General features: G+C 33.6%; 2 pseudogenes; one reads left to right on the top strand and one right to left on the bottom strand.

Moving 5' to 3' along the window:
- The first annotated feature begins 71808 nt into the window (after window positions 1–71808).
- Window positions 71809–72331, top strand: LOC118642599 (annotated as a pseudogene).
- A 2797-nt stretch (window positions 72332–75128) lies between these two features.
- LOC118642021 lies at window positions 75129–135848 on the bottom strand (annotated as a pseudogene).
- Window positions 135849–144179: the final 8331 nt, after the last annotated feature.

Genomic DNA, 144179 nt, shown 5'->3' with positions numbered 1-144179 from the left:
ATAAGCAACATATAACCAACAAAGGATTAATGATGGATAAGTTGATAAATTGAGAGTAAACACATAGATGACCCAAATTTTGATGAGAAAAAAGTTGGATAAATTTAAAACTGGGCAAAAAACTTATACCAGCCTCTTAAAAGAGGAAATCTATTATGATCAATGATAAATAATTTCTCATTACTGGAAGTCCCTTTTCTTCATTTTTGAACATTAATGTGTATTTGTCTGACACCAGTGTGCTGCCTCCTTTCATTCTCTATGATTTCCAAATGGTCCATACACCTAGGAAAAGGGACTTAACATTATCAGATATCGAGGAAATGCAAAATAAAAACCAAAGTAAGTTACAAGTATGTATCCACCAGAATTGCAAAACTTTCAAAATTTGAAAACACCAAATGCTGTCAAGGATATAAACAAAACAAGACAAAGAAACACTTTATAAAATTATGTTGGGAGTAAAATATAATATTTTAAAAACAGCTTGGTATTATTCAGAAAAGGTGAAAACTTTGATTATATGTGGTCTAAAGTAATAGTTGCACATTTATACTTAAGGACAGTTACAACATGTTTATAAGAATATTGCTTTAAAAAATCAGAAACTTTGCAAAAGTCTTTTATACATCCTAACCCTACCAAACACATTAATAAACTTTTAACAGCCCTCCATCCTTATCAATATAAATTTGGCTGGCACAATACTAAAGGGAAAAAGAAAAATTGAGAGTTAACAAAATTAAATTTCTATATGATTTGAAATCATAAAAACATTAAGAAGAAAAGAGAAATATAAAGTACCATTTAAATATAAAATTTATTACATAGCATAATCTTGATTACTACATACCTACCATAGAAAGACCTAATAGATTAGGTGGACTACTAGAGTAATATAAACCAAACAGGTACTATGATGTCAAATAAGATACAACTAATAAAATTTCAGATTATTAATACAGCAAAAGTTCTGTGATCAGGTAAGATAACAGTCTCATTTTTGTCTGTACTGGTTACTCAACATTTGGAAAATGGCTTTAGTTAAAAGATATTTTACTGTTGCATTGACCTAGAGGTCAAGGACCCTTGGAATGACAGCAAGCAAGATATGTCTGAAGCAATTTAAGCTGAGGTTAGACACTCAAATGTATAACCTTAGCTAAGGTCAGAGGCTATTAAATAAATCTGCTTTCTTGAGATAGACCAGAGAAGAAGAATAAACATGTGGAATAATTAAATTTAAAACTTACATCATGCTCTATCTCAAGGAAGAAGGGCTTTTTAATTAATTAATTAATTAATTTTTTTGCGTGTGTGTTTTTGGTCAATACAAGAGATTGAACAATTAGAATATGGTGCCAAAAACAAACAAAAATCAAAGTTTCATTTTCACCACTAGAAATATTCAAATGAGGACGTGGTGATCCGTTCTTAGGTTTCAGCACTGGAGGAATGACTTGATTACATTTGTATAAATTATCTTTGCCTTATAAAATTCTGTCATTTGATTTTCTAAGAAACAACGTTTTATAAAACTCTTCCTTTTTAGGTATAATAAAAGTTTTTTAAAAATTATATGATTCTAATTGTGTTAAAAAGGAATGGTATTATTGAAAAAAGAACATAATTTTATCTGCCAGGAATGATCTGCATTATAGTTTCCATATTAGAGAGATAAAAATGGATGTTGTCAAGACCTTAAATTGTTTGCAATTTCAGACAGTATCTCCACACATATGTCTATTCATTTCCTTTCTACATTTTTGATTATAGGAATATAATTTATTCTGCCTGTGTTTAAGTGGGAAATACAAAACTCATCTAAATGTTGACTTTTAAATCTCAGTTGCTATTTTGCCTGTGGTTAAAGCAATTGCTACGGCTTTATCCCAAGTGATTTAAATTGTATGCTAGTGATAACAGTGCCAAAGAGCTCTTAATTTGATTTAAGTAGAATCTTTAGATATTTTTCTTCTAAATCAAATATAGTTGTGATTTAACATTATGGAATCAAAATTTAAGATCAGTTTATCTCTACATTTTGAAGTACGTATTTTAATTTATGTGTAAGCGTTGCGTTCTGAATGGGATGTAGATTTTGTCATTTGTAAACATAAACAATTGAATGAGAGAGAAATAGCTGAGTATATAATCAAACAATTTTTCAACCCTCAACTGTTGTTTCCTATATATTATTAGAATTTATAATAATTTTTAATATAAGATAATTCACTGAACATTTACTAATTGTCAGGCATGCATTTAAGGTGCTTACATGTATCACTTCAATTAAACCTTCAGATAAATCACGAAAAAATATTTTGTTCAATATTAGAACTTTTTAATCACCAAACTTTGCTTCTGATACCTTAGTTGTAGATCCAGGTTTATTACAATGTTATGATACCATAAAAGCTTTTCAATTTATGGCCCACGAAGAGGTAGATGCACAAGGGTAGAAGGAGTACATTTACCATTGTCAAAGTATTCCTGCTTGCCTGATTCATACTGGGTGGCTGCAGTCCCTTGGAGGGCCGCCTGAGCAAGGAAGAAACATTCTGACACATTGCAGCTTTCCTATAAAACAGGTTAGTCTCATAGTACTACTGCAATGACTTGGATATTCTAGACACACGTATGTAAACATGCTCTAAACAAATGGCCCTTTATTATAAGAAAGTTTATGTCCTAAAAAGAAGGTGAATATGTTTAGGACTGCAGAGGTTAGTAGAAGGTAGAAAAGCATGAAGATGTAGAGATTTAAGGACCTAACTAATGCCCAAGAAAAACTGCAATAAACAAATAAATAATAATAATGTACATACTTGTCAAAATAAAAGTGAAAGGTCAGCTTACAATCCCAATTTTTCTGTACAATAAAAAGTTGGGTGAAGTCTAGGAAAACATTCTCATTTAGGACAGTCTTCTCGGGGTCATTTTTCGTGAATCCTGCCGCCTATTAAGCAGAGATTTACAGGTGATCTGTGAAGAGGAATTTGTACTGCCACACATTAACAAAAGTTGGAGAGTAAAACATAGTCAAAGTCTTAACTTCTTGCCCTTATGGTACTGAAACTCTTTTAATGGCATTTTAAATTTGCTTTGTTTAATCCCTCTGTTAATTTAAAAGGACATAAAACCCAATAGTTTTATTGTCGTACTTTATTTTGCCCTCTGTGGACCCCTATTTTAGTTCATTTCATGGTAGTTTTAGGCAGGCAGAATAGGCTCATCACACTGCACCTCAATGATCCTACCAATCATCTTGTCACCAGCTAAATTAGAGATACATTATCTTTCCTTATTTTACTTCTGCTCTCTCTTCTTTAAATGCTAAATGAATACAGAACACCATAAAGTTCGTTCCAGGCAAGTATGGCATGACATTTGTTGGTATTCTTTCATTTATTGACATATTGTGAATGATCTTTGCCTAGTGCCTACTGGTAAGGGGTTGAATTTTGGGAGGGGTGTGGTAGAGGAAGGAGCAAGACGTATGGTCCTTAATTGCTTCTTTCTGTTCCAAATGAGATAGCAGCTCTATGTGATTTACAGTTACTTTTCAAGGAGACTTCCCTTGCTGATAAACAAGTGGCGTCTGTGGAATTCTGGCCATTTGTAAGCAGTATCCTGAGTGCTTTTAGTCATCATCTGAGGGAATAAAACTCTCTGGGCCTAATTCCTTATTGTAGGATCCTGATTGCTGCAGGGTCACATGCACATGAGAATAAACCCAATATAATTGGTTATTTCCTTTTCCACTGATGTCCCTAAAAAGGTATGTTGCAAAAGTGGCCACACTTCTTTTCAATTTAGGAGATATCTAGTCCAACAATAAACAATATGTATCTATTAGAATTATAATGATATTCATAATTCTTACAGATTGTGTACTGGGACAAATTTAAGAAATTTACATGCATTGTCTTATTGATCCCTAACATTAAAGGTGTTGTTTTTCCATTTCACAGAATAGGAAAATAGCAGGCAGAATTTTTGGTTCTCATAGATTTTGTTATGTAGCCGTTAGACGATAGGCAATCTATCCTAATAATAAACTCATGACTATCCTATTATCTGCTTCATCAATGATCTTACAAGGGGAGGCTACTCCTGAGTTAAACAGGAATGTAGCTAGCTACCTTATTCCTCATAGTATGTGATCTTCTGGAATTTTGTCTGAAATACTTTACACAGATAGCATTAAGTCTGATGATAAAATATAATGAACTTATTTGATATATGTGACAGATAAAGCCCCTTAATATACTGAGTCATTCCTGAACTTGGACCATCCCTGCAATTTACACATAGATAAATGAATTCATCTGTAGGAGTAATCTGGTCATAAACTTATTTAAGGAAAAGCATAGTTATTTCTTATTGAATAACAATTGACATCTGGTAACCCTGCATATTTTCTCTTACATTGTTTGTCTTTTGAAAAAATTTTAAACATTTTACCCTTGCTAGTATATTTTAAATTGTTCACTTCTTAGGTAAAATGCTATAGGTTTTTTTATTTTTGTTTTTTTTTTTTTTTTTTTTTTATGTGCTTCTAGAAATGTAAAGTGAAGGTGTAGATTCAACTTTTACAATATAAGCAGTACTGAAAATAAATCTGTGATACAGCTAAATGTGGGCAATAAAATACTAAGTGAAAAAATCAAAAAGATTGCATGCAATATGATATACATTTTATAAAATTAAAAGAATAAATTTAATACATATAGTATTTAGGAGATTAATGTATATAAAGAGGGGAGAGACAGATGAGGGTACAAGATGGGAACAAATTCCATAGAGAGATTTTTATGGCCTTAGATTCTGTTTTTGTTGGTGAGTTCCTGTGTTCTTACTGTATTGTAATACATACAAACTGGATTATATATAAATTTATATAAAATAGATAAAAAGAAAGCTCTATATGGAATAATTAATGATCAGAATATTTCCTGAGGCAACAGTTATGGTTAACTTAATCATTTGTACCTGACATTTAAAATATATGTGCATATAAATATACAAATGTATATGTGAGATACAATTCTAGCTCAGCCATTTGCTATTTGGCTTTTCTTGCGCAGGTTACTTAATACTTCTGACCATAATTTACTTCATCCATACATATTTGTGCTAAGAAATATTACTTATGCCTCTAGGTGAGGATTAAATGATGCAGTTATACTACTTCCTTATTAGAGTGACATATTATTTTTAAAAATAATTTAATTTACTCAACTTTGAACTAAAATTCCTTAACAGATATAAATAACTAAAACTTAAAGTGTTAAAAATTCTTCCATAGTTTTATCTACTATATTTCTATTAATTGCTTTTATTGTGGGTTCTCTGCATAAATATAAGGGAGAATATAAAAAATATATCACAAAAATAGAAGAAAAATAATAATTTGATATATCTGACACAATGTGTTAAGAAGTTAAAAGAGATCACTTGACATCCTTTGTTTGATGAAACTCAGTCCTTATTTTTATGCTACCCCCATGAATAATTAGCTCACATATATTGATAACCAAATATGCTACTTTTCCTGGGAAGATTTTTGTGTTCTTGAAATGTCTTTTTGTTTAAATATTTATTGTAGGTTTTGAAGAGGAATCCATTGGCCTTTTACTTCAGTCTGCTTTTAACAAAGATTTAACATAGTCCTTGACTTCTAGGGTTTACTATAGATTTGTAGAGGAAACTCTATGTCAAATACATGAAATCTAGAATTTAATTGCCCACCTGATTCAATTTTTTTCCTGAGTGTTTTACAGAGAGTAATGTTTTAAAAGCCTATGAGTAGTTACTATTATTTTCATTCACATTTTATAGATGATTAATTAAAGCACATTTGATCAAGGTTACACAGTTTGGCAGCAACTAGGGTTTTTACTCAGCTGCTAACTCCAATCTCTTGATCTTCGCCTCTATTCTACCTAATTCTGCTTCTCCAATGCAACACAATATAACGGGGTACTTGAAAAATGATAAATGAGTACTTCTGACATAAATACTTCTAAAGTTCCATTGGATAGAGATGACACCCTATTGGCTAATTAAGATATGGCTATAGTGAGAAGGTTTCATTTGAAATAGAATTAACATATAGGTGAGTTGCTTGAACAGTAAAAATGCTATGAAATTACTTACAAGAGAGTAGTGCTAAGTGTTCAGCTACTATTCATTTCATTTATTCATCACAGTATTAGTGAACATTTGCCATGTGCAAAGTAATATAAAACTAGAGATACAAAAATTAATGTAAGAATAATAGTTCAATTAAGTTATTATATAGAAGACAAAAAAGCAGTATGAGGCATAAAGTACACAAATTATACACCTAACAAGTGGCAGCAGCTATCCAAGCTCAGATGAACACTACAGCTTATAAAAGTTGAATGATGAGGAAAATATTAATGTAAGACATTCTGAGCATTCAGCCATCACCTATTTATCTCCTCTTTTGCGGGTACAGGAATGACAGTCTTTCAGTACCCTTCTAGTTGGGGGGGGTTAATTAACTCTCCGTATTGGACTATAATCTGAAGTGATACGTATAACATGTGCACCAAACAATAGATGGATAGTGTGAACTCTGTGTTCTTTTTCACCTGGCCATGGTGACAAAGACTCAGGTTGAGATGGCAGAGCATATAAGGCTAAAGGAGGCTTGAGAACATTTGGAAGATAATCACCCAGGAGAACAATTTAAATATATCATGAACATTGCATAAAATTAAATTATATTAAATCACTGAGATCTGAGGTCGTCTTTCTCTACAGTAAAGCATAGTTTAGCCAAACTAAACTAATGCAAATAGTTACTGTTGTCTTTTGGAAAAGTATGCCTGAGTATAAGAAAACTGTTGTAGCAAAGACTGTAGTACTGAGCATAAGGAACTAAAGATCCTAGCCTTCATTTTATAATAATGATTTACATGTCTCTGGATAAAACATTTTGGTTCATGTGGTTATCTCTAAAATTAGAAAAAAATTAATATAGATAAGGACTTTCAGCTCTAGTAGTTCATGACTATATAAAATATAATCTTTGAAAATTTTATAGTGGCAGGTGTATGAAAAATGTTTTTGAGAATGGACATGACCTTTTCTCTCCAAGGTAGTGAAGGACATAAAATAGAATGGTCTGGTTTTGATAGCTATGTGCTTCGACAAAAGGAGGTAGATTAAATGGCTTCTTAAGTTTTTTTTTTTTTTTTCCTTTATTGATTTTACAGAGTGAGGAAATGAGAGGGAGAGAGAGATAGAAATATCGATGAGACAGAATGCCCCCCCACACACTGAGGATCAGGCCCATAACCTGGGCATGTGTCCTCACTGGGAATCAAACTAGTGACCTCTTTGTGTATGGGTCGACCCTCAACTACTGAGCCACACCAGCCCATCTTAAAAGACTTCTTTTTTTTTTTTAGGTTTTTTTTTATTATTATTTTTTTAATAAATTTTTTATTTATTTTTTTCTTACAGATATTTTACCCTTTTTACCCCATTGGCACCCCCCTCCCCACCCCACCCCTACCCCGTCCCCGGCTTAATTGTCCATGTCCATTGGTCATGCAAACATGCATATAAGTTCTGTGGTTTATCTCTTCCCACCCCCCCACCCCCTCTTCTGAGGGATATCAGTCTGTGCCCTACTTCCATGTTTCTGGGTCTACTGTATTCCTCAGACTGTTATGTTCATTGTATTCCATATATAAGTGAGATCATGTGGTATTTGTCTTTTTCTGCTTGGCTTCTTTCACTTAGGATGATACTTTCCAGGTCCCTCCATGTCATCTCAAAGGATAAGAGAGCTTTCTTTCTTACTGCTGCATAGTACTCCATTGTGTATATGTACCACCGCTTTTTTATCCATTCGTCTACTGATGGACACTTGGGCTGTTTCCGGATCTTAGCTATTATAAATAGTGCTGCTATGAACATGGGGGTACATATATTCTTCTTGATTGGTGTTTCAGGCTTCTTAGGGTATATTCCAAGAAGTGGGATCACTGGGTCAAATGGAAGTTCAATTTTTAGTTTTTTGAGGTAGCACCATATTGTTTTCCATAGTGGCTGCACCAGTCTGCATTCCCACCAGCAGTGTACTAGAGTCCCCTTTTCTCCACACCCTTGCCAACACTTGTTGTTCGATGATTTGTTGATGGTGGCCATTCTGACAAGGCTTCTTGTACGTCCTGTGTCCATATGCCTTGTTTCAAATGCAACATCAATATTTGGTTTGTAATATAAATACATTTTCTTTAAGCTCTGGATATTTCTTTTCCCCTTAAGATAGATCAAGTATACTAAATTACTTGCTATTCAAGGTATTTGCTAATAGCTTACATTCACTTATTAAACATATGCGTAATAGCTTATCATGGTCTTTAGTCAAGCCTTCTTACAAAATATTTTATAATTTACTTTGTAATTTATTAAGATGAATAGCTACATACATTAAATTTTATTACATCACCAAATTTTATAGATAATACATGAGTCACCAAAATAATTTACATACTTTAATTTAACAACTTTTTTTTTCAATAACAAACCATTATCTATTTCGTGAGTATAATGAATACAGTAAATGTCAAGTAATATATTTTTCTCGTAAACAAATTAGCCAAGCTCTCTTCCCTTCCTGGGAAAAGAAAAGACTCCCATTTTTCTACTTAGAGGAGGAGACTCATTATTTTGTTTTCCTTTTTCTCTACTTCAAAAAGATGTGAATGTAATGGCTTAGAGGCGCAGAATTGCGGGGTGACAGGGCTTGGCCCAAGAAAATTGACCCCGAGAAAGAAAAATGCCTGGGAATGTGATCTCTTCCCTGCTGCTGGCACCAACCACCACAAAGCCCCCATCTCCCTTTACTCTTTTTTCTGCATAAAATATCTTCAGAGAACATCTATAAAGAAATCAGTGCAATGCATTTATTAGGTTTCATGATTGTAACATGTAATGGCAAGTGTTGCTGGGCATTTCCATATGTAGCCTTGAAGCAATTTAGCTCCTTTTCAAAGACACCAAGGTTAGTGAGAAATTTCTCTGTCAAGTCTATAAATAAGTCTGTGCTGTTTGTCATATTTTTCCCTCAAAGGCTTAAAATAGGAAAGGAAATATTTTATTCATTACTTAGAGATGTTAGTAAATATTATTTCCATGTCATTTTTTATTTTACATTTTTATCATAAATGACAAATGGTAAGAACTGCATTGCTTTGTTCTCACTATAAAACTACACTATGAAGTTAATATTTAAAGATTTCTCTGTGGCCCAGCCAGTGTGGCTCAGTGATTGAGTGTTGACCCATGCACCAAGAGGTCGCAGGTTCGATTCCCAGTCAGGACACATGCCCAGGGTGTGAGCCTGTGTCCCAGTGGGGGGTATGCATGAAGTGACCAGTTGATGTTCTCTCTCATTGATGTTTCTATCTCTCTCACCCTCTCCCTTCCTCTCTCTCTAAAAGCAACAAAGAAAAAAAAAATGTTTTCTAAAAATTTTCCCTGTGGTTCTTCAAGATGAAACAGTGCTGCAAATAATTAGAAATTCTCCATTGGTGTCTCTTCTGAAGTTGAACCATTGCACATAGTGATGGTGGTGGTGGCGATGTGGTGTGTGTATGTGTGTGTTATGGGTATGTGTTAGGGGGTGGGGCTGCATGAATGCAGCTAAATCACTTTTCTGTGTTAACTTTCTGAAAGATTGACAAAGAAAATACCTGATACGTCATCCAGTTTATATTCCCAAATAGAATTGTAAGTCCTGGAGAAGACAGCAACCATAACATCGGTCACTTCACTCATTCTCACATAGCTAAGTGACAAGCCTTTCATAAATCTAGCTTATTAACATGTCATACCAGTCTAGCCAATAAATACTGTTTAGGTCACAAACTACTTTAAGCCTCAAAGTGTCTCTTCTCTTTTGATTTAGAAAGTTTACTTATGAGAAGCCCTGATAAGTAGAATTTGAATAACTTAATGCTGTTGCCCTAAATTATATGAATTTGTCAGTATAATAATTTGAAGCACACACCTAAAGCAATGCATTATTTAAGTAAATAAAGGCCTGAAGTAAAAGCCAAAGTTTAAACTTGTGTTCAGCAAGTTTAAAAATTATTGTTAAGCATCTACAGTACATGGTTAGCTTATTTTTAGGCTTTATAATAGCTCCTAGGGAAGTTGTAGGGAAAGATAATGAAGTCATGTGTGAGGATTGATGCTTTAATGAGACATTAGCTATTTTATCTCATTAGCAGTCCCTAGTAGTATTTAGGTTCAGTTTCTGTATTTGAGGAATATAAAAATGATTAAAAATGTTTTGTCATCATGATGGATTTCAAAATGTTAACATATTATTTTGTTATCCCAACATATTAAAATTTAACATGGATTTATAAAATCTAAACAACAAAATTGTTAATACTTTTTTAAAATATATTTTTTTTTCCCCACCAAGTTGGCAACATTTTCAGTATAACCAAATTTTGTGTTTTGAATTGCTATAAACCTTCATGGAAATGAGCAGAAATGCTGACTCCTAAATATTATGTCAGTTGATTTATTCATATTCTAATTCCCTTATCTGTGAATTGGTGGGCACATATCTATCTGATTGAGATAAACATCCATGGCAAGCAGAGGATTAATGAGGGTTGGGGAAAAGAAATGTGAAGTATAAGTTGACTCAATATGTTGGCACCCTGTATAAATCCTAAGTAGAATAACACACTGTGCTATATGTTTGGAATAGAGGCAGGTCAAAGACTTCAGGCCAAGTAAGTTAAAATATTTTTTTTCCAGTTAAAAAAAAAAAGCATAGTTTTAAAGACAGCTAACATGTGGTTTTATTTGCCAAATGGAGTTATCACGTAGACCTCTTGATTTGTCCCCACAATTTGGTAGTAAGAATGATGAATTTGGCCCCTCTAGCCAGAAGAGCACCTGAGTTCTGCCTGACACTGAAGGAAATGAAGAGAGGGCTCCTGGTGTTACAGGCTAGAAGAGGGGCTTGTCTGACTTAGTTGCTAGTGTGAGTGGGGTTCTTGGGGTACCGCTGAAATAGGAATTTCCAGAGGCCCCTATGGGAGGGTGAGATAGGGTAGAAAGCTTTAGTTTTGTGGAATTATAGCCATGGATTTCCAAAGTCCCATTTCCCTTTGCTTAGTCACAGAAGAAATGTAGTAGAACTAAAATTACAGCCAATGTCCAGAGTTTCCTTTCCATGTTGGAGCTGGGTCCAGCCCAGCAACAGGCGAGGTTACTTTGTGTTTCCCCGCTGTAGTCCATAGTCCATTGTGTGTGGACTCTGCATGGCTGTGGGCAAAAGAGCCCCACAAGCTCAGAGTGAAGTGCAACAAGAAATCAACAAGAGAATTTCTTTGTTTAGGGGATTATATACCCCCAAATTTTCATGCACTTGCAGTGGCCATATCTATTCTGACCAACCATCTCTGTCTCCAGGTTTGACTGACAGGCACCTTCTTTAGACACTGAAATTTTAGGGCATGCCTGTCTTCTCTTTGTTGGATTCCTTCCCCCAGTTGCAGAGAATAGGCCTGTATTCCCTGGGAGTATGAAATTGCAGCTTCCTGGTGAAGCTGCCCAAATGACATGCCTATAATGTTTGGCTTCCACCCTTTGCTCCTTTCCTGTTATTAATAACTAGCTAATTACAACAGTATCACCAGGGCTGGAGAGGGAGATAGATGCACAAAATGCCTTACTGTTCAGAGAAGATTGCCAGAAGGTAGTAAAAGGTAGAAAAGTAGGGGATTTAAAAAATTCTGTTTGAAAGTATTTAGCTTTGTAAAGTAGAAACTTTTGTCTTCCAATCATTTTCTTTCTTTAACACTTAGAACAATACAGACCCAAGAACAAGAGAACATTATTTGACAACTCACGGTTTATAATTTCAAATAGCTATTTGACCCTTTCAGATTTAAAGAAAGAAAATAGGTAATACATATGTTCAGAATACTATTACATAAGTTAACTTTGAACATCCTCATTTTCAGAAATACCATATTTTGAGGAAAGAAATTTACACATATTATGGATTTGTTCCCCCGCTTTAAGCAAATGCTATGCTCTTACTTTATCAGGAGTGAAACATGCTTCTCAGTTCTGGGAATAATGTATGTGGTGATGGCTAAGAGCTTCCCAGGTGATGTAAAGAACCCTCATAAAAAATATCAATCACTTTTAATCCAAATTGTGGGTATATTTTTTCTTCATTGATTCAGGTTAAGTATTTTTACTTAATACCCTGGTTTCCCTCTTAACATTCATAACTGAGTACAATTGCAAATGATAGTTAAATGTTGTAGTGGCCCAAAGGGAATTTTTGATTTACTTCACTGATGTGCAGAGAGTCAGTTTAAGAAGCACATATTTAATATACTCTCTTGTGTAAATAAATAAAAAAAAGACATAAAAATTAATGTAACCTCTTTATGGAGCTTGCTAATTCAATGGAAATATAATTTTATGTTAATATACACATATACTTTAAGATTTCTATTTTTTTAAATATCAAAATTATTTTAAGATTATTTTTAAGAAAGTATGAAATTACTTTATTTAGTAAGTTACATACGATTCCAATTAAATTATTTTAGTGCTTTATTACCTTTTTTCTTGGCCCAAGGCCTTTGAGAAATAGTATAACTTCTCCTCAGCTATAAAGATTGCTAAAAAAAAGTGTGGTTTTCAGAGCTGAAGAGCACATGGGAATGGGAGATATGTAATGTAAAAAATAAAATAAAATAAAAATAATAAAAAAGACAAGACCATCTTGAGTCTTGCCAATAAAGTTAAACTTCATTAAAAGTATTTAAATTTTCTATGATGATTTAAATAAAGACAATAGAGTAATGCATGCTTTTGAAGTAAACAAAAGAAGAAATATAAGATTATTTGCAAAAGAAGACTCCAGAAAATGTTTTCTAAAATTTACAGTATTCGATAATTTAAGTTTTATTATAGTAAGTACGCTGGGCACATTATTATCTAGAATGTTATTTTATTGGTTTAGATCTAGTTGCCTAAAATATTATTATTAATTTCTTTGCCGTCTAACAAATCACCCCAGCTGAAAGCTTTGGCAGCTTAAAACAACAAATTTATTGTCTTAAGCTTTCTGTGGGTCAGGAATGTGGGTACAGGTAAGCTGGGTCTTTGGCTTTGGGTCTTACTAGACTGATAGAGATGTTTGTAGGTAGGCTGAGAAACACATCTGTCACTCAGCATCCTCTCTGAAGAGTACTGGTTGTTTGCAGAATGTATCTTCTTTCCCAGTCTTTGAGGTAAAGCTTTGCTCTTCTCTGATGATCAAGCCTCACCTTATTCAACAATGAAAATCAGTGGATCTAGCTTCCTTTATTCTATATCCTTTAAGTAGAACATATGCTCTAATATTTCTATGAGTTAGTTATTTAATGTCCTTCCTCAAATTTTTTTTTTTTTTCTTATCTCCTCACTTACCCAGAAGGTGTGAAAAGGATTACAAAAATGTCTAGGTCTTTATTTTCTTAATTCTTTCTTCTAAATTTTACTTTCCTTGATTCATCTCACCATTCCATAGCCTCTTTGACTTTTTTTCTCCTTTTCAACTTTTTTTTTCTATTTTTTTTGTTTCAAGTTGTCTGCATATCAGAAAGGGTGTTATTTGCCATTACTAACCTCCAAAGAAATAATAGCTTAAAAAAGATTGAAGTATTTTTTTTTCCCCCACTAAAAACAAGTCTAGTGATTGCTTATTCACCACTAGATTGTGGATCTCCACACCTTAGGGACCCAGACTTCTTTTGCCATTCTTATTTGTTATTCCTAGGTCTGGCCTTTTTATATTTGAGTCATGGGTATAAACACAGATTCCAAAGGAGTCCTAGCACAACTGCATAGCAAATCTTCAACAACTCTGTTGTTGAATGAACAGAATGATCCAAAAAACTGATAGTTTTCTTGATGTGTTCAACCAGATATTAGCTTTAGGTAGGTTTCGGCAGTAGTAGGTATCTGATTTAAAGAGGAAAAACTAGCTTTAATATATTAACAAACATATTCAAAGTTTAAAACTCTCATGTTTTGAAGACTAGAAAGAATATATCGGTCTGTTTTGTTCAATCTGTAGTTATTTTTTCAAGGTGATTATTAATTGAATTTGCATTTTCATTTGAGGTTCTGATGAATATATCAGTACCAGACAAAGGTATGCTTATTGAAAGTACATGAGCCAATATAAATTATGCATGGCTTACTGTTAGCTTTTTTTCCCCTAGTCTTGTTTTATGCTTACTACCGTTATTCATGATACTAATGACATAATATAAGTAAAAAAGTCATTAGCTAATAAACTTTGATTTTTAAAGTATTTTTTTAAATCTTTTTAGTTTGAATTTTATATTAGCACCTAACATTCTCACATTCTCTAAACCAAAGAGGAATAATTTTAATTGCTGAAAGTTTTATAGGTTAGTATAATCAATTTTAGGAAATTAAGGGGAAAAAAACATACCTTCTATCAGATCTCTTTTGTTTCAAATGTATGCATAGTTGTACAATACATAGTGACCTTTTCAGTTTGTTAAATAATGTGTTAAAGCCCCTACTATTTCATTTCTAATTGCATAAAATTAACAAAAAGAAAAAAAAAATCAGGCCTAAATATTTTGTATTTCAAACTATAATACCATTTAGAACATATTTGTGGTAAAGTTTTTAAAAATCCTACATGTTCTGTAGAATTTATATATATGCTCTAGGTTACCAATAACACGACAGTGAGATTTGTTTTGTTACTGCAGGTATTTTAAGCAGCTCGCTTTTCATTTTGCTGCCCTGTGGGCAACTTGAGAATTTGTGCTTGATATGCCCATGTTTGAGTTTTATCATTTCCTTTCTAGTCTGAGAATCAGAAAAAGTAATCAGGAGCACACAAAGAAAATTTGAAAAAAAAAGACAGTAAAAGACATACTCTTTGACAAAATAATTCCTTTTTCTATGAGAAATGAAGGTGCTTATTTTCTATAACCCTTATATCAAAACTTTCTTAGCTTTGTAAATAGTTTGCATGATTTTAAATATTTTTTATTCCAATAGTAGAACTCAGTTCATTAAAAATGAGACATCCCTTTACTAATAATTACATTTTCTTTTATTGCTATCTTCTCATACACCTAAGGTACACAAAAACATAGCAATTACAAGTGTAATGCATGACTAACTATCGGTGTAGAGTTAGAGATAAATTGTTGACATTTGTTGGGAAAATCTTGTTGTTATTACAAAATCAAAGTGTACATATATGTTAAACAATTTTTTTTATTGACTTTTGAGACAGAGGAAAGGAGAGGGACAGAGAGATAGAAGCATCAGTGAGAGAGAACATCGAGTGGCTGTCTTCTGCATGCCCCCCACTGAGGATTAGGTCCACAATATGGGCATGTGTCCTGACTGGAAATTGAACCGGTGACCTCTTGGTCCATGGGTCGATGCTCAACCACTGAGCCACACCTGCCAGGCTATGTTAAACACATTTTTAAAAATGATTTTCAATTTTTAAAATTATATAATACACACTAAAAGATAGAAATACTATTTCTTTTACCACACTTTTAGGCATATTCCATAAAAGAAAGCACTGTCTCAAGTTTATAGAAAGTGAGTATAGAATATTACAAATTAAGTCTTAAGAAAATACCAGTTTTTAAATAGAAAGTTCTTAGAAAAAGGCATGCACTTCAGAGTGCTCTAAAGTTTCAGAAATTGCCATAGCTACATAGTAATAATGACATAAGAAACTTCAGATTATGTCAAATAAAGCCCTTATGGGGCTTATTTTATGTAATCTGCCTTGTATTCTCTAGCTGCCCAAATTATATCTCATCAGCCATTTGGTTCTAATTGAGAGAAATCCTAGCTTTCCACTGTAGCCTGTGAGTTTAGTTTGTTTTAAATCTGTACAGAGCTGTCCTATTCATAACCCTATATATTCAGAACGTTGATTTGTGATTTGACATAGAATCTGAAATGGGAAAGGCTTCCACACATATTCAGTGCCCGAGTGATGTAGGAACAGCTCAGTCAAGCACTAGAACTTGCACTTTCAAAATAGTCATCAAAATGCCAATCATTTGATCCAATAAACAATAAGCAGACGTGTGAAAATTATTCATGTGAGAAGCAACTTTGTTGAAAGTTTTCTTACAGAATAGAACAATAAAAAATCTGCAATAGGCCTTTATATAAAATCCTCAGTAAATTAATATAGTCTGTAGTTCATACAAATATAAAATTTTCAACATATAAAAATCACTTTGACAACAAATCTTGTCAAGCCTTTTGAATGTTTTTATTCTCTTCTTTGGTTCTAAGATGCTTCTTCATCCACTCAGTGATTTTTATTTTTCATAACATTCTCCTTTATATGATTACCTTTCTAAATGTCTTCTAGAATACTCACTTTCTCATTTATTCTGCCATCTTTTGACAACTCATTAACCACGTTTCTGCATTCCATTCTTCATTTAATTGCTTACATGTACAATTGTACACAGCACAAAGCATGCGGAAGTGGGTTAATAAATACTTCTAAAGAAATAAATGTCCTTTTAACACTATAAAATTTTGGTCATAAGCCATTTTTTTTTGGAAGACATCCCTCATTTCTTCAATTCTTAATTATTAAACACTTCAGATTGTTTTAATTCTTATTTTTCAATAACCATTTCATTTTTTTAAATCCTCACCTGACAACATGCTTGAGAGGAAGAGAAAAACAGAGAAACATCCATGTGAGAGTGAAACATCAATCAGTTGCTTCCCACTTGCACCCCAACTGGAGATCAAACCCACAACCTAGTATGTGTCTGACCCGGAATCAAACCCACAGCCTTTCAGTGAAGAGTGATGCTCCAACCAACTGAGCCACACTGGCCAGGGCTCAGGTTGTTTTTGGCAATAAAAACAAGTTTTGTAGTTCCACTCCCCACCAGAAAATCTGTGGAAACTCGCCTGTCTTTGAAGCTCTGCTCTTTCTCCTCTCCCAGTACTTCAGGGCTTTACTAGGATCTGTCTAATTGATACTTGTTCAATTGTTACAAGTTCTTTTAACTGCTGTTGACTTTTGGCAATTTCTGTTCTGCTGTTGCTGTGGGTGTTCTGGTACTTTCCGTGCTGTCAAAACAGGGCACCATCAAAGCCACCAGCGTAGCCTCAGTCATTGGTGTCAATTCATGCTAGATTCACTAAAACCAATTAGAGCAAAAGGAACTCACAGAAATTGCCACTGCTGTTCTGCTATTATACTAGTGAAACTGCGAGCATTGCTGTGCCAGTTTCTCACAGATTGTCGCCACTACTTCTAGAACCAGTGTGGGCATTAACACCAGTCACTCCTGTCTCTAGCTTTTATTGATTCAGAGTGAATTGTAGCGTGCCAATACAAGGCAACACTTAATTCTGTCAGATAAAGAAAGAACAATCCTTACATTTCATCTTTGTTTTAAGTCTTGTAACAATTAGGATTTATATTTGAAGACTGGGTAAATAAGCAGGGGAAAAAAAGAGAAACCTTAAAAAGATATGGGTCAGTTTACAGGTTTTGTAAGAATAAGGCTCAAGGCTACATGTAAAAAAAAAAAAAAATCTAGCCTGGTCAGTGTGGCTCAGTGGTTGATCATCGATCCATGCTGATTGCTGGTTCAATTCCCAGTCAGGGCACTTGCCCAGGTTGTGGGCCAAATCCCCAGTGGGGGTGGGGGGGCATGCAGGAAGTGGCCAATCAATGTTCTCTCTCATGGATGTATCTCTCTCTCTCCCTCTCCCTTCCTTTCTCTCTAAAACCAATAAAGGAAAAAAAAAATTGAAAGCAACACTAAAAAATCATCTTGAAGAAAAATATTGATCCTGCTGCTGAGTAGACCTTGATGTTAGAGGTTTCCATAGCTTCCGTTTAAGCAAAAACAACAAAGCTTTGTAGCCACTGGGGAGGGAGAGAGAACTGCGTTTCTTGTCCATGTCAGCATGTTAGTCTAATGTATGTTTCTGATTAATTTATAGAGCTTAGGTCATGTGCCTATGCCTTAGGAGCAGTGGAAGGTGAGCTGAGAAAGTGAGTTCAGAGCATTGTTTTTTTTAACTTCTAGAGATGGAAGTGTGTATTGTTCCTTCCCCAAGACTCATCAACTTGGACTTGAACAACCATAAAACAACATTCAAAGGTGGTATGGCCAAAAGAAATAAAAAAAACAAAAAAACAAATACAAATATACATGAAACATTTTTTCTATGGGTCTTCCTCTGTTTTAGTGCTTCACAGAGATACTAGGTGAACACATATATTTCCACCTAAACTTGAGCAAAATGTCCTGTTCAGTTGTGGAGAGGATAATCTCTTTATAGGCTCAATATTTTGCTCAAAATGACTCATTCCCTATTATGGTTGATCATTGTTTCTAAACCCAGTCAGGTGCCCATACTCTCCTTACTACACTGAATTCTTTCTCCATAGACTCCAGGGTTTTTTTTTGTTGTTGTTGTTTTGTTTGTTTTTTATCCAAATAGTCTTCTGATATATTCCTCACTCAGTAGTGCGGTATATACTATACCTGAGTAAGAGAATAAGTTCACTTAAGTTTGCATGCCTTGTTGTAGATTATATCATGGTTCAATAATTTTTTAGGTATTTTCCATGATTAAAATATGCACTACATTGGTGGCAGGGTAATTTATTGGCATATAGTTTGTGTAATTTATTCATTAATATTATTACGCTTTCCAGTGATGCAATGTAGAAGAAACAGTGTGTGTGTGTGTGTGTGTAACAACTTTAAGAAGTTGTTAGAGGCAACTTAAATATTAGTTTATTTTAAGCAGCTATTGAGATGCAAGCAGTTTCAATTGTTTCCATTCTTCAATCCTCTATCAGAGGTGTTTTTAGTAAATTTAGATACTAAGAACAAGTAAAGGAAGAGAAATAGGGGGAAAATACTTTATTAACAACCAGCTCAACTTATCAGTTATATTCAATCAAAGTTAAGAGTTACTATGGTAAAACAATTTGACATTTCAAAGTGCTTATATGTATATTGAAAATGAGAAAGCATATGTCCTGACAGGTTTAGCTCAGTTGGTGGGGTGTGATTCCATGCATCAAAAAGTTTCTGGTTTGATTCCTGGTCAAGGCACATGCCCAGGTTGCAGGCTAGAATCTGGTCGTTGTGCATGCAAGAGGCAAGCTGATCCATGTTAGGCTCTCACATCAAAGTTTCTCTCTCTCTCGGTCCCCCTGTCCCTTCTTTCTCTAAAAATCAATAAACTAAAATTATTTTTTTTAATGAAAAAGCATAAGGTAAGAATGTGCAATTTAGGATAAGAAATAGAGCATAACCATTACATTTCATCTTTCCTGAGGACCTTTGTCCCAGCCAGTCTAGTCAGTTAACAGGGATTGTTATTTAGCTCACTTGGTTGTAAATAGTACTTGTCTATCTTAGTCGTATGCTTTAAGGAACAGCAATTTTTAGCACAGTGCTAGAATTAAGAGTTTTGTAGTATCATTTTCCTCTTTCAAAAATTTTAGTATATCTTAAATTTTAATCTTAGTTGGTTGTTTTCTCAAAATGAAACCTATATTAAACCACTGTTTGTTAAGATTTTTCTCATAATCTCAGGTTAAGAGTAGAAGTAGCACAGTCAGTTGTACCACAAGACTAAAAATAGTTGGACGATTTACATCGAACATTGTCTCTTCTACATAAGCGAGGATGCTGACTGAATAAGAAAGTAGAATCCCAAAGTAGTAGTATAAAAAACACAGGCACTAGAGCAACTGTTCAGACAACATCACTCAAAGGGCAGGTTACCAGGAAGTTCTGTACATTCTTCCAAGAGAATTAGCAGCTTACCACTCCTGTCGAGTGCATGTATATTTATCTACCCATCCTTTAGGAAACCAGTGCAACATGAGGTGTGTCCTATGAGAGTTATTAGCCTGAAGATTCTAGCCTCTTTACATCTTCTGCAAGGAGCATCTAAATGAGACATGGAATTTTTTATGCAGATGCCTAGATTTTCTGGGAAACCTGCATGTTTGAATTTCATGATGGTCTTTAACATTTGCAGTGCCTAAAGCAGGACTATAAATGTAAGTCTTTAAATCATAAGTCTAAGTATTTAAAAGCCATATGTCAATTTAATAAAATGGTAATAAACTACTTTGAAAAAATATATAATTTCAAAAAGATCTAAAAATTCAAATTCTAACTGGAAAGTCGTGGACTACTGGAGTTCTACAACAGACAATGGAAACTGACACTACCCCTTCTCTTCTTCCTTCTGACTCTTTCCTGTTCCTTCTAAAGGCATGCCCGTCCACCCAGGAAAATCCCCATTCTAGCAGGGAATGCTGGGTTCCTGGGTGTCTGGAACATGGTGTATAGGATGAATACTGCAGGTCTGTCATTAATTGTGCAGAAACATGTTTGATGGAAAGCCAAAGTGGGGACATCCAAAGTGTGGGGCCCCTCTTCTCAGGTATAAGGACAGCATTACTGAATATGAAATGACTTACTACTTGATGATGAAAGTGTGACTTAACAGAAGGAAGATCACTATCTGCTTTATGCTCTAAAAAAATCATGAGAACAGATTATCTGTGAAGACCGAACAAATAGGAAAGGAGTTAAAGTGAAATTACAATATATCATATGAAAATGAGGCACCTAACTGCTAAATTAAAGGTTGTAATGAAAACATTGAATAGCATGTTGATACTGAAGAAAATATTATTAGTTCAGTAGAGACCATGATAGATTATCTCAGAATTTTGAACAAACATTAAAAAAAGTTGAGTGAAAATATGAGAGACATGGGGAACCAAGATGGTTGAGCATATTAAATACATACAAATAGGAAGAGATATGCAGAGCTATTCAAATAAATAGCATTCTACCTACTGCAGAATGTTGGGCATGTAAAAATAATAATCATTTCAATATATTTATATCTACTTCAGAAATCCTTAGTCATGATGTTACCCATTATGTTAGAGAAGTACAGGGACAGTGCATAATTTTTTTTTTTTTTTGATTTTAGAGAGAGAGATAAGAACATTGATGAGAGAGAACATTGATTGGCCACCTCCCGCGTGCCGCTCACTGGGGATTTGGCCCACAACCTGGGCATGTGTCCTGACCAGAATCAAACTGGTGACCTATTGATAAATGGGTCAATGCTCAACCACTGAGCAACCCTGGCTGGGCAGATAGTGCATAATTAAAAAAACATGTCAAGATGGGGCTTTGAGCAATATTTTTACAGTATATAGAGGATATTGCAGGACATTTTTTTTTTTTAATCCTCACTCGAGGACATTTTCACATTTATCTTCAGATAGAGAGAAAATGAGAGAGGGAGGAAGAGAGAGAAACATCAATGCGAGAGAGACACATCGAGTGGTTGCCACCCACAGGACCCCAACTGGGGCCGGGGACAAACTGCAACTGAGATAGTTGCCTTTAGTGGGAACTGAACCTGGTCCGTGGGCTCTCTGGTCCGTGGGCCAACCCTCTAACAACTGAGCCCAACTGGCCAGGGCTACAGGACATTTTCATCATCTTCTTGAGACAACCTGTATATTGAACTTAGATTTTTAAAAAATGCTTAACAATTGTCTAAGAATAAGAGAAATTTATCCAGCATATAAAATCAACATTTTGGAAATAATTCACTTTTCCTTAGAATAATATTTTTTAACTTTTTTATTGTGCATCACTACCCATGGACATCTTAATATGTGCTCAGGGAATAAAAATATTTCAACATTTGCTAAACCAAATATAGTTAAGTTGGTAAATTTATAGCTGAAATTTGTTTTCTCAAAACCACCATTTATTTTTGGATTTTTCTATGCTGTTTGTATTCTTTATAACATTGTTATTACTTCACAAGCACTTTTTTTTTTTTGAGAATTAATAGTTTTGTAGCATATCAACAAACAAACAAAATTTTCCAGATGAGATGCACCAAACAGATAGTTGTTTGTGGTTATTGTGAACAAAAAAAATAGCCCCAAGAGAGAATAATTAATGTCCAAAGGCAGAAACACTGGGGTTTATTTTGAGAAACTGACTGTAAGATAATATAAATCAAAAAATTAAGTACATAGCTGGGTGTAAATATAATAAAGATATAGATTACATATATTAACGGATAAGCAATTCTAGGTGAACTCAATAATTCAGATGATAAAGTACAATTTTATTTTAATGTAAAATAAACATTAAAGCATTTATATTTTCAACACTACTTTCTTTGAATCTAAATATTTTGAATCTAGGTGTCCTTATAGTCACTTAGTTTATTATGTCTTTCTAGCATATTAGAAAAGCAAGTATTCCTATGACTACTCTCTTGATCTGTAGTGTTGTTTCCACAATTTCAAAATAGAATTTTCAACAAGACAAAAACAATTTTATGTTTAAAAAATTTAAAATTGTTTTATCTTACAGACAAGTGAATATGTAATGTTGAAAGAATGAATCTTCTTTTTCTGGAAAGAAACCAAGTATAGTCCCAATGATGTCCTACTGGTGTGTGTGTGTGTGTGTGTGTGTGTGCGTGTGTGTGTGTGACATTCTTAGACAAGAGAACTCTTCATGATAAACAACAAATAAAAAAATCAAGCATTAATTTATTTTAAAAATAGAAGTTATGTAAATATAATTCTCTTATCTGCTGGTAAATTTTTTTCTTGTTTTGGCAGATCATAAAACTTGGCTTTCTAAATATTAAATTCTTTCCTTTTCTAATTCTACATGCATTGTACTATTACTTTATAATAATTTTCCCTTTACAAGGTACCAGTTTGTTTAACATTACTCTGCCTGCCAGTTACAAATTTTAGAAACTTCAGAGAACTATTAGAAGAAATCCAAGGTTTCCTGAGTGATATATTTAACGTAAGTGAATCTAAAAGTATATAATCTATATGATAGTTGGAAAATATGAACTAAAGCTGTCTAATGTTGATTTACACGAACCAGTTCTCAACACATTTTTTGGGGGGAGGGTCACCATTTTTCAGTATGTTTAAAGAACATAACAGTATATCTTTATTAAAATTTGCATATAATTATATACACATATATTAAATTTGACAAAGAATCAAGCAACATGGCAAAGAGAAGTATAAATTTCATTTAACAAATTTTAGAATCTTTAATAATTTGAGCCTGGCCAGTGTGCCTCAGTGGTTGAGTGTCGACCCATGCACCAAGAGGTCATTGGTTTGATTAATGTTCAGGGCACATGCCTAGGCTGTAGACCTGATCTCCAGTTGGGAGTATGCAGGAGGCAGCCAGTCAGTGTTCTCTCTCATCAATGTTTCTATCTCTTTCTGTCTTTCTTTTTTTTTTTTTTATCCTCACTCGAGGACATTTTTCCATTTTTTGTTCAGATAGAGTGGGAGGGAGAGAGAGGAAGAGAGAGAGAGAGAAACATTGATGTGAAGGGACACATCAAGTGGCTGCCACCCGCACGACCAACCAGGGCCGGGGATAAACTGCAACCGAGGTACATGCCCTTAGCGGGAACCGAACCCGGGTCTCTCTGTACCACAGGCCGACGCTCCAACCGCTGAACCAAACCGGCCAGGGCTCTATCTCTTTCTTCTTCTCCCTTCCTTTCTCTCTAAAATCAAGAAAGGTGCAGCCACTGTGGAAAACAATATGGTGTTTCTTCAAAAAATTAAAAATGGAACTGCCATTTGACTCAGTGATCCACTTCTTGGAATATATCCTAAGAAACCTGAAACACCAATCAGAAAGAATATCTGCACCACTGTGTTCATAGCAGTGCTGTTTATAATAGCTAAGATCTGGAAACAGCGCAAGTGCACACCTGTATATGAGTGGATAAAAAGTCTGTGGTACATTTATGCAATGGAACACTATTCAGCTATAAGAAAGAAAGATCTCTTACCCTTTGAGACAACATGGAGGGACATGGAGAGTATTACGCTGAGTGAAATAAGCTAGTCAGAGAAAGACATGTACCATATGATACTTATTTATGGAACATCATGTACAAAACAAGTTGTTGGCCAAAATAGATTCAGAGTCATGGAAGTAGGGAACAGACTAACAGACCTCAGAGGGGTGGGGGGTGGGAGGGGTAGGAAGAGATAACCAAAGAACTTATATGCATATATGCACAGCCAATAGACACAGACATTAGGTTGTGGAAAGCAGGAGATGGGTGGGAGCGGGGAGGAGGGGGTTAATGGGAAAAAAAGGGAGACATCTGTAATACTTTTAACAATTTAAAAAAAAAAAAAACAGTAACTGTACATAATCTCTTCCAGAAAATTGAGGAGGAGAAATAATTTCCCAACACATTGTATGAGCCTGCATTACCCTAATACTAAAACAAGATGATATTACAAGAAAAGAACAGAGCAATCTCTAATGTCCCTCATGAACAAAGATGCAAATATTTTTAACAAAATTCTAGAAAATTTAATCCAGTGGTATATAAACACAAAAGCATCCAACCAAATGGAGTATATCCCAGGAAAACATGGCTCATTCAACACTCAATAATCAGTGTCATTCATCATTATTTAGAGACTTGACAGGAAAAGAAAAAAAAAAAAAATCATAAAAGATGCAGAAAAATACTTGACAGAATTCTAAACTATTCATGATAAAAGCTTTTATTTTGTTATAAAATGGATTTTCTTAATATGTAAGTGTATCTACAGAAAACATACATCTAATAACACAGTGAATGAAGAAAGACTGAAGGAAGTTTTCCTAAGATGAGGAGCAAGGGAAAGATGTCTTCATACAACTATGTAACAAGCAAGTACATTAAGGCAAGAATAGGACGTAAAATGCATACAGATCAGTAAAGAGCTAAGTTGATCTCTTCATAATGCATTATTTTATATTTAATGTATCCCAAAGAATTCACAAAGAAATATCTCTAAATTAATAAGTTACCTGAGTAAATCTACTGTAAATATAGTAAAATCACTTGTATTTCTCTGTACTTGTAATGAACAAGTAGAATTAATGATAAAAACAAAAACATAATGACACCCAACATTTTTAAAATATTTAGATAAAAATCTAACAAAATATGTGCAGAATATATATTCAAAACTATAAAATATGTGCAGGGGCAGTATATTGGAAACTATAAATGACTGAAATAGTATTTTAAAAATTGGAGATATACCATGTTCATGTACTAAAAGCAATAGAAAGAGCAAATTACTGATTCATGCAACAATATGCATGAAACTTAAATGAATTTTTTAAAGTTAAAGTAGCCCAACACAAAAGGCTAAATATTGTATGATTCCGTTTGTATGACATACTGGAAACTGGTAAAACTATGGCAGATGGTTCTTAGGAGGAGTGCTAGATTAGGGAAACTTTTGGTGGAAATTATTCTTTATGGAACTGTATAATTTCATCCTAATAAATGTAAAAATCTTATATAGGAAAATTCTACAAAATGACTTTCTAGTGCTCTTCTGAAGTATCAATGTAATGAAAGACAAGAAATGGCTGAGGAACTAAAACATTTCCTGACAAGTAAATGCAATGTGGTTGATATATCCTGAAAGTATTCCCACGAGTAACTCAAAATTTAGGGAGTCAAGGCATTAGGGATATTCTTTTTTATTTTGTTCTAGGGGAGCCAAATGGATCTGAGGAAAAATATGTGAAACAGAAATAGAAGACTAATAATGATAACAAAGAAAGGCTACAATGCTGCACTTGGAATCAGGGAATGAGCTGCATCCAAAGTGAATCACCCGATGTGATGCAACCTCCAACCCAAAGATCAAACATTCAGTAAATCTTCATAAAAGAAGCAAAATTAAATTTTTAACAAAGATGGTTTTAGACCAGCTATACCCTCTTATGTATGTTAAAGAAAAAGGCTAAATACTACCTTCCTTCAAATTAGAGCTTAGACGTCGGCCTGCGGTCCGGAGACCCGGGTTCGGTTCCCGCTGGGGGCACGTACTTCGGTTGCAGTTTGTGCCCGGCCCTGGTTGGTCGTGCGGGTGGCAGCCACTCGATGTGTCCCTTTCACATCGATGTTTCTCTCTCTCTCTCTCTCTCTCTCTCTCTCTCTCTCTCTCTCTCTTCCTTTTTCTCCCTCCTGCTCTATCTGAACAAAAAATGGAAGAATGTCTTTGGGTGAAGATTAAAAAAAAAGAAAGCCAAGCATCATATAATAGCAGATGGTTTGCATTGCACTGTCCACATTAAGCATGAGTAAAAGGAAAAGAAAACATTGTTTTACAAATGTATTATTACCAAAAAGAAAGAAAAGAGGGGAGAAAAGACCCTATGGAGCCAATCTGAAAGGATACACATGATCAAATAAATTGATAGCTGTTAAAAAATAAACACAATTGGCCCTGGCCAGTTTGGTTCAGCGGTTAGAGCGTCGGCCTGCGGTCCTGAGAGACCCGGGTTTGGTTCCCGCTAAGGGCATGTACCTCGGTTACAGTTTGTCCCCGGCCCTGGTCGGTTGTGCGGGTGGCAGCCACTCGATGTGTTCCTTTCACATCGATGTTTCGCTCTCTCTCTCTGTTCCTCTCTCTCCCTCCCACTCTACCTGAACAAAAAATGGAACAATGTCCTTGGGTGAGGATAAAAATAAATAAATAAATAAATAAATAAATAAATAAATAAAACAAAAAAAAACAGAAACAAACAAAAAAAAACCACACACAATTGGAGTCATCTCAGTTAGCTGATTGCAGTCCAAAAAAAAATGGAACATATTAATCCCATGCTCTGTAACTCCAAGTTTTCTATATAGTAAGATGTGTCCTCAGAGAGAATTCAAAACATATTTTAGATTCCTGTTTCTAATGTTTTAAAATTAAATTGTATTAACATGCAGTCATAGTTGATTTAGCTTAGTATAATAAATAATAATGTTGTGCCTGTATAAGTCAGTGCAATAACAGGAAGAGCAGTTATTTTATGCTGTTTGAATTACAAGTATTCAATACATCTTCAAGGCAAATAGCTATACTTTTAATTTGGTAATTTTTTTGATTAATGATTATCTCTGAGATAATCATAATAGTTTATAATAGTGAGACAGTCATTATATCAATTTGTTTTACAAATGAAGTCAGGTGATAGAATTATTCTAGCAAAAGGAAAAATAAATGTTCCAATCTTTGTTTCCAAATTCAGCATTGACAACAATATGCTGATATTGGACATTATTTGTTGAAAAATTGCACTTAGAAAAGACAGTGCTTATATTTTATACAACATATTTTTCTATAATAATTAGTATGTGTTTGGAATGATTTGATGAAATAACCATTATTAAACTAATAAATGATTAAATTTCTGTCCTCATTAATTCTGTCAATAGATGGCTTTATGGGTCTATGTAATGTGAAGCATGCCCAAATGTGAATAGATTTCTCTGAAATTGAAGAATTCTAAAAGTGCTTTTAATTGAAAGGATAAGTCTGTGCTCTATTGTCTTGATGGAAATTGTCAGTGGCATTCATCTGGCTGAGTCATCAGTAGAAAAATGTATATGTTATAAAGTGTATAAAACCATATATAAACTAGTGAATATTCCCTAAAATAAGGCCATCAACTTTGTATTATACATTAAGCACTTTAAAATAACCCACACACCAATGAGAATTTTAACATTTGACAGATATAATATTATATATTTTAATTAAATTATAAATCAATGGAATTCAATAAATTTTTTACTAGTAATCTTTAAGTAATTTGACAAATTCTTAGACTAGTTTTGAATATAAGTACATGAATTGGTAATGAAATTTGTAAAACCACAGCAGAGACTGTGCTTGATAGAAAGACTCAACAAATATTTAGGCATAGTTCAAAATCATGGAAATGAAAAAGTTTGGACATTAACTAAAGTTTTATATAGAAATATGATGAAAGATAAATATGTCACCACATAATATGATTATTTAATAGTAATGGTAAAACAGACTTAGTATATAGATAAAATTATACTTGGGTACCTATTTATACGGTATACATGGGTAACGTCCATGTAGTTAAATATCTAAAGGCTATAATAATAGTGCTAAAATTGATAGAACAAAAAATAGAAGAATATTTTTAGGCCATACTTAAGAAGGAATTTCAGCTAAAATCTTAAGAGCACTAAAAAATAAAACAAAAATGATAGATTTTTCTTCATTAACATTAAGGATTTTTGTTCAATATAAGGATTTTCTATACACAAAACCACAAAGAAATTGTTATCTAGAATATAACTAGAATTAGACAAACCAAAATAACAAGAGAACAAAAATCTTAATAGAAAAATAGGCACCTCGAATGAATACAAGTATAAGAAGGTATAATCGATTATCTAGAATTAAAAAGATGTTAATTTAAATTAAAAAAACCTTGAAATACCATTTTATATTTCTCATATTTGCAAAAATTTACATTTCTGCTATAGGATAACAATTTTTCCTGTGACAATGAGAATGTTTCTGGTTTACTAGTAAAACGATCACTTCCTAGCAAGTGTAGAGAAAGAAAGTGTACAAATAAGCTCTTCCATGTACTAGCACATACCATGTATGTGAAAATATTTCATTCTTCCCTCACATTTGACTATGGATAGAGGATTCTAAATACAATTTTTTTTTTTTCATAATTTGAAGCCATTGCTCCTTTGTCTTTATGATCAGTGTTCTGATTAGTGCATTGCTAACCTAATACTAATTTCTTTGCTGACAAACTTTTTGTTCTAGTCTTTGAAAATTTTTTGAATTTCTGTATTTTATTCTCGGTACTTTAAAATTTCACAAAAATGTATTGAATGCCATATATTTTTTTTCTTCTATAGGGACTAGGTAGGCTCTACCAAACTCTGATGATTTTTCTTCTTTAAGTCTGTGAATTTATAATATTATTATTTTTAATAATTACTCTCTTCTGTTGTATCTGCGTTCACATAATGCAACAGTTATGTTACCAGATGTAAGTCCACGATTGATATAGTATGTCTCATATTTTCTTCATATTTACTGCTATTATACTGGATATTTAGGAAGATATTCTTCACTTTATTATTTGTATTTTGTTTCTCATTTTGGCAGTAATACCTTAAATATCCAGGTTTTAAAACTTTTTATTTGTATGTGCATTCCAATAATTAAAATAATTTGAAAAACAACAACCAAAAATGACACTCTGATTAAACTGCATTTCACAGCCGGCAGGATACCTTGGACTGGCCTGCTTGTCACAGATTTCACTGTCATCTCATCCCACTTCCTCCTTCACCAAACAGCGAGTCCTTTCTCCTTCCCTGCCAGATAGACAGGCAGATGAGAAGCAGCTGTGACCTTCTTTATCAGTAGTTCTGAGGTGAAAAGGGGCAGCACAGTCATTTAAAGTGATCCAACCTCTTCGCATCTCACAAAGTTAAACAGTTAAAAGAAGTAAAATAAGGCAGTGCTTGTGGAATGTACAGTACAAGCCTCATTAGGATTCACCTACTTGCTTCTCCTGTTCAATCATTTCTTATGAAGGCAGTGGATTTTTCTCTTGCATTTCTGTCTTCAATTTCAACTAATTTAGTTTCCCTATTTCAGCCGTACTTCTTTATTGTAATGTTCTATTGTTGTTAATAGACAGACTTTACATTGATGTAGTAGGCTCCCCCCCAATGCCAACGTGAGAGAAGCATGTTTAAACATTACTAGTAGAAATTCTCACCTGCAGTTTGTTCAACGTTTTTAAGGGACGTGATATGGTTTTAAAGCGATCCCACTTCATGGGGTATATGCCAGGTTGTCAGCTACTCTGCTGTAGGGAGTGAAGAAGGAAAGTATGGAGAAGGACACCCTTCAATTAACTTCCATTTTAAGTGTTTCAGTTCCTATTGCTACATTTGTACTTGCCAGTTTTGATTCTAGAACATGTCTAGGTTTCCACTTGGAAAGCCAACTTGCAATGGAATAGCAGATCCCTCTTACAGATACTCTGGCCTACAGTTTCTTCTGTTTTTTGTTTGTTTGTTTTTTTTGTTTTTTTTTTGTTTTTTTTTACCATCTGATAATATCTTACCAATGCAGGAAATGGTAGACCATACTTTTATGTATTGGTTAGTGTTATCATACTCTAAAACTTTACTCTTACCATTTAGATATATAAGTGTATGCACAGAAACTTACTCTAAATTCTGGTATTTAAAACTTAATAATTTAGCGATCTCACTATTGCTCTGCAGATAATACCTAACTTTTCTTTTCTTTCTTTTTTTTTTTTTTGAAACAAGCAAATCTCTAAGATTTAACAATGAAATTTTTATCTTTAAATACAGTTTTCTGACATGGTGCCAATGTGGTATTAGAACAGTCACCCCAAGATCACTTTATTGTGTGATAAAGAAAAAAAATAGCAAAACATTGATTGTAAGACTTGGGAGAAGATTCGTCAAATAGAGAGAAGAATGGGTCTATATATTGCAACTATTTTAGTTCTAAGCTATTTAAAAGATAACCATGAAAAAGAATAGAGTTCGGCTGGTGTGACTCAATGGATTGAATATTGTCTCATGGACTGAGAGGTCCCAATTCGATTCTTGGTCAGGGAACATGCCTGGGTTGCAGGCTTGATCCCTGGTAGGGAACGTGCAGAAGGAAACAGATGTTTCTATCTCTCTCTCCCTTCTTGTCTCTAAAAAGAAAGAAAGAGAGAGAGAGAGAGAGAGAGAGAGAGAGAGAGAGAGAGAGAGAGAGAAAGAAAGAGAGAAAGATAAAGAGAAAGAAAGAGAATATAAGTGAAAAGTTTGTGAGATTAATGTTTTCTCCTTGCGTGTTTATCTGGCAGGAACAGATAGTCAATTTCTGTCCGTGTAAGGCCATTGCTGCCAAATTCTGGTCTAATTTGTTTAATACCAGGTGTTATCAAGTTATTTCTAAAGCATTCTGGAATGATTTATTTCTCTGTAATGTAAAATTCTAATGAGGGGAATTTATGTAAACAGTCCAAACAAATTGACTAAAAAGAGACATAAAATTGGGCCTGGCCGGTGTGGCTCAGTGGTTGAGTGTTGACCCATGTACCAAGAGGTTGCCGGTTCAGTTCCCGTTCAGGGCATATGCCCAGGTTGTGGGTCCGATCTCCAGTGGGGGGCATGCAGGGGGTGGCCAATTGATGTCCTCTATCATTAATATTTCTATCTCTCTTTCCTTCTCCCTTCTCTCTCTAATCAATAAAGGAAAAAAAAATTTTAAGTACATAAAATTGGACTAAAGATGGTTAAATAGGAAAATTTAATTTTGGGGAAATAGAATCCCTGGTTAATATTTGTTGTTGATGTGAGATATATATTTCAATCATAATTACCAACTTAAAATTAGTTTATTTCTTGGGAACACTGAGTATAATTAAAATCATAAGATGAGTAACAAAAGTATACATTGAATACAATGCTGACATGTTATAGCAAACCAGCAATCAGAGTTTGTTTTTGTTTTCTTTTACAACTATATTTAATTACATATTCTTTTAAAGTTTAGTTTTACATATCCTTTTAAAAATTAGTATTCTGGCAACAGAAACATTCTGAAAAAGTAAGATGACTTAAAATGCATGATGACACCTATAGTATTTCTTATACTTTCTTTAGTAAAGACTATACAATAATGACAGTTAAAACCAATGATACACCAAATAAAAAGTTTAAAAGTATTTTAAAAATGATGAAGGGTGCTTGAAACTGATGTTTTCTTTGCATCTATTCAGGTACATAAATACAGATACTTTAACAGTTTTCATAGATTGTTACAACTGTCAAAGCTGAATATCTTTCTTTTTTCTCAATTTTGAAAATAACTGAATTATTCAGAAAAAAAAAAAATGTGGCTTTGATAATATGTCTACTGAAGTGTCAAATGATTGTCTTTGACTCTTTTTTCCCCTACAACTATACTTCTCCTTGTCCTTGTACAACCACATCTGGTTAGTGTCTGATATACTCCTAGTAGAGATAACGTATTGTACTGTTTTGACCTTTTCAGTATTCTACACTTTAATTGGCTGTCCACTCTATATCTTCCCTACAGATTAGTGGAACAGCAAACAAGGGAAAAATGCTATGAGTAGCCAACCAAACCATAGAACACTGAAAAGGTCAAAGCTGTATAGTAGAATCCTGTAATTGACAGAATGTGTGAGGCATTAAAATTCTACCACATCCTTCTTATGATAAAGACTGTGATGAAACAGAAAATGGCACTATATAAATCTATTCATATGACAATCATTGTTCTGAAAATTGAGAACACAATTTAACATTCCAATTATGTTTTTTTAAATTGTATTATTTTGGTACCACAGACTTTTTAGTATAGTTAAATTACACATAGGCAGCAGGACTTTTTGTCCAAGAATGACATTCAATCTTATATTTAAGTAGGTCTACATTTATAAAAATTCAGAGACTGTTAGAATAAAGAATACTTTTCTGTTATACAGAATTCACTAAACTTACTTGAAGAACTTAGAGAATCTTTTTTTAAGGGAGACACAAAACTAATATAGAGTGTGTTCCCCATTTTCATAGAAGCTAACTTCATTGATAGTAAATACAAGACACAGAATCCCCTAGAATGAAGCTATAAAGCCTGAAACTAGACATATATTCTGTATCTGGTTCTTAGATTATAATCAAGGACGACAGTTTTAGTCAGAGCACTGGCATAGAAGCCACACTGTAAAGTGTCTCTTTTTAGAATTCTTACTCCCTTGACCACATGTATGTAGAGGAGATCAACTGGAAAAGAGAGACAGAGAGAAAACAACTTTCCAGCATTTCAACAAATGACACTGTAATGAATGTTGATACAGTTCAGAAGAAGTAGATCTAATGCCTACAATTAATTGTTATGGAATATGAGATTTAACAATCATCTTCACAGTCACATTTTTGAGAATGGTCATGCTTATTTTAATAATAGCTAATATATACATGCATATAGAAAGAGGGTAGTATGTTTATAATTTATTCTCGGCTGCTGTTTTATATATCTGTTAGGTTGATTAGAAGAGAGTTTAGCAAAAAATGGAAAAATACCTAGAGATATTTACATTTCTGAGAATGCCTTTTTATTTAAACCTAATAGACTTATGAAGAAGTCCAGAAATAGTCTCCTTTTATCTGGAAAATAGTATAGTTGCTTCCAAGCTTTCAGTACATCTAGTGGAATAATATCATATATTTGGTTTATTTATATTAAACCATTTTTCTCTTCTGTGGAAAAATGTATATATGAGTTTTAAAAAGCTTAGGTACCAACATCTTTCTCTATGGGCAAACAGATATGATTTAACATTAGTTTACCCAGACATTAAATATTCTTAATTTTTAACATATTAAATTATACTTTATTACTAATAATATTAATCATATGTTATTAAGTTTTATTCTGGCAATCACAAAGTAGGGTCTGCCATGAGATAACTCATTTAATTTTCCCATAATTAGAATTCACTTAGTTTTTGAGATAATGTTTCCACTGATTTGGGAGTTCTGGGAAACCCAGTGAACTTCTATTTATTATAAGACTGCTAATCACTGTTTCAGAATTGTATCTGTTTCCCATTACATTCACTTACTTCGAAGTACCAGTATAGCAGTGTAACATTTTGTCTTGACTTTGGGAAGTAGCATCTTATCCAAATATCATCCCCTTTCTTCCAAAGGACCCCTGCTGCTCACCATTTTGGAATACTATTTTGAATTGAGTTTATCAGCTTTTGAGACAGATATTAGTATATATATGCCATGTCCCCCTCTTCATAAAGTCTAAATACATATTAAAACTTGATAATTTGAGACTGTAATAGAAAGAGTAAACTTTGGGAAAAAATTAAAATAATAAAATGGATGCTTCCCACTCCACTCTGTATTGTCTGTGAGTTAAAACCATATATAGGAAAAAAAATATCTCTTGTAGAAATGTAGATAACCTTTGTGATGTCTGTTTAAATATCAAAGAAGGTATTTTGGTTTTGGACAAATAAGTTTTAGAGATCTTATTTACCATATTGTGCCTATAGTAAACAATACTGTATAGTACACTCAAACATTTAAGAGGGTATATCTCATTTTAAGTGCTCTTATCAAATTTTTTTAGAGAATAAAGGAAAGGGGAGAGAGAGAACATTGATGTGAGAGACAAACATCAATTGATTTACTGGAGCTCAAACCTGCAACCCTGGTATGTGCCTCAACCGGGAATTGAACTTGTGACCTTTCAGTATATGGACGATGCTCCAACCAACTGAGCCACACCAGCCAGGACTTAGCATAGTTTTTTAAAAAAGGATATCTTGGTATGAAACAAATTATTTTGAGGTATAAAAACAATTTGGGTTGGGATAGTGTTGTGTGGAATGACTGATGAAGGAGTATCAATCATATTCATTAATAACATTAGATTCCTAGCTAGAAAATGGTGTTATATTTGCAAGGATTACAATAAAATTTATTTCAGGTAGTTGTTAGCTAAGTAGTTTGGAACCACTTCCTCATGAGTATAAGAAGATTATGCAGTATTTTTAAAACATTTACTTGACGGTATTAGAAAGTTAACAAGATTGAAATGTGTAGCTAATCTTTAGGAGAAGAGGAAAATTCAGAAAAATTAGCTTAATATTTAGGGCTGTTTTTCCCTAGGGGTATCTGGTCCAAGTAAAAACTTAGATATTCAGATTACATAAAAATTAATTCTTTATTAAGTCTCTTCTTATAAATTTATTCCCTTGATCAGACATATCTAGAGAAAAAAAAAACAACTTTCCACATATTATCCAGATTTTCAGAATAAACCCTATTTAGATAGTTTGCAACTGAAAGGAAAAGGAAAAATTATGACATAATCATAAAAAGAAGCTATAATGTTATCAGACAAAATAATATTATAAGTAAGGGAACTTTGTTAGAAATAAAGAGGGGCATTTCATGATGATAAAGGGGTCATGCCATCAGAAATATGTCCTATTTATGTACATACCCAATAACACCTTCAATGTAGAGAAAGCACAAATTCAAAAACAGCAAAGTAGAAATTGATAAATCATGAAGATAATGGATTTCTCTTTTAAGTTGCTAGGGAAACAGACAAATAGGAAGGGTGTTGAAGATAAGGACAAATATGAATAATGAGCATGAATAGAATATTACACCTCAATTTGGGAGAATTCACATTTTTCCAAGTATATGTAGAACATTTTTTAAAATATTAAAAAATAAACCATATACTGGGCAATAGATAAAGCCTCAAAAGTCCTTACATGTTTGAAATAGCTCAGTATATATTCTTTGAGTACAGTATAATTCAGCTAGAAATCAATGAGAAAAATAACTAAAAAACCCCAATAAATGCAATGATATAATACTAATAATCATCAACATGAAATGTAAAGATACTATGTGTTTAATAATAAAGTTAAGGAATAAAATGTACAGGACTAAATCAATGTTTACAGTACTATGTAAGTCTTAAAACACATCTATTAGAAAAAGTAGAAAGGCTCAAAATCAGTCAGTTAAATTTCCACTTCAGGAATCTATTAAAATAACAGCAAGTTAACTTGAATGAAAGTAGAATCAAATAATATATAGCCAGAAAAAAAATCATAAAAGAGGAAACAAAAATTCGTTCTTTGAAGTGACTAATAAAACTAAAATCTTAGTAAGAATAATCATGAACAAAATAAAAATAAAAATTCACCACTATCAAAAATGAAAAAAAGAGCTATTACTACACTTTCATCAAAATAAAAAAATGGAAAAGGATAAGAGTTGATGCATAAATATTATAGTGAATGATATATATAATATATAATAATATAATGTATTAAATAAACTTCATTTTAAAAAATCTGCAGAAACAGACAAATATAAAACCTACAAATTGAATCTTTCATTTAAAAATCTTTCCACAAGGAAAATCCCAGCTCATATAGCTTTACTGGTGAATTTTTCCACATGTTTAAGAAAACACAAAAAACAAAACAATATTTTATGGATAGTTCCAGGAAATAAAAGAGAGAGAATACATTCTATGTCTTTTCATAAATCCAGCATAACCTCCTTTTTAATATCCAGGAAGCAAGGTCCAAGAATGGAAAATTACAGAGCAATCTCCGTAAACACTATTAAGGTAGATGCCGTCTGTTACATTGATGACCTCTAATGAACCTAATCTTTGTTTTGATGTTCTTGTGGGGTTTCTTAACCTATGAAATGATTTTGCCAATAAAATATTGTAAATGTGATTCAGTGCTAGTCCTGTACCTATTAAAAAGGTCTAGCAACTCCTACATTTTACATCATTGAGAACTTTGAGCAATATGTAAGAAATTCATTTATACTCTTGAGGGACCACATGAAATGGCTACATGGTACAAGAAATGCTATAACTATATGAAGATATAAGCATGCCATCTCATTATTCCAGCTACCCTAACTCCTACCAACCCATTAGATGCAGCTACATAAGTAATTGGCATAAGCAGAAAAACTGCCCGGATTTCAGAATTGTGAGCAAATAAAATGTTTTTTGTTTGTTTAATACTCTCAAGCTTTGCAGTGGATGCATTTGTCATACAATAGGGAATAAGTAAAGCAATAGGGTATATTGTATCTGAATAGTTTTATTCTTAGAAGTACAACAAAAATAGATCTATGGATCCTCAAAATACACATGCCAGAATATTTCTAGCATCATTATTTATATTAGACAAATCTAGAAAACACCCACATAACCATCAGCAGTAGGGTGGACAATACATTTTGGTATATTTGGAACACTATACTGTAATGCACACAAACAGCTACTTCCAACTATTGGAATGAATTTTAAAAATGTCATGCTTTGCTATAGAAGCCAGACACAAAAGGGCTTCTATACAATCTGAATGATTGTATTTACATAAAGGGGAAATATAGACATGTCTAAATTATACTGTTAGATATCAGCGTAATGGTTATTCTGGGCAAGAAGATAATGAATGGACAGGAGCCAAGCAAACAGTTCTGAGGTGTTGGGATTATTTCTGTTCTTCTTCTTCTTCTGGATGTTGATAAGAGGTATGTGTTTCATTTGAGAAAATTTATTGAGTTGTATACTCATATGCATTTTACTTCAGTAAAAAGTTGAGATACTGATAAGATGCAAAGTGACAAGAATAACAGACATTCTTGAAAGTGGAAATACTGACTCTCAAATATGAAGAATTATTCCAGAGCCCTAGTAATTAAGAAAGTGTGATATTAGTGAAACAATAGACAGATAAACAGGGAAACAGAATAGGCTCAATAGAACCACATTTACATGAACAACAAAATCATCTTATATTACAGTGGAACAAAGCATGGTCATCTCAATAAATGATAGTGTTTCAATTGGCTTTGTATGGAAAAAATCACAGCCTGATTTCTTTCTTATATTTTACATTAAGTCATTCTAAATTGATTATAAATCAAAGTGTGCAAGTCAAGATAAAATATGTGAAAGAGAACATCTTTTTAATCTTGGTATAAAACCAGGACATGAAATCAAAGAAACAAAAAAATAAATTGAACTGAATTTAAATTAAGGATATTTGTTTATCAAAAGAGACCATTAAAAGAAGGAAAAGAAAAGCCACAAAATGGAAGAAGATATTTGCAGTATATGTAATTGACAATTGGCTTATATCTAAGATAGTATAAAGACAAATTTCTATGAATCAGCCAAAAAAATAAAGAAATCCAAATATAATGTGGAGGTAAGATGGTTTTCAAGTGTAACAGTGGTATATAAAAGGGTGTCAATGGGGTAAAAAAGGAGAAACATCTGTAACAAAAATAAAATTAAAAAATTAAAAATAAAATTAAAATAAGAAAAAAATAAATAAATAAGTGATAAATAAATATAAGAGTGCTCTATCTCATCAGTCACAGGGAATGTAAGTTAAATTAACTGAATAGATACTGCTGTGTACCTGCTAGAATGACTAAAATTAAAGAGACTGACAAGACGAAAAATTAGACAAAAGAACAGCAAGCAATGAAAACGCTCAGATTATGCTATTACCAGTAAATGGATATAACCACTTTGCAAAATAGTTTGGTAACAGCTACTGAACTTAAACATATATACCTTAAGACTCAGCTATTCCATATTCAGAAATGCATCTGAATCATATGTGCACTGAAGGACTTTTAGAAGAATGTTCATAAGAATAAATCACCTCAAAATGGAAGCAACTCAAATGTCCAACATCAAAGTAGACCAAGAAATTTATTTTATTTATTCTATTTATATTAAGATATATATATATATGCATATAATAATATACCACAATATAAATGAACAACTATAACTATAAGATATAACATGAATGAGTATGTAAAAATAATATTTAAAAAGAAGATACAGAAAATTCAAAATACATATAATAAAGGAATCAATATATTTAAAATTCAAAAACAGGCATGACCCACGTACAGTGTTAGAAGTCAAAGCATTGGTTTTCCTCTGAAGAGACACATCTAGAGAATTTTGAATATTCATAAGATTGATGTTTGCTTTGTGCTAATACACTAAACTACATTTATACTTAATGTCTATCTATCTATCTATCTATCTATCAATCATCTGTCTGTCTATCTTAGTTATGATCCATATATTTATATATCTATGTGTGTGTTTCTTAACTCAGAAAGAAAGAAAAATCTGGATTATAATTAAGGTTATAAATTCTGCTACACTTTTGTCAGGATGTGATTTTATAAGATGATGTGTAGCAAGGATGCCCTCTAGATACAACTAAAATAGCCTCTATTCAAATAACAAAAAGAGAAACTTAACTGATACCCATGTTAAGCAAATATAATTTTAAAAGGAATTACCTTTATTTAAACAAGTGAGCTGGTATAAGATCAGAAAAAATAAGACATGTAATATTTAATGCTATATAATACTACTTACATTGCCATTTTACACATTGTTGTTGTTTTTTTCTTGAAATATAACTTCATATGAAAAATTTAATTACTATGTCAGTTACACATTATAGATCCCAGGCATAAAAATAACCATTTTCTTTCTCTTTAAAGGCTCTGCATTAGATATTCTAAGATCATTGTCTTTTCTTTCTTATAACTTATTGGTTGTATTTAGCACAAATAGGTCCATGATGCTTTGGGATAAATAAAACTGCAATAGCTTACACATTAGAGAATTAAGGTTTTAAAACTATTAAAAGGAAAATAAACATGAACCACATCTGAATAAAAGGTCTATAGAGACTTCCACTGCAAGTCAATATTGGCATTGGCATATAAAATTTTTAATAGAATCTACCATGTATAAACCTTGTTCTGATCATCAGGGCATTTTTTAAAGCAATGTTAACTAGATTTTCCAAGAAACAAAACAGAACACCAATCCTTTTATATGGAATCTTGATTGGGTGCTTTAGTGATTGTGAAGGTTTTAGTTGAGATAAGAGAAATGGGGAAAAAGAGAATAGAATTGGAAATTGAGCAAAAAATCTGAAAGAACAAAGGTAATTTTTATGGTACTTGCTCACCAAATCTGCTGATTTTTCTTACATTTCTTTAATCTTCTAAAATCAATCTTTCTTCCTCATTGGTATATTTAAGTCTCCAGTATGTACAGTGAACGCATCACGTTACAGTGAAGTACTATGCTACTGAAAAATGTTTCCAGTGATAGAGATAGAATGCACAAAGTGAGTGAACGGCTGGCATTGATCCTTCTCCTGTTTGAGCTACAGCACCACACACTGATGAATAATCACAGGAAAGACTTCCTATCGACTCTTACTTTCCACTATTGTACAAATGAAGGCAAGAAAATGAGTAAGGTTCAAAATACCAAAATTCAGCTCTGTGTCTTTATATGTTCTCCCTCCTCCCAACTTTCTCTCTCTCATTTTTGAGTTTTTAATAATATACCTTTTGATTTTAGTTTTATACCTTTACAAAAATATGTATTAAACACACGCATGCATGTGTACACTCACACAGCTGTGGCTTAAATAAACCTGCTTATGGTTTTCTTTTATATATTATTAAAATTTTCCTGGAGAAATATTTATATGTGAAAAAAAAAAAAAAATATATATATATATATATATATATATATATATAAATGAAATAAAGCTCATGTGAATTGGAGTGGAAAATTAATTTAAAAAATAAGCTACAAGTAATGTGTCATTTAGAAAGCTCTTTATTTTTTTTTAATGAAGAAAAAAGGAAGTGCATGTTTTGATTAGATTAGAAAAGAAAAAAAAATTAAGAAGTCTGTTTATTCACGTTTTAAGGATCTTGGGATCATCTGTTAATGAATTATAGAGGCCTCATTCATTTTACAGTCAGCCAGAAAGACATCTAGTTTTATGGTTTTCTCCCTCAACATTCTAAAACTTGCAAGACACCTTATAGTTGAATTATGTTATAAGTACCCCTAAAAATTTTAATTACATAAGACAGATGAGTTTAATTCTTGAATTTCTATGAGATATACTTGAATAAACATGCATTTAAGTCTTGAGTCCTACTGTGGCTTTGAACAAAAGAAAATATTTAAATGATACTGCCTTATTTATTTAAGAAAATAAATCATTTTATTCTTTTTACTTCAAGTTTTCTAGGGAGCATCCTCTCAGCTGACCCCATTAAAGTTTTGGGGCAATCCTGTCAGACGCAGTGTCATCTAAAATATGCTAAGAAAGAAGAGAGACTGGGAAGTCCTCAGGAAGTTTCTCATTGCTTCCCTAAGTTTCCTTCCTCATTCCTTCCTAAACCACGACTATCCCACTGACTGTATCTGCAAAATCCAAGAAAGTGATTAGTGAAATAAACAGGTAACAGACAGTCTGATGTCATTAAGAGAACTGTGTTCCAATTTTTCAGTTCTCATTTATATAAACAATTGAATGTTTTATTTAATTTCTATTCTAGATGAAATAGTAAAGGTTATTTCAATAACTTCTAGATATATGCTTGATATCTTTAGGGTTTGGCCAAATAGTTTCTTATAACAGAGAATATCTACTTTATGAAATATTTATAAACAATTGATAATTTAATACTTTTACATGTGAAGTAACACATCTCTTTTTCTTCAAACACAGACATTTGCAGTACTGTGTCAAGGATATTTTAGGAATATTGTAAATTAGTTCTTGTTTGCCTACATTAATTGATTTAGGCATTTAGTACATACAGTTTAGTTATGGAGAAGGATAAATAATACTAAATGTAATAATAATTTGTATTAACATTTATTGAGTAATTTCTGTTTATTTCACATGCTATCTTCCTTCATCTTGAATACTGCCCTGTGAGATGGAGCTATTTTTTTTCCTTTTCTAGTTCCAGAAGCTAATACAAAGACTAAGCAATCTGTCCAGTATCACATCATTATTAAAACATGTAGTTGACTTTTGAACCTTGGCAGTCTGCTCCCAGATTCTGCGCTCTTTTTCTATTATGCAATAGAATGAGTAATAGAGAGATGAGCAAGACAGGCTTCCCTTTCTGGGTTTAGGGTTTAGTGAGAAAGCCATGCCTCCAAACAGATATGAGAAAACAAGTGGATGGCAGTGAAACTGAAATGAGAAACAAAGAAGTGAACATACATGGACTAGTGAGAAGTTTAATGTTGGATAAAGAATGGATAGAGCTCCAGACAAAAGTTAGCATGAAAATATAATTAACAATTTCACAGGATATAGGTTAAAATCAAGGTAATCAAGTAAAGCAAGAAGATAATGTGAACCAGAATAAATCCTAGTTAGTGTCAGCAATTAACCTGTGATATTAAGGAGTAGAGGACATTCTTTTTGCTACTGTTCTCAGTGAACAGAAATTAATCAATCCACTTATACCCCTCATTTTATAATATGACTAAATTATATGGGGAACAATATGAATAATAAAATACATTTTAAACAGTTTTATAATGGATCTTGCATGCACTTTTATTTAATTCAATTCATTTTGACAAATGTAACTTGTAAAAGAAAGGAGTAGAATTTCTTATCAATGTAAGACTGTTTATAGTTGATCCTTTCTGTTAAGAATCAGATCAGGTGCAATGAACCTGTCATCTCTGAGAGGCCTGGGTGTAACTGCCAGAATGAAGAGAATTGTATTATCTGGGCTCAAAATGGTAATACACTTTCAGTATAAAATATTTTTATTGAAGTGTAAAGTACTTTAGAGAGCATTATTAATGAAAGTCACATTTTGCCCTAAGAGGCAATACACGTTGAATTTTTTGTAACATTTTCTATTAACTTTATAAAAATAAAATTTTAAACATTAGCAAGCATTTGAAACTACAAATATGTTTTAAAAGTTAATCTTGTTATAATTTAAGCTTCCAATTAAGCTTTTCCTCTACGTTAATCATAATTCCATCTTCAAACTGGCATTTGTACATTTGAGTGTGCTAGTGTGGGGGGTGGAGGGATGTTTATGTGAAACACAAATCTGATGTAGCAATTTTCTGACTGCATAGCCTGCTAGCTCTAGCCATCAATACAGTTTTATTTTATGTCTTTGAGTAAGTGACCTTTCCATTTCCAAAATATAATATTTCCTATTCAGTTCCAATGCTTCAGACACTTTTTCTCTGGGATGTATACTTTCTACACTGAAAACTGCTAGTGTGTACATTTATTGAAAGCTGTGTCTATTATTAATGGGCGAACCACCACTTCCACTGCCTTCCTTTTTCATTGTTTCAGGAATAACTTTACCCTCATCACATACTAATTTAGCTTATTTTTCATTATTGCATGCTAAATGGCCCTGGTTTTCGTGGGTATTGTTTTGTATCCAATATTTATAGAGTTACACTCAATTGTTAAATTTTTAAAAAGCATTCCAGTCTTTCTTTTTCCTGTATTGCTGATTCTAAATATCTAGTTTGCATTATCACCATCTTGTTACTCATTGTGTTACTACCTGCAGTGTCTATTTATAGAATACTGTGCTTTATTCAGATGTGAACTTTTTTCAGCATGGCCAAGTAAAAATCAATGCAAGTGAAATTTATTAAATAGTAATGATGGTGAGAAAAGTAATGTCCCAAAGCATGATTGTATTAACAGTAGTAGTTCTTTGGACAGCTATGTAAACAGATAAGTGTGGGAGGTATGGATGTAAACTCAGGTTATGGGTAAGGGTGTGGTATTCTTTAAGGTAGTATGGAGACAGCTGTGAGCTGATGTGAACTGGAACAAAAAGAGAGAGAGAACTTAATGGGAATAGAAAAGAGAAAACTACCATATCAACACAGCATTAATCTATTTTATCATTTCTGCTACTATAGTGAAAATTAGTATTTAGAAAACAAAACAAAAAGCAGATAGCAACAAAAGTAATTATCACTAAGAGGTATTTTTGTTCAATGAAGAGATCTTAAATATCACTTCCAGAGTGGCAAAAATAAAAATAAGTCTATTTCCATAAAAATAGATTAGTAGAAAATATATGTGCTTTGTGATTACTAAACTGCTAAAATATATAAATAATCTGTTTCACAGTAAGTTAGGCTTTGGCAGGTATATGAATTCTTTTAGTTTGTAGGAAACCAGAGACAAAATAATGATATGATTGCTATGAAAAACTGTTCTCTTTTAGAATCAGATAATCTGCTAGGGAGATGGCAAATTATCTTGTTCAACTATGTAATTGTGTAAGTGAAAAAACTGAGACCTGGAGAGATAAATGAATAGATCAGAGCTACATGACAATAGCAGGTTTCATATCTCCTAATCAGAGAAGGTTTTAGTGTGCCATGCTATTGTTTGTCTGTTTTTTCTGGAGTCCCGGGCTTATGTAGCACAACAATTTTTTTTAACTTATCTTTATTGTTGAATGTATTACAGACATTCTGCATTTTTCCTCCATTGACCCCTTCCTCCCCACTCTGCCCCCCTCCTGCCTTTCCCCACACTGTTGTCTGTGTCCATTGGTTATGCATATATGCATATAAGTTCTTTCGTTTATTTCTTCCCACCCCCTCAACTCCCCTTCGCTTTGAGGTTTGTCAGTCTAACAACCAATTTGTACTTCTTAATCCCTTCATCTTTTTCACCCATTCTCCCAACCCCCCTCCCATCTGGCAACCAACAAAATGTTCTCTGTATCTATGAGAATGTTTCTGTTCTGCTTATTCATTTTGTTTGTAGATTCAATTGTCGATAGATATGTATTCATTGCAATTTTGTTAGTTCATATTTTTTATCTTTTTCTTCAAGAAGTCCCTTCAACATTTCATATAATAATGGTTTGGTGGTGATGGACTCCTTTAGCTTTTTCTTCTCTGGGAAACTCTTTGTCTATCGATTCTAAATGACAGCTTTGCAGGATACAGTAATCTTGGTTGTAGGTTCTTGCTTTTCATCACTCTGAATATTTCTTGCCACTTCCTTCTGGCCTGAAAAGTTTCTTTTGAGAAATCAGCTGACAGTCTTATGGGAACTCCTTTGTAGGTAACTAACTGCTTTTCTCTTGCTGCTTTTAAGATTCTCTCTTTGGCCCTGGCCAGTTTGGCTCAGCGGTTAGAGCGTCGGCCTGCGATCCGGAGAGACCTGGGTTCGGTTCCCGCTAAGGGCACGTACTTCGGTTGCAGTTTGTCCCCGGCCCTGGTTGGTCATGTGGGTGGCAGCCACTCGATGTGTCCCTTCACGTCGATGTTTCTCTCTCTCTCTCCCTTCCTCTCTCTCCCTCCCACTCTAGCTGTACAAAAAATGGAAAAATACCCTCAAGTGAGGATAAAAAAAAAAAAAAAGATTCTCTCTTTGTCTTGAACCTTTTGCATTTTCATGTTGATGTGTCTTAATGTGGGCCTCTTGGGGTTCATCTTGTTTAGGACTCCCTGTGCTTTCTGGATTTGTATGTCTGTTTCCTTCACAAGTTAGGGAAGTTTTCTTCCATTATTGTTTAAAATAAGTTTTCAGTTTCTTGTTCTCTCTCCTCTCCTTCTGGCACCCGCAAGATGTGAATGTTGGCATGCTTGAAGTTTTCCCAGAGGCTCCTTACACTATCCTCATTCTTATGGATTCTTTTTTTTCTTTTAGCTGTTCTGATTGGGTGTTTTTTGCTTCCTTATATTCCAAATCCATGGTTTGCTTCTTGGCTTTACCTACTCTATTGTATCTGTGTAAATTATTCTTTATTTCAGTTAGTGCATCCTTCATTTCTGACTGTGCATCCTTCATTTCTGACTGCTTCTTTCTTATGCTCTTGAGGCCCTCACTAAGTTCACTGAGGTTCTCACTAAGTTCACTGAGCATCCTTATAAGCAGTGTTTCGAACTCTGCATCTATTAAGTTTCTGATCTCCATTTTGCTTAATTCTTTTCCTGGAGTTTTGTTCTGTTCTTTCATTTAGGACCTGTTTCTTTGTCTCCTCATTTTGGCTGCCTCCCTGTATTTGTTTCTATGTATATTTAATGAGAGGTACAGGGCTAGCTGAGACCAGATGCTGCTTGTTTGAAAGAATTTAAGAAAACCTGAAGTGGGATCCAACACAGGCCAATCCTATGGTAAAGCAACTGGTAACAGCTTGGGTGGGCCTGAAAGTTGGGTAGAGCAGGGAATCACCACGGTGAGGCAGTGTAAGCTAAATTGCAGGAGTCCCAGATGTGGCGACTGTCTGCTGCCCCAGGGAAGGGCTCACCAAAGGAACAAAGGCTTCTGACAGCAGGTCTGTCCAGGAAAAAGCTGCCTCTCCAGCCGTGGCTCCAATGCCAAACAACTCAGTTCTTCACCTGTATGTCTCTGGTGTCTTTCAAGCTTCCTCTCCCATGCTGGAGCCTGGAGGGTGGGAGTCCAAGTAAGTCCGCACATGTACCCTTCAACAGGAGAGGTCTGGGGCTCCAGCTGCCTCAGGCTCCCTCAGTCTCAGTTCCCGCTGATTTTCCAGCCAGAAGTGATGGGCACTTCTCTTCCTGGCACTGGAACCCTGAGCTGGGTGCCTGGTGTGGGATGGGGACCCCTCAGTCCTCAGGGAGGACATTTCCAGCCGAGGTATCCTCCTGATTTTTATCCACCACACGTGAGTGTGGGACCAGCCTGTTGTGCCTCAACCCTCCTACTAGTCTTGAAGTGGCTGCTTCTTTAATGTTGTAGTTGTAGGACTTGCATTCAGATTGATTTCAGGCCAACAATTTGTTTTGAAAACGGTTAAAGCAAAGAGTGGATTTGACTGGTTTGCAGAATTCATCATTTTTGTTAAAGTGATGGAAAAGAAAGAATTCCCTATCCCAGGACATGAGAGAGAGATTTGGGTTAGGGAGGCTGGGGGAGTGGGTACAGAGTGTGTTTTAGCAGCAGACTGGATTCATTCTCTACTGAGGACTTAAAACACACAGGACTTTTTCTGAATTGAATTTAGCACAACATTTGGTCACAGAAGAGCCCTGTCGGACCCCAGTTTTTTCAACCTTTCAGAAATCGGCATGACTTCTGTTTCACAGGATCTGTAGATACCGAGTGGCTTTTCTGAAAGTTTTTTTTTTTTTTTTTTTTTTTTAAATCATGGTGTCAGAAGCCTGTGCAGGACTATATTTCACAAAAGGTGTGTGTGTCTCACTGTGCAAGGAAAGACATCTTACTGTGTGAGCCTCCTTAGAGTAGCATTTCAATTTTAAAGTAGACTGTGTGCTTTGCTATTGTAGGATTTTCTTATTTCTCACAAATTACCTAATTTAAACTAGTCACTGACAGAATAATTTACTTAGCATGTAGGAGTAAAATATAAGTATATATTTTTATGCATGGTTGAAAGTAGTCATGTTTACTTTCAATGAGATTAAAGATATTATCTTATGTGAAAGATTGCTAGAGTCAGAGAGACCTACAGTGATAGACAATTATTTATTTTTGGAACAAAACGCGTCAAGCTTTTACAGTTTTCTATGAACTGAATTAATTTTTCATGCTGTTGTACCATTTTTTGCCAAAGCAATTGCTTGACATTACAAAAGACTTGTTTATTTACAGAAATATTTCTTGCATAAAAAAAGAAGATTATTTATTTTTCGGAGACTATGTGAGTTTTCTGCATTATTTAAACAACATCTGCCACAGTTTGGGAATTTAATATGATTATATTTATAATTCTTTAATAATAACAAAGCTCTTTAGCAATAGAAATAGCCACTTATTTCATTGTGTAAGTATGGAATGAAAATATAATATGTAACTTGGCATTTGAAGGTAAAAGTTATAGTACTTGCTTTGGCACTATTGAATTCTAAAGGAAACTGTGGCCAAATTAACATAGAGAAATTAAATTACATGTAGACCTTGATTAATAACATAAAAATAAAAAAATATATTCTTGTGATTTTTAATAACCAATTAGACTTGAGATAAAACAAATTATATAATTCATCTTCTTTTTATAAAAGTGTGACGGTTATCAGCTATCATTAACTACCATTTTTGTGATATTAGTTAAAATAAATGTTCTGTAATAACATTCAGTATCATGTCAAAATGAAAACTTTGGAATAGAACAAACTGTTTAATAGATTGAAAGTAACATTCAGTGCATTTTAATTTAGACAAACAGACATCAAAATACAAGTTTGGGAGCTAGATTATTAGCTCCTCTTCTTGCATTTCTTCCATTGCTCACACCAAATCTTCACAAAGCAAACAAAATTATTTGAAAAGAGCATTCTATTTTTGTAAAAATCCTCCATACATTCAAAATACTGTACCTTTTTATTTATGAAAGAAAGGGAAGAATGGGATAATTGAGAAAGATTGTACTTTGTAATCATAGATAAAATAATATTAAATAAAATTGATCAATTATCACTAATCCAAAGAATCTCATAAGCTTGTCATAAATTCCTTTAAAAAATAGGTTCTTAGATTTTTACAACATGTAACAAAAATGTTGGTATCATTTTCAAAGTGTCCGTTATATTGTGAAAATCTTTGGAGTTCCCATCATTGGTATTCAACTAAGTTACTTGCTTGATTAACTCCATGCCCATTGATGGCCCCTGAATGGCTGGAAGGATAATCACATTATGTAATGACTGAGTTCTTACTTTATCTAATGTGCTGTATTAGATTCTGCTTGTATAATATGTATTTTGAGTTAAAATAGTTATTCCTATGTACAGACCAATACAACCGCAATACTATAATCATATGTCTATTTCTATATCTCCAAAAGTGACATCCATTGCATCATTGGTTATAATGAATTACCATAACACAAGTTATATTTGATTATTTAATGCATTTTAGGTTTAAATAATTATTTTATTTATGTGATGTAATTTATCTTTTTGAAGGAAATAATATTTTATTTCTTTGAATTCAAACAAGTATTTAATAGTACAACAATAGCATTATTAAAGAGCACATGAAGATAACATTTAAAGGATAAATGTAATTAGCATGTCAATTATATATAAAATGTTTGAAAATATTTGTCATTTTAAATTATTTTATTTATTTTCTAAAATCCTTTATTTGTTTAGTCTCACAGTGATACATGAAAAATCACAAGTGCCAAATTAATATAGTTTTACTCTTCCTCTTGGTCATTTAGATCCAAAGTAGGCACCTCTATAGAAATATGGTTGGTGGAAATTCTAGTTCAAAGTTCCATTGCTGTGTAAATGTGTTGTTTGGAAAATTCAAAGACCATTTCTAGCTCATGTCATTTGCCAAGAGTCTGTTTCTTTTCCAGCTTTTCCCTTAAGATTCTCAGATATATTAATTTTCATCTCTCTGATGATTAGTGACATTGAGCATTTTTTCATGTCTCTTGACCATTTGTATGTCCTATTTGGAGAGGTATCTATTTAGGTTGTCTTCCCATTTTTTAATTGGGTGCTTTGTCTTCCTTTTGTTGAGTTGTATGGGTACTCTATATATTTTGGAAATTAGCTCCTTATCTGATGTATCATTGGCAATTATGCTTTCCCATAGAGTGGTTTCCCTTTCTATTTTGATGGTTGTTTCTTTTTTTATTTTTTATTTTTTCTTTATTGATCTTTAGAGAGAGAGGAAGGGAGAAGGAGAGAGAGATAAAAACATTGATGAGAGAGAACATCGATTGGCCCCCTCCTGTATGCCTCCCACTGGGCATATGCCCTGACAGGGAATCGAACCAGTGACCTCTTGATGCTTGAGTCAGTGCTCAACGACTGAGCCACACAGGTCAGGCTGATGGTTGTTTCTTTTGCTGTGCAGAAGCTTTTTAGTTTGATGTAGTCCCATGTGTTCATTTTTTCCTTTTTTTCTACTGCCTTAAGCATTGTATCACCTCACACCTGCCAGAATGGCTGCCATCAACAAATCATCAAACAAGAAGTGCTGTGAGGATGTGGAGAAAAGGGGACTCTAGTACACTGCTGGTGGGAATGCAGACGTGTACAGCCACTATGGAAAACAATATGATGTTTCCTCAAAAACTTCAAAATAGAAATATAATTTGATCCAGTGATCCTACTTCTAGGAATATACCCTAAGAAGACTGAAACACCAATAAGAAAGAATATATGTGTGCCTATGCTCATAGCACTATTTACAACTGCTAAGATCTGGAAACAACCCAAGTGTCCATCAGTAGATGAGTGGATAACAAAGCAATGGTACATATACACAATGGAATACTGTGCAGCTGTAAGAAAGAAAGATCTCTTTTCCTTTGAGACGACATTGAAGGATCTGGAGAGTATTATCCTAAGTGAAAAAAGCCAATCAAAGAAAGACAAATATCACATGATCTCACTTATTTGTGGAATATAATGAACAAAACCAGCTGAGGAACAAAATAGACCCAGAGATATGAAAGTGGGGTGCAGACCGACAAACCTCAGAAGAGGTATATGTGGGGGGAGGAAAGAGATAAACCACAGAACTTATACTCATGTATGTGTAAATAAGGACATAGACAATAATGCCGGGAGGGTGGCAGGATTGGGAGGAGGGTGTCAATAGGAAAAAAAAGTAGAAACATCTATAACAACAATTTTAAAAAAAAGATATTAAGAGGTACCTGGAGTCTTAAGGGGGAGATAGGTAGAAAACAAATGACCACATGTTCCAGATTTCTTCACTAAACATTTGTCAATGACTATTAAAAGCCTCTCTACAAAGGAGAGGATTCCATATTGTAGACAATGCTTTAAAATCATTCAAATGTGAATTCAACAGCTTAACATCACCTGGGCCTCCTGATTTGGGTGTGGAGAGAATGACCCATACAGTGAGTTTCCACTCAGAGGTACATATGATAACAGTTATCCACAGAACAGTGCTCCCCTTTTGTGGACCTGCATATTGACAGTTTATAGTTTGCCCTGTTGGGAAACAGAAAAATCACATGCCTTGGAGAAGACCAAGTAGTAGGTCTGCAATGGTTCTACAAGTACAACATTCTGACACCCAAGACCGTTTCTGTATATTTAAAAAAAAAAAAAAATTATACAACACTATGGTTATTGCTGGAGGAAGGGGCATAGGTGGAGGTGGAAGAGGGTGGGATAAATAGTGCTGGAAAAAGATAAAATAAAATGAAGAAAACATTTTAAACATAAAAATCAAGCCCAAAAGTGACACAAAAGGTGAACAGTTCCTTGTCCACCATAGAAACAGTTCCACTATGACAACTGTTAAGACCTGAATAAGAATACTTAGGCCATGATAGGTAAAGAACATTGATATTTATGGAAATTAATGTAGGCTAATTAGCAGTGCTCCTACTTTACTAGTTTTTAATAAAAATTTATGTTCTACTTGAATAGGTTCTAATTTCATACAAACTTTATTTGCTTAGTTAATTACTTTTGATTCTGAAATTATTTCTCTAAAGAAATTACTAGCAGTTTGGAAAGCATGCTGTTCAGAACTGTTTTGACATATGTGAGTAGAAAAAATGATGCTGAAAATATCAAACAATGCCTCTGGTTTGGAACATTTATTCTTAAGCATCTGTCAATGCAATTGGTATTGCAAGAGAATGCAAACAAATTCCTCACTTTTGAACCCCACTATTTTTGCAACATAAAAATTTATAACAAGTCAAATGAGCCTTGGTTTTCATTCCTGAGAATACTTTGCTCACTGATAGCCCACTCAGAATAAATAAACCTTACTCTTTAAAATTGTATCCCAGATTTATCATTTCAAAAGCTTGCTGTTTGTCATGCTTTAATTCACTCTTGCTCTCTGCTCACCTCAGAAGACGGCTTTTAAACATCTTAAGTACTGTTATTCTGTACACATTACTAAAAAACCATTATCTCAGTTGAGCTCTTTGGAAAAGAACTACGATATATTTACTGACTTTTAACTCTTATAATTATAAGTTGTGTTTTTGTCCTACTTTAGCTGAAGACTAAATGTTCTCTTTTACTTTTTTTTTTTTTTTTTACTTCTTACCCAGGCTTTTAGAAGAGTCACATTCTTTTTGCTGGGAAAATATACAGGGCAAATTTCGATCGAAGTTCTTTTATCTCCTCTAAAGCTGTAGCAAACCCAGAAGCGTGACCTTTGGATTCCTCCACGACCCCAGCATTCTCAGAAGGTATGTTCGGGGCAGGAGCTGCTGTGCAGCTGGGAGGCAGGACTGGAATGACAACGTCTCCCCAGCTATCCTCACAGGGCAGCTACCAGGAACACACTATGAAGTTTTTTGGGTAGGCCTCTGACAGACCATAGAGTGTTACCACTTAAAGCTTCTCGAAGCACTTCATTGTGATATCATTGTGTTGCCAGAATCAGAAAACCCATGCTATTAGCTAAATAGTAATAAGAGACACCTTCGAGTTTAATTAAAAGACTATCAAGACATGTTAATAGAGCAGTGCACTAGTAAGCATCCTTCTCTGAAATTCTCAAATAATATACATGGCTAGATCATTTAGAGACTGCTTTTCTAGTAATGTCACGAGGGTCATGATAAATAAAATGTTCAATAATATATCACAACATTTGTCATCTTAACCCTTCCACTTTTTCAAATTTTAATTGTGAATTTAAGCAAATATTTAAAAGCAATCAAATAATAAAGTTATTCAAATCATATAAAATTTAATATTATATATCATATTCAATATTAAATTATTTTAATCTCTGAGACATCCTAGATTGTTTTGCTTTTTAGCGTTACGTTATATTACTTTCTGAAAACATTATTTCACAATGACATATGTCTTAACAATTTAGAATACAACTTTAGAATTTGTAACACTATACTTTGCTATCTGATATTTTGTGTTTATATATTTATATGTTTGTCTGCTTTTTGCAAAGTAAAGTCCATGAGAATAGGTATTTACTTATTCATTGTTACATCAGTGTCATCCCCAAACTTGGAAGAGCACTTAGAATAAAGCAAGTGACAAATAAATAGTCAATAAAAATCTTAATATATATATTCATTGCATTGCTATGCCATGAGAAGTTTAGGTGCTTTATGAATAGGAATTTGGTTGTTTCTAAATTATTATTTTTATAAATATTTTTATAGAATATATTGAATAATACAGAGTTAAAATTAATATGCATTTGCCCTGGCCAGCATGGCTCAGTTGGTTGAACATCGTCCCAAAGCTCACCATTTTGATCCCTGGTCAGGACACATGCCCGGGTTCTGGGTTTGATCCATGGTTGGGGTGCATGCTGAGACAACAGGTCTAGTTTTCTCTCTCTGATTGATGTTGATTTCTCTCCTTCTCTCTTTCTAACATCAATGAAAACATATTTCTTTTAAAAATTATTATGCATTTAATGTATTTTCAATTATTGGCATTTTTGTCAGTAAAATAAAACATTTTCATTATAATATCTGTGTTCCTTTATTCCATAAATCTCTAAACTTTAGCTTAACTTCATTGATTTAATTTTTCAGACTTTTACAGTATATTCTTAAATTGCTAAAATTAAGTCTCTCTAAATTTTTTAATACAAATTCATATCTTGTTTTATTTATGTAATTAAAGTATAAAGTATGAATGTTTGTGTATATATGCATATACTTGGACATTTTTTTTCTCATGGTTGACAAAATTATATTAAGTTTGTGCTTTAACCTGTTGTTATACATTTATCATAATCACCATTTCAACATATGATTTTTTTAAATTTACCTAAGAAGTTAGTAGATGTATAATTGTTTCTAAAACATACCCATATGTATGATTTCTTCAAAATAAAGGTGTAATCAGAATAGAAGTATGACTCAATTTTGCCTGCAGAAGCAAATAAACTTGAATTTTAATACTGAGTAATATTATTTATAAATGTGATAATTCCATGTTTAATATTATAGAGTACTTCTTTGAATTCCGTTTCCTAAGACTGAAAGTCCACTCTATTTCTGTCATATATTTAAACATTCACCTCTAACATGGTCACTATGTTGTTTTCTATTTTTTCCAAAAAGCATTAGATTGGAGATATGGTTATTTGTCCAGTAGAAGCATTTGTTCACAAGAACTTATGGCAAGGGTGTGGCTCAGTGGTTGAGCATCAACCTATGCACCAAAAGGTCGCCAGTTCGATTCCTGGTCAGGGCATATGCCCAGGTTGTGGGTCTGATCCCCAGTGGAGGACATGCAGGAGGCAACCAATTGATGTTCTCTCTCATCGATGTTTATCTCTCTCTCTCTCTCTTTCTCACTTCTCTCTCTCAAATCAATAGAGGAAAAAATTTTTTTTTTAATTAAAGAACTTACAGCAAGAGTGGTATGTATAGAAAACACATAGTTTCCTAAAAGTTAATTATGAGCAATTAAAAGTACATTAGGATTTTTATTTTGCTAATTGACTAGGAGTACAAATATTTATAAATTAGTATTTAAATTTGTTTCTCAAAACCATCTCTTTGTTATAGTTTTATGGATAATTATTGAAGTAAAAAATACAATCAAATGAATCTTTTAATGCAAATGAAAAAAAATAACATTTTAAAGAAGAGTAAACATAAAAGTGAGCACATAAATCAATTAGCTGACTTATTCCTGAAGTGTATGTTCCTATTTTAGGTTGCTTGCTGCACACTCATATTTACTCATTCTTTTTCTTTTTTTTAAAATATAATTTCAAGTTTATCTTATTACAAAATTGTAACAGTTTTATTAACTTAAGATCCATTCATTGGCTTGCCTAAATAACAAATCCCAATTTATGCAGTTAAATTCTTATATAATTTCCTAAATTAATAAGATTTTTCAATGTTCACTTATTAAAATCCCCAACACCTGAATATGTTATTTAGAAATATGTTTCTTGCCCCAGAGATGTTACAAATAGGATGCAAATACATTTTTGCCAAATTATTAGTAATCAAAGTCTGTAAATGGTTTTATACATTGAAACATTTGTAGGTTATCCCCAATAAAATCACTAACTCTAACTTACACTTTTTGTCTCCTTGTTCATTTTGGTAGATGAGGAGGTTAACATCAAGCTCATTCATTCATTCAAAAAATGAATAAGTGTGCTCTCTTATATATCGTTGTATGTAAAATAATATTTTAATGCCTTTGATATAAGCAATCATATTTAACCTATCATGTATCATTAAGACACATGATAAAGAATTGTCATAGCATGGCCTGAGGACATTTTATGGATTCAGTCATGTCATCAGTAAACTATTTAATTGTCACTTGTGCATTTGGATTATCAAATGTCTTGTTTTATACAATCCAATCTTAAAGGAATGAATTATAGGCTTGACTTAACTTCTTGTAGCATACAAAATTTTAGGATTTTGGAAGAAATATTTATTTGCTATTTTTTAATATATTTTATGTGTGTAGCACAGTAGAGCTGAAGATTGTAAGTAAAGTGCAGAAGATAAAATTTGTATAGGATTATGTCTGATATACAGAGAAGCAGAAATATATGTTAGTGCATGGGGGTGGGGCATAGTATGCTCATTACATTTAAGCAGGGGCAGTGGTAAGCAAGAATTACAGGAATCTAGAGATGAGGTCACCCAGAGATGAATTTTTCCTTGATAGGGTAGGGAGGGAAACAGAGTGGGAAAAAGAAATAAATGGCATCTTCTTAAATGGATTTTGCCATGATTAGTGAAGCCAGGAAGAATTGTTCTTTCTATGTTTATGAGGAGAAACATCAGCAACACATTTCAGATGGAGAGGAAAAGGTGGGAAACATCTGGTTATTGATGACATACAGATATTGAAATAACTAATGTTGGAAACTCATTACCTCTGAGAATTTATGTGCAATAACAGATTTCCTTCTTGTTTAAACCACTTTTACTTGCATTTTTTTTTACAATGTGCAATTGAAAGATGTTTACCTGATAAATTGTCAAAATTAACTTCTTTCTCAAATGAGTACTATGGTATTATATGGCAATGTATAAAACTATATTTTTAGCCCTGGCCGGTTTGGCTCAGCGGTTAGAGCGTCGGCCTGCGGTCCGGAGAGACCCGGGTTCGGTTCCCGCTAAGGGCATGTACCTCGGTTGCAGTTTGTCCCCGGCTCTGGTCGGTCGTGCGGGTGGCAGCCACTCGATGTGTCCCTTCATGTCGATGTTTCTCTCTCTCTCTGTTCCTCTCTCCCCCTCCTACTCTACCTGAACAAAAAATGGAGAAATGTCCTCGGGTGAGGATAAAAAAATAAAAAAAATAAAAAAATAATAAAAAAAAAACCACTATATTTTTAAGTGTAAAAAAGTTAAAATATTCTGAATAATTAGTAAACCTAAAGATATCTGTGTTATTGTCATTCCATGAATTTTAATTCCTATAGTTGTTAAACCGAAGTAATTTACTTATTTTCAAAGATATCTAGATTCTTTAAAACACTTTAAAATATATTTTTTATTGATTTTAGAGAGAAAGTAAGGGAAAAACAGAAGCATCCATTTGATCCATATACCCCTCACTGTGGAACAAGCCTGCAACCTGGGCATGTGCCCTGAGGACAATGGAGTTGGAGACCATTTTATGCATGAGACAACACGCAACTAGTTAAGCCATACTGACCTTGGCTAAAGCAATTAATTTCAAGTAGTTCAAGTCTTGCCTTTATAGTACAATAATCAGATTAAGAAAGAACACTAGTATGATTAAGTTTCTCAACCATATTTTACTCTTACTTATCCTTTAAAAGAGATAGGAATTTTTACTGAAAAAAAAAAAAAAGTATGAAAAAAAGGATTATTTTGGCATGATATTATATATTTATAGGAAATATAACCTGTACTCAAAAATATAAAACAATGTTGGGCATCAATAAAAAATTACCAAGAATGCAAAAAAGCACTAACTATAACTTATAATAATGAAAAAAATCAACCCATCAAAACTGACCTGAATATATAAGATTATATACTTAGTAAGAATATTAAAAGGTGTATTATAACTGTATCCAATATCCTCAAGAAAATAGAGGAAAGAATGAATATGTAGGGTAGAGATATGAAGATATGAAAAAAGATCCAAACTGAACTTCTAGGGACGGAAACTATATGATTGAAATAAAAAAATACACTCAATGGGATTAACGGCATGTTAGACATTGTAGAAGAAATGGTTAGTGATCTTGAAGACATAGCAAAAGTATTATACAAAATAAAATGGGGGGGGGGGGGGGTGAATGCAGTATTAGTGAGCTGGGAGATAATGTCTAATGCCATGAGAATCCCTGAAGGAGATAAAAAAGATGAAGGTGGTCAGATAAAAATTTGAAGAAATGACAACTAATTATTTTTCAAACTTGATGAAAACTCTAAATGTACCTACCCAAGAAACTAAACAAACCCAAGCACAAGCAACATAAAGAAAACCATGTCAAAGCACATCATAATAAAATTGTTCAAAATGTAAAAATTAGGAAACTGTTGATGTATCCAGAGGAAAAAGACATGCTCTATACAGAGAAATAAGGATATGAATGAGAGCAAATAATTTGTTAGAAATAATACAAACAAAAATACATTAGCAAATATCTCTAAATTAATAAGAGAAAAATAATCTACCTGCCTAGAATTCTTTAAAAAAAAATTTTTTCTTTATTGATTTTAGAGAGGAAGGGAGAGGGAGAGAGAGATAGAAACATTGATGAGAGAGAACATCAATTGGCTGCCTCCTGCATGCCCCCACTGGGGATTTGGCCCACAATGTGGGCATGTGCCCTGAACGGGAATCAACTGGGGACCTCTTGGTGCATGGGTCAACACTCAACCACTGAGCCATACCGGCCAGGCTAGAACTTTTTACCTAAAAATACATATATATTTCAAAAATGAAAGCAAAATAAAGATATTTTAAGACATATGAGAGCTAAAAAATATATTACCTGCAAAACAATAGTATAAAAAATGCAAAAAGAAGTCCAGTCCAATAAGTAGAAGGAATGTGGTACCATGTAGAAATTGGGTTTAAAACAAAGGAATAACATTCACCAGAAAAAGTAACTATATGGATATGTGTAAACATTTTTTTAAAATTATCATTTAAAGCTCTTTAAATTATAATTGACTGTCTAACCCAAAAAAGTGTAACTATTTTGGGGGGTTCTGTGGCAGCAAAATGCGTGCCAGTAATAGCACAAAGGTCAGATAATGGAGGAGTCTATGCATGTGTATATGGGAATTCTCTGTTTGTTGCTCTCAAATATTCTGTGGACCCAAAACTACTCTAAAAATATTTTTTGTTTATTTGTTTTTAAATATGTTTTTATTGCTTTCTTTTAGAGAGAGAGGAAGAGGGAAAGAGAAATATAAACACTGATGAGAAAGAAACATCGATTGTCTGCCTCTTGTACACCCCCTACTGGGGATTAAGTGCACAACCTGGACATGTACCCTGACTGGGAGTCAAACCAGTGACCTCTTGGTGCATGGAATGATGCTGAATCACTGAGCCACACTGGCTGGGCTAAAATATTGTTTTAAAAAAATCTAAATAAAAGCAAGTGAAACTCAAGTAGAAACAATAAACAGAACAGAAATCTGTGAAAGAGAAAATTAGGAAAATTAGTGAACAGAATAATATTCTTGGGGAGATCATTAAAAACATCTAGATATACATATCAGGAATAAGAAAAAGAGAGAACACGAATAACTAATATTAGCAACAGAACAGGTGATACATAATATCAATTTAGAAAAATACATATAGCAAAACCACCATCAAATGAAAAGCAGACATATCCACATAGTTCCAAATTACAGAAATTATTTTTAATAGATAAAATATGTGTACAACGAGTAGCTATATAGAACAAGTAGAACAATCATTAAGGAACTAAATTATTTTAAGGATACTAAAAACAAATGTTGTCATTGATATTTTTAGAATATATTCCCCAAGAACCCCAGAATACATATTCTTTAGAGTAAAAGTGGAATTTTCATCAAAAATGATCGAAAGTTCATAAAATTAGTATCAATAAATTTCAAAAATAATTGCTATATTACAGGGTACATGTTTACCGACCAAAAGAAGATAGTAATGAGTAACAGAAAGTTAGAGAAAATATGTTCAAATATTGAACATTAAACAACACACATATAAATATTCTTTAGATTAAAACAAATATCACAAATGACATTATTTTCAACATAGTGATTATGAAAATGCAATATATTACAATCTGTGGCATGTAGTAAAAACGGTGTTTAAAGGGAGATTTTTTTGGTTACAATGTTTCTATTAGCAAATAAATGTTTAAATAAATTTGCTTAATTTCTTACCCAAAGAGCCAAATAGAATAAAAACATAAGAGCAAGCAGAAAAAAATAAAATTATAAATGAATAAGCACCCCAGGTTTATTTTACTAGCTACAAAGTGGAGGCAACTTACATGTCCAATAAATGAGGGAATGAAAATAAATTTTTCTAAATGTATATGTTGGAATATTACTCAGCAATAAAAAAAATAATACGCAAAAACAATGATGAATCTTAACAACCTTATGATGAATAAGAGAAATCAGATGCAATCGTATGTAATATATTATCTCATTGACGTTAAATTTAAAAGGAAAAAAAAGTGATCTCTGATGATGGAAATCAAAACACCGATTTTATTTAGGGTGATTGAGCATCAAGAGGAGTGAGCATGAAAGAACTCTCTAGAATGATGGAAATATTTTATATCTTAATTAGATTGTTGATTATGTGTGTATGCATTCATAAACTTTATTAAATTGTAGACATAAACTGTCTGTATTTTACTGTTTCAATTTTACCTGTGTAAAAGTATGTAGTTTATTTTAATCAATGAAGTAAAATTAGTGTTATTTTATCCCTATAGAAAGTGATTCCTTTATAGAGTGGTTGGCATAGCAATATAAGTACTTCTGCCACACTTTTCAAAATGTTTTATAATATATGGTGGCAGCAGAAAGGACAGACCCCCTACTCAAGAAGCAGCTGCTTACCTAGCCATATGGAAATTACTTTTGGATTAAATGAGTATCATACACTCTAAGATTACTAGAATACTGTTGTCACTTACTTTAATTTTTGGCCCTAGTCAATTTATTTTTTTTTGTAGAAAGTGAAGAGATCAATAGGTAAACAATGATACAGCACAAAGAGCCCTGAAATTGTTTCGTTACTTGTGGGACCTTAAAAATATGCTCTTCTGCTCATTCATTCATTCACTCACTCATTCATCAAGCATATGATTGACTGTGATGTTCCTGGCCATGTCTAGGCACCACAGATGCATTAATGAGAAAATTAAGAACTATATCGCTATGGCATCAATTATCATTTGGATGAAACAAGATAAACAGAGATTAAATAGCTGGACCTTATATTTTGCTGAAATCTGAGATGACTGAATTATAACAGATCTTTTCTTAATGCATCTGTGAAGAGTAGATGAGAGAATACATATAAAAAGTTTGAAACATGTAAAAAGGAATACGTGAGCAGTTATGTATCATCAAGTAAACTGCATTACTATGTAACAAGCTTACACTGGCATGTAGCAGCTTCAAAACAAGAAAAATTGTAGTTCCAGAAATTTTGGTACTTATTTCTAAGAGGATTCCAAAGTTTATTTGGACGGAGATAATATCACCCTGTATTTTTCTTGAATGAGGTTCTCTCTGAGTGCTGCTATTATTAGTCAATGTTGTGTCCCTTTATCTGCTTGGTCTGAATAATTTCTTTATATGTTCTTAGGTTAGCTGACAACAAGAAGAAACAAAGACACCTGCAGAAGGAAGTCTACCTCTTCTGTAAGTTGTCTATTAAATACGTCTAATATGTTCAAAATTTAGATTCCTATACATAAGGAGTATATAAATACATATTGTATATTTGTGCTATGGTGCTTTTCATACATTTAACATATATATGTACATATATACATATAATATTTATTTCATATGTTTGAACATATATATATATACCTTTAACATATATATTGCATTTATTTCATATGTATCATATATATGAATAATTAGTATAAGTAGCAATAAAAATAATTTCTTAAACAATATATTTAGACCATATCACCTTTTTTGGGGTGGAGAAACATGAAAGAAAGAGGTCTTGTTCTCTCTTTAAATCTTGAGATTTATACAAAAAAATGGAGTTCAGAACTTAATATTAGGAGATCTCAGGCTCCATTAGCAAAGGTGTCGTTTTCTCATTATGAGTCTACTTTATACTGTTGTGATATACAAACCAAATTAAAACATTTTTTGCAAATATAAAAGAAACAATATAAAATAAGTATAGAATGTTTGGAAAAATCACTTAGTAACTCATTCTAAATTTTTCCTAAAGAAGGAAAAATATTTATGACCAGAAATTTTGCATTAGAAGATAAATCATAGGGATAAATCAGGGCCATAGTGCACCACATCAATATTGTCTCAAATTTTTATTAAACTTCATAATGCTGTAGATGGTAACATGGCAAAAATTTAAAATTACTGTTCATGGTTCTATAACTTCCATATAAAAAGGGAAAATAAATTGCTGTGTTTATGCTCTGGATTCATACAGAAATCTTTGTATAAAATATGATATACCAAAATTACATTTTATATTTAAAAGACTATTTTAGTATATAGATCTTACTCTTTTTTTTTTTATCCTCACTGGAGGACATTTTTCCATTCTTTGTTCAGATAGAGCGGGAGGGAAATTGAAGAAGAGAGAGAGAGAGAGACATCGAAGTGAAAGGAACACATCGAGTGGTCGCCACCCACACGACCCAACCAGGGTCGGGGACAAACTGCAACGGAGGTACATGCCCTTAGCAGGAACCGAACCTAGGTCTTTCCGGCCCACAGGCCGACGCTCTAACCCCTGAGCCAAACCGGCCAGGGCAGATCCTATTCTTTTGCCTACATTTACACAAAATAAAGGCAGTATTTGACAATTACTCAGCAGTTTTAATACATTTCTTTTGGAGCAACATTATCCAATTTGATACTCACTGTCTCTTCCGTTCATTCTGTGTTGTGTAAATACAGCTAAAGTATACTCTTAATGCTGACTAGCTATAGTTCACTTGTTATAAGTAATTTAAACATGACTAGTGTGTAGGTTAAAGAATTAAAAATCAGATTCAACAATGTTATCTGCCTAGAAAATATCTTTTATCATCTTTAATTTTTCAGCATCCTGTATTTTTCTGTTTCACATACTGTAATTGTCCCTTAAATATTTTTGGACATTATTTATTTAATGCCTACCCACCTTTTAAAATATTAAACTCCCTAAATATAAGGATTACATGTATCTTGTTACTAGTGTACTTTTAGTGCCTGAGTGAGTGCTTGGCACTGAACAAGCATCAGCAGAGAGGACTGAAGGACGGATTGTTAACTTAACTGATATGAGTTCTGTTTATGGAATCTATTCCATTAGATTGGGAAAGATGGGCCAGGTTGGGTATTTGCTCTTTGCACTGCTGCCATCACAGAAAGAGGGCACAATGACTGGGGAGAACAGGTGTCAATCTTACACACTGGTGTTCAGGCAGCTTTTGAAATGAGGTAACATTCATGCAATGAACTCTGAGGCCACCACTTGATGCACAAAAGGAGTTTGATGCCACCTTTACTGTGTTGTTGAAGCAGACCATTTTATAAATGTTCATTTAAGAAGATTTTAAATGAAGAAAAATGCTTGTTCATTTATAAGACTTTAGTTGGCATTTGGGTTCCAAGAATGTGCAGTGCAGTTTCAAAAAAATAAATGTAGATATTATTCAGATATAAGTTGGTGGCTTATGCTAGAAATGACTTTGGTTCATTTTATTTACAGTCATACAGAGAGATGCACACACTGACACACATGGATGACCTTGCACATGCATAGAGACACAAACACACCCAATGTATGCAAAATGTAGCTTTGTTTTGGATATGTTTAGTATTTTTTCCAAGGTTGTAGGTTAATGCTAGACTATTAATTTTGTATTCATTATTTGTAATTAAAAGCATTCTATTCTCTTAGTTATATTGTTTTTAAAAAATTCAACACTCAACCTTAGTCCGAGAACCTAAGCAGTTTTGAGCATTTCTGATGAGGTGTAGTGTTCTTTTCCTAACTTGCAACAGGGTACATCTGTGTGGCACACAGATACTGTGTTTTCATTCTTCATCCTCATCTTAATTTGTACACCCCTCCCAGGTTGTTAACATATTTTCCTGTCACTTAACAAATGTTTGTGTGAAACTGGGCAAATAGAGAACCTCAGAATCTCAGCACTGAGGCATACACAGTTCAATGTGTGTGCTGTGGTAAGCTGCAGTGTGTTAAATGCATAGCATTGTTTGACAGTGAATATTTTGTTTTTGTTCTTCAAGTGTTCTATGATTCAAATTTTGCATGTTTAATTAAAATACTGCCTAATATTGATGGATTCAGAAACTATTAAAATAATCTAACAATTACAAAAATAAAGTACAACTGACACTTTTTCTGTCAGGAAAAAGTATTAAGCACTTGAAGTTGTCAACAGATTGCTGTTACATATTATTCACCATACAAACAAACAAACAAAAAGCCCTCAGACATTCTGATTGTGCTTGTTAAAGTAGCCTTTATTAAGAGAGGGTAGTGATGTATGTAGAAGCTCAAGTAAAGAAAAGACTTATGAAAGGATAATCTCAGAGATCAATAAAGAAAGGGGAAGGGTACAGCTACAGAGCCACTGAAAATGAGATGGTTGCCAAAGACTATAGAAAATTTTGATATGCACTCTTTAAAAAACTATCACCATAGATACCCCCTGAAGTGATGTCATTGGGCCAGCCTTATCAGGTGTCCTTTCAAACTGTATTTTTAATGGGCCACTTTGTACACAATGTGGTATAAGACAGCCATACTTGAAAAACTAATAACCAAATAAAACCTGCCATCCTAAGGAGTTTCTTAAGTAAACTTTATCTGCTTAAAAATATAGGTTATATAGTTATGGAGTCTATTTAGCCATCTCCATCGACTTTTTTTTTTTCACCTGAGGACACTTTTGCATTTATCATCAGATGGAGCAGAAGGGGGAGAGGGAGGAAGAGAGAGAAACATTGATGTGAGAGAGACACAGCAGGTGGTCGCCACCCACACAACCCCAACTGGGGCTGGGACAAACTACAACCGGGTATGTGCCCTTAGCAGGAACCGCACTCTGGACTCTCCAGTCCACGGGCCGACATGCCAACCACTGAGCCAAACTGGCCAGGGCTCAATAGACTTTTTATTTAATATCTTTTCACTTTTTGGAGTATATCTCACATATTTCAATTTGTTCTTTAATTGATTTTCTGAAATATCATTTTTTTTTATCGTGCAGAAGTCATTATCTGGAGTCATATTTATGTATCATGCATCAAAAATAATATCAGCTGCTACTTACAATATGTAATCAATGCACTACTGAGTGAGTAAAAATGTACCTAATTTTATTCCAACCAAGAACTCAATAAGGTAGATATATTTTACTCAACAAAGAATCTGAGGCTTAGACAGGTTAAATCTCTAAGGTCCCACAAGTAATAGTGATAGATTTTAATTGTAAAAGTTAATTAGTAGAGTGCTTGTTTTATGTATGGATGCTTATTAATGTTTGCTTAATAAATGAAGAAATATAGAAATGAGTGTCAATCTCATGTATCAGTTTTACTTTGATATTTGATATATTTTGATTATTGATTCTTTCTGCCAAAGATGTAGTATGGGAAATTGCCTCATGTCACAGCCCATACTTTCACAGTGATGCTACAGTATACACATATATGAGTTGGTTCTGTGTGATTATATATGTTTTTATAGCAGAAGTCCTTAAGCTCAATGCCATAAGTTTACAATTTTGTGTGTAATTCTTAAAGGTTTAGGAACATAATGTCTGCTACATTTCTATAACTTAATACAGTAAAATTAACATGGCCTTAGGTTAGAAAAAGTCATTGTCTAATTACAAGAGTGTAAATTTAATTCAATAAGTTATGACTAGCAGGTGTTCCCAATTTTATATTACTTGTTAGATTTCAGATCCTTAGAAATGAATGGGATCTTAGAGGACAGATATTTTAGCCTCTAATATAATGTAACAAATCCTCTCTTGACAGGTATCCAGTTAAACTTTGATTGAACACATCCAATGAAGAGGAACTTCTTGCTTTGTAAGGCATCCCGTTCCATTTAAAAAGACCTTAGCTCCTGTCCTTACTTTTTCATAAGCCTCAGTTCATTCTAGATTTTATAGCCATAATTATAAGTACTATAAATTATTACTGCAATTTCAAATGTAATAACCTATGCTACTGATTTAACCCTATCCTTACTGGTTTTAATTTTAATTTAGGTAACACTTAACCTACAGCTTTAATATTTTGACCTACTATGCCTACCCTAAGTCTGTCTAAAATGTACAAATGTGATTAATAGCTTACAGTACTCAATGAGAATTGTGTAGTCAAGAGAACCTTTGCCCATGTTGGTGAGTGTATACTACAGAAATTAAAGTTGCAACATTATTTAAAATGTAGGTGCAAATATTAAAATGATCTAAATATCTATCAATAGATAATGGTTGATTGAATTATATTCCACTGACTATGAAATAATAGCATAAAGACTGAATTTCATCTCTCTATTCATAACAAATACAATGATGTGTGCATTATAACTTTTCTTCGCTTTTTATCATGGTAAAATATGCATGAAATAAAAGTTATAATTTTAACTATTGATATGTACAATTTTGTGTCATAATATTGTGTAACCACCACTACATTAACATTTTTTAGCAAAAATTCGGAGCAAAATGTTATAAATAAAGTAAGCAAAAAGACATAACAATATACTCCTAGAATACAGAATAAAAGATATAATATGTAAAGATTTGAAACATGACAATAGGTATATAAATTCTCACTTCTAGGAGGAAAATATATAGAAATACTCCTTTGTTGAGAAAGAGCCAAATCTACAAACAAGCCTACAAAATAATGAATAAAGAATGGTGTCTTGAAAAATAAGGATAAAATTTCAGAACTATAAAAGGATAAATGTTGTATCCCCAGAACTTAAGTTTCTCAATGGCTAATATTTTTTCTCTTTATCGTGCAACTGCATTTCCCCAGCATAAAGAAGAATACCTATTTTGTATGTAAGTGCCTATTTATAATATTGTCTAATGAATGAAGAAATAACAAAATGAGTGCCAGTCTCACATATTAGTTATATTTTGATATTTAGTTTTTTTACATACTTCGATTATTTATTCTTTCTGGCAAAGATATGGTGTTAGAGTGTGGGGTGGTATAATGGAAGCTTCTAATAAGAACTGGAAAAAAATCTATAAATTGAGCATACCTGGAACTCATCTGTATTCTTTAGTTTATACTAAAAATATTATTTTCCATTTGAACATCACTATGATGGTGCAGTGTGGTGAGACTAGGTGAAGCAATAGAGGTATCACTTAAAGTCAAATCCATACACTATTCAGAGTCGCTTAACTCCACATTAAGTGCACTCTATGTTATAAAGGAACAATTTTGAAATGCTAATGGAAATATTTGTAATTGAATTCTAGTACTGATTTTGCACCTGCTTAGTGATTTCAAACAAACTTTATAACACTGTTATTTTTCAGCTGATGATGTTCTTCAGCTATTAAATACAGTCACTAGTGAATAGAGCAGGTCAAAAAGCAAGGGTATTACGGCTCTAGGAGAAATCTGCAACCAATGAAGGATCTGAATTGGTAGATAAACACTCCAGCTTTCTTACCTCTTGTTGGGAAAATTTAGTAATACAGACTGTACAGTTGCTTGCAGGGTTCTCAGTGGGGTTGAGTCCCAGTAACTAGAGCCAGAGTAAAAGCTCTAGGGGCCCAGTACGTTCCTGGGTTTCAGGATAAGGAACATTATCATGTTGGAGATCAGAGAAAAGTTCCCTCATAGCTCTGGTAAAGGGAAGGGAAAGTAACCATTTTGGAATACACCCTAGGCATTCTCCATAGTGAAGACCTGTTCTCCAGGGGGAAAGAGCACAGCTTTATCACACCTAAGGGGGAAGGGCATTTACACAGCCTCAGCTACTCTTGCCTTCTATCTCATCTAAGGGGATAAAAAAAGCTAAGAAATACTTGTGAAAGTCGTATTACAGAGATACAGGAACACCAAGAGATTGTAATTTTGTCAAGAGAATATGGAATGCTTACCCTTTTCCACACCTTGTCACCATATCAAAATCTTTACAGTGTAATCACAGAAGATTACAGCTGAAAGAGTTGCAAGGCACACAGACTACTTAAGAGAATGTTCTTAAGTAAATACAAGCACAACAAATGAGAAGGACAGTATTTGAAGCTTCTACTATCTACACCTACTAAAACATTGCAAACAATCCAACTCTTAGTAAATTAACATAAACCTTTACACCAAGGATGTATTTGCTTCAGTTCCTATTTCCTGACATGTCATGTCTGGCTTTCAATAACAACAACAAAATATTATAAGGTGTGCCATAAAACAAAAAATATTACAGTCTGAAGAGAAAATGCAAGCATTAGAATCATGCAGGTATGGAATTTTCACACAGGGGATTTCAGATAACTGTAATTAATATGTTGAGGGCTCTAATGAAAAAAAGAGACAAAACCCTATAATAGACGAATAACATAACAACAGTGATAACAATGTTAAGAATCAAGTGGAAATGGTACAAATAAAAAAAAATCACAAATATCAAGAATGCTTTTGATAGGCTCAGCAATAGACTGAACACGATTGAGGAAAAAATAAGTGATTTGGGAGATATGTCAATAAAATCTTGAAAATATGAAAAGAAAAACAAAGGAAAGAAAAACTAGGACCAAATACTTATGGACTGTGGGACAGAAGTTATAACATGCATGCAACTGAGATATCAGAAGAAGGAAGAGAGAATGGAGCAAAATAAATAGTTCAAGTAGTGATGCCTGAGAATTTTTCACAATTAATGGCAGGCTCCAAACTACTGATTTTTGGTGCTAAGAAAACACCAGAAAGATAAGTAACAAAAAATAGACAACTACACATATATTCAGACTGCAAACCAAAAAAAGCAAAAATCTTGAAAGAATTTGGGTGGAGGGCAGGGGTAGAAAAATCTTATCTATAGAGCATAACAATTACATTGCTATATAACAAGTATAACAAGTACATTAGACATCTTGTTAGTACCTAGCAAGCAAAAGAGAGTGGAGTGAAATATTTAAAGCGTTGAAAGAGAAAAACCCTACAAAATGGAAAAACCCTACAAAATGGAAACCTATTATATCCAACAAAATGAAGAATAAATACTTTCTTATACAAAAACTGAAAAAAAATGTATTTCCAGAAGACCTGCTTTTAAGAAATGTTAAAATAAATTCTTCAGGGAGATAGAAAATTATATAGATGAGAAACTTGGACCACCATATTGAAAAGTAAAAAATTAGAAAAACAATAAATAAAATTAAAAATATGTTCTTTCTGTTATTTCTAAAATTAATAGTTTTAAAGTAATTATAGTAACATTATATTGGATAAGTAAAATGAATGACAGCAATATTATCAGAGATGAGAAGGAAAAATAGGATTACTCTTATAAGGTACACGTGAAACAATATAGTGCTTTTTGAAGGTGAACCTAAATTAATCATAAATATATATTGCAAACTATAGGGCACTGGTTTTATTTTAAAAGAAGCATATTTGATATGCCAACAGATGTAAAAAAATAGGATTATAGAAAACTTCAAATTAACCAGAAAAGGCATACTTTGTTAAGTTTATTCTTAGGTATTTTATTATTTTTATTGTAATTAAAAAAATAATTGTTTTTCATTTATTTTTCTGAAATTTCATTGTTAGTGTATAGAAATGCCATGAATTTTTAAATGTTTATTTTGTATCTTACAACTTTACTATATTTGTTTATTGTTTCTAATAGTTTTTTGGTAGAATCTTCAGGATTTTCTAAATAAAGAATCATTTCATCTACAAAATGTGACAGTTTTACTTCTTCATTCCCAATTTAGATGCTTTTTATTTCTTTCTCTTGCCTGACTGCTCTGGCTAGGACTTCCAGTCCTATGTTGATAAACAGTGATGAGCATGGACATCCTTGTCTTGTTCCTGATCTTAAAGGAAAAGCTTTCACTTTTTCACCATTGAGTATGATATTAGATAAGGGTTTGTCATATATGGCCTTTATTATGTCGAGGTACTTTGCTTCTATATTGATTTTATTTAGTGTTTACTAATAAATGGATGTAGAATGTGATGTACCTGTACAGTGAAAACTATAAGACATTATTGAAAGAGATTGAAGAAGACACAAAGAAATGGAAAATATTTTATGTTCTTATATTGGAAGAATCAACATAGTTAAAATGGCCATATTGCCCAAATCAATAATACAGATTTAATGCAATCCCCATCAAAATTCCAATGGCATTAAAAAATAAAATAAAAAAATCAGATTTGTATGAAACCACAAAAGACATACACACACACACATACATGCACATATACTATGAAATACTACTCAGCTATAAGAAAAGATGAAATACTGCCATTTGCAACTACATAGATGGACCTTGAGAATATTATGCTAAGTGAAATAAGTCAGACAGAAAAAGTTAAGAACTATATGATTTCACTCATTTGTGGGATATAAAAGTGAAAGCAACAAATGAATGAACAAGACAAAAAAATAAAAACTCAGAGACACAGACAACAGTATGATGGTTACCAGAGGCAAAGGGGCTCAAATATATGGTGACAGAGGAGATTTGACATTGGATGGTGGGCACACAACTCAATATACAGGTGATGTCACAGAATTGCATACTTCAGACTTTTATAATTTTATTAAACAATGTTACCCCAATAAAATTACTTTAAAAAGAAAATGAAAAAAAAAATAGAGAAGGCAGAAAAATAGAGAAAGAAAAAAGAAACAAAATGTCAATGTGGAAAAAGGGAGGAGACATCTGTAATACTTTCAACAATAAAGATAAAAAGTAACAGGTGCAATAAATAAAAAACTATTGCAAACATGATAGATATAATGGAAATGTCAATAAGAATTTTAAATAGAAATGTTTAAATATGTCAATAATATGATAATAAAGGAATACTTTGGACAACTCTGTCCAGAAATTTGATAACTTACATGAAATAGTCCAATTTATAGAAAGACACTTGATACCAAAATGTAATAAATAATTTGAATTGGGCTGTATCTACTAAAGAGTTATATCTACAATTAATAAACCCTCCTCCCCAAATCTCAATACTGAATGATAATTACCAAAATATAAATATAGAAACGTCTGCAGAGTTCAAAAATCTTGAAATTAATGTAATGGTTCATGTCCTTAATATAGTATTGGTTTACTGTGGGAGAAAAAATTCTAATACACAAATTATACAAAATGTGATATAGATTGGGATATTAAATCAAGAAAGCAATACTAGTACAGAAGGTGTCAAAATAAAAATTGTCTTTTATAAAGAGGCACGTGGTTAATAAAAATAATCATATGCCTAATTTAGATGATTTCTAAAGATCCTGTACTCTCAGACCAGGGAAAGTAAAGTATAACAAAACTGCCTTATGAAATATCATTAAAAATACATGCTGTGCCTAAGCAGTGCTTGAATGATTCTTGTGAGAATAGTCTTCAAATATTTGTTCTTACCAAAATGAGAATTCATGGAATCTAATTTAGAAGAGAACTGAGGGAATTAATGTTTTAGGTGTAACTGAAAAGACTTTATTTACTGAACTAAAATATCAATGAGAAATAAAAGGGATCAGAGAAAAATGGAATAAATATATCATTAAACATTTTTTTTAAATATGTTTTTATTGATGTTTTTAGAGAGAGCGAAAGGGAGAGAGAGATAGAAACATCCTTTGGCTGCCTCCTGCATTCCCCCTACTGAAGATCCAGCCCACAACCCAGGCCAGGAATCGAACTGGGACCGCTTGGTCCATGGGACAATGCTCAATCCACTGAGCCACACTGGCCCAGGCTGTTTAGACATTTTAAAGCACTTATTTACAACAGTTGAGAATTAGTATCTGAAATAAGGGTTTATTTATTTTTTATTGTAAATATTTTCCCACAAACCATTAGTTTGCCATTACTTGCTTTATGACCTTAGGCAAAGATAAATTTTCAATGTCTCAGTTTCTTCATCTAGAATGCCATTTATTAGTCTTGGAACTTGATATTCTAGGCTGGACAGTTCTCTGTTTTAAAGGGCTGTCTGTGCATTCTATAATATCTACCAGCATCCCTGGTCTCTACCCACTAGCTGCCAATGCACACATTTCAGTATATTATTACATTATAATTGTCATATAGTAAATTCCAAAAATATAAAGGTCATATTCCAAGGAATTTCAGAGTATTAGCAATATTAATTTGGAAAAACAGACACACAATCAAAGTATACAATATTTACACTTAGAAATACAACATTGTAAATTGTCAGACTGATTTTATTTACTTCTCAAAGACTGAAAAATAATTACATAAAAGTTTCAGTTATTTCTTATCTGCGTGGTTGATTTTTTTTTTTTTACTATTTCATGCTATTTCTACTAAATGCATAAGAATATCATGCAATAAGTTTTTTTTCTCATTTGCCAACATTTACTCAATCTGTTCAATGTTTTTCTGTATCTGTTCTCTAAATGACATTTAATAAAATGCTATATAATTCTCCATATCCTTGTGCAGATATATTTATCCTTAGATATTTCATAAATCTATTCTGAAGTTATATTGAATGTTCTTTGTTCTTTGAAATTGCTTTTCGCCAGAGAAGGGCATTCTTCTCACTTCTGAGTACATTCTCTCGCAGGAGACCCTTCTTGCCCACCCTTACGGAAAGAACACTTGCTCTCAACGTGCCATATGGTTGTGAATAGGTTTTTTTATTTCTTCACATTTGCTTAATATTCCTTTAGTGTTATGATTAGTAAACACGTTACCTTCTGCTATGTTGTAAGTTTAAATTGACCTCCAAGCAAACATTTTTCTAGAACACTTTTATCTTGTTTTTTGATATAAAAAATCAGCTCTCCTAAGAAAATGCGTATTTTCCCTGTAAGTGTTTTAGAGGTATTTTAATTTCAACTTCCAGGATTAACATTAAGAATCTATATTAGCCTCTTCATCTTTTCTTGTGTCCGGCAACCGCAGCCATGAAGGTTGAGCTGTGCAGTTTCAGTGGGTACAAGATCTACCCCGGACATGGGAGACGCTATGCCAGGACCGACGGGAAGGTTTTCCAGTTTCTTAATGCAAAATGCTAATCGGCATTCCTTTCCAAGAGGAATCCTCGGCAGATAAACTGGACTGTCCTCTACAGAGGAAAGCACAAAAAGGGACAATCGGAAGAAATTCAAAAGAAAAGAACCCGCCGTGCAGTCAAATTTCAGAGGGCCATCACTGGTGCATCTCTTGCTGATATAATGGCCAAGAAGAATCAGAATTCTGAAGTTCGGAAGGCACAATGAGAACAGGCTATCAGGGCTGCCAAGGAAGCAAAAAAGGATAAGCAAGCGTCTAAAAAAACAGCAATAGCTGCTGCAAAGCCTCCCACAAAGGCAGCACCTAAGCAAAAGATTGTGAAGCCTGTGAAGGTTTCTGCTCCTCATGTTGGTGGCAAACGCTAAGTTGGCAAATCAGATTTTTAAATAACAAACTAGCTATAACTGAAAAAAAAAAAAAAAAAAGAATCTATATTAATAAACAATTCCAGACTCAGAATAAAAGACTTGGCTCTTTCTTTTTTTTTTTTTTTTTTTTATTCTCACCCGAGGATATTTTTCCATTTTTTGTACAGATAGAGTGGGAGGGGAGGGAGAGAGAGGAAGGGAGACAGAGAGAGAAACATCAATGTGAAGGGACACATTGAGTGGCTGCCACCCGCACGACCAACCAGGGCCGGGGACAAACTGCAACCGAAGTACGTGCCCTTAGTGGGAACCGAACCCGGGTCTCTCTGGACCGCAGGCCGACGCTCTAACCGCTGAGAAGACTTGGCTCTTTCTTTCATTAACTCTTGGGTATTCTTGATTTTAATCATGGTTTCATTTTGTTATTGTATATGTTTTTCTATTGATATATGTTGATTTCATATATATATAAATGACTTTCTGTAATTGCTATTTTATTTAAACTCACAACTATTCTGATTGAATCCCTTACTATAGTACTCTCTCTCTGTCCTCTCTCTGTCTCTGCCTCTCCTCCCTCTTACATGCACAAACATACACATACACACACACGCACACTCACATACCATTAATCATTTTGGTGAGTCAGTTTTTTTGTTGTTATACAAGGTACATTTTCTGATTTCTTTTTTATAAGTATGGCTTACTTTTTAATCAGAAAATATGTTACTTTAGGTCAGCAGTTCTCAACCTATGGTCGCGACCCCTTTGGGGTCAAACAACCCTTTCACAGGGGTCACCTAGGACCATCAGAAAACACATATTTTTGATGGTGATTCATAACAGTAGCAAAATTACAGTTATGAAATAGAATGGGGGTCACATGAGGAATTGTATTAAAGGGTCACGGCATTAGGAAGGTTGAGAACCACTGCTTTAGGTAAATATGTAAAACACTTTGTTGCATTTAATAGATATTTAATCTAAACTTATTTAATCCCATATGGGAATTTATTGGTTGACAACACAGGAAAGCTCACATAACACTGTGTGACTTCAGAAATGATGAGACTTAGGATCACAAATGATGGTTCAGAACCCTGTTTCTGTATCTTAGTTTATTGTTCCTCTCTGATAGTTTGATTTTCAAGCAGTCTCTTTTCAACATGTTGTCAAAGGTGGCATAATGACAGTTCTAGGTTCACATTTTCCTTATATCTAGTGAATCCAGAAACGAGAATAAAGTGCATCTTTCTCCATGATTTTAGAGAAAAGGATGATTCTCCATATTTGACTTATGTTTCCATTCTTGAGCTAACAATCCTTGTGATAAGGCAGAGGTCTTGCTCCTGATTGAGCAGGGTTTAATTGTGTGTGCATCTCTCATGTGGGCAGAATAAGAAAAACTACAGACAACCCAATCACATAGAATTTTTTCATCCGCTAGAAAAAGGAAAGAATAATGAACAGATGAAAATAGATGTCTCTTCTGTGTGAAGTAAGTTTGGTCTAGAGTAAATGCCTTAACTGTTAACCACATATGGGCAGTGTCCATTGAATAAGTTGCTAAATGGGTATTTTGAAAAAAATAATCTTTATTAATAACATAAATATATACAGATGTGTTTTGTCACACTAAGATGCCTTTCTCATGCTTTGCATAACAGGAATCACAGCAAAGGACAATGTTGGCAAGCATCTTCTTAGTTACCCTTAGGATATTCAAAATCCATGGAAACTTCCCATCTGCTGCAGAACTGGACCAGGAACCAATCCTCATTCTGTCTGAACATACTCAGTCCTGAAAACCTGTGATACCCAATGGAAATGATGACAAATAAAATGTAATTATGCTAATGGTATCTTACTCAGAAACCTTAAAGCTCAATGTACAATGCTATTTTGTCAGTCTTGTGTACGTTTGATATTTTTCAGGCAAAGTCATGCATTTTCCTTGCATAGTGTTACAAAATATATCAAGGTGGATTTATCAAAAGATGCTATCTAACAAAGGACCGTTTACATGTTTGTTGAATGAAGAAATAAATGGATATAAAATAAAATTTTAATAAGCTATAATTGAATTAGAGTAGAAGTCCTAGTAGTTAGTTTTAAAAATTAAGCAAAAATCCCTTTGGTTTTGTTACTTTATGAAGTAAAACATGTTAACCAATTTCTAAACTATAAGATATTAATTACTTTCTGTTTAGTAATCAGGGATTGAATGAGGTTGAGTCTCTTAGATGTTTGTAGAACCTTTCTATGTTCACTAACATGAATCTGAGAATCTGTGACCATCATTCAGTTTTACATGTAAATGTAGGTGTTGAGATTGTGAAAAATGCTGTAAACACATACTGCAAAGGGTCAAGTCCCATCCCCCTAAATAAACAACTGATTTTATAAGATTTAAAAATTCTTGAATTTAAATACTTTTGTTTACTTTACCTGGTAATAGAATTTTTTTTTTTTTTTTTTTTTTTTTACAAAGAATCAGTTTACTTATTTATTATTTTAGTGCATCTGTTTAATGGAACAAGTTGATCATGTAAACCAAACGGTAATTTCTCAGGTATTTCAGAATAAGGAAAAGCTTCCCTACCACCATTTCTTGGTCATCTTTTTCACTTACTTAGAATGATCATGATCTCCTTGGCATATCCTTACCATATATCAGTAAGGACACCACACACAGATACATAAGCCTGTTTTCTTATTAGACTTGCACTGGACATTGTTGAAGCAGGCTGGGCATAAACACCAAAGCTAGGGCAGTGCCTGGGTTGTACTTCAAGATCACACTGACCAAGCCCTTAGACATCTATGGAAGCAGGGCTGTTCTCTCTCCAGCTGGCTGTTCCTTCTGGAAGAGCTCTCTGATCTGGGTTGATCAGCCATACATCTTCTCTCTCAATGGAGGGATGTGCTAGCTGGGATCCAGAATGTTGGTGACTCTGTGTTCCCTCTCATTTCCATATCTTGTATAGGTGGGAGGAAAATACTGTCATCCTCCTTCTCTTCAAATCTGTAATGTATTCCACTTACAGCCAGCACCGCCCATACTGCCAGGATAACAAAGTCATTAGTTTGAAAAGACATACTTGTGAAAGCTCTGCAGGAACAAGTGTTGAGTGCTCCCTCTAGTACATTCAAAATGATGTAAGAAAGGCTTGAATACATATATCTGTCAATGGCCAAGACCACTGAATAGGAGCCAATGAATCCACAAGTCAGTATATTCAGTCTTCTCAGGCAGCCCATGAAAACCAGTGGAATAAGAACAACTATACAAGATGTCACCCAGAACACACTATCATTATTTAATATTTTTATGTTTCCCAGTGGAGAGAAGAAAGTCACTGATGAGATGAGGAAGCCCAGCACTAGCATGCAGGTTAAAGTATGAGGATGACAAATTGCCAAGCAGCTACCAAGAAAATATCCCCAATGCTTTCAGCGATGGCTGTCAGAATCAGACGACCATCATACTTAATTAATGTCAGTCTTGTAATTGTTATATTATAGAAGAATCCCATGAAGATAAAGCCTATGAAGAATAATTCTGTTTTCCAGAATCTGTGTCTGAAGAAACACATGAAGAGACCAAGCAGGGAAAAAAGAGGAAAAAACACTCTGGTAGGTACTCTTCCAAGGGAAGCACAATTACCCTCCATCGTGTCAAAGCTGCAAGCATATGTGTGAGCAGGAACATAAGCAACAGATGTATTGAGAAATGGGTTCACAACAATGACATTATAAAGAAACCTTGTCCCCGGAGGGAAGAGAGAAAACACTTGCCTTATCATTAGCTGTTAGGATAAGCATTAGCTGTCACCTGAGGCACTTTGGCCATCTGCAGATGCTTCAGCAACCTCTCAGTGAGGTCATTCTCAGGCAGAGAAAATAATGATAGACATCACACTGCAACCTCCACCTAGAGTCCTGTCCCATCCTGCTGTCACATGAAGGAGAATTTGTGCCTCTTGCATAGCTTAGCTTTGAATTAATAGCATTTTAAAAGTCACCTTTCATCAGCTTCTGGGAACTTTTAGTGTAAAATGTAATTTGAATTCAGGGAAGTATCTAGATAGAGTCCCTAAAATGCATATTTAATAGAATACGAGAATTCTGGATAATATAGGAGAAGGATAAGCTATCATATAACTTCAATAATAACCTATACTAATAACATTAACTGGATAAGACTTAATAAAAATATAGTAATTAATTGAATCCTATATCTGTTTATACAAATGGAATCAGCTTATGTTATACAAGCAAGGTAATTAGTGTCTTCTACATGAAACAGATTAATTTTTTGAATCTTAAGAGAGTTTAGAAAAAAGATCAAATAAAGTGTTCAAAGCATTTTTAAAATAAACTACAGAATATTTTTTTAGATTAATGAAAAGATATATTGCAGAAGAACTTCAACTAAAAGTGCAACAAAGAAGTACCAGTGTTAAAAGCAGATGTGAAAAAAAATTAAAGATCAGAAAGAAAAATCTCACTTCAGAAATGTGACAATTAAATTTTAAAATGGGAATATGGCACGGTGTTGTTAATGAAGGGAAGAAAAATCAGCAAACCAGAAAAAAAAACACAGGGTTGATGATTTGTTATTCATTAGATGAAGATTTGTTATTCATTAGATGAAATCATTTTATTTATTTTATTTTATTTTATTTATTTTATTTTATTTTATTTTATTTTATTTTATTTTTTCCAAATCTTTATTGTTGTATGTAAAATGTATTACAGATGTTCCACATTTTTCCCCCATTGACCCCCTCCTCCCCACTCCCGCCCCCCTCCCACCTTTCCCACACTATTGTCTATGTCCATTGGTTATGCATATAAGTTCTTTGGTTTATTTCTTCCCACCCCCCCAACCCCTTTCCCTTTGAGGTTTGTCAGTCTAGCAATGAATTTGTGCTTCTTAATCTCTTCACCTTTTTCACCCATTCCCCCAACCCCCTTCCCAACTGGCAACCAACAAAATGTTCTCTGTATCTATGAGACAGTTTCTGTTCTTCCTGTTCATTTTGTTTGTAGATTCCATTGTTGATAGATATGTATTCATTGCCATTTTGTTTGTTCATACATTTTATCTTTTTCTTCAAAAAGACCCTTCATCATTTCATATAATAACGGTTTGGTAGTGATGAACTCCTTTAACTTTTTCTTGTCTGGGAAAGTTTTTATATGTCCATCAATTCTAAATGACAGCTTTGCAGGATAGAGTAATTTTGGTTGTAGGTTCTTGGTTTTCATCACTCTGAATATTTCTTACCACTCCCTTCTGGCCTGCAAAGTTTCTTTTGAGAAATCAGCTGACAGCCCAATGGGAACTCCCTTGTAGGTAACTAGCTGCCTTTCTCTTGCTGCTTTTAATATTCTCTCTTTGTCTTGAACCTTTTGCATTTTGGTGATGGTGTGTCTTGGTGTGGGCCTCTTGGGGTTCATCTTGTTTGGGACTCTCTGTGTTTCCTGGACTTGTATGTCTGTTTCATTCACCAAGTTAGGAAAGTTTTCTGCCATTATTGTTTCAAACAGGTTTTCGATTTCTTGTTCTCTCTCTTCTCCTTCGGGCACCCCCAAGATGCGAATGTTGGCACGCTTGAAGTTGTCCCAGAGGCTCCTTACACTATCCTCATTTTTTTGGATTCTTTTTTCTTTTTGCTGTTCTGATCGGCGTTTTTTTGCTTCCTTATATTCCAAATCGATGGTTCGCTCCTTGGATTTACATACTCTATTATTGAAGCTGTGTAAATTATTCTTTATTTCAGTTAATGCCTCCTTTAATTCTAACTGTGGATCCATGATTTCTAACTGGTCCTTTTTTATGCTCTTGAGGCCCTCCCTAAGTTCACTGAGGTTCTCACTAAGTTCATTGAGCATCCTTATAAGCAGTATTTTGAACTCAGTATCTGTTAGGTTGTTTATCTCCCTTTCGCTTAGTTCTTTTATTGGGGTTTTGTTCTGTTCTTTCATTTGGGACCTGTTTCTTTGTCTCCTCATTTTGGCTGCCTCCCTGTGTTTGTTTCAGTGTATTACTTAATGAGAGGTATGGGGCTCGCTGAGCCCCGATGCTGCTTGTTTGAAAGAATTTAGGAAAAACCTGAAGCAGGATCCAAGACCGGCCAATCCTATGGTTAAGCAAGTGCCAACAGCTTGGGTGGGCTTGAAAGTTGTGTGGGGCGGGGCGGGGCCTCAGGGAGTCACAAGGGCGGGGCTACCAGTGTGAGCCAGGTTGCTGGAGTCCCAGATATGGTGACTGTCTGCCACCCCCCGGAAGGGCTCACCAAAGGAACAAAGGCCTCTGACAGCAGGTTTGTCCCCGAGGAAGCCCCCTCTCCAGCCCTCGCTCCAGTGCCAAACAGCTCAGTTCTTCCCTGTATGTCTCTGGCGCCCCTCGAGCTGCCTCCCCTCCGAGCTGAGAGGGAGAGAGTCCGATAAGTCCGTGCACCGGCCCTTTAGGGAGCTGCCTGGGGCTCCAGCCGCGTCAGCTTCCCTGAGCCTCAGTGCCCGCTGGTTTTTCCAGCCAGAAGTTATGGGGATTCTCTTCCTGGCACTGGAAACCTGAACGGGGCACCTGGTGTGGGACGGGGACCCCTCAGTCCTCAGGAAGGACCTTCCCAGCCGCGGGAGCCTCCTGATTTTTATCCACCACAAGTGGGTGTGGGACCAGCCCGTCTTGCCACTGCTCCCGCCACTGCGCCACCACCCCACCTCGCGCCGCCGCCTGTCCTACCGGTCTGGATGTAGCTGCTTTTTTTTTCTTAGTTCTGTAGTTGTAGGACTTTCATTTAGCTTGATTTCAGGCTGTTTTGAATGATGGTTGTTCTGTAGTTTTGTTGTAACTTTGATGTGGTTGTGGGAGGACATGATACCGCGTTTACCTACGCCGCCATCTTGACCGGAAGTCCAATATGTGTTAGAATTCTTATTGCATGATAGCCAATACTTGAGAATCTGGACCAGTCTAAACTATTCTAATCTAGAAGCAAGGCTTTGACAAAGATCCTTTTGGTTCCATAGTTCCTGAGAAGATAATGACTTGGTAACACTTATTAACATTCACATGAAATGCTCTCTGAAAAATATAGTTTATGTTAGATCTGAAAGATGAGTAAAAAAATTCACACAAATCTTTGATAACTTAAAAATCCAATAGAAAAGTTCTTTGAAGATTTTCCTAACTTTTCTATGTTAAGTAATAATTGCTTGTTTGTTTGTTTTTTCATTGTTGGAATTTATTATTTTTGAAATAATGACTAAAGCCCTTATACATGTCCTGAAGGTCAGACAACTCTCAAATTTTTATTTTTTTTTGGCCTGTTCTTGGTATTGAAGGCCAGAATTATATTTGTCTCAACTCAGTAATTATTGTTTTCTCTCTCCAAGGAACTGTTAAAACTCAGGGCCCTGGACCTGATTATTTTATTAGGATTTAATAGAACATTAATCAGGAAGGTTTTTAGCATATATTCAAGGTTTTTACTATAAGGATAAAGAAAATCCCTCAAAATTTAATGCAATGCATGTATTTAGAAAGATGCATAAAAGGGAATATATTTAAAACACTTAACTACTTCGCTAATCTTTGAAAATTTTAATAAAATATCTTCATAATTTAACATTTATTTTTTATGGATAATGCAAGGAATAATGTATTATGCTTTATTATCTAAATATTTCTATTAGGTGTAAAATTAACAAGAACTAGAGAACAAGGTTTATCCATAATGTTGATTACAGAAAAAATAAAATAATCTTTAAATAGAAAAATGGCATAATTAATCAATTAATATTGTTAATTATGTTATCTAAGAAATACCAGGGATTTATAATTGTTTTTTCCTGAGCTTAACTATATCACATCAAATTTTCTTTTTTTGACACTAAACACAGTCATATTTATTTGAAACCATGAAGTGCACTCCATTTTAATAAATACTTTTAACACTGACTGTAGAAACACTACTGTGCATGTTCTATGAAAACAGTTTGCTACAGAATCAGAGAAAAGGAAGTCTTTTTCTTGTAGACCATTGATAATATAATCTGGAAGCAGGGCTACCTCACGATATTGCGTCAAATTGGGGGAGGGAAGAAAGTTGATAAAATCAGGAAGAACTGGCTCCTCTCCTTTCCTCACTGGGGCCTTAAAATTAAAAATCTGAAATTGGGAAATATACCTTCAAACATCCTTGGCTTATTTCTCAGTTTTGGATAAGAATTACTAGTTAGTAGACATGAAAAAAAAAAAAAATTGGAAACAGGTACCCAATTTGAATCCGGGTCAGATTAGTCTGGTTGGAAATGGTTCATCAGGCCCCTCGGAGGCCAAGCAGGAGCTTCTACAGCTAATGCTTACAGCTCAGGCACAACCACAGTATCACACTGGAGAACTGAAAGCACCAAACAACAAACTGTTGCGGTCATGTCCTTTTGTAAATGCCTTTAGTGTATAGCAAAGTTACATAATATCTTTCTTTATAAAACATAATACTAATACACTATGGGAAATGTGGTTATAAAATCTGTATTGAATAAATTACCTATTTCTATATTCTCTCCTTTGTAGTAAAAACTCAGCCCGACAATTTTCAGTGTATTAACTTTTAATCCTGATTGTAGAGTTCTAAGATTACTGTATTGATTGGTATAGATAAGGGCTATTGTTGAAAGTATTTAGACTATTACAAATGTTTCCCTCTGCAGATATGAATGCAATCACCTGTAAAAGTTATTGGAAGAAAAGGAACATACTATAGATAGTATAAAAAGTATCTTAATATTTCTCACATGTAGCATATTTTTCTACACTTATAATCTGATATATGCCATTTAAAATTTTACCATTCTTGTTGATTTTACTTAGGTGCTTTGTGGGTACACAAAGCAGTAACATGATTCCAAATGGTCAAACTGTACAAAAAGCACCTTTCCATTATTTAAATCCATCGTCAGCTATCCTCCCATGGACAGAAAAATATCTCCTTAGTTTCTCATTAATCCTCCATGTGTAATTTTTTTTCTTGTACAAATAATTGTATTTTAAAATTTTTTCTTTTTCAAATAGAGTGTTATACTGAAGATATTCTTTTGCCCTTCACTGTTTTTCAGTGAACAATATTGCTTGGGAATCACTTTACTTCATAAAGATCTGTCCATGATTTTTTAGTTTTAGTTTTTTGTTAATCCTCACCCGAGGATATCCATTTATATATATATATATATTTTTAGATAGAGTGGGAGGGAGAGAGAGAGAGAAACATTGATGTGAGAGAGGCACATCAATTGGTTGTTTCCTGCATGACCCCAACCCTGACTGGGGCCAGGGATTAAATTTGCAACCCAGGTACTGTCCTTGACTGGGAATCAAACTCGTGACCCTTTGGGTCACAGGCTAAGACTCTAACCGCTGAACCAAACCTGCCAGGGCAGGATCTTTCCATTATTTTTTTATGACTGCATATTACATTTTTGTGTGGATGTATCATAATTTTTTCCACTACCCCCTATATAAGGACATATAAGTTGTTTCCAATTATTTACTAACCACAAACAATACTATAATGAATAAGCATGGACACATTTATTTTTTCATGTTGATTGGGTATATCAGGGTAAATTCCTTTAAGGACTGCAGGGTGAAAGGCAAACAATTATGTAGTTTTAAAGATTTTGCCAATTCTCTTCATAAAGTTTGCATCAACCTATATTTCTAATAGTATGCATTAGAGTACTTATCCCCAGGTGTTTGCTCAGAGAATATATTGTTATACATGTCAAATTTGCCAGTCTGAATGCTAAGAAATGTAATCTGAGTTAGCTGTGATTTACATTTATTTTATTGTAAGAATGAACATCTTTTTGATATGTTTAAGGGTCATATTACACATATTTAATGGTTAATGTCTTTGTTCCTTTTATATAAGTTTCTTTATTTTGGTCTTTAAAAATAATTTTTATGAATAATTTAAGAATATTAAGACTTATTTATGTATTAGGAGAACTGGCCCTTTTGTATATATAGTTCATGTATATTCTCACACTTTTTCAAGTACATTTTAGGTTTTATATTAACATACAATAAAATTGGAAGTTTTTGTGTGCGATCTCTGAATTTTAATTATGTGTATATTTGTGTAACCACTACCATAATACACAACCCTTCCACCAGCCCTAAATCTCCCTTGAGCTGCCAGTTTGTAATCATGACCTTGCCCATCTCTAACCTTGGCAACGTCTGATCTGTTTCCCTCACTATAGTTATGACTTTGTTAGAATACCATGTAAAAGGAGTAACATAGTTTGTAACAATTTGAAACTGGCTTCTATCATTCAATGTAATGTCTTGAAGGTTTATCCAGATTATATACATAAAGTTTATTCTTTTTTTTATGCTCATCTAAGGATATTTTTCTATTTATCTTCAGATAGAGTGGGAGGGAGAGAGAGGGAGAGAAAGGGAGAGAGAGAGAAACATCAATGTGAGAGAGACACATTGACTGGTTGCCTCCTGCGCAATCCCAAACCAGGCCTGGGACAAACCGCAACCGAAGTACGCGCCCTTGTCCGGAATCGCACCTGCAACTCATTGGTCCACGGGCCGAAGCTCCAACTTCTGTGCCAAACCGACCAGGGCAAAAGTTTATTTATTTTTATTACTGATTCTGTGATAGGGTTATATTATGGTTTATTTATCCATTCACCCGCTGAAGAACATCTGTGTAATTTCCAGGTTTGGGTGATTATGAGGAGAGGAGCTTTTAACGTTTACATACAGGATTTTGTGTAAACATAGGTTCTCATTTTTCTAGGGCGAATATCCAGGAGTAAAATTTCTGGGAAATACAGTTAGTATACATTTAACTGTATAAGAAACTGCTACATTATTGTACAAAGTGGTTGTACCATTTTGCATGGCCACCACCAATTTATGCAAGCTCCATTTGTTACACATCCTCACCCACACTTGCTATTATATTTTTTATTTTATTATTTGAATATGTGTGGAATGGTATTTCATTATGGTTTTAATTTGTGTTTTCTTAATAGCTAAAGATTTTGAACTTGTTTCAAATGTTCAATTGCCTGCTGTATATCCTATTTAATTATCTCAAGTCCTTAATTTTTAAAAATTGAGTCATTTGTTTTCTTACTGTTGGGTTTTGATAGTTCTTTATATATTCTGGATAAATGCAATTTTTGCAGATATGTTATTTGCTAATATTCTATCCCTGTTTATAGCTTGTTTTTTTGTTTGTTTTTTAAATTCTCTAAGTACTTATTTTCTTTTACTTTATTAGATGACATTTTATGGGGCATGCATTTTATTTTTATTAGGTAAAATGTATCCATATTTCATTTTGTCCAACTACATTTTGATTTATAATTAGTGTTTGAACACACTTGGGCTAAGGAGGGATTCACTGACTTTTTGTTTTGTTTTGTTTATAAAACTTCTGTAGTTTTGTATTTTTATATTTAGAGCCCTGTCTCTTTGATGTTTATTCTTGAATAATGGTGTGAGATCTGGGTCTACTTTCATCCTTTGCCAAATGTCTAACAAGTTATCCCATTAACATTTATTAAACATCCTACTTCATCTAAAAATATTTGAGATGCCATCCTTTCACTTTCTAAAGTTTCACTATTTTCTTTTCTAAGTATAATTCTGGACTTCCAATTCTATATCCCTGGTTTACATGTCTATTCATGAATCAGAACCATGTTGTTTTCATTATAAAGGGTCTATATTTTAATCCTTTGTAGGCTTATTCTCCTTCAAAGAATCTCTTTTTAAAAATTAATTTATGTCTATTTCTGCTTGTTTTTTTCATGGAATATTTTAGTGTCAACTTCTCTCTTCTATAAAAAAAAAACCTCTTTGATTCTCTATTAATAAGTGTGTTTCTGTTTATGTTTTCTTCTATCTCTTGTAATGTTTGCTTTATAAACATTGTTTTATTATTTCATGCATAGATATTTATAGTTTTTATATTTTAATTAAAAGTTTGACTTGTAGCCCTAAATAATGCCAATATTTTAATGTTTACTCATTTTAGCTTTGCATTCTATATAATTGTATATATATATGTGTATATACATATATATATATATATATATATATATATATATATATATATATATATAGTTTAAATAGAGAGAAAGGGAGAGAGAAATAGAAACATCGATGTGAGAGAGAAAAATCAATGGGCTGCCTCCTGCATGCCCCCTACTGGGAATGCCCTGACAGGGAATGAAAGTGGGACCTCTCAGTCCATGGGATGATGCTCAATCCACAGAGCCACACCAGCCGGGCTGTATTCTATTATGATGTCAATATAACTATATTTCCTTTATTATGGTTTTCCATTTGCCTGGTACACATCTGTCCATTTTTAAATTTTTAGCTTCTGGAGAAAATTTTTTTAAGTGTCATTCTCTGTTGATCCAATAGATCCAGAGACATGAAAGTAGGGAAAAAACTGACAAACCTCAGAGGGAAGTGTAATGGGGAGTTGGGAAGAGATAAACCAAAGAACTTATATGCATATATGCATAACCAATGGACACAGACAATATTTGGGGGAAAGTAGGAGGGAGGTGGAAGCAGGGAGGAGGGTGTCACGGGGAGGAAAAAGGAGAGACATCTGTAGTACTGTCAATAACAAAGATTTAAAAATTCAAGTGTGGTTCTCTTAAAAGACATAGTTGTTGTTTTTTTTAATTTTTTTTTCTTTATTGATTTTAGAGAGAAAGGAAGGGAGAGGGAGAGAGAAAAACATTGATAAGAGAGAACATCAATTGGCTGCCTCCTGCACGCCCCCCACTGGTGATTGGGACCATAACCTGGGCATGTGTCCTGACTGGGAATTGAACCGGCGACCTCTTGGTGCATGGGTCAATGCTCAAACACTGAGCCATATGGCCGGCCATGATTTGCAAACCAAATTGAAAACATTTTAAATGGGTAAGTTAGATCAACTCATATTTATTGATAAGTGAAATAGATGACCCACTTCTCACATTATTTTGATATAATTATTATACATATTTTGTTAGATTTGCTATTTATCTATGTAATGTATTTCTTTGTTTTATTTATTGAGTTAGTTATGGTATTTAGACAGGTTTGTATTTTTTTTTCAATGAGTTTCCAAGGTATGAAAATGATTTTAATGTCTCTATTTTCTTATTTAACTTTTTATTAACTTGTTTGTTTTATAATGATACAATTAAATGATATACCTAATACCCATACAACAATCAATGAATGTATGCTAATATTCTCTTCCCTTATCTATTTCCTTCCATTCTTTTGTTATAGCATATTGTCAAATGTACAACACATGACATACATCACATATTTTATTCCATTCTCATCCATATATTCATTTTAGTCTTCGATCTAGAATTAAATATGTAGAATTTGCACTGTCACTACTTATGTTGCAATTGCCCTGTTGTCTTTGGATTGGGTAGAGTTCATCTTCTAATAGATTCCTCAGGAATAGTTGAGCTCAGGGGTTCACAATTCCCTGAGCTCTTTGTAATATTGAGTCCTTTTATGTAACCCTGATAGAAAAAGTTTGGCTGTTTATAAAACCCTAGGTTCACAATTACATTTCTTGAAATGTTGATTTTTTTCTCAAACTGTTCTTGTTCTTCATAAATACATGTGATGGAGCATGGCCAATAGCTGGATAGGATGTGTTGTTTATTTTTCCACTTACGGAAAAGTTGAATGATGAAAGGAGACTTGACTTAGGGTGGTGAACAAACAATACATTGTACAGACAATGTTTTGTGGATGTGTGCACCTGAAACCTGTATAATTTTGGTTACCAATGTCACCCCCCAAATTCAATAATAAAAAAAAAAATTTCAAAGGAAAGAGAAGTTAGTGTAACTAACTTCTTATTGTAATGATCATTACCATCATTAAAGCACTGTGTCATGGTTTAAAAAATAAAAAGGATGTTCTCTGTCTTCTATGTATTCTAAGAACACAGACTTTATAGCTTTGTTTGACTTATTTTTCTTTTCCTTGAGGGGGCAGGGTGACATGTTGTAAGATTTATAGTAAAACCACTACTATTATCTCATCATAATATAATGATATAAAATAAGAGGAAAATATATAAATGGCATTATTTTACTACCAAATACAAAGATAAATATAAATTCCCAGGTCATTGTAAAATAGGCAGAGTATCTAGGATAGTGCTTTGCTAGAGACAGTGACTACACTAGTTGTTTCTTTGTCTTTTTGCAGCAAGGAGGGCCATGCATCCCCTGTACTTTGGCTTAATCAATGTTTCCTGATTGAATAAATCCTAAGTGCTGCTGAATTATTAGTCAGACATGGTCTTAGGGCTTATTCATATGAAATCAATTCAGAACACTATAACTAATGCTTATAAAATGTTCTTTGTCACCTGACCAGTGTGGCTCAGTGGTTGAGCGTTGGCCCATGCACCAAGAGGTCACCAGTTTGATTCCCAGTCAGGGCCCATGCCCAGGTTATGGGTCTGATCGCCAGTGGGGGGCATGCAGGAGGCAACCAACTGATGTTCTCTCTCATCAATGTTTATATATCTCTCTCTCCCTCTCCCTTCCTCTCTCTCTCTAATATCAATAAAGGAAAAAAAATGTTTTTAGAGAAGAAATTTTTCTTTGTTTTTCTTGGCTATATAATTTTGAATATATGCCAAAAACCTGACAGTCAAAATAAAAGGGAATCATGGAAGTCCATGGTGGTTTTGTTCTCAGTTTGTGTTATATTTAGGGTCTTTTTACAACTATGCACAAACTTTCATTATCCATCTAATTGCTTTTAAGCAGCTTTCTTTAAATTGGACAATTCTAAATCCAAATTTCTGCAAGCTGTGGAGAAACTGGTCAGCATTTAAGGTAGAGGAATAACACATTTCTATCATTTTGCTCTTTCTAAGACTTGCTACTTAATAACAATAATAAGAGTTAATAATAATGTTCAGATGAGTAGCATTTGCTTCACCTAACAATTTATCAAAATCACAAAATTTCATGTCCCAAGATAGAGCATTCAGATATTATTTGCAGCATCTGAAAGTCAGGATAACTGAGAAATAAACAAGTTTTTCCATATGTAGGTATCTTTTCCTAGTGTCTCTAATTACACATTTGCCTGAGACACTTAGAAATCCATAGAAAATATACGATTTTTATTCTGGACATACAAATAGCAAGCTATATTAAAGGGGAAAAAGTTACTCTTTTTCTCTGAGCATCAATCTTTTTTTTTTTTTTTAATCCTCACCCGAGGACATTTTTCCATTTTTTGTTCAGATAGAGCGGGAGGGAGAGAGAGGAAGAGAGAGAGAGAGAGAAACATCGATCGCACGACCAACCAGGGCCGGGACAAACTGCAACCGAGGTACGTGCCCTTAGCGGGAACTGAACCCGGGTCTCTCTGGACCGCAGGCCGACGCTCCAACCGCTGAGCCAAACCGGCCAGGGCTGAGCATCAATCTTCTTAGGAGTGAAATAAAGTGTTGGTTTACTAGTTTGGCAAGAATGTAAATCTTGCCTTTACAAAAAAAAAAAAAAAATACTGCCAACTCAGACCAATCAGACACAGTAAAATTTTTCCTTTATTCTCTCATTTCTTCTTTCCATGTCTAAGAAAAAAAACCCAACTCTTAAGTAAACGTCTCGTTTATCTTTAAATCTTCATAACCAAGCAAAATCATGGTTCAAGGCAGATTCTCAATCACGACTGGTTGTTTGAATTTACACCAGACAATGACGAATGTTGAAGAATTCAGGTACTTCTTAATTAATAGATATCTGGTGGTCTCTTTTAGAAATAGATTTTTTCAAGGTGTCAATTCACTCTTGCATGTTTACTTAATAGTTTATAACAAGCTAAGATGTAAAAGAGAGATATCGGTCTAGTTTAAGACTATTCGTGTACAACTCATTCCATCAATTTTTGCTTTTTTAAGAATGTTTCATTTTGGAGATTCACAACAAATATCTGCAATGAAAAATATTTATAAAAGATGAATGTGCTAAGTTATTTTATTTTTCTATATTTAGACATAAATTCACATATAGCTTCCTTGCTGATTAATTTGCTAAAGCTTAATTGTAATAAAAATATACCCTAGTAAATGAAATCACTAAATAAATAAAAATTCAAATTTTCAAGATGTTTATTATTGATCTCTATCCAAGTTTTTGTTAGTGCAAACTGTTTTAAAACCTAGACTCAGCTGCATGCAGAATGATAAGTACCTCTGGACCCAAAATCACACTGAAGTGCAATAGTAATATACTATACATCAAGAAAGCAAACTATTTTAAACTTACATGTGTATTCATTTCTATTGATATTTCAGGATAATAAGGAAATACCTAATTTATTCTAATATTGACACAGATACTAAGCAAGGAGATTTAATATAATGAGCTATAGGATCATCAAATGAAACAACCTAGAATCACTAATTATTCTCTTGCGGTTGTAGGCTTGAGGTCTATCTGCTTCTTAATATACTGAAAATGGGTAAAAATATGGAAGTATCTTTATTTAATCTTAAAAATAACAGATTTTATTTTTCAAAATAAAAATTAGACAGTTTCATTCTTGGGAAAAAAGAGGAAACTACTAAAGTAAACTTTTTCTCCAACTTTGCAATCTCTACTAATATCTCTAGTAGGTGAACTGAATTTTGAAGGCCCAAAATAGACATAGTAAGAAGTGTTAATTAAACAACCAAAAGAAAAATTGGATCCTTAAGTAATAATTAGAATATATTCTTACCATATAACCAGATTCAAAGTTCAAAAATAATTCATATTTAATTAACTTCTTAAATATTTACATGCTAGTCCAGTAAAACTTGATTTTTAAAAACATACATCAGTATTCTCTAAATATCACTGTGGAGACATTTATTAAGAGTATGATTATTATAAGGCTGGAAGTTATAGTTAATTACTTTTTCTCTCTTGTAACCTATTAATAGTCTTCATGAAAATAAATTAGTCATTTTCCATATGCATGTATTATCACTAAGCCCAGAAATTTACTGATTACAAGGATAAAGCTGAAAGGATAAGAACCAAAGCTCACATTAGAGCTGCAAACCTTTCTCCAAGCTCTGTTCCCCCCACCCCATTCCTGAATCTTGTACTAGATTTTAAAACTATGGCTTTGGGGAATCGTATTGTTTTGTTCTAATTGGTATTTGAATGTTCACAAATGGAGCTACAGTACCAAATTTGATAGTTACATTTTAACTCAGTTATTACAAATTTCTTGCTATATTTGTGTAAATCGTGGCAGAAAAATCCTTATGACTTTATCAAAATTCAAAATGCATTTCTCCTTGCCTTCAGCTTCACATTATAACTGCTATATTATTTGTTTCTGTTGACTGCTTTATTTCTTTGGGGAGGGGGGCAACTTAATGTGTGTGCATGCATGTGTTTAAGTGTGGTTAAACAACAAAATAATCAAAAGATGAAGATCAAGACTCAGTTGCTCAAAACCACTGCTCTTCATAAATTAGAGAGTCATGGACAAGCTTCCCATCTGCAAATGTGTTGTGGGGTTTCCACAAGATGTGAAGACAATATGCACATTTGGAAAGGTAATTAAGAGTCAGGATGCAGTCAGAACAAGATCATTCTAATGAAAGCCATGAAAAGCAGCAGATGAGAGAAACAGTATAGTTTTTTTTGTGAGTTGTTGTTGTATGCTCTTTATTAAAAAATAATATTGTTAATCCTGTAATTGCATAATGCATCCCAAGTTTTGACACATTTTGTTAAACATGGCTTGACAGAAGGTCAGGAATTTTGTGACCTCATGATTCAAGATTACTGGCAGGACTTTAAAGCTAAAGCTAGATCTTAACTGAAAAAAAAAATTGTATGAAAAGACTATGGACTAAGTCTTATAGTAAGGGGAGTGTCCTTTCTAAGAGTGCAACCTGAGTTTGGACAGCATACAAATTCATGGTTGATGAGCAGATTCTCATGGTTGATGAAAATAGATTCACTTGGTTATTTCTTTTACACAGATACCCGTTTTTCACTTTAACCAATTCACCCCACAATGCTTTTCAAATTTATAAATTTAAGTGCAGCAACATGTATTCACACACACATATACACTATAAAGTACACATTAATTCCCTCACTCAACAGTGATCGCCTAATTCCTTAGAAACCTTGGGGGAGATGGAGCTCAGGAGATCTAAAGTTCTTTTCTAGAGTTTCTTATTTACTTTAATAACACCTCAAACAATGATAAACTTATTTAAGTGTAGATGTCTCCTTTTGCTTTTTCTAGAAAACTAGAATTATATTTCTCATTTAGTCATTTACCAGAAGGAAGTTTTCTTAACATTTTTGTTATAAACCTGTAGTGTTGTCATTTACATCTGTCTCTGTACCCTTGGCATATACCATACTCAAAGACATCACTGGCCAGGTAGATGAAGGAGAATAGAGAGGTACTTGGGTTCGTGGGCTCTATCCCTGAAGGTGATTATAAGAATTTTTTAACCTGTAACTTCATTCATTATGCAGTATACGCAGGTCAGTACTGAGTGTGAAGAAAAGAAAGAGATTGTACTACGTTCTGTGCCTCAAATACTTCTCTGCTGCAAGGATTTAACCATCTTTCCTCGGCAAAAGGATTTAATGTTTAATTAAAACATTAACAGAGAGCAAATAGGAAATATGCTAGATATTTTCTCTAGTTTATATCCACTTCCTTTAAAATACACTGCTCATCATCACTAATCATCAGAGAGATTCAAATTAAAACAACAATGAGGTATCACCTCACACCTGTCAGAATGGCCGCCATCAATAAATCATCAAACAACAAGTGTTGGCGAGGGTGTGGAGAATAAGGAACTCTAGTACACTGCTGGTGGGAATGCAGACTGGTGCAGCCACTATGGAAAACAATATGGTGTTACCTCAAAAAATTAAAAATTGAACTTCCATTTGACCCAATGATCCCACTTCTAGGAATATACCCTAAGAAGCCTAGAACACCAATCAGAAAAAAATATATGTACCCCCATGTTTGTAGCAGCACTATTTACAATCGCTAAGATCTGGAAACAGCCCAAATGTCCATCAGTAGACAAATGGATAAAAAAGCAGTGGTACATATACACAATGGAGTACTAAGCAGCTGTAAGAAAGAAAGACTTCTTATCCTTTGAGACTACATGGAGGGACCTGGAAAGTATCATCCTAAGTGAAACAAGCCAAACAGAGAAAGACAAGTTTCATATGATCTCACTTATTTGTGGAATATAATGAACATAACAGTCTGAGGAAGGGGGTAGTCCCAGAGATGCGGAAGTGGGATACAGACTGACAATCCCCTAAATAGGGGGGTGGTGGGGAAGAGATAAACCACAGAACTTATATGCATGTATGCATGAACAGTGGTCATGGACAACAAACTGGGGAAAGGGCAGGGAGGGAGGGGGAGGGGGGAATCAGTGGGGGAAAAAGAAAAAACATCTGTAACAAAAATTAATTAATAAAAATAATAATAATAAAAATACACTGACACTCAATGAAGCAGTGTTTTTAATCCTCACTTTACTTTTGAACAACAGGCACAAAGAAATTTAAAAGTATTTCCCATACTCAAATAACAGCAATTCTTCAGGTCAAACATAGAGACTGTGTGAGAGTGAATGTGTGCACACTAAATTGTAATGAATTGCAGAGAGAGTTACCTAATGTCTGTGCATTCAAACCCATTGCTTATGTTGAATCTTTATTGAATTCAGGTGGCTTTCTGTAGTTGCCTCATATCTTGAGAAATGCTCAGTGTGAATCTGTGCCTGATGCATTCAGTGTTTATTTCATTGAACTCTCTTCCAGATGGTTATATACTTGTAGCAGAGAAGTATGATCTGCTATATAGAAAGCCATATGGAATCCACTAAAAATTATTAAAAATAATAAATGAGTTATGAAATTTTACATAATATAAGAACAAGAAATCAATTTTATTTCTATATACTATCAACAGAACATCTAAAATAAAATTAAGAAAATAACTCCATGTACAATAGCATCAAAATGGATAAATTATTTAGAAATAACCTACCCATAAGGTACAAGATTTTTACACCAAAAACTACAAAAGATCCTAGAAAGACATTAGAGAAGTCCTTAATAAATGAAAATTCATCATGGATTAGAATATTTAATATTGTTAAGGTAACAATACTCCCCAAATGGATTTATAGATTGAACTCTATCAGAATCCTAGCTCACTTTTTTAAAAAATTGACAAGCTGGTCCTCAGTTCTTAATGAATTACCAGAACAGTCAGAATAATTTTTAAAAGAACAAAATTGGAGGACTCATAATTCTCAATTTCAAAACTTACTACAAAACTACAGTAATAAAAAAAAATGTGTAGTAATAACCTAAGAACAGCTATGATTAAGAGTCTTATAATAATCCTTATACTTGTGCTCATTTGGACAAAGGTACCATAATAATTCAATAGAAAAATAATATTGTTCACACATGATACTGGGACAACTGGATATCAGACACAAAGAAGAAAGTTGAACCTCTCTTTACATCATTTATAAAATTATTCAAAATACTGTAAATCAATGATCAAAATATAATAGCTAACACTGTAAAATTCTTAAAAGAAAACTTAGGCAAATTTTTTCTTCACCTTGGCTCAGGCAATGGTTTCACAACATACATAATACCAAAGTTTTAAACTGCTGAGGAAAAATAGATATATTAAACGTTATCACAATAAAAACTTTTGTGCTTGAAAATACAATCAAGAAACTAGAAAAAACAACACAGCAAGTGGGGAAAAATATTTGTAAATCATATACCTAGTAAGGGATTTGTATCCAAAATATATAAAAAATCTTTCAACTGAACAATAAAATGACAAATAACTGAAGTGAAAATGGGCGAGCGATTTGAACATTTTCCAAAGAAGATAAGCCAATGACCAATAAGTCAAAACCACAATATGCAGTCACATTCGCTAGGATGGTGGTAACATCAGTAATCATAAAAAGGGCAATAACAAGTATTGTTGAAGACATGAAAAAATTGAATCCCTAAGACATTATAATTGACTTGCAAAAAATAGTTTGGTAGTTTCTCCAAGAGTTAAACATAGAATTACCATATGACTTAACAATTCTACTGCTAGATAAAAACACTCAAGAGAATTGAAAATGTGTGTCAACACAAAAACTTATACACAATGTTGAGAGCAATATTATTTATAATTGCCAAAAAGTGGAAACATCCCAAATGCCTATAATGAATAGGCAAATGCAAACTATGAATGGATAAACAAAATATGTGCATATAAGGAACTATTATTTAGCCATGGAAAATAAAAGTATTATATACATGCCACAACATGAATAAATCTTAAAACCATTATGGTAAATGAAAGAAGCCAGCATATAATGCCACATGTATTTATAATAAATATCCAGAACAGGCCAATCCTGGAGATAGGAAAAAGATTAATAGTTGCCCAGGGCTAGAAGGAAGTTGGAATGCAGAGTGACTGCTAATGGATGTGGAGTTTCTTTTGGATGATGAAGGTAGTCTAAAATTAGTTGGTGATAGGTTCACATTTTCGAGTATACTAAAAACTATACAATGTTATACTTTAAAAGGGTGAATTTTATGTATGTGAATATAACTCAATAAATTCATAAAAATTGTATGCTTATATAATTATAATTGTTGAGAAACGTGATTGCCTGTTTCAGAAGGTAAAATTATCTTGTTTCGTGGTAGAGAAAATAAATGTTTTGCAGATAGAGTTAACAAGATAAATGAAGTATTAAGAATTCTAAAATTTAAGAATGCTTAATGGTTTGGGTATAGAAGAAATAAGACTCATGAATAAATATGTGGAGGCTCTTCAAAAATATGTGGCATTATTCAGCTGATGTGGCTCAGTGGCTGAGAGTCGACCCATGGACAAAGAAGTCACTGGTTTGATTCTTTGTCAGGGCAAGTGCCCAGGTTGCAGGCTCGATCCCCAGTAGGGAGCATGCAGGAGGCAGCCAATTATGTTTCTAACTCTCCCTTTCCTTTCCTCTCTCTCTAAAAATCAATAAAAACATATTTTAAAAATATGTGTTTTTATATCTTTATATAAAAAAGACTAAATTATAGAAGTATTTTTTTTTCTTCATTGATTTTAGAGAGAGGTATGGAGAGGGAGATACAGATAGAAACATTGATGAGGGAGAACATCGACTGGCCGCCTCCTGCAGGCCCCTGACTGGGGATTTGGCCCAAGACCTGGCATGTGCCCTGACCAGGAATAAAACTGGTGACCTCTTCTTGGTGCATGGGTCCATGCTCAACCACTGAGCCACACTGGCAGAACTACAGAAGTATTTTTAGATATAAAATATCAGTAGAAGTTTAATGATTAGATAGTAAAACTGAAGAAGAGTAAAAAGCCTTACATAACTCCATGTTTGCAAGCTTATGAGGTTGTATAACTATAACACTATTTTCATAGCAATGGATAGCAAGTAAGGTGCTGAGAGTCAGTGGAGGGTCGGAGGAGTTTTTAGGAGTATATTATCTGTTAGGTGTTAGTGAAGTATCTGCTATGTAAAATGAGTAACACTTGCATAATTTTAAAATCATGAACTTTACAGTTGGGAGGGAGCAGGTGTGAATCTTTCCTTCATTGCTTGTTTGTTCCTGTTGCAGGTATTGGGTGGAAATTATTTAGTCTCCCTAAAACTTTCCTCACTCCTGAAAAGTGACTCTTGACTTACTTTATTGTATTAATATAATGATGGGTTACACTGTTGCATGTTAAAGATTTAACAAAAACACCTGGATCTCTGTAATTGCTAATTATTTATTTTTCATTCAAATTCTTATCAATATTATCATATCTGCTTTATATACAGGGAAGCTAAGAATTAAAGTCAAGTAACTTGCTTCCATACCCAAGTTTCCTCAGTATGTGGCAGAGTTCACATTCAGATACAAATCTAACTCTCAAGTCCATACTTCTTTAACTAAGCAGTTTGTTCTTAAAATCTAAATGGAAACATTCCTTTGATAGTATGAAACAGTATCCTTACCAGGTTAATACAAAAACTATAAAATTCAGTGTCATCTGCATTTGGTGACATCTGGAGGCAGCAAGATCTTATTCTCTTTTCCGTTTTCATGGTGTTGATTTATGTATACACTAACTTCACAAGAAAACTCCTCTTTGGTGACAAAAGAGAGCAAGTCAATGGGGTATTCAATTAGTAGCAACTCATTTCTTTTTCAAAATGAGTATCTTCCCTGGGGTTAACCATTAAAATCATAGCATAAGGAAGGGCCTTTTGAGCTTGGGGTGACTTGATTATTGCATTTAAGAAGTGGTTTCTATACAAAGCATACCTGGAATAAGTAAAGATATGAAAATGCTGCATTTATAAAGCTATGGATGCTGAGGAATTAAGTGAAGAAAACTCTATTCTTTCGTTTCACTGTGACTAAGGAAAAAGTCCTCTTTTTGAATTTGGAGTCAAGAAAATATTCTACATTTTTCAAATTGGAGATACACAAAGTGTAAATCTTAAGATTTATGGATTTCTATTCAAGAAGCACATAAACAAAGTTAACAGATGGCGTGACAGCCTGGACTGTGATATTTACAACACACAACCAACAAGAGATTAGCATCAGGAATTTAGGAGAACCCTCTGCAAAACAACTAATGAGACAGGAAAAATAACAGAAAATTGAGCAAAGAATATGAATATGATAAAAAGTTAAATTACACTAGAAAGCTAATTAAATGAATACATTCACAGTAATGGAACTTGACATTAAGGCAATAATGAGACAATGTTTTCGGATGATCTAGTTGGCAAAAATTAAAAGGTAATATCAATTTTGGAGATCTGGGAAACTTCATTGGCTCATAGCAGAATTATAACTTGGTTATATTACACATTTTTAAAAAATGTTACAGAACTTGGTGAAATTAAGTTTCATATATTGATGTCCCAGAAATCCATTCCTGGACATTTTCCCCATATATTCTCTCTCCTTGGTGTATGAAAAAACATGAGTATGCTCATTTTCATGACGGTAGAATTACATACAGGGAATCCAGATATCCACCATTAGGGAAAACAATTAGCATGATTTTAAGGGTATATTCTATGAAATACTCTGTAGGAATTTAAAGCACCTTACAGCAATCTGGACATATTTAAGCACATAATATTGAATATTTTCTTTACCATTTAGTAGAAACCCTGTTTCTATTTGTTTTTTCTTGCTCTTTTCCTCACATTCAGTCTAAAACACTGAATTGCTTTATTGCCATATTTGACTGGCACATTTTGTTGTAACTTTTCTTATTATCTTTATGTTTGTCTTCAATGTATAGTGCATCTTTTATAACAAAATACAGTTAATTTTAATAATTTTTACTGTTAGATTTATTGATGTCTTTTAATTTTACTCTCTATTTTACCTGGTTTTTCTACTTTTTTTCTAAATTTTTGTTATGTTTTTATTTTTCTTCTTTTCTGTGTATTTTGAATTGATGGGGTTCTTATTTCACTTTTTCATCTGTTAGCTTGAAAGCTAAATACTCTATTTCTATCAATTGTGTTGCTAAATTTGTAAATGTATATTCAAAAAAGTTCAAAGATAATTACTACCATTTTCCTCCTTCTGAAAATATAATTCTAAATGCTTCTCTGAACTATGCTTATTCTTATCCTGTGTTAAGTTTATATTTTTTGGTTTTTTTTTTTTTTTTACTTTAATAGTTAGATATGATTATGAAAGTGTTTTACTGCTTTTGATATTCATTCCATATTTACCTTTGTTCTTTCTTGCCATTTATCTCAAATCTCAGAACTATTTTAGGTTCACTTTCCATTTTATTCTTTCCTGAGGACATGCTTTAGAATTTTGTTTTTGTTAGGTTTTAGTTTACATTTTACTCTTGACCATTAATAATATTTCATCTATCAAGGGTGAATTGACAGTTATTTTCTGAGTATTTTGAAGCTATCGTTACATTTGGTTCTCTTTACATATTTACTAAGATATGTACTGTGTGTGAATCCCCACATATATTTACTTCTTTCTCCATACATAAACTCTCCTTTCCCTTTGATTGTTTATAAGATCTAATTTTCATTGGTAAACTAAATTGTGTCTACACTGTATCTAGCTTGCTATGGAGTTAATTTTATATATCTTTGTTGGAATAAATACTGACATCAAAATCTGAAAATCTGTGAAGAAAGACCAATATGGTCATCTCAATGTATTCAAAAGAAACAGTAAATAACTTTTATCACCTATTTATGACTAAAAAGAAAACACACACACACACACACTAAGAACATTAAGACAGGAAAACATTCTCAATCTGATATAGAGCCTTGTGAAAAGAAATACAAAAATAAACAAACAAAAACCCTACAGTTAATATCCTTAATGGTGAAAGGCTACATGCTTTCCCTCCAATATTAGAAGAAGAAAAAAAGATATCCACTAACTCTACCTCCATTTAATATTGTCTGGAGACTAAAAAGTGCATTAAGGCAAGAGACTAAAATAAATTATCTCACTTATTTGTGGAATATAATGAACATAACAGTCTAAGGAATGGGGTAGTCCCAGAGACGTGGAAGTGGGGTACAGACTAACAAGCCCCAGAAGAGGGGGTGGAGGGGGAGAGATAAACCACAGAACTTATATGCATGTGTGCATGAACAATGGACATGGACAGCAAAGCTGGGGACAGGGCGGGAGGGACTGGGAGAGGAGTATCAGTGGGGGAAAAAAGAGAAACATCTGTAACAAAAATAAATTACTTAATTCAAAAAATAAATAAACGAAAAATAAAAAAGGCATGCATTTTTAAAATAAATTCAATAATTGTCTTTCTTCACAAATGACGCAATTATGCTATAGAATATCATAAGTAAACACAAAACAATTTCTAGAACTTATAAGTAAGTTCAGTGATACAATTTATTAACAAATCAATTATATTTTATATACTAATATGAGTTAGATAACCATGAATAATACTTTGGCAGTATATTTAAGGCTATGGTTTCTGAATTTTTAAATTTAGAAAGTTGAATGAGCTTAACATTGGCAACTCAGAACTATACTGGTAACAGGTTTCTCCCAGATTCTAGAAGTTTGAATAGAAAATAAAAACAAAAGCATAACATTTTAACATTTTTAAAAAAAATCTTCTGTGACACGAGCCAAACATTCTTAAGAATTCAGTGAATGCTTTAGTGCCCAGCCTCAGTCTCACTTGCTTACCACTGAAATATGAATGCAGAATGTGCCCTTTGCAAGCGGAATAACAAAGAAGACATGGTCAGAGTATATACTATGACACATGTTTTGTTTTGTTTTGTTTTAAATCAACAGGAAATAAAAAGTAACTCAATTACATAGAACTGTTGATGGAAGATGAATGTATCATATGATATATCAATATTTTTATTGATTTTATAGAGGGAGGAAGGGAGAGGGAGAGATAGAAACATTGATAAAACAGAACATCAATTGGCTGCCTCCTGCCTGCCCCACACTGGGGATTTGGCCCACAACCTGGGGATGTGCCTGGACCAGGAATTGAACTGACGACCTCTTGGTGCATGGGTCAATGCTCAACACTGAGCCACATGGGTAGGACTGTGAGTTTTTTTAAATGACTAAAAATTGCTCTTTCTTAATATATAAAATGTATTCAATCTAAATAAAATAGAAAACAAAATGATGAGTTTGCAATGGAAGAAGACAAGAGAGAGTATAAGGAGCAAGGGATTCAACAGTCAGAATTTGAAGTTTTTCCCCGACCCAGCTACAGGATAATTTTGAACCTGTTGTTATGCCTGTGGGAGGCACCTAACTATAAAATATCCCAAACAAGTTTGGCTAACAGAATGAGAGACTGAAGTGATGCACTTCAGATAATTATAAGGCCAGCGGCCTTCAGATCCAGAGGGATGTGAAATTTAGATGGAGGACTTAACATTTTAGTAAAAGCAGTAACATCCAGAGGCAGCTGCATGTAGTAAAACAAAAAAAGGGCACAGAAAGTAGTGGCAAGAGATTTATGGAAACCAAACAATTCCCCTTCCAGGAGCACTTGCATGGAAAGGATGATCTCCTAGAAGGGTAAGGACTTCAAGAGCTAGCACAGGAAACTGAGTTACACCTGCTCATTACCTCTAACACCACCCCACACCATCCCCAGTTCAGTTTGACTACAACAGTAAAGATTGAACATACAGATAGTAGTACACTGTTCTTGCTCTTTTTTAATCCAATAATTTTATAACCATTCCATTATCCAGCATGAAGAATGAAGTATGAAAATACAAACAAACATACAAAAAAACAAAGCCTTAAATACCTGAGATGACTACCTGGAAATCATTTAGTTCCTTCTCTGTCTGATAGAATTCTCAGGATTAGAATTCCTCTTTTCCAATAGATGACTAACTGGAAATATAGTGAATTTTCTAAATTTAGATATAATCTCTGGTCATTAAGCCACAGTGTAGGCTGCCATTTCTCTGCCTATATTGCCCTAAATACCTAAGAATTTGCCCTTTCCTTAAGATAGGCATACATACCTTTTCCCCTTTATTTCACATTTTTTTAAATTATAAAATATTCTTTTAAGATAACATTGACCTAAAAGAAAATCTAAATACTGTGGTATTAAGAACAGAGTTGCACCAGTTATGAGATCCATGTGTTTGGAAAAAAGCTTACAATATTCATTATTGATTGGTACTGATTCATTCTGATAAAGACATGGGAGGAGGGATAGTATAAAGGAACAGAGGGGTATTATAAGAAACAGAGGGAATCTATAAATTTAGCATTCCAGAACAGATGTAAATGCTGTGTCTAAGGTATAAATGCTGTATCCAAGGTATTTTTGATTCCAAGTTCTATGTGCTCCATTGCTGCTATCTTTAGCAAAAAAAAAGATAAATGTAATGCAATGAAGAAATGTTCAACAACTTTTTTTAGAGTCAATTTAGACAATTTCAACAAAAGGAGATATTATAATTCATGCCATGATGTTAAATTTGTGGCCTCATAAAGAGCTGTAGTAAAATGATTCACTATCTGGATTTGAAAAGAAAAGTAAGTGTACACATCTTTTTTTTTTTTTTTTCTGATGTATCTGGCATTTTATTCATTTATTTTTGTTATAGATGTTTCTCCTTTTTTCCTCATTGACACTTTCCTCCCCATCCTACCCAATCCCTCCCCAACTTTGTTGTCCGTATCCATCGGTTATGCATACATGCATATAAGTTCTGTGATTTATCACTTCCCTCCCCGCCCCATCTCTTCTGAGGGCTGTCAGTCTGTACCCTACTTCCACATCTCTGGGACTACCCTGTTTCTCATACTGTTATGTTCATTATATTCCACAAATAAGTGGGATCATGTGATATTTGTCTTTCTCTGCTTGGCTTGTTTCGCTGAGCATAATAGTCTCCAGGTCCCTCCATGTCCTCTCAAAGGATAAGAGATCTTTTTTTCTTACAGCTGAATAGTACTCCATTGTGTACATGTACCACAGCTTTCTTATCAATTCGTCTACTGATGGACATTTGGGCAGTTTCCAGATCTTAGCAATTATAAATAGTGCTGCTATGAACATGGGGTATAAATATTCTTTCTGATTGGTGTTTCAGGCTTCTTAGGGTATATTCCTAGAAGTGGGATCACTGGGTCAATTGGCAGTTCAATTTTTAACTTTTTGAGGTAATACCATATTGTTTTCCATGGTAGCTGCACCAGTTTGCATTCGCACCAGCAGTGTACTAGAGTCCCCTTTTCCTCACATCCTCCCCAACACTTGTTGTTGATGATTTGTTGATGGCAGCCATTCTGACAGGTGTGAGGTAATACCTCATTGTTGTTTTAATTTACATCTCTCTGATGATTAGTGATGTTGAGCATTTCTTCATATGTCACTTAGCTATTTGTATGTCCTGTTTGGAGAGGTGTCTATTTAGTTCCTCTACCCATTTTTTTAATTGGGTTCTTTGTCTTCCTTTCGTTGAGTTGTACGAGCACTCTATATAATTTGGAAATTAACCCATTATCTGATGTATTATTGGCAATTATGCTCTCCCATACAGTGGGTTGCCATTCCATTCTGATAGTTGTTTCTTTTGCTGTGCAGAAGCTTTTTAGTTTGATGTAGTCTTTTTTTTTTTTTTTTTATCCTCACCCGAGGACATTTTTCCATTTTTTGTTCAGGTAGAGTGGGAGGGAGAGAGAGAAACATCGATGTGAAAGGGACACACCGAGTGGCTGCCACCCGCACGACCAACCAGGTCCGGGGACAAACTGCAACCGAGGTACGCGCCCTTAGCGGGAACCGAACCCGGGTCTCTCAGGACCGCAGGCCGACGCTCTAACCGCTGAGCCAAACTGGCCAGGGCTGATGTAGTCTTATGTGTTTATTTTTTCCATTGTTTCTGTTGCCTTAGGTGATGTATCAGTGAAAATTATGCTGCATATGATGTCCAAAATTTTGTTGCCTATATTTTCTTCTAGGATTTTTATGGATACACGAGTCACATTTGAGTCTTTTATCCATTTTAAGTTTATTCTTGTGTATGGTGTAAGTTGCTGGTCTAGTTTCATTTCTTTGCATTTAGCTGTCCAATTTTCCCAACACCATTTATTAAAGAGGCTGTCTTTACTCCATTGTATGCTCTTGCCCCCTTTGTCAAATATGAATTGAGCATAATGTCTTGGGTCAATTTTCCGGTTCTCTGTTCTGTTTCACTGGTCTACATGCCTGTTTGTGCCAGTACCAAGCTGTTTTGATTAGAGTAGCTTTGTAGTATAACCTGGTATTTGGTATTGTGATCCTACCTACTTTGTCCTTCTTTTTCAAGATTGCTATTCAGGGTTTGTTGTTGTTGTTGTTGTTGTTTTGTTGTTGTTTCATATGAACTTTTGAAATATTTGTTGTTGTTCTGTGAAGTATGTTTTGGTATTTTAATGGAGATTGCATTGATTCTATAGATTGCTTTGGGTAGTATGGACATTTTAATGATGTTAATTCTTCCAATCCACGAACAAGGTATATACTTTCACCTTTTTTATTTTTCTCTATTTCTTTTCTCAATGCCCTGTAGTTTTCTGCAAATAGGTCCTTTCTTTCTTTTTTTTTTTTTTTATCCTCACCCGAGGACATTCCTCGATATTTTGTTCAGATAGAGTGGGAGAGGGGGAGAGAGACAGAGAGAGAGAGAGAGAGAGAGAGAGAGAGAGAGAGAGAGAGACATTGACATGAAAGGGACACATCGAGTGTTTGCTACCCACACGATCCAACCAGGGCCGGGGACAAACTGCAACCGAGGTACATGCCCTTAGTGGAAACCAAACCTGGGTCTCTCTGGACCGCAGGCTGATGCTCCAACCGCTGAGCCAAACTGGCCAGAGCAGATCCTTTATTACTTTGGTTAAGTTTATTCCTAGGCATCTTAATTTTTTTTTGCTGCAATAGTAAATGGGATTGTCTTTTCAGTTTCTCTTTCTGTGAGTTCATCATTGGTGCAAACGAATGCCATCGACTTGTTGAAGTTAATTTTGTGTCCTGCTAATTTTCCAAATTCATTTATTAGTTCTAGTAGATTTTTGATGGAGTCTTTAGGGTTTGCTATGTACAATATCATGTCATCTGAAAATAATTATAGTTTCACTTCCTCCTTTCTATTATGGATCCCTTTCATTTTTCTTCATGTCTGATTGCTGTGGCTAAGACTTCCAGTGCTATGTTAAATAAGAGTGGTGAAAGTAGGCATCCCTGTCTTGTTCCTGTTTAAGGAAAATGCTTTTAGTTTTTGTCTGTTGAGTATGATGTTGGGTTGGCTGTAAATATTTTATATATGGTCTTTATTATGTCGAGATATGATCCCTCTATTCCCACATTGCTGAGGGTTTTTTTGTTTTGTTTTGTTTTGTTTTCAGAAATGGGTGCTGGATTTTGTCAAATGCTTTTTCAGTGTGTATTGATATGATCATGTGGTTTTTATCTTTCATTTGTTTATATGTTGTATCACACTTATTGATTTGTGAATATTGTACCAGCCTTGTATGCCTGGGATGAATCCCACTTAGTCATGGTGAATAATATTTTTGATGTTTTGTTGGATCCGATTTGCTAGTATTTTGCTAAGGAATTTGGCGTCTATGTTCATCAGGGATATTGGCCTGTAGTTTCCTTTCTTTGTAGTGCCTTTTTCTTGTTTTGGAATTAGAATTATGCTGGCCTCATAAAACAAGTTTGAAAGTGTACCTTTTTCTTGAATTTTTTAAAATAGTTTGAGGAGAATGGTTATTAATTCTTCTTTGAACGTTTCGTAAAACTCCCCAGTGAAGCCGTCCGGGACTGGGCTTTTGTTTGCTGAGTGAGTTTTAATTACCTCTTCAATTTCCTTATTGGTGTGTTCAAGTTTTATCCCAGTTCAGTTTTGGTAGACAATGTGTTTTTAGAAATTTGTCCATTTTGCATAGATTGTCAAATTTGTTGCCATATAATTGTTCATAGTAGTTGTTAATGATCTTTTGTATTTCTGTGGTGTCAGTTGTTACTTCTCCTCTTTCATTTCTGATTTTGTGTACTTGGGTTCTCTATTTTTTTTTCTTGGTGATTCTAGCTAAAGGTCCATCAATCTTGTTTATCTTTTCAAGGAACCAGCTCTTTGTTTCATTGATCCTTTGAATTGTTTTTGTGGTCTCTATGTCATTTATTTCTGCTCTGATCTTTACTATGTCCTTCCTTCTACTTGCTCTGGGGTTTTCTTTTTGTTAGCTTTCTAGTTCTTTAAGTTGTGAGGTTAAATAGTCTATTAGAAATTTTACTTGTGTCTTGAGGTCAGCCTATAGTGCTATGAACTTCCTTCTCAGAACTGCTTTTGCTGCATCCCATAGATTTTGTGTTGTTGTGTGTTCATTTTCATTGGTTTCTAGGAAGTTTTAATTTCTTCCTTGATCTCCTCAGTAACCCATTCATTGTTCAATAACATGCTATTTAGGCTCCATGTGTTCAAATGTCTTTGCATGTTCTTGTTGCAATTGACTTCTAGTTTCATGCCATTGTGATCTGAAAAGATGCTTGATATAATTTCAATCTTCTTGAACTTGTAAAGACTTAGTTTGTGTCCTAACATGTGGTCTATCTTTGAGAATGTGAATTCTAGAGTTTTGAGATATAATTCTCTGTAGATATATTTTAAATCCATTTAGTCTAGTGCTTCATTTAGAGTCTCAGTTTTCCTGTTAATTTTTTGTTTAGAGTTTTCCTGTTAATTTTTTGTTTAGAGGATCTATCCAGTTATGTCAGCGGGGTGTGGAAGTCCCCTGCTATGATTGTATTGCTATTGATTTCTCCTTTGAAATCCTCCAGAAGATTTTTAGTATATGTTTGTGCTCCTATATTGAGTGCATATATGTTTACCAAGGTTATATCTTCTTGTTGGGTAGATCCTTTCAGTATTAAGTAGTGACCTTTTTTGTCTCTTGTTATAGCCTTCATTTTAAATCTGTTTTATTAGATATAAGTATTGCTACCCCAGCTTTTTTTTTTTTTTTTTCTTTCAATTTGCCTGGAAGACTTTTTCTTTATCCCTTCACTTTCAACCTATGTGAATCTTTTGTTGTGATGTGGGTCTCTTGCAAACAACATATATATGAGTCATGTTTTCTTATCCAATCAACTATTCTGTGTCTTTTTATTGGAGCATTCAATTCATTTACATTTAAAGTGATTATTGATATGTACTTATTTATTACCATTTTTGTTTAGTGTGGTTCTGTTTTTCTTCCTGTTTCTTCTACTAATTATAGCAGTTCTTTTAACATTTCTAGCAGTGCTTGTTTGGTGCTAATGTATTCCCTTAGCCTTTTTTTTTTTTTTTGTCTGCAAAGCTCTTTATTTGACCTTCTATTTTGAATGATAGCCTTGCTAGGTAGAGTAGTCTTGGATTCAGATCCTTGTTTTTCATGACCTTGATTACCTTATGCCATTCCCTTCTCACCTGTAGTGTTTCTGTTGAGAAGTCAGCTGATAGCCTTATGTGGGTTTCTTTCTAGGTAACCTGTTGCTTATCTCTTGTTGCCTTTAGGATTCTCTGTTTGTCTTTAATTTTTGGCATTTTAATTACTATGTGTCTTGGTGTGGGCCTGTTTAGGTTCTTCTTACTGGGGCTCTCTGTGCTTCTTGAACTTGAATGTCTCCTCCTTTACCAAATTAGGAAAGTTTTCTGTAACTATTTCTTCAAATATATTCTTTAAAGCTTGCTCATTTTCTTCTTCCTTGGGGACTCCTATGATGCAAATATTATGTTTCCAGTTGTCCCACAGTTCTCTTAAGCTGTTGTCCTGTTTTTTATTTTTATTTTTTGGTTTTCTGATTGGTTGATTTTTTTCTACCCTGTCTTCTAATTCACTAATCCAGTTCTTAGCTTCCTCTACTCTGCTGTTTAGTCCTTCCAATGTGTTCTTATTTCTGCTATGTCATTCTTCATTTTTTCTTGGTGGTTTTTATTTCCAATTGTTTGATTTTCAATGTTTCTATGTCTTTACTCATGGTGTTGATGTCCTTACTCATGTTGTTGAGCTTCCTCAAGATCATGACTCTGAATTCTACCTCTGATAACTTGCTTAACTGCATTTCATTTATCTCATCTTTGGTAGATGTCTCTTTTTCTATCATTTGAGATTTGTTTCTTTGTTTCACCATTTTGGCTATCTCCATGGGTTTTGAAACCTGCCAGATATTCCCTGTGTGTGTTGGTGTTCTGCTATTTTTGTCTCCCTCTACTGGGTTTGGATGAGCATAGGAGGACCCACGTTAATCACCACTGTCAAATCTTACTTTTTTGGGTAGACTTGCAAGACCAGGAACGGTTCAGTTATCTTCTGGCTTTTTTCCTAGAGGCTATTAGTCAGTTACTTGAAGAGTCTTTGTTTCTCAGATGAATCTACGCACTCTCTTTGAAAGGTTCTGGTATCAGACATGATACGTATCATGAGAGAAAGAGTAGGTTGATTTAACTTGTAGGGGTGAGCAATGTGACCAGATTATCATTATCAAACATCCTTTACTCATCAAGACTAAAGTTATGTTTCTTCTATCACATTACTTCCAAATTGAAACATAATAAACTTAGAAAATAGAAGGTACATAGTAATTTCTTTTAAAATATTGATTGAATCAATGATTGAAAAATTTAAAAGGATCCATGAGTTTACAGTTTGTAACATAACCATTTTAATTTTATATCTGTGATATAAAATATCAGGATGGTCAAGAGTCATTATGTTTCTAAAATGTAAGTAGATTAGCACTTGCTAATATATGAGCTTATTTTTAAATTATTCCTATGACTTTAAATAATTCCTATGGTTTTTAAACAATTTCTAGGGATTATATATTTTATATGTTTCTCTCCTAAATTTTTCATTAGAAAGTAAATTAATAGTAAAACCAACAATAAAAAATTATAGAAATAATTTTGATAGTAGTTTTCTTAATCTGTTTTTAACTGTCAGAAACTACATTAAGAACCTAATATGTATAATTCAAATTAAAAAAAAAAAAAACAAGAAAGAAAGAAAGAAACCTCTTAAGTTCTATATACCCTGTGCTTTATAAATGAGAAAAATTATAAAGTGTAGCAACAGTAAATTGCTTGGCCTTGTTTACCCAACCAGTAAGAACTGTAATTGTGTTATAAGCCTGCATTTGCCTGACTAATTAACTCATGATTTTAGAAAAGAGTTTCAAGAGTAATTAAACTACAATGAAGTGATAACCTTAAGGGTTATATGTGATACAAAGGAAATAAAAGTATAAAAACTTTATCACATATCCAAAACCTTCTGTTGAACCAAAGATATTTATTTTCTGACAAAATTGTACTTAGAGATTATTCTGTAGGATTTACTTAGAATTTTACCCGTAGATTTAACCATTCAGCTTTATTATTATCTAGTTTTGGGATGAAAAATCTTAGACTGAGTTTGAATTTAGTGTTTTTATATTTATAATACTTATATGCTAACATTTTTATTATATTGAGGTATAACCTAAATAGCTTGGGTAAATAGTACCTCATTTTGATATTAGTACTTTTTTTATAGTTTCACAAATTGCAAATTATTTTACATATAGTTATTCACTTATCATAGTCCTTTATTTTTATGACTTTTCCTCTAATTACCTTTATACTCACCTAGGAAGAACACATGTAATTTATCTAAAAGTAAAACTTTTAAATTAATGTGCATGTAGAATCAAACAAGTTGAAGTTGATAATGACTTGAAGAAGGTAGTATAAGAAAGTTGATGACTATGCTCAAATTTTCTATAATTAGAAATTATATAATATTTCTTATTTCTGTTCCAAACCCTACCTAAACTATTGCTGGGTCTACTACTCTAATGACACTAGTGACTATAGGCTTAGTAATTTATTCAGTGTCTCTCAACTTGTTAGCCAGATTTACGTAACAGGCGTTGATGAAACATTTTCGTTTATTTTTGTGTAAAAGTTATACTTTCAATATATTATATGGTAGCTCAGTTAACTAATGCATCTATTCCCACAAGTAACCAAGACAATTTTTCATTAAACCATGGAATTCATTTTATAAACTCAAAAACATCACTTGGTTGAGAGTTTTGATAATATTGATGTCCAAATACGCAACATAGCATTGCCTCTTCCAGTTGTGTTCATCAATGTATGTAAAGTGCTTAGAAGAGAAGATGACATAAAGTGGGTACTCAATACATATTTGCTGAATAAATATTTTTTCTTTGTATTTCCTCTTTTATTCATTGATTGGTATTTTTAAGTGTCTCTTTGTTAACCAGACATTTTATCATTGTGAATACAAAAGGAATGTAAAAATATAAAATTTTGCCATACTATAAATTTTATTCAGATATATTTACTCTACTCATTAGGTGCACTGGTGGGGTGTTTCATGGCCTAAAGAGTTCAAAAGGTTTAGTACACTTGACTGCAGTGGCCTGTTTCACATTCTAATTGCTGTTTATCTATGAAATCACATTTTACAATTATGAAGAAAGACAATTATTTAAAGTTATATTTCACAGAAAAGTTACACATTCAAAAATAGAGTGCTCCGAAATTGCCATGTTATAAAATCCAAGTTAAAAGTCATTCCATTTCCAACTATTTAGATAGCTAAATCTTGTTAGATTACTGATAGAATTTCAAGTTAAACGTAAAAGTAATCCATCCACCTAAAATGTACTGAAGGCCTCATAATTTATTGTATTTCCTAATCTGTTGAGGAAAGAAGAGTTTTACGATGAAGCTGTATTAAATTCAAGTCATTAATGTCATACATTATTTAGTTCCAACTATCATAATGGTATCTATGAACTTTCTTTGCTCATTATTTTTATGGTTGCTTTAACCTAGCAAGCAGCTTGTCCTCGTATCCTTCAGTTCCATAGAGCTATGCACTGTCAGTCCCAGCGAGTGCATGCAGAGAGCCTTCAAGAAGTCCTGAGACCTTGTGCAAATTCCATGGGTGGTAAGCTTTCTTCTGACTCAGGCTTTATCAGAAGTACTTCTCAAGAAGAACCAGACCACACCTGATTTCTGACTAAAAAGGAAGATAATTTTGTTGTAATACTTTTTAGGCTCAAAATGCTTAAGTGAAAATTGTGTGCTATTTAGATGGGGACACCTCACATTGTGCTGTGCTAGCTCCAGATGGCTAGGTTTAATAGAAATAAAAATAAATACAACAGCCATATCTATGCCTTCTTTCTCAGGTAGGTGAACACAATCACGGCAAAAGTAAAATAAGAATAAAAGTTATGTTCTTCCAAAGAGAGAACAGTTAATCTCATTCAGGAATTTGCCAAGGAGTAGAGGTAGAAACATGAATGGGAGGAATGTTTTGAATTTGTAAATTGAACTAGCTATATGATCACGGGTTAATGCAAGCTCTCTGAGCCTCTGCTTCATTCATCAGCATGGGTCTGAAAAAGATAAATGAGCTGTATGGACATTGTAAAGCAAGATAGAGAAAAATGCCATGTAACCAAGATCCTGTTACTACTTTCCTCAGATTGACCTAACCGTAGGCAGGCTTCTTTCAAGCTCTAAGCTTTGACCTTCTTTCTTTAGAGCATTTACTTTAGAAAATGTGTAATTGTGAATTCTTCTTCTGCCCCTTTGTTATATAAAAAAATTTTAAAGCTTATTGCCAGAATTTTCTCAGGACAGGGAGTTTTGCCCTTGAAATGCAATTATCAAAATTGACCTTTATTTCTCAGTCTCTGAGGGAGAGTCAGAGCCTAGCATCAGTGGGTGCCTTGCTCCAAGTTATATAATGATAACCTTTTATGAAGATATGACAAAGTTTACTTTTCCTGTGGGTTGGCAAATTAGTAAGCACAAATTACCACCCCAATCCCAGCTCTCAGAAACGTTCTGGCCCTTACCTTCAGTGGAGTTGAGTTTGACAGTTGTGTTGGGTCTCTTTCCCCTATAGCAATGTCATCTACCTGCTTAACTCATCCAGTGAAATTTTTACTTTAACACATGCTAACAAAATCTTACCATATATATCTGGATACCTTTGGTGGTTTATTTTTTTTATTTGCTGAATAATGACCCAACATTTGAGTAAAACATTAATATTGCTTGGTAAGTCCTTTGTCAACAAATCTCACTGAACAGAGTATGATTCAGACAGCTCTTATTGTGTACACTGAAGCTGAAACAAATGGCTTATTTTATTGACACATTTCATTCTAGTAATATTTACTCATTTTTTCTTATTAAATCCTGTTCTTTCTAAAAGGCCTCTAGAAGCAATAATAAAATACCATCATTTAAATGTGAAAAAAGTGGTAAATTTGCCAGATAAAAGCAGTAACAAGAAATAAACATTAAAAGAGAAATGAAACCCTAGCAACTATATACCATGGGAAGCTAACTCAAATAGGGTAAGTTTTATAAAGATATTTTGATATTTAATTATAAGTGTAAATTTCTTAAAAGTAAATTAGAAATTTTTGAGTATGTCATTTAAAAAAAAAGTTTTTAGAACAGTTTGAGTTTGTATAATGAACACAATGAAAAAAGTGTAAAATGTGAACACATATAGGTATTTTAAATAGAATACCCACACATACACACATGTAGGCATACTTGATTTTTCTTTTTAAAACATAATACCTAAACTGAATCTTTTGGACAATCCACACAGATTGATATTTTTATATGGGAGTATAAACAGGTTTCCAAAATCTACAACCTCTTACTAACAGATGGATTTATTCCAATACCATGTCAGACTAAGATTACAAAAAGTTTTCCTAATGATAAAAAATGTTCTTTATTTATACTAAGATACAATCAACTTCTCTGGCTTTCTAAAATCTGTAATGTACACCAGAGAGTTAGCCAGCTGTTGCATACTGATCTAGGAGAGAAACCAATCTGGCTTAATCAAAGTTGGGTAATTAAGTAGCACTCAGAGAAATGTCCACCTGAGTGGATTCAATCACTGCCCAATTCTTTTCAACAGAGACTTGACAGTCATAGTTCTACTCATTGAGTGTGCTGGGTATTGTGCTGCTGAGGAGCTGCTGATTTCATTAATTAAAATTTAGTAATGTTAGCAGTATATACATTGCGTGCCTTTGTGTAATTTTACAGTCTTTGAAATAAATTTTTAGGATATCACAAATATAAGTATTGAAATATTTAAGAATTTGACAACACTAATAAGCATATTCTTTTATTTCCAATTTTTCCAATACACACACCATGTACTTACTTTTCTGAGTGTTGTCAATTTAAGAAACACCCAAACCTGTAAGACTTTTTATAAGTTTATTTGAGCCAAACTGACGACAATTGCCAGGAAGCAAAATCTCAAGTATTGAGGAGATGCTCTAGAGAATGGCAGTTTTGCTCCTTATTTTATTCATTACAATCAAAGGGGGAGGCATGAGGAGAGGTAATGAAATTTACTGTTGATAGATTAGGGAGCAGGGAGAAAGCCAAGTGGAGAAAGTGGGAATGTCTGAGATTGGATAGTCAACAGAGAGAGAAATACAGTACTTCTTTTACATTGGTGGGTATAGGATAGTTACCAATTAACAGTTACAGCACAAGGAGATGGTATGGGGGAAATAAGACAAAAATGAGGGTTCCCTAGTCTTATGCTCTGGTGGGAGATTGTGCCCTGAGGGGTCTGGAAAATGGGACTATTCTGACATTCTAAAGGTATGTTATTTTAGATGCAAAAGACAATAAATAGGCTCAGTTAAGATTAAGATTGACTTTTGTCAAGGAAGATATTAGCCTAGAACATTACTACTTGCCATGACTTCCTTTTAGTTAAGAAGTTTTAATTTCAGCCCATCCAATGTGTTTACTTTTGGACTCCGAGTTTGTAAGGCTACAATGCAGGCCTCCCCTGAGCTTGTCAGGTTTAATATATGACTACTTTTTCATCCACAGGATATAGTATATGCACACAATGCTACAGTCAAAAAGATCACACTACATGACAACTGAGACATTTTAGAAAAATGTAAATCAAGGGTAGAAAAAGTTTCAGGTTTTTAATTTGTAAATAGCTAATTAGCCAATTAGGTGACAATATACTCTTTAAATATTTTAAAAGATGTTTATAAATTTTAAGCAAACCAAAAGAAAATCTCTACACATATGCATCACTGTCATAACTTTTGAAGTTACCATAAATGAAAATAATATATCTTCATTATTTTTATATGTACTGATCATATATTGAACTACAAGTTTGTTCACATAATTTTTGTATGATAGATTATGTTTATGAAAGTCCTGAGAAACACATAGCTTATTTATTTAATAATGGGACTTTATTTGAAGAGATAAGGCAAAAATAAACATTGATTGAAAATGGGATAAACCTATTATTAATTTATTATTATTGTTATTTAGACTACACTATGGAACATCTGAGAAACAAGGTGGGTCAAATCACCCATAATATCAGTATATTATGAAAGTCAGTGTCACAAACTAATTAAAAACATTATCCCTGAAGTCAGAACAACCTGAGTTTGATTCCAGAGCCACTCTGAGCTATGTGATTTAAGGTCAGTCATTTGACAATTTTATAACTCAGTGTCTTCAATGATACAATAGTATAATATTTAATGTATAGGCTTAGTGTAAGGAACGAATGAGTAAATGTGTATAATTTAAAATTGTGTACCACCTGGAAAATATTAGAATTCAATGAATGTAAACTACTACTAATAAAATCATTCTTTCTAGCATTATATTTAAAAAATAAATATATTTTAACACTACAAATCTGCTAGTTATAATGTTGTAGTCTATATTTTAACTTATTAATTTTGCACATATATTGCACATAATTTTCATAATATTTACTTTTTCACTTACTAATTTAGTTTTTATTCTGTATGTGAGAAATAATTCTTAAGTAACTACTATACTCTGATGTAATACTAGGAGTTGGGGATAAAATAATGAACAAAATAACTATTGTCTAAGATGTCGAAAGACAAGTTGGGAAGCTATGGCAATAGACCACATGAGAGATGGTGATACTGATGATCAACATGTAGAAGAGTGTACGGGTTTGAAAAAATATTTAGTAGATAAGACTAACAATGCAATGATGAATTGAACATGGGGAAGGGTTGGATGGGAGGGAGAGATGAAAAAATGACAGCAGAATGGTGCAACTTTGTGGATGACACTGTCATTTGCTGAAGTAGGAAACACTGGACAAGGGTCAGATTTGTTCACTTTCATCTGGTAGAGTTAGAAGATGCACTGAGACACAGAAGAACTGTCAAGTAGCATGGTACCGTGATCTTGATACTGAAGATTTCTAATTATATATTATAAATGTATTTATACATTTTGCTCTATTGGTTATAGAATCTTCATTTTTGTTTAGAATTCTTTCGTTACTGGACAGTTAAACTTGTTTAATTTTTTTTTTTTTTTTTTTAGAGAGAGAGAACGAAAGAGAGAGAGAGAGAGAGAGAGAGAGAGAGAATCATCGATGTGAGAGATCATGGATTGGCCACCTCCTGCACGCCTCCCACTGGGGATTGGACCCACAACCTGGGCACGTGCCCTGACCAGAAATCGAACCGGCAACCTCTTAGTGTATGGGTCGATGCCTCACCACTGAGCAACACTGCCTGGGCTGTTCAAGTTTTCACTGAAATAAATAATGTATGATTGAACATCTTCATGCCATTCGCTTATTTCTTGTTTTCACATTATTTGTTTGGAGGAATATACTAGAAATTAAAGTCTTAGGTCAACTGGTATTCAAACATTTTTTTTTACTTAATAAATACTGCCAACTAGTGTTTCAAAATACTGTAATTTTATGCTGCCACTAGGAAAACATAGATGTGCAAGTTCAATTACAGCCTTGTGCAGATGACAGTTCAACGAGTCACATTTTCCACACCAGCACAAAGTCTCATTTAAGAAAGAAAATAAACCTCTGCATATCCCATTTGAGGCTAGCCTTTTGAGATTTCTAAGGGCTTTACATCTCCTTTCTTAGATTGATTGCTTTCAGAGTAAACACTTCTGGCAGGATAGTCCCACCCTCTATACCCATATGAGCAATCACACTAAAGTAAAACTGCACAGGAAAATAATCCTCTACTCAAAGTCTAGGTCATCATTCTATTTAATGCTTAATCATAATTAAAAATATTTTTCTTTAAAAATTATGCTTGATGAAATTAAAATTTTAATTCTGATGCCAAAAAATATATATTTATATAGATATATATGTAAATAAATACATATATATCTTTACCTGTCAGAGATGCACATACCAAACATATACATACATAATACTATTTATTAGAATAGGATAGATAGATAAATAGATAGATAAATAGATAGATAGATACACACACATATGTATGTATATGCACACACACAAATGTGTATATAAATTTCTTTGTATTGTATTCAAAGAGATGTGTGCACTTGTAGTCCACTTTCAAAAGGCAATGTAAATATTTTTGTACTTTTTCAGATATATACTTTTGTCATAAAATTTTATTACGCAAAGAAATTGCCATGTCTACTGATTGGCAACTTGTATGTTTCATTTCAAATAATAGTTGATAAATATTTTAATATTATTATATATAGTACTTTCTTATTCTTTTTAAGTAAATGAAAATTTTTATTTTTTTCTAGATGTCCATAATTTTTTGTGTCAGTTTCTATCTTTGGATGTTTAGATTGGTTTTATTTGTTTTTGGCCTTTACAAAAATGCCACTATGACAATCTTTTTTCATAGGTATTTACACACCTGTGTAAATATATTTTAAAGATAAATTTATTACAGTGAAATGACTGAGTCAATATGCAAACATTAAAAACTTGGTTATAGGTTTATATAACCCTCTTATGAAAAAGTTGTAGCAGTTAAATTCTCTTTTTAAGTGAGAACACACATAGTAGTTTGCTGGTAAATGCTTAACAACTGGATCTCTGACTTCAAAATAAAACAGCTTTTATTGATATTGATTAACCAACTCTGTGATAAAAATCCTCCAGTGTCATCAATTTCAAGCTACTAACATGTCTCTGAAGTCAGAGTTGGGCAAAAGTGAATGAAATCAGCTCTCAGAAGCTGATGAAGGCATTCATAACATGCCACTTACTATGCTTGTGTTACAAACATTTTTCTCTTGCTAGATTAATAGAGGTATTTCTCTTTATTTTAATTTATATTCATTTAATAATAATTGAATAGCTCTTCATAGGTTAATTGGTTATTTAATTTGTTTTACTGTTAGCTGTGTGTTCATGTCCTAAACTTCATTTCCACAAGATTGTTCATCTCTCTATTATTGATTTGAACTTTTTTCTTTAGTTAGGAAAGCATTCTTTTTCATAAGTTGTCAATATTTGCCTCCTTTGTTACTTATTTTTTAACTTCTATTATAATTTTGTATTGGGGTGCTACAGAGTTTTTTAAACTTTTATAAACTCAAATGAATTATTATTTTTTTAATGCATTCAGATTTGTAATAATTAGAAATGAATATATAGCTACATTAATTAATGTTTTTGGATGCCAGTTTTCATACCTGTTAGGTAGAAGCTGATGACTAAAAAATTATTTTTTCCCAGCCCAAATGGTATATAATCCTTTAAAACATTTCTTCTTTGGTCCCTTTAAGCTGGGTTACTTCTCAGAGAATCAAGTCTTAGAAAAATTTAACTCAGTGAAATAATCCACCATTCACTAGCAATAAACTTCAGAACAGACCTTCAGTTGTATCCCATTTCTATTTCTTGCCAAATGTATTAGTATGTGGAAATTTCCCAACCAAATGACTAGATTCTTTCTTAAAGTGAAAGCAGTGCCTATGTTGTGGTTCTAATGGTACAGGGGGAGAGGAGGAATCTTCTAGTGGAGTTCTTGCTCATGGATATATTCATTCATAGCTAACAGAAATTTTGATTTATAAAATCTTACCAAATAATTTTTCTGTACTATGTCTGTAACTTTCCTCTACTTTTTTTTTTTTTTTTGTAGAACGGAAGACAAGGACAGATGTAATCATAAACAACTTTTAAATCATGATTTCTTATCAGTTATAGATAAGCTGTTTTAAGCAATATAGATTTAAAACCAGCAATCATTTCTTTATCTGCAAATTTATACTCCATTTTTCTTCCAAGATATCAGGATCAGAGGGCCTTAGATGCAAGATAATAAACTAGATTACTCCATATAAACAAGATACAGCAGACCAGGAAATGTGTGTTTGTATGTGTAATTTAGTTGCAGTCTGTTCTCAACTTGGAAACTGGTTGTGTTTAAAAATGTTGCTTATACTTTTGAAATAAAAAATGCATTAGTGTTTTAAAATATGGTCATTAGGATCCCCAGGTGATTGCATAAGTTTGCATTTAACAGATTAACTGTAATATATATATATATATATATATATATATATATATATATGACCTAGACTTTGAGATATATATATATATCTCCTGAGAATTAAGGAGCAGTGGTTAGTAGAAATTTTTTATCCTATTATTTTACTATTCTCATTGTTGCTGCTTAAGGGTATAGGGTATCGATAGCTGCAACTAGAAAAATGAATAAATGAGTTTAACAGTAAGAAGAAGTAGAAAAATACAAGTCAGGTCCATGTGGTATCCCAAAATAATGATGCATTTATTTTCTTCTTTTTTACTGTCTCCCCCTTCACATCAGATTCAAATTCTAATTAACTGACATTATAGCAAGGTAAGAAAGAAGAACCATGTTAGTGTATATGTGATGGATAGGGTGAGAAACTGCATCTAAAAGATAAAGAAACAACCAGGCTGGTGTGCTCAGTGATTGAGTGTCGACCCATGCATTATGAGGTCACAGATTTAATTTCTGGTCAGGGCACATGCCTAGGTTGTGAGCCAGATCCCCAGTGAGGGGCATGCAGGAGGCAGCCAATTGATATTCTCTCTCATCGATGTTTCTGTCTCTCTCTATAATCAATAAAGAAAAAATAAATAAATAAAAGTTAGAGAAACAGTAGTAACTAGAAAAAAAGCTGAGGGATAATTGGAGATTTGGCAAAATAAAGAGGAGGCAAGAGAAGTAGTAATTTCTCTTAGCACCTGAAAGCAACTGTTTCCAAAGCTTTCTTTAAAACTTTAATTTTTTACAGAAAGTTTTGTAATTTAAACCAAAGTTCTGCTGCCTGCCACCACAAAAGCATAACTCATGAGACAGATGCTGGTGAAAAAGGAAAGAGGTTCATTCAAGTGCCAGTTACCTGACAAGTTTGGGAACTCTTGTTCTGAATCCCATCTCAAGAGCTCAGTTCAGGCAGAGGTTTTTCTAAAGATGGTGAGCGTAAGCAGAACAAAGAAATCATAGGGAAGGGGTTGAAAAGTTCTCTACATGTAGTTCAACACAATCCATTTTGATAAGGATTTTGAAACTGGTCAAGTAATGATTTGGTGTGTACCATCCTGTTCTTCCTCATCCTGGTTCTACATCACCCTGGTTAAGGTCAACAAATTTCCCAAACCTGGGATAACTGAAGGACAGAGTCTTATCTTCAGAAGTTAGTTCCTAGAATTCTTATACAATCATGCTATTTATTGACAAACTGCATATTAGTCAGACTCAGCATTTACAGAAACAATGTCAAAAGAATGGAGGGGTGGATTACAATTCTCCATTGTTACAGTTTTAGGTTTACAGTAAACTGAGAGGAAGGTACAGAGATTCCCCACATATCTCTTGCCCCTACACATGAATATTTTCCCCCATTATCTATATTTCTCATCAGAGGTTACATTTATTATAATTTATGAACCTCAATTGTCACATTATAAGCACAGCAAATCCAGAGTTTACATTAGGGTTACATTACTATTGGTTTGGACAAATATATAAGAATATGTATTCATCATTATAGTATCAGGCATAGTATGTTCACTGCCCTAAAAGCCTTCTGCCCTAAAAGCTATTCATTCTCCTCCTCAATTCTCAATCCTTAGAAACCACTGATCTTTTTACTGTCTCTGTAGTTATGTCTTTTCCAACATGTAATATACTTGGAATCCTACAGTATGTAGCTTTTCAGATTGGCTTCTTTCACTTAGTAATATACATTTTAGAGTTTGTATGCCTTTTCACAGCTTGATAGCTCTTTTTTTTTTTTTTTTTTTTTCTGAATAACATTTCATTTCCTGATGTACCACTGTTTATTTCTCAGTTCACCTAATGAATGGCAACTTGGTAGCTACCAAGTGTTGCAGTCAATTATGAGTCAAGACTTCATAAACATCCACATGCAAGTTTTTTTGTGGTCTTAGGTTTCCAACTCCTTTTAGTAAGTAACAGAGAGCATAATTGCTAGATATTATGGTAAGAGAATATTTAGTTTTATAAGAAACTATCACACTGTCTTTCTGAGTGGCTGTACCATTGTACATTCTCTTCGGCAATGATTAAGAATTTCTATTGTTCCACATCCTAACCACTCTTAGGTGTTGCATGTGTTCTGAATATTGGCCTTTCTAATACCTGTGTAGCCAAAGGCTTTTAAATATTATAACAATCTGACTAGTGTTGCTTAATAGCATTGATTAAGCAGTAATTGCATTTATAAAGTAAGTTTGTGCTTTTACTCTGAACCAAACTTTTTCTTTGATTGTTGTCCTCAGAAGAACATGTTATTGAATAGAATAAATTCCTAAAACTTAGGACCTTAAAAGCTTTTAAGTCCATCTTATACAATCTCTTACCAAATGCAGGAATCTCCTCTAAAAATTCTTAAAAGTCAGTTGTGCAGATACTGATTGCCTAATTTTATTCATGAGATACATTCTCTGTGGGGGTCATTCTCTAAATAGCAACAAGGGAGACAGTGTTTGAACATACAGGCTTTAGACAGATTTTTTTTTTTTTTTCTGCTCACAGGATCTTAGGGAAGGCATTGGACACCCTTTGTGTTTCAGTCTTGCCCCCCAAAATGGACAAAATAAGAGAATAGTTTAATTTTTGAACCAGAAAATTCTTATACAATGACTAGGCTATGCTACCTACCAAAATCTTGGTAAATGCTGTCATGGTTAACTATAATTAGATAGGAAAATGGTATTTATTGAAGTACAGTGTTTCCACTTGAAATCAAACTATTTCTCCTTGAGACTGACCAGGTTTGTTTAGGAGGATAGAAAGGAGATCTGTATAGCAGCTCATGATTATATTATATCACTACCTTTTCCTTTAATTCTTTCCAAAATTTAAATAATAAAGCATCATCTTCAAAGTTTATTACTAATCAGCTACATCCTTGATTAACATAATGTGTTTCAAAGTGGGAAGTGCCTCCAACCTGCTCTCTGGTATAGAACATCTTTGGAGCCACTGGTGAGATGAAAATACAGAAAATGGATATGGTGCCCAAAGTGACATTCACAGTACAAAATTAAATCGCTCTCACTCCTTGCCTACTTCTTTGTCTGCTCATCATTATAACAACTTCCACATTAAATAAAAACAACAACAACAACTACTATTATTAAGAAAAATCATGAGGAATAAGGTATTCATATTTTTCATGGTAGAGCAATTTCATTGTGATGAATTTTAATTTCTCACACAGATGCATGAGCTGCAGTAACAGTTCATACCAGTTGATCAGTCAGCATTTAAAATGTCACCAGTGGCTCAGGGCACTACACACAACTGGCACCATTGGCAATGCTGGGATATAGATATAGTTTTACAAACAGCCAGTCAACATCAGTACATCAATGTATGATGGTTGATATTCTAGTCAATCATAAATAGCTAATAAGGAGAAAAAATAACTCTAATGTTAACTGTACCACATACATATTGGTGTCTTCATTGGAATAGGAAGAATCCAGAATATAGTGAGACATTTCTAAGTGCCTTTCATCTCTTCTAGTAGGAACAACAGCTTGTCTCGGTCACTGACACAATTTACAACTACCTTTGGCAAGAATGTGATAATATTACCTCTTCTAAATATCACAGTGACCATTTTCTCATTGACCAAATGTGAGAAAATGGCTCAGATATGAAACCAAAGTTTAGTTACTTTTGTATTTCTCTTAGATTCCCTTGGAAATTTTACATATAAACTATGTAAACCTGTAACATAGAAAATGTGCAGAAAAGTCCTTTAATTGTATTCACTTGTCATTAGTTCACTAAATTTTTTATAAAATTTCAAGTAAGAACCAAAAAGTTCACAGCTTTGAGTTTTTATATTTTTATTTTATTTATTTTTAAATTATTTTTATTAATTTGTTTTTGTTACAGATGTTTCTCCTTTTCCCCCCATTGACACCCTCCTCCCCGTCCCCCCACCCCTTCCCCAGGTTTGTTGTCTATGTCCATTGGTTATGCATACATGCATATAAGTTCTGTGGTTTATCTCTCGCCCCCAACACTCCTTCTTCTGGGGTTTATCAGTCTGTACCCTACCTCTAGATCTCTGTGTCAATTTTGTTCATCAGTTTGTTTAGTTCATTATATTCCACAAATAAGTGAGATTATGTGATATTTGTCTTTCTCTGCTTGGCTTGTTTCGCTCAGCATAATACTCTTCAGGTCCCTCCATGTCATCTCAAAAAATAAGAGATCTTTCTTTTTTACAGCTCCATAGTATTCCATTGTGTACATGGACCACAGCTTTTTTACCCACTCATCTACTGGTGGACTCTTGGATTGTTTCCAGATCTTAGCAATTGTAAATAGTGCTGCTATGAACATGGGGTACATATATTCTTTCTGATTGGTGTTTCAGGTTTCTTAGGGTACATTCCTAGAAGTGGGATCACTGGGTCAAATGGCAGTTCAATTTTTAACTTTTTGAGGTAATACCATAGTGTTTTCCATAGTGGCTGCACCAGTCTGCATTCCCACCTGCAGTGTACTAGAGTCCCATTTTCTCCACACCCTCGCCAACACTTCTTGTTTGGTGATGTGTTGATGGTAGCCATTCTGACAGGTGTGAAGTGATAACTTCATAGTTGTTTTAATTTGCATCTCTCTGATGATTAGGGATGTTGAGCATTTTTTATATGTCTCTTGGCCATTTGTATGTCCTGTTTGGAGAGGTGTCTATTTAGGTCCTCTGCCCATTTTTTAATTAGGTTCTTTGTCTTCCTCTTTGTTGTATGAGTACTCTGTATATTTTGGAAATTAATTCCTTATCTGATGCATCATTGGCAATTATGGTCTCCCATATGGTAGGTTCCCTTTCCATTTTGATGATTGTTTCTTTTGCTGTGCAGAAGCTTTTTAGTTTGATGTAGTCCCATGTGTTCATTTTTTTCCTTTGTTTCTCTTGCCTTAGGTGATGTATCAGTGAAAATTCTACAGCTTCCAGTTTTTAAAAGAGAGAATTCAAACTGTCTGTAGTAAAACTTTACGACCTCTAAAAATGAACTGTTATTTTTAAATGTGGTATTCTTGGGTGATAGTTTTTAAAAATCTGATACGGTATATAACAAATGGCAGTTCTTATAAGACTTGGCTGTTTTTAGGAATTATAAAGACCCACACATTAATTGGAACTATTTTGCTAATTTTGTTAGACTACACTATGTTCAAATTCCTCTTTTCTTTCTTTGTAGCATAATAAAAAGGTTCAACTTGACATTATTACTTCCAATCTATTCTTTGAATTTCTTCTAGCAGTTGCTGTGGTTTGTGACAATGATTGCCCAAATTTTCTTCAGTTACCTTCATAGATAAACATAAAACATTCATTCATTTTAAGCACTTTACTATCTTTCCTATGGAAAAACTAATGGGATGTTTTAACAAACACAACAGTAAAACTACAAACATCATAAATAATGAGATGATGCTTTCACATAACTCCCTCACTAAGAGCAAGTTTATGTATAAATTCTATTTTTTCTTTAATATAAAATTTTGAATTTGAGTTCTGTGGCTGCCATAAATATGTCCATTTATATCTTTGACATCAAAATGCATAATTGATCAGAACCCAGGCTGCTGAATTTTGAAACCCATCCACATGTTTGAGCAAAGACTTGTTTCCACTGATGGCGGAGCATGGCAGGGATACGAAGGCAGGCTCCTTCCTGGCAGATGCAAGACGTCACTGATGGGCAGCTTTACCTTGAAGACTCCTCAACTTCCTTGCAGAACACCCAAGAACTGAACAGCAGTCTAAGACTCCAGCACCAAACGTCCTTGCTTCCCTGTTTCACAAGGGGCAGAACTACCTTGCACTTTTCCAGCACCACCAGCCTGCTTGCCCTTTTAATTTGCCTTCACACTCATTTTCCAAATAAATATTTTGAATGTATTTTTCCATATTGAAATTTGCTCCTCAGAAGACCTGAACTTACACAAGCCTTCATGAGAATTAATCTCATTCCATCACTTTAAAAAATGCTAATGTGACCCTGGCCGGTTTGGCTCAGCGGTTAGAGCATCGGCCTGCGGTCCGGAGGGACCCGGGTTCAGTTCCCGCTAAGGGCATGTACCTTGGTAGCAGTTTGTCCCCAGCCCTGGTTGGGTCATGCAGGTGGCAGCCACTCAATGTGTCCCTTTCACATAGATGTTTCTTTCTCTCTCTCTCCCTCCTGCTCTATCTGAACAAAAAATGGAAAAATGTCCTCAAGTGAGGATAAAAAAAATGCTAATGTACAGGAGTAAAAACTTAAAATATATATAAACAAGATATTTTAGTGGGAATAAATAATATTTAACCTAAAGTATTCTACTAAGTAGAGATTCTGGTTATTAACTTATTTAAGTATTTTAGTAAATGATTGTATTTATTGAGTTTGAGAGATCATACATATACAGGCAAGTTGTCCAGAAATATTTTCTTAATACTTACTTGATAATTTCTTGACAATCTTTGTAGAACCTGATGACACATAACTATATATAAAACTACTTGTCCTTGTCTTTGACAAATGTGCACAAAATACTTAAAGTTAAAAGGAGAAGATGAAAAGTGCCTCTAAAAATTGTAGGTTTCACTGTATCACAGATTGTATCTCTGTTCCGTCACTTTTGCTACCTTAACTAATCCACACTATTTTTCCAACTAAACTTCGGTTTCTTATCTGAACCATGCACTGTTTGGAAACAGGAAGAGAAGCAGAAATTGACAAACCACAGTAAAGTGATATGCTATCAGGAAGGTTTAAAACCATTCTACCTTCTGTTTCAATTACCAGTGACAAGCTAGGCATAAAACATGTCATAGGAAATGTCACTTGCTGGATGAATTTGTCTCACCTCTGTTCAAAAACAACAGTCCATATCAGAATTCTGATAGCTGTTGCTAAGAAAAAAATGCAAATCAAGTTGTTCTTGTTTCAGCATATTTATAATCTCTAAATATAAACCTTAGTTAATGGGCAAAAGTAATGGTAGATTTCACGAAGTTAAAAAAAGAAAAGAAGCAATTTGAGCAATAATTCAATCAGTTGTGATTTTGATAAATATTCTATAGTACAGCTGAATTCTGGGTACTTTTTTTTTATTGACCTTAGAGAGGAAGGGAGAGTGGGATAGAAACATTGATGAGAGAGATTATTTATTGGCCCCCTCCTGCATGCCCCCCACTGGGAATTTGGCCCACAACCTGGGCATGTGCCCTGATCAGGAATTGAACTGACAACCTCTTGGTGCATGGATTGACACTCAACCACTGAGCCATACTGGCCGGGCAAATTCTAGTAACAATGATTGTAATAAGTTATTTACTTTCACTCACCTCACTTAATTATCATAATAACCATATGAGTTATACACAATCTTGTTCATTTTGCCTGTAAGGAATAGCAGGCTAGCAGGATTAATTAACTTGTTTAGTCATTTGTTAAGTAGCAGGGTCTAGATGCAAATACACATTTGTAGGACTTCAAAGCCTATTTCTTAACCATTGCTATTCCACAGGATTTGTGACTTTTCACAAAATCTGCATAAGCTGATTAAGGAGTTAATTGAGTGGGTGGTCAGAAAATAAAGCAAGTAGAAAATAACTTCTTTTGAGAGGACTGGGGGTTAATAAGGAATAGGATGAAAGCTTGAGAGAGTAACAGGTTCAAAATTGTGTGATTGCTGTTTGCAGAAGAGCACACATCTCTCCTTCCAGCCTTGCGTTATTGCACACTTTGGGCATTTAGGTGTGACTTTTAAACCTCTTGCCAATATTTGCTCTCCTCTGTTTTTCTTCTTTTTTCTGTCTGTGCTCAGACTCTGCCCATTTCAAATGTCATTAAATTTAATATGAGCCAGAGCCTTCCCCATGACTGATTTAACACTTACTAACATCTTTGTAACCGTAACCAGGACGTTCTCACCTTTTACCAGAAATCGAGGGATGTGATTTTGTATTTCCATTGTTAATCAATTTTGCGCAGTACAATTCAGGGCAAGGTGCACTCTATTTCTTTCATAACACAGTAAAGAAGGGATGAGATTTAGTGCATGTCGCTTTTAAAGAAAAGCCCCAAATCTAATGTCAAATACAGATTTTCACCAACTAAGAGTAAAACTGGACGGAAAACACTTCTGAAGTAGATTCATGATAAGGAGACAGAATTTGAGGAAGAAACTGAGCATTACATGGGAGAATGTCCTTTGGGAATGCAAAGGCTGGGGCTAAGATCCATAGCCATTTGTGGTTTCCTGTTTTTAGTCAATACTTACCCCAAGCCACGTAGGGTAGGCACAACGCGGTAAATTGGGTGCATTGGCGCAGTTTGGAGTTTCCTGCCATCTAGCTTTCCCCAAACCCAGCAGAGAGAACCTGCAACCACAGGAAAGGGAAGATCCTCTTCAGGAAGGACTGGGGCCATTCCCGCTCTCATCTTTGCACCTGTTCTGTGCTAAGGAATCTGGAACACAATGCATTGTTAACACAGAGTTTGAAGAAGAACATAATGATTTTGAAATTTAAAAGGTAGAAAATAAATGCGATCATTAAGGAAATATAACATTATTAAAAAAGGAGGAGGAGAAAAAGGAGGAGGAGGAGAAAGAAGAACAAGAACTGCTGTTGCCACAATGGCTTCCAAGGTTGCTATGCTTCTCTTCATGAAACCACGAAGGGAAATGCATGGATGAGAAGCACATGGGTGTGGTCCAGAAGTGGTACTTTTACTTTTACTCACAATCCTTTGGCTAACATGATACACCTAAGTGCAAAGGAGCCTGGTAAATGTGTGACCAAAACAAAGGGAGTGAATTTGATGATCAGCTGTCAGTCTCTGCCACCAAAGGGAAGAAAACAGTATGCTAACGCTGTCAGTTATAGTTTTTAATTCATTTTAGGCAAAAACTGTTTTTTTAATTAATGAAAATTGTTAATGGGAATTTTGTTTTTGCAAAAGAAAAGCAAATTGCAAGCTTTCATGGAGTAATTCAAGGTCAACTACGCTGCACAATAATTTAAAAGTTTGTCTTAATTGTGGATTACTTGCATTTCAACAGTTTATTAAGATTTTTAGTGAAGGTGGACAAGAGCCTGGGAGTAGAAAATAGTAGTTTCTTTCATCACAGTAATCAGGAGGAAATGAAGGTAGAAGTCAAGTTCAAAATATCACCACTGGGGAAGATAAACTGGCCCTTGCCACCTGATAGCAGGAGAATGGACAATAAGGCAAGAGAGAGCAAGATAGCCTCACCCTGTAAAGACTCACCATTTGCACTCTCTGGGAGAATTTAGGGCCCCGATCTGCGGCTAACGTTTTCTTTTCTGGGCTGTAATTTCTTCCTACTATCTCTAACTCTTTAAAATTCTATTCAGAGTTATAGCATGGACTGAGAGGAGTTTTGTAGAATTAAGGGAGAAATCTGTTTCGTATTTGGAGTGAAGAATTACGGACAGATGGAGGGCAGGCTGAGAAAGCAAGTAGCTAGGTAATCTGCAGAGGCTGGGACACAAACAAGAGCCCTTTCGCTAGGGGCTAAGAGTTTGTGGTCCAGAAACATTTAGCTACAAGAATCCAATTAAAACCCTAAGCTTTTTGTAGTAATGTATTCTTAAAAATATTTTCTGCCCTGGCCGGTTTGGTTCAGCGGTTAGAGCGTCGGCCTGCGGTCCTGAGAGACCCGGGTTCGGTTCCCGTTAAAGGCGCGTACCTCGGTTGCAGTTTGTCCCGGGCCCTGGTTGGCCCTGGTCGGTTGTGCGGGTGGCAGCCACTCGATGTGTTCCTTTCACATCGATGTTTCTCTCTCTCTCTCTGTTCCTCTCTCTCCCTCCCACTCTACCTGAACAAAAAATGGAAAAATGTCTTCAGGTGAGGATAAAAAAATATATTTATATATTTTCAAATGTTCTTAAAAATACTTTTCTTGTGTATAAAATGGACTTATTCTCTGATGGTGTAATACCTAGGGTTCATCAGGGTTAATGTATCACAGAATATAAAAACCTAATTCCAGCAGTATTATTATTTTTTCCTGTGTGATTGGGTATCACACTTTATGGCTTTGACTATATTTACTTTAAATGATGTATTAATGCATAATTCATACTTTGTTTTCTGGTAATGTAAAGTATATAAATGTTTGTTAGAAGTTGTAAAGTACTCTGCAGATATATTCTATGCATTTAATTAGACAGTTTCTCTATCCCTGCATTATGAAAATCAGTAGCAATTTTTTCATGTTAAATGAAAGAAAATTTGGCCTGGAAATATTTGTATTTTTTTCCTAATTGGCTCAGATAAGAAAATGTTTGCTTACCTCTGCTATAGAGGAAAGAATTCATCTCTGCTGACTCATCAGGCTAAATAGTAGAGGTGTTAATCAGAACTGCATCCAGCATGTTGGAAAGGTTAAAGTCTGCTCAAAGCCATGTAAATAATTTAAATTAAATAATAGAACTTGCTCTTGCCATGTTGCTCTGTATACTTTCAAGTCGAAAGCACAAAATGTTCATTTATAGACATTATTGAGTTATCAAAACGCAATGCAAAAATATGGTATTTAGGTAGAAAAGGTCAGATAAAAAAATGCAGGAGTCTCAAGAACTTGAAATGTCAAGATTCTGGGGAAAGCTACAAAATAATTTTTAAGCTTACTATTTGATTGACTGAAACTATTTATTATGAAGTATAAGGGAAATGCAATATAGCACACTATGATACAGTGATAAGGTCTTTCTAGAGAGTAGTATTTGAAGGGCATGTTATTGGAGGGTGTATTTAAGGGTATTGGAGGGTGAATTCAAGTATTAGACACTACTTTTTGGTAACCTTGGAATTTTGGGGGGAGTTATTTGGCATCTCTGGAATTTTAAATACAAGGATAAACTATGAACAAGTATAAAAACATACCTAGAACTTCTTAATATCTCTCTTCTTTTAAATTTAAAACTAGTGGCAGTAAAATGGATCAGTTCAGCTACATAAAGGTGTGGTTTTTTGAGGTGAAGCTGAATAAGCAAATTGAACATCCAAAATAATATTTTTGCAAAAATCAAATATTTTTCTGAATTATAGACAATTTTATTAGCAAATTAGTCCATTGCTTGAAATGGTACTAATGGATAAACTTGATTTTTACAACTTTATAATTTCAGAAATGGTGAGTTCTTCTGTTGTACTTTCAAATGATGCCTCTCTGGCCCTTCTTGAATTCAGTCTCTTCTATGTGGATTGTAGAATATTCAGAATTCAGTATTTTGATTTTAGGATATTTAGGATTCTGGGTAGTATTCAAGTTGACTGAAAAGGGAGCATGTAAATGAGAACAAAATGTGAAAAGAGATTTTGGCTCTTTTATTGGAAGGGGATTTCAGGTAAGGGGTAGCCATATTGGAAGAAAAAGGAACATATTTTATCCAAAGAGAGGGCATTTTCACTTATGAAGTATGATCTATAGAACATCAGATCAACCAAAATTTCTGCCTGAAATTTTACAAAACTCTTTTCTTTGTGCTATGACAAGCAAAGGCTTTAAATATGTAACCTATTAATGGTTGATCTTTCTGGTTGGGTGCGTAATCTGTATCATTTCCAAAGCAAAGGAAATAAGATTGTTTCTGATTCACAATCTCTTTTAGAGGTTTCAGTAAACAAAGCTGGCTTCAACTAACGACTAATTGTTCTGGTTTAGCAAGTTTACTTTCTCTCTTTCCCTTTTATTTTAGGGGATAATAATCAAACAGAAATATTTGTTAAACTGGAAGACATCTTCCTGACTGTCAGCATTGCATACAGAATTCATATAATTTGTTTCATCTTTTTTCGAGAACGTCGACATGTTTAAAATAGTATGTCTCTGGAGGTACAGATAAAGCAATCTCACATCAGGCAACCTTTTGTGTAGAAATATGGATTTCATTTGCAGGAGTGGTAGCATTTAGATGGGAGTATGCTTTTAAAGAGAAAGAAAAAAAGATGCTTTCCTTTGCAAGAACATAGTCTCACCTTTTGAAACAAGGTCCCCGTCCTTGTCCACTGGCTTCACCATTCTCCCTCTTCTGATAATCACTCTACTTAAATTTTCAAAGTCCTAATTATTCAGTCACCTTTTTTAGGAAATTTTACTTAGTTTTCCTTTCCCTAGCGGAGACTGTGGGTCTTTCCTGAAATTCTTGTTTCCCCAATAGACTGAACTCAATAGGAGCAACTGCTATATTTTAGAGTTATATAGGGTCAGTACCAGAAACTGTGGTTGGCATGATAAATGTATGATCAAGATTGGATATATAAATAAAAGAATGACTATGCTTTGGACTTCTTCTCTTTACAAATTCCTTTTATTCCTCAAGACCTAGTTTTAATTTTCTTCACAGGCAATTTTCTCTTTTGGCACTCTATGCCATCTCTACCATCATACTGATTCTTCTTCAGGAAGATGTCAATTGACCTTATTCTCACTTAACTGGAGATATTAATGGGTTTTCATTTTTATTTCTCCCACAGATACCTAGTAATAGCACATAGTCAACATTCCAGATATGCTTAAAAGAGAGTGAGGATGAGTAGCACAAATGAAAATTATCTATGCAAAAGAGCTATTTTCTAATTGATGGTTTTTATAGAATTTCCTTAGAAATAGAAATTCACAGCTAATAAGTCAGAAGAATGTTGTATTTGAGGAGAAACTTTGGGGTGTGTTAAAATATTCTGGTATGATGGTGAACATACTCCTTGTATATGTAATTCTATCTATTTTTGCTTTAATCTTTTGAAGAGCATACCAACTTAGAATCATTATACATTTCCAGTGAAAAAAGTATTTTGTCATCATATGATAATATGGAGTCAAGGTCTAATCAGTAAAACAACATCCATATGAATTGAGTCAGAGAGAATTTAAAAAAACCGAGAATTAAGTGACAGGCGATGTTGAGGCAGCCTATGAATTAGCAACAGATGAAAGCTATTGCAATGCTAAGACTGGGGGGAAGAAGGTACTTGAGTGCAGGAGCCAGGGTGAATCTGTTCTGCCAGAGCTCAACTAAGGGAAGAAAGGACCACTGGGGGACACAGCCCAAGATACCCCCTGATTCTTTCCTATCTGTCCAACTCAGTCTCCTGCAGAGGACAGAGCCTGCTAGGGCCAGAACCCCAGTATCAATCAATGGCACAGCCTGGGAGAGTGAGAAATGGATCCAAGAGGAGATAAGACAGGTTCGAGAACCTTCTTCTTGTTTCTAGTGTTAAATATAAACCATATTTTATTGATATTAAAAGTATTCTTTTGGTAAGTTTCTGTTTGGCACACTTTTTTTATCATTTTACTTTCAGCTTGTTTTTATTCTTGTTTTAAATGTAGATATTGGCAAACAATGTATCACTGGATTTTTCTTTTTTATTCTTTCTCTGAAATTGTTTTCTATACCTGAAGCATTTATTTTCACAAAATTTGAATTTATTTATACCATCATTTTTACCTGCTTTCCATATACTCTGCCTTTCTGTGCATTTATTTTCTCTAGTCCTGCCTTCTATTATATTAAATAATTTTATTTTAATATTCCATAGTTTTCCTTAACCATATTGGGAGTTATATATGGTATACACTAATTGGTTATAATGGAACATTATAAATGTATAAAATCTAAAGGTAAATTCACCATTTAATCTTTCCCCCTCTTGTAATATCAAAATCTAAAGTCATTTATCTTTTAATCATTGCCCCCTGAAAAAGCACAAATCTTAATTCCAGTTGCAACCACATCTGATTTATATACTACAGTTATAGCCTTTGTTAGTTTTACATTATTTAACCCTATAACACTAGTATTTTTTTAATTTAGTCAATATTTCTTTAGATTTACCCAATGTTTATCAATGCCTTTTTGCTCTTCATTTCTGTATAAATCTAAGGTTTAATTTCCTTCTTTCTAAAGAATATGTTATAAAATTGTGTTGTGGTGGCAAGCTTGGAAAGTAAAATGTCTACATTTAATTTGAATTTTTACACTTAGTTATACATGTTCATTTCCTCAGTCACCCCATTTTCCTATAACCTTTTATAACCAGCAGAACCTAAAGTAATGTTCAATGTCATGTTTTACAAAATCCAGCTTCTAAATCATCTTTTATTAAAGTTACAGACTTTCCATTGATGATTATTTTGTATTAAATTTATTTCCCCCACATATGGGAAGATAAACAGGACCATTAAGAAAATAATTTAATAGCCTCTAGTATTTCAAATCACCAGGGAGGAAGAAGTGGTCCCTTCCTATTATTATAGTGAAACTATCCATTTGTGCCTTAACTGGCATGAAATCACAGAACAGAACATTTCCTTTAAACCAGAATCTCCTGGGAGTTTTGTATGACAACCCTCTGGGCAGAATTAGGAGTCCACTGAAGTGAGCTATTAAATAAAGTTAATCTTTGTAGGTAATTGCAAATGTTGCTCTAGCTGTGTCTCAAAATAGGTAATAAGGGATAATTGGAGGATTATGAGTATTGTCATTTTCTATACTGGTAGTAAAGATAGTCTATCACTAGGTAAATTATCCTTCTCAGTTGTGTCCTTTATCTATCAATAGGACACACAATAAATAAGTCTAGAAAGGAATGGCCACAAGATAAGTTAGTGTATTAAATCACCTCTAATATGGACATAATTTACTTTGCAAATAGTGTCTAATAAACATGGTGAATGAAAATGTATCATTTATTTTTTATGCTCCACCATCATTTCAGCATTTACAAAATGGAAGGCATGTTTTAGTGGAAAGTACACCTTTCGATTTTCAGGTAGTTTGGCCTGAGATGCACAAAAAGCTTACAAAAAAGATTTACAAGTAATCAGGGTATACTTTGACATTGGCAGTTTAAAAATAAAGTGTTTACAAGGCAATATATTTGTGTCTTACAGAAGTGGTAAAGATAATTTCATTAAGTATAATTTAGTGTTTATTTACATATATATTAAATGTTATGAAATTAGTATAGATTTACATGCTATAAATGCTATAATAGCTCATTTCATTGACCTGTCAAGATGTATTAAGATACAAAAAGAAATGTGTAGCATTTATATTTTAATTTTTATGCTATTTTTATATGGCAAATATATATTTTAATGGATATTTTTGCTTTTACAGCTGTTTTGTGGTTTATCCAGCATTTTAGTAAGTTACATGGTCAACAAGGTACATCTGGACAAAAATAATAAATTAGAGATTACACAGATGGCAGCTGTAATCTTCACTTATCATGCTCTGACATGTGGCAAAGAGAGTTAGACATCTGATATGTCTAATAAAGAAATGCATGTATTTTCAGACCAACAATATGAACTTCTGCCATCCATCAACCTTCATCTTCCGTCAGTGTCAAAGTTAGCTCTAAGGGTATCTGAGAATAAAGGGGCTTATAATTTATTGTCCCTTCACTTTTTATTTATATTGTTCTTTTTTTCAGTACCTAACTAAAGTCAGTCTGTCAAAGTCCATGTCCCAAGCAGTGACCTGAAATGGCCTTTAAAGTTTAAAGATGTGGCTGACGATGTCCCATTAGACAGCAGTAAGGCTCTCACCATCTGCTGGGTCACATTTTTAGTTAGATTGAAAATGGGGATTTGCCATGTGGTGAAGACTCGTTTTTGTCAGGACCCATTTTGCTATGCTTTTTACTTTAGTTAAGGGGCCACTTATGCCCTGGCTGGTTGGCTCAGTGGTGGTTAGAGTGTCGGCCCGGGGTCCAGAGAGACAGGGCTTTGATTCCTGCAGAGGGCATGTATCTTGGTTGTGGTTTGTCCCCAGCCATTGTTGGCTCGTGCAGGAGGCAGCCACTCCTTGTGTCCCTTTTACATCTGTGTTTCTCTCTCTCTCTCTCTCTTCCTCTCTCTCCCTCCCATTCTACTATCTGAACAAAAAGTGGAAAAGTGTCCTCCGGTAAGGATTAAAAAAAAAAGAGGCCACTTACCAGTGAATAGCATTGGGTCATAGCTTCAAATACATTGGTATGATAACTTGGAAAAAATATAAGTGATATCTTGTTAAGCTGATCTATGGTTTATCCCAACATTTTCTGAAAATCCATAAATAGCTTCATACTTTTCAAAATTATGCTATAAATTTAAAAATGACAACACAAATATTGAGGTAGGAAGACATTAAATGTCAAAAGAAATATAACTGAGCTTTCTTTCTCAATGTATATACAATAAGAATAATATGTTTTCTCTATCATTCTTGTTAATAATTTGAAAGTTAGCCAATTCAAAAAGCAACTTGGAACCTCTTCTATCCACTATATAATGTAAAACTATATGCATTGCCAATAGTTTATGCAGGGTAGGTATTTTTTTAAATCCAGCAGGTATGAATTTATGATTAAATGTGCAGAAAATCATGTAGGGATTTAAAAAATGCCACCTTACATTTAAAACTATTCCTTTTTTACTTTTCCACATTGAATGTATTAGTTCTATTTCATTTATCTATGAATATCTTTAATTTTTTTTAATTTTACATTTGCAATAACTTCATAGTAGCTTCAAATGTACTTTTCTGTCAAAAATGATCTGAGATCAGCAGAGCACAGTTTATCAGAATATTGGGGTTCTACAAAATTGATACACACTGTAATGTTTATATCATCAATCATAAATTGCTATGGATCCTAAACTAAACTCACACCTCTCTGAAAATTTTACTGCTCTTGGCACTTTCAGAATAATTCCAATTTATATAAATTTTCTCTCCTTGGGATATAATGTGACATACTTGTCTTTCAAGGCAAATCTCACTCACTTTTGTCTACGTAACAAATGTTCAGAAATATTGTAGTTCTGTTAAGTGACTACTATGTTGATTTTCAGCTTTTCTCTGTCATTTATGTATGTATTTGTTGGATTTTGCCACCTTATTACAAGTTTGTCAGAAAATTGAATGGAAATAGAATTTAGATGAGGTTCTAGGGACAAAGGATGCATAAAATATGTATCTGTAATTATGTTGCAGTAAGTCATCATCAACATGTGAGAAGTAGTGTTTGACTTTTTTTTTTTTACTGATGCTCTTTTATTTTCCTATTCCACTTTATGTTCCTCATACTGTGATCTTTCCCTTGCATTTAAGCTCCTGTCAGTGCAGATTCCCTTGTCAAGAGCAAGAGAACATCTTGCAGTATTTGTGACAGGTGACTAGTCTGTACTGTTTGAGGTGGCCAACAAGCTCAAGGCAGTTTCGTAAAGAATAAATGTCTCGACACTCCTTTGACAGTCAGTCACAAAATGACTTTAAGTTCCGGATCATGAAAACTCAGAAAGTATCTGGCCATCACTTGACAGCATTAATCAATTTTCTGGAATATTTTTATTTGTATGCTCTAAAAAGTTGACCTTTTTAATATATTGAGAAATATTTTGTTAAAGTTGGCTAAGTTAAGCTGCTGCACAAAAACACTTTTCTATCTCAGTGGTTTCCAACAAGCAAAGTTCATTTGTCCCCCAAGAATTATTCCCACATCATCTATGGCCCTGCGCCAGGACTTCATGACTTCACTCTGCCACCTGGATGGCGGAAGCAGCCTTCTCTGGGACATCGCCAGTCTTGTGGCAGAAGGAAAACACATGAAGCTTTTGTTGGTTTTCTTGAACTTCCAACCAGAAGTGGTACCCATCATTTCCTCTCAGATTTTCTCACCAAAGCAGATATAAGGATACCACCTACCACAGAGAGTAGTTTTTTCTGCATGGTTTATACAACTGTAAAATAATTTTCTTTGTGTTTCTACATTAAGTGATTGGAAATGTTTTCATATATCCTGATTACTAGTTTCAGTGGAAAATAATAATGTGAGTTTAAACCAAAATGATCTAGGCAGGGGAACTTTAAGTAGCTTAAAGATCTATCAATAACTATCTGAGGAATGAATACGTGCATAAATAACAAGACAATTACATTTTTTTCAGGAAATCATATGTAAAAACAAATAAGTTCTGTTGTTCTTCAGTTGATAGTTTTGCTCACCGTTCCCTCTATCCCTCCTTTTCTCCTCCATTCACTCTCTCATACACATGTCCCATTTACAGATACATTCCAAATAGAATTGAATTGATAACAAATATAATAATGTTAATGAATATACAGATATTCAGATATTTTCTATTTTGGTAGCTTCTCCAATTTAAATGAAATCTTTAATTACTTCAGAAGTTTTTACTGCACTGTCATGCTCAGTGAATATTGTTCCTGAGTTTACATTCTGTAATCATAAATAATTAATGTTCTTTTTCTCCAAATGACTATCAAAAGAATTCCATAGCAATCATGTTTTATAAAAATAAGTGTTACAGTCTGGCCGGTGTGGCTCAGTGGTTGAGCATCAACCTATGCACCAAGAGGTTGCCAGTTCGATTCCTGGTCAGGACACAAGCCCAGGTTGTTGACCTGATCCCCAGTGGGGGACATGCAGAAGGTGGCCAATCAATGTTCTCTTTCATCAACGTTTCTCTCTCTCTCTTCCTCTCACTTCCTCTCTCTTTAAAATCCATAATGCAATAAGTGCATATAACTAATGATTGTTCATTGAATTTAAATATTTAGAATCAATTACATCACTTTTCTCTTTGTTTATTCCAAGCTCTTTTCTGAGTATCTTCTCCTAAAGTTTAGACCCCACAGGTTGTCCCCATGGGTCTCCACATCTTCATTCTGTAGTACCTCACCAAGACTAGGTAGCTCTCATGAGCTAATAATTTAGTCCATCTCCACAACATATTCTAATTTCATTTTGTTTTCTTTTCTCTAACTGCTTTCACAGAATAAATTCTTAATAAATAATTTATACTCATATATTAAGGACTGATTAATAACCTATTATAAGACATGATCTGTGGATGTGGAGTAGAAACTTTGGCAGGATTTGAACATTTTAAGATTTCACAATCATGGACAAAAGCCTATGAATTTAAGGCTCAGCAACAGTGCCAGGGATTTGCAGCAGACTCTTTTATAGATAAATGGCAAAAGTGGAGATGATAAAGAGTTACTCAGTTGCTAGTCAAATGTAATCATTGAAAACAGTGTACAATTCTTGCTCAGGATCTAAAATTTACTAGCTATATTACCGAACGTTTGGGAGGGAAAGTGTAGACAAGAAGCATGAGCTCTAAAACCAGGTGGTATGGATTTGTATCTTGAACTTACCACTAACTTGTTCTGTGACCTTGGGAAAGCTCTTGAATCTCTCTATGCCTCAGCTTTTACAACTGTAAAATGAACGTCTGTATAGTGCTGATCTCATAGGGTTGTTGTGAGAATGAAATCAGTGAACATATGTAAAGCTCTTGGAAGTGCCTGACATACTATGCACCCTATTTGAGTGTCTTAGTTACCGCCATCGCGTTGTTACTATTTGAGGAAAGAAGTATACCATGCACACAAGTGGTTTTCATAAAATCCTGTGAAAAATTACTTAGCCCACTCTTTGAAGAACAAAATATTTTAAATACTCACAATGTCTTAGTAACATTACATGCAATTCAAGGACTATTCTCATTTACTTCAGCATCAGTATATTTACTGATTAACACTGTTTGAAATATATAGAACAGTAATGAAACTATATCCCTTTTCAAATATTTTATAGCTTGGTTTCCATTACTTTCATTTGGCCTTCACCCTACTTATTTTGAATTATAAGGCTGCATTATTTGAGTTACACAGTGTATATATACAATATACATCTATACTATTTCAACTAACAAGAACAAAATGTGTAATTGAAAAATGTCAAATTTGTTTAGTAGTTCAGATAAGTGTAGGCAAAAATATATAATCATCTCTGTTGTAAAATCACTGGCTTAGAAGATTAAATAAACATAGTATTTTGTAAACATTTCTTGTCCTGTGTGGTTAAGAGAGGGCAAGTTAGCTTACAAGAAATGACTTCTTGGCATTACTAATTTTAATATATTAGCCGAAATGCATTATTACAAGCACTTGAAATGTGAAACCACTGTCTTTTCTCTGTGACTGAAGTTGTCCTGTTTTAAATCCATTAAATAAAATAATGTGACACTGAGCTTAATTAATCACACCTACCGAGCAACAGAAAGTCAGGCATATAAACAAATTATTGATTTTCAAGAAGGCTGTTGACTTAAAACTGTAATAGAATTAGCCACAGGTAAGTTTTGCCAGCAATGATAGGATAATTATCAGTAATAAATCCAGGGCTTATAGCTAATTAACTCCATTACAGAAGGGTGTTTCACCAAAATGTTACCAAGTACTTAAAACCTGTTTTAAAAGAGCAAATCACAGTCTCCTTTATTCACCTGTGTGTGTGTGAAAAGCATAAGTAAAGACAATGATAACCAATAAGAGATTTCTTTCTTTTTTTTTTTTATCCTCAACCGAGGACATTTTTTTCCATTTTTTGTTCAGATAGAGGGGGAGGGAAAGAAAGTGGGAAAGAGAGAGAGAGAAACATCGACGTGAAAGGGACACATTGAGTGGTTGCCACCCACACAACCAACCAGGGCCGGGGACAAACTGCAACCGAGGCACATGCCCTTAGCGGGAACCGAACCCGGGTCTCTCTGGACCGCAGGCTGATGAAGAGCTTTCTTTTAATGACTGCTGTCTTAGATGGTTTTTCATCTTACTGTAGCCATGCTGAATCCAGTAACCTATTATAAAGCACCGGAATCTCTGCAGGACACATTTCTGTTATTCATACAGCTTGTTCTCTTTGCCACCCACAAAGTTCATGTTAACTTTGCCTTTTTTCTTATCCTTCAGTTTCAACATAAACATGTCCACTAATTAAATATTATTTCTCTTATTCAGATATTTTCTTTTTGTAAATAATATCTGCTTGGAATTGTAAAAGATCTTAGAAAAACATTTAATCACTTAATTTATTTATCTGTAGAGAATGCACATATGTCCCATACCTTTGAGTTTCTCAGGCTAAATTAGTTGCTATAGTTCATTAATATCTACTCTGCCAGTACTAATCACTTGTTACATTTTTTAATCTTTATTGTTGAAAGTATCAAACTTTGAAAAATAACTATTTAGTAATATAATAGTTCATTTCTAAAAGGAATTTTCCCATTAACAATGGATCACATGAATTGGCTAGGATTTCCTTTGCATTTTTCTTGAATGTTAGCTTTGTATTTCTTGACCACATACCAAAATAATATATCTGTTAATTTTTTAAATTAAATATGTTTAATAATATCTCTCTCTCTCTTTTTTTTTTTTAATAATAAGCAATGACTTGTTGCTTCTCTCTTGTAGCTCAACAATTGCCACAGCAGGATGTCGGTCTCTAATGTTTTCAGTTTAGGAGTCACACGTGTAGTGGAACTGTGTGCCATGTGCTTCCTGGAACATGTAGTGCCCATGGTTACTATGTACAGTTGTGCCCATTACATACTGCATGTTACCCGATGATGTCACTCACAGTTCCGAGTATTGAATAGCACTGACATGTTCATGCACAGCAACCTCTAGTCACTTATTTTTAAATTTTCACAATGTTTTAGCTCTGTCATTTGAAACAGTCATTTTTTATTATTTGTAGATTCTGTATTTGTGAATTCACTTCTTAATACTTTCATTGTGTGTGTTCAAACTGATGGTTTGATATATGTATTCATTTTGAAATATTCTCCAGAATCAAGGTAATGAACATTTTCATAACCTTACAAAGTTGTGTGTGGGTGTGTGTAAACCGCTTAGGGTTTCCCTTCTTATAATTTTCAAGTATACAGCACAGTATCATCACCTATAGTCAGTGTGCTTTGTGTGAGATTGCCAGAGCTGCTGCTTCTTACGTAACTGAAACATTAGAACACTTTGCAAACATCTTCCCATTTCCCCCTCACCTGGGTTCTGGTAACCACTATTGTACTCTCATAAACATTATGCGTCACCCCAAAATTAATACTCACAGCATCCCTTTCACCTTATATTGCATGCCATGTTTTATGCATTTTTGTGCTTTTTTGCTGGTGATTTTGCTGTTTAAACTGACCCCCAAGTTTATTGTGCTGAAGTACTGTTTAGTGTTCCTAAGCGCAAGAAGGCGGTGAGGTGCCCTATGGAGGAAATATGTTATGTTAGATAAGCTTGGCTCAGGCATGAGTTATAGTGCTGCTGGACGTGAATTCAGTGTTTATGAATCAACAATATGCTACATCCAGAAAAGAAAGGATTTTTCCAATCTGTATGTGAAGCTGCTGTGCAAAGTAGAATGGAACATATATAGTATGTGATGAAGTTATGAAAAAGATGGAAAAGTGGATAAATTTGTGGATTTGTAAGATGTTGTCTGATTAAAAATATAGTAGAAAGCGTCATTCTGAAGCTTAAAGACAAAGAAATGTATGGCCGTGTTACCCAGGGTCAGGAAATCATTGAACCTTTCTCAGCTAGTGTTTCTCATAAAGAAATATTTTATACAATTAATTATTTTAAAATATGTATAAAATAAGATATCTTTCCATAGAAACATACATACAGCAAGGTCATGCATTGATCAGTTAATGAAAATGTTGTAACTAGAGGCTCACAGGATCCCAACTCATAGTTTCTTTAGAAACAATTGTTCGATTATTTGCTAATTCAGAGCTCAAGATAACTTTATAGAACATAACTATCAGGAATAATGAGAATTGACTGTAATTATAGATTGGGATAAGTTGCAAAGACAGTGCAATGAGGTCCTTTACCCAGTCCTTCTGCAACAGGTATACCTTGCATCATACATAACTAGAATGCAATACCAAAACCAGGAGGTTGACATTGGTACAATGTGTCTGTATTTTCGTCTAGGTCACTTTTTATCACATGTATAGAGAAGAATGTTGCAGTCTCCCACTTTAATTATGGATTTATCTGTTTCTCCTTCGATTTTTATATTCTGCTTTATATCTTTTGTAGTATATATATATATATTTTTGTATATACACATTTAAGATTACCTTATCTTCTTGGTGCATTGACCCTTAAACAGTTACATAATGACCTCTTTCCATGGTACTTATCTTTGCTATGAAGTCTATTTTACTGATATTAATATTCCTTCTTTTTACTGTTCATATATTATATCCTGTTCATTATTTCACATTCAACCTACATATCTTATTATATATGAACTGAATTTCTTGTATACAACATGTACTTCAGTCATGATTTCTTGTCCACTATGACAAACACTATTTTTAATGCATATTTAAATTATTTATATATAATGTAACTATTGATATGTTAAAGCTTAAGTTTGCTTTTTTCCCTGTTCTCTATACTTTTAAACTTTTTTTTCTTTATAGATTTTAGAGAAAGAGGAAGGGAGAGGGAGAAAGAGATGGAAACATTGATAAGAGAGAACATCGATTGGCCACACCCTACATGCCCCCAACTGGGGATCAAGCCCACAACCTAGACATGTGACCTGACTCGAACTGGTGACCTCTTGGTGCATGGGTCAATGCTCAATCACTGAGCCACACTGGCCAAGCTGTTCTCTATAGTTTTAAACTTTTTCTCTGGTTTCTTTTTCATGTATTAATGTGGGTTAATTAAACATCATTTTAGAATATTATTTTACTTATTTGTAATGTTTTTTAGTGACTCTTTCTATAGATTTTAAAGTGGTTTGTCCAAGAATTACATTATATGTACAATTTATCAAGGTCTACTGATGTCTGCATTTTACCAGTTCAAGTGAAGTATTGAAACATTATTTCCCTTTACATCTATTTACCCTCCCCCATTTTTAATATAATTGTCTGAATTATTGCCTCTACATACATTAAGAAATAGATTAGACAGAATAATAATTTTTTCTTTAATGTTCAAACATAATTTATAACACTATAGAAGATAAGTCTGTTGTATTTTAGTCATTATTTTAGGATAGATGTACTTTTCAGAAATTCTCATAGTTTTCCTACATTTTAGGATGTTTTGAATTCTGCCTTATTTTTTTAGGATATGAAATCCTGGTTTACAGTTGTTGTTTTTTCAGCACTTGAAAAATCTTGTATCATTTTCTTCTGATCTCCATTGCTCCTGTTGAGAAATACTGTAATTTTAATTGTTTTTGCCTATTAGAGATGTGTCATTTTTCTCTGTTTTCAAGATTTATTCCTTTTCCTTAGTTTTCATAAGTTTGATTGTGTCTTATATTAATTTCTTTGGTTTTATTTTATTTGGGGTTCACTCATCTTTAATTTGTGATGTGAGTTTCTCTGCAAAATTAGTGATTTTCCTCCTTGTTTTTCACATTGGGTAATTTCTATCGTTCAATTATTAAGTTCACTGATTCTATCTATTCTCTGCATTCTGCTATTGAACTCATGCACTGATATTCCTATTGTATTATTCACTCCTGCATTTCTATTTAGTTCTTCTTTATACTTTCTGTTTCTTTGCTGAGAATTTCTATTTAAACTTTTTTTTTCAGTATGTTCTTAAGTTTTGGTTTAAGCATTTATATAATATCCACCTTAAAATTATTGTCAGGTAATTTTAACATTGCTGCCATCTTGATGCTGGCATCTTTTGATTATCTTTTCATCATTCACCTTGAGATTTCCATGGTTCTTCATATGGTGAATATTTTTTATTGAAATTTAGAATTTAAGATTCAGTTTTTTACTTGTTTTGTGCTTTAGCAGGCATGCTCCAAGAGTAAAGGAAAATATAATATGTACCTATCTTTCTATCTATCTGTCTATGAATAACAACATGTGTACCAATGAATGGTGAATCATTTAGAATGTGATTAAATGTTCTATTACATGTTTTAAAAGACTTCATATTATTTTATTAAATGAATGTACCAAAAATCATTTATCTACATACTACTACAGTGATACCTCGGTTCTCGAACGCCTTGACTTTCGACCAAATCGGTATTCGACCAGGAGATTCGAGAAACTTTTGTCTTGGAATCCGAACAAATATTTGGAACTCGAACTTCCAAGATGAGCCGAGTTGAGCCGAATGGCGTTCATTCGGCCCAGCGCGCCTTGCTTGCGTCATCAGTGTGAGTGCAGAGAGAGTCACGCTTTGTGGAGAGAGTCACGCTTTACACTGAATTTAACCCTTAGACATACTGTACACTTTTATTTCTTGTTGAGACTTATGTTTTTCTACATATTATATACAAATTAGGCCAGTAAATAGGCATTTTCTGGGGCTTGGAACGAATTAATCCAGTTTCCATTATTTCCTATTGGGTTTCATTGCTTCGGTTCTCGAACAATTTGGTTCTCGACCGTCCTCCTGGAACGAATTATGTTCGAGAACCGAGGTATCACTGTATTTAAGAGTTTGGGTATTTACATTTCTAGTCATTTAATTCAGTGTTTCAATATGCATCTCTGGTTCTGATTCTGGTTAAGATGGTGTGAGTATACTTCAGTCTTTGACATAGATTCCAAGAGAAAATATACATCATCTAGTCTAATTGTAATTTCTGATAAACAACAACTTTATTTTTTAGTAAAAGATGGTCTCATACACTATTTTAGACATGCTTATAATAACTAAATATTTTTTGTTTCTTTTAAATTTAAATCTAACTTGGAACCCTGTATTTTTTTTTTTTAATGTAGCAATCTTGGCAACCAAAATCAAAATAGGATTCATAAAACAACTATCTGAGGACTCTGAAAAAGTAAATGTAGGAGGTAGATTGTGGAAGAAAGCCAAACACTGTTTTTTGTTTTTTGTTTTCTCTTCTATATCTCTCATCTTGTACTCAAAAGAAGTACCTGGGAACTTACAAAAATCACCTCTGTGAACCTGAGAATGAATACCTTCTAAATGTTATACTCCAGTCACCCACTTACCTTCCCATAGCCCCATCCATGCTGGAATACTAAGGCTTATGAGCCAGTAAGGAGGCCCATGTAGAGTAACATTACATCTATGATACTTAGTTATATAGGTACCAACTCTTGTAAAAATAAACAAACAAAATTCACTGTTTTTTTCTAGGGCATCATGTCATCATGTGCTACTTCAAGATTTCACTCAATGTACAGGAGCCAGGCATTAATTTGCCACCGTCTCCTAAACATACACCTTGAGGGTTTTCATAGAAGACCTAATTCTTAAGAAAGTACTAGCAAAGGACTCTGGATATTGCTCCTAAATGAAACTATTATTGGTAACTTAAAGAAGTTCCAGAGGGATAACTGAATCATATAGGTCTACCCTGTGGGCATTTTTTCCATACAAGAGGAGTGTTCAAGTAGATAAGGTGGTATGAAATGTGTCCTTGACTTTAGCTGTATCAATCGATGGCATCTTCTCAGCATGAAGAGTCAGTTTTGTTAGCCACAACTCACTGGGCAGGGTTATTATGGATGACAGAATTTCCTTGTTTTACTTCTTATAGTCCAAAGCAGTCTGTGCAAAGCTAATGCATTTGACTATACCTATACGAATCATCAGCCCAAGTGGAGAGGTCAACACAGAAACTAAAAGAGGAAGCTACTTGGCTTTCTAAGAAAACTGTGATGGTTTATGGGATTTGCTTACCTGGTTGTTTCTGAGACTCTGGCAACCATGATTGAAATCAATACTGCAGATTGGTCTTATCCAGCTTCTTGAATTCTCTTGATAGTAGCTTTAATTAAATACTGTATTAAACCAATTAAACTGATTTGATCCTAATCATTGTAGATTACATTAGTCAGAGTGACCAACAGCAACAGAGGGATGTCCTCATAAAAAAAGTTGATGGAAGCCAAGACATAAATGAAAAGGAGTTGTAATTATTGTTAGGAAACATTTATTCATGGGTCTGTTGTATTTTTGCGTCGTATAGGCAAAGATATTGTTTCAGAATATCTTTTCAAATATTCTGGTATAGTAAACAATCTTTGAAGAGAAATGTAGCATATCTATCTAGAGCAGAAGAAAGCCTTACTTATTCTAGGATGATAAATTAACATCTCCCTCTGGGTCAGTATGCTTGCAGCCTATTATATAAATGTAGGTCCCCAATTTCTCATTTTTGTAGCTATGACAGCAACCCAATGTGTGTGCAGCATCCATCTGGGCTCCCCATTCTGCTTGCTGTGTCATGGGGTAAAATTTCAGACATCTCACAGTCCTTAGTATTAAAAAGAGTTAAGAAGGTATATTGTAATCCCTGAAGGAACCACTAGAAAGACAAAAATTATTCAACTACATATGATTATACTAAATGGATAAATTAAAATAGAATACAAAAAATATTTAAATAATCAAAGTGGAGGCTGGAAAGAGGAAACAAAAGAAGAGAAAAAAAAAGAAAAGAAAGAGAGGGAGGTGGAAAATGAAAAACAAGTAATGCATGGGTAGATCTAACCTAAACATTTTGATAATTAAGTTAAATATTATACCCAAACCAATTAAAAGATAAACATTGTTGTTTAGATAAATAAAAGATCTCACTGTCAGCTAGATATAAGAAACCCACTTTGAATATAATAACATAGATAGGTTAAATGGAAAAAGGCAGAAAAATATATACCATACAAACAGTAATCAAAAGAAAAAAGTAATTAAAGGCCATATTTATGTCAAGACATGTAGACTTTATAAAAGTAAACTTTCTTGGCCATTGCATAATAATAAAAGGATCATTTCAGTAAAAAGACATAAACTATTATATATATAAATCTAATAATAGAGCTTCAGAAAGCTGATAAAAC

The sequence above is a fragment of the Molossus molossus genome, unplaced genomic scaffold, assembly GCF_014108415.1.
Source record: "Molossus molossus isolate mMolMol1 unplaced genomic scaffold, mMolMol1.p scaffold_m16_p_3, whole genome shotgun sequence".
Lineage (NCBI taxonomy): Eukaryota > Metazoa > Chordata > Mammalia > Chiroptera > Molossidae > Molossus > Molossus molossus.
Note: the sequence above shows the minus strand (reverse complement) of the source record. Positions and strands in the feature narration are given on the sequence as shown.